Source organism: Parasteatoda tepidariorum, chromosome 6 (genome assembly GCF_982258835.1).
Source record: "Parasteatoda tepidariorum strain Cologne lab strain chromosome 6, Ptep-v5.0, whole genome shotgun sequence".
Lineage (NCBI taxonomy): Eukaryota > Metazoa > Arthropoda > Arachnida > Araneae > Theridiidae > Parasteatoda > Parasteatoda tepidariorum.
Genome location: NC_141760.1, coordinates 95,015,884 through 95,160,062, shown reverse-complemented (window position 1 = coordinate 95,160,062; position 144,179 = coordinate 95,015,884). Strand labels below are relative to the sequence as shown.

General features: G+C 30.2%; 1 protein-coding gene and 1 long non-coding RNA gene across 2 annotated transcripts in view; one reads left to right on the top strand and one right to left on the bottom strand.

Moving 5' to 3' along the window:
- The first annotated feature begins 26,552 nt into the window (after nucleotides 1–26,552).
- Nucleotides 26,553–107,271, top strand: LOC107457353 (uncharacterized). The gene is made up of 4 exons (XM_021148380.4): nucleotides 26,553–27,374; nucleotides 62,938–63,359; nucleotides 89,236–89,293; nucleotides 105,458–107,271. The coding sequence occupies exons 1-4, from the start codon at nucleotides 27,053–27,055 to the stop codon at nucleotides 105,877–105,879; spliced, it is 1,224 nt and encodes a 407-aa protein (XP_021004039.1). The 5' UTR covers nucleotides 26,553–27,052; the 3' UTR covers nucleotides 105,880–107,271.
- A 24,854-nt stretch (nucleotides 107,272–132,125) lies between these two features.
- LOC147808220 (uncharacterized) overlaps nucleotides 132,126–144,179 on the bottom strand; it is a 12,839-nt gene continuing 785 nt past the window's right edge. The window contains exon 2 of the long non-coding RNA XR_015434928.1: nucleotides 132,126–132,249. This is a non-coding gene — a long non-coding RNA (uncharacterized LOC147808220). The remainder of the gene's footprint in view (nucleotides 132,250–144,179) is intronic.

Below are 144,179 nucleotides of genomic sequence, written 5' to 3'. Positions count from 1 at the left end.
CAGTCCATTGGGAAACATACTTATCTAAATAATTTTTATAAGATCAAAATATTTTTTTCCCATCTTTTAATCTACAGATCTAACTTTTGACTTAACGAAGTCCAGAAAATCTTTCCATCTTCAACTCCAATTCACCAACCATACTTAACATGTTTGAAATCATATAATAATCATATTATATAGAATTAAAATATATGTATAATTGTGTTTAGACAGAAAAGCCAACATGCCATAAAAATAACAAGAGAGCAAAATTATATAATACAGCATTTAAAGCAAATTTAACAGTTTATGTTTTAATTAAATCTTTTAAATTTCAATATTTTTAAATTTTATAAATGTAATTCCAAATTTTTTTTTCTTCAAATAAAATATGTTTCTTAATTACTTTTTTTTCCATTTTCTATTTTCCAAGAATTGTAACAAAAATTTGAAATGGCTTTATTGATATCATATCATGGTGCCTCTGTTATCTTTCTCTCTATTTCTATAACGGTTTTTATTCAATTTCATTTTGAATAAAACAAGTGATTGCGGCTCAGTAATTAACGGAGGGTATACATCATTTAGTAGCTGTGTAAGTGGTCTCGTTTTGCATTACGTAAGCTATTTTACTCTACCTAGATACCACTTCATAGCTTTGACTGAAGTAGTTCGAAAGACTGCTGGGAGAATATGAATTATTTTATTATCGTCATTTTATCAATTTAATTATTTATAATGTAGAATGTTAGAATAGTGTCTTTTAAAAATATGTTCCCCATTTTACGTTTTTTTAAAAATCTTCGTAGAAATGTAATAAAGCAAAAGGATTTCGTAAAATTTCTATCAAAAATATCGATATCATTTGCCGTTGCCTTTTTTTTCTTCTTTTTTATTTCTACGCTGATTTTTATTCGATTTCCCTTCTCTGCAATTTCATTTTGAATAAAACAAGAGATAGCGTCTCAGCGATTCCCGGAGGTCATGCATCACTTAGGTCATCCCTCTAAAATTTCATTTTTCTGATAGATCGAGGGGTGAAGAATGAACGATATCAGGAGTGTGAATACCTCCCCCTCTTCGTACGTTTTATTCTATTCCCATTCTTTGGAGAAGTCGTTGACAAATGTTTTAGAATCTTTAGATTATCCTTGGAATAAACTGCAGTGTAATAATCTTTACGGAATGGAACAAGCCGTATAAAGATTTTATTATCGGGAGACGTACGATTTTTCATAAATAAAAGAGATCGACATATTTCAAGTATTTTCATTTCGACACTTGATGGAAATCGTTTTCATTCCTTGCTTATAGCTCTAATGTCTTCATGCATCGAAAGCAGACGATCAGTTGATTTAGGAAATTGAATGGATATTCACCGTTGGAAGTAGGGAATAAGTGAATTCAATATTGGTGATTGAATTGAAAAATGATTTATGAGTTACTCTAAGTAAAATTTTGGAATATTGAGGAATTTTTTTTAAATATTTAAATTTCGAAGCAACTTCAGAGCGCTAAAACTTAAAACACATTAATTTAAATTGTATTAATAAAAATGATTGAAAAATGTGTTATAGAACAAAATTTAGTCTTTACATACGAGTTGTAATTTGAGAAGAAATGACATTGAAGCTTTTAATAAGAACGAAATGCATTACTTTGTATTATAACCACAATTAATGTACCATGATTATATTATAACCATACTACTAAATTAATGCGGTTATTTAATCCTTGTTATTGCGATTATTTACTTCCCTGCTTATAGCTCTAATGTCTTCATGCATGGAAAGCAGACGATCAGTTGTTGTTGTTGTAGGCCATTAAGGCAAGGGGTGCTAGTTTCTTGTTTTCCAGTGGTGCCATCTATGGCCAAGAATTCGACTTCCGTCATATTCATACGACACACCCGTTTAAAAGGTGGACCCATTCATGCATCCATTTATTCATCCACAGATCGTAATTTTATCCTGAACCAGAGAATGACCAATCTTTAATTCAGTACCCCCAGAGGTATAGCTTGCTATGGGAACATGGAGGACTTTCTGACCCGACAGAGTTAACGTGCACCAGTCACCATATACTACACGAGATGTCTGCGGCCGGCTGGATTCGAATTGCTGTTTTCACGAACATGAGTCCAGCGCCCTGCCAATCAGGCTATTAAACTCCCAGACGATCATTAGATTTAGAAAATTGAAGGGATATACACGGTTGGACGTAGAGATTAAGTGAATCCAATATAGGTGATTAAGTTGAAAATTATTTATGAGTTACTGTAAGTAACATTTTTGAATATTGAAGAATTTTTTTAAATGTACAAATTTCGAATCAACTTTAGAGTGCCAGGAAACCAGGAAAACTTATTATTTTAAACTTTATTTATAAAAACGATTAAAAAATTTGTTGTACAATAAAATTTTGTCTTTGCATATAAGTTATTATTTGAGAATAATGATATCGGAACTTTTAATAAGAACAGGATGCAATGCAGTTGCTTAAGAGAGTGTGACAGATATAATTTACATTAAATAGTTTTTAAATTTTTTATAGAATTAAAAAAAATAGAAAAAATTAAACTACCTATTAAGATTATATGGGAGACATGAATTCTATAGTTTTTATTTGTAATATTATTTAATGAGTGTTATAATTTTTACTGGCTCGATATTGGAATGTTATAATTTAAAGGATGGCCGAAATTAAAAATAGTGAGCAATAACCCTTAAAAATAAAAAAACATAGAAGAAAACACACTAGAAATCAAGATGTCTTTGTAATGATTTTTCACATACCTGTTGCAGGTGGGAGACGACACACAATTTGGCTTAGCTGCAATAATTTAAAGAAAAACACAAGGAAAAGTCCAGAGTTCATTTTTTTTGTTGTAGTTTATTGCTGCAGATCACTTCATACCAATAAAATCGTTGGGGCATCAGAATCACAAGTATGTCCAGTTAGGGGTCATAAGGCATATATTTCAACATTGATCATCTTTTTATCTCCTAGTAGCATCAGTGGCGGCTGGCAGTTGTCTCAGTCGACACATAAACATTTCGCTTCTGGAAGGGCGATCCAAAAAAATTACTATGTCGATAGATTGATTTTCGTTCTTGTCGAAAAAAACCGCATCCTTGGGGAGTCGGCGGGCAGGTATTACGCCATTTAAAAGGGAGTGAAGTTCCTTCCCTCAACCAGAGAGAAAACCGAAGCAAAATAAACGCTCAGTACGCGAGCGAGGTGACTGAGAAAAATCAAAGTATCAAATAATCACTTAAATGTTCATGGCGAGGAAACAAAAAAACAAAACAATCACAGCCCGCAGAGGGGAACCACAGAGGGTCGGAGAAATATGACCGCCATATATTTAAAACAAAGATAAAACTCCGTCTCTCCAAAGAGAGGAGGGGGTGAAAATGAAAAACCCCTGTTAAGGGATCGTAAGATGGTGTTGACAACTAAATTTCGAATGTGTCCGCTCCCAGAAAATGGGCGGTATTTAAAGAAATAGCTAGAAGTGGAAGTTAAACTTCCTAAAAAGCCAAAAAATCGAGCTTAAGGAGCGAACTGAACTGAGTTAACTAACTCCTTAAATTTAAGCATAATTAAATACTAACGGCGACCGTACCGTAACCACAAACATGTGTTGACATCAAAGGTCGCCGACAGCCTTCTTTCCAAGAAAAAGGAGTGTCTGAAGAATGTGCAAGGAGCCTCCTGGGGAAAGTGTCCTCATTGCGCTAACGCGTTAAGGGGCGAGAAGAAAAAGATGAAGACAATAAAAACTGTATCTAAAAATATAAATTAAGCCGAAAAATTAGTATTTTGATTAATAAAACGGGATATTTAGAAATTAGGCTGTGACTTAATGTCACATTATACCCACAGCCGGTGAAAAAAATTTTGAAGAAATGAAATTTTTTTTTTTTTTTTTTTTTTTTAAAAATATAAAATTTAAAAATTAGCAGAAAGGCCTAAAGTATTCGTAACCGAAAAGCATTAAAATTAACAATTTAACAACCTGCCACTCCAGTCCACCACATCAGCCTTAACAGAACATTCAGATGTTACATAACATTCGATCTCAAAAATTTTGACAGTAAATTGGCCTCAAGTAGAAATGCTGTGCCCCAACATAGTTACAATAGCAATCAACAACACACAAACAGACAGTAACAGCTGTACATAGCTGATCTTGATTATAACAAAGTAAACAATCTTAATTGTTTGCTAAAAACTTTTGACCTACCCGATAGTCAAAATAAAGTTCACTTGACATTAAAAAATTATCTCCATAGACAATAAAATTACAGAGATAAAATGTGACTCAATGAGTATATAAATAACTTATGAGGTAATTCATTAACTCAAATGGTTCCTTATAAAAAGGAATGAAAAAAATTGATTTTGTTTGCTGAATTATGCTTATTAAAAAAATTGAGAATTGCAAACAAATGAAAACAAATCAGGCTAACATTGTAGACTGATGGTATTCCGAGTTTAAACGAATGAAGAAAAAAATTTGTACAACAAAGTTTTGTACAATTCAATTATTGAAAAAAATTTAAGACCAATCAAATACGACTGATAATTTAGTATTCCGAGTTAAAACGACAAAAATTAGTATACAACCTATGAATTATGCATGGGTTCAGAAATCAAAGTCATTAGTGAGATCAATTAAGTGCACAAAAAATTAACAAGTTAAAACTTAGAGAGATTAAAAATAAAAAAACTTAAATTAATAGAAACGCCTAGGCAAAAACATTGAACTTAACACCTGCAAAAACTAAGTTAGAAATTACACCTTAAAAAAAATCACAGACATTTTTCTCACTAAAAAATTGATCACATAAGTATGTTGAAACCATATGCATCATATTCTACACACAACTATGTATAACAAACACACACCAAAAACAAAATTTATCTATAGACAAAATTTATAAACAATGATCAAAAACGCTGCTTACCAATACTGGTAACTAATGATTACTTAAAATGTCCATAAACAATGCCTATAAAGTATGCTTAAAAATGAAAATTCATGAATTCACATATTATGAATAAATATAAAAATGCTTGATGAACATAAAAATAAAAAATTGATGAACATAAGAATAAAACCAGTTTGATGAACATAAAATAACAAAAAGTGCTTGCAAGCAGACATAAACAAAATTAAAATCATCAACACTACAGATACAAAAAAATTTTGTATCTAAAACACAGAGCTGTAGCCGTTTACTACATTCTGAGAATCCAAAAGTTATGTAATAAAACTTTATTCATTACATAAGAAAAGAAAAAAAATTCTGTACAGGAGCAAGGATCAAAAAAAAATTGGCATTCGAAATTTGTGTCATCCTCAAAGTTAAATTAAGTGTTTACTAATGTTAAAAATGTCTAAAACATGACCTAACAATCATTAGAAAAAATGTAAAAGCTAGACAAAAACAACTTTGTATCACTTGTTCGTTTATAAAATTAGTGATTACTTAATCAATGTATTATTGATAATGAAAGATTTGATGATTATTACATATTATATAATTACAACACAAATGAAAGAATGTTCTCAAACAAAGCAAAAATGTTTAACCTCAAAAGACACTTAATTATTAGTTTTACATTAACAATGAAGGTAACATTGTGAAAGTTATGTACTTTAGTAATTATTAACATATGGATATTCAAAGGTTACGCAAAAGATTTTTCTCAAAGAGCATCAAAACAATTCAATTATTTAATAATTGACTCGAATCATTTTTTTTTGTATTTATTTCAAATTATTATTATATATATATGTCATATATATCATCTGGTTCTTTGACCAGGGAATCATAATTGATCTTCTGGTTTCTTTGACCAGGAATACCTTCTGATCCATTTTTGATCAGGAAACTAAAATTAATAATTAACGTCTGGCTCTATTATGGCCAGGGAGAAGTAAAAGAAAAAAATTCTGGTTTAATTTACCAGCAAAAAAATTGTTGAGCTCAGGTATTACCCAGAGCAATCAGGACATATTTTATCCCAATTAGTTTAAAAAAAATTTATCCCAAAAATATTGATGCATCTGTATTACCAGACACGATTCAGGACAATAGATTTATCCCAAATATTCTTTTTTTTTGTAATAATTCAAGTAAATATTAAATTTTCAGATACTCCAGTAAGAAAATCGTAACGTATTCCAACATAGAAGCCTGGCAAATCTTATATCAAAACATTGATTCACTAAAATTGAGAACATGACATAATAAAAAAATTGGGAAAGAGCCAAATTTGAGAACATTAGATAATAAAAAAATTTGGAAAGATAATTTTTTTTTTTTTTTTTTTAAAAAAATGATAAAAATTGACCAAAAGAAAATCTAAAAGGAAACTGCTCATCCTCCATCATTAGAAAAACTCTTCATTTTTTGAATACATCATCCAATTAAAAGCAAATTAGTAAAAATTAGAAACATTAAAAGGTTACAAGAAATAAAATGTATAAAATGCAAAAGTCATTGATATTGTATAACATCTGCTACAAGACCCCGCTGTACCATGGATAAGTAATGACCAGCATCACACACAACGATGCCCAAATAACACTCGTCACACATATATCAATAAGTTAATTACAAAAATTATTATCAAAAAAATTATTTGTTAAACCATAAGGATAAACCTTAGGGATAGTGATATTGTTAAAATTATCAGGCATAATTGCCAAATTAAAATTAGTCCCGCGGGTTTGAATTGGGGGCATCTACCAAAAATATTTTATATTGATTAGCATCATTGAAAAAAACCCTTTACATAAAAATATAGTATAAAATTACCATTACTACAACAATACCATATATTTTAAAAATTAAATTTTAAGAAAAAATTGTATACAACAAACCACAATTAAAAATTGCCATAGTCAAAAGGAATTATGATATGACTCAAATGATTACATTGAATTATCTAACCATATGAAATATCTTGAAAAACAAGTACTAAATAATACTGACAATTAAATATTTAAAGAAGCATTAGAAATAAAACATTCATAAACCTGACTCATTTTAACCTGTGACCATGAATCTTATCATGAATTTTATGTGAACTAGTTAAATATTGAAAAAAATAACATTTTAAAGACTGATATAACTACAAATTACTTATTATTACTAATGATTAACGTCAACAAATGACAATGACCTCTAAAATTAATATACGCATTACTGCTATTCAAAATGAAATTATTCAATAAGTGAACCTTAAGTTTAAATCAACAAAATTAAAATTATAATTATTCAAATACATAAGAGCTGTGCGATTCTTACTCAACCAATATGGCATTTGTGTAAACATCAATAACATTGAACATCAATTTTAAATACTAAAATCAAATCCTATTTTAGATGATTTATGAAGAAATAGTTAACTGCATTTTCTCACTTAAAGTTATACTATTAATTAAAATAGTTAACCCTGATCAATATCACAAAACAATTGCATGAATCAATTTACAGCATATAGTAATTATTATTATTTTAAATCAACTCAAAAATTATACTTAACTTAATATATAAACACCAGCTTGAAGTCAAAATTAATCCTATATTTATTTATTATTTGCAGCAATTGAGCCCAACAATGTAGGTAATAAATGAAAACCTACTTTTTACATAAAGCATTACAGTACTGATTATTTTTTTTTTAGAAAAAAAACATGTAGGTAGCTAGAAATTTTGGTCAAAAATCAAAATCTTCAATCATTTAATGATTAAAACAACAAAATGCCAGGAATTAATTTCTTAAATCTTCAATTACTGTTAATCAAAAGAATTATTATATTAAACAAAATTAAAATTATATATATTAATTATAATTAAACCTTAAATCATTTTTAGAAAACAAAAAATTTGATAAACAAGTACCACAGCAATGTGGCTGGTCAACGGCGCCATATGTTATAAATTTTACTGGCTCGATATTGGAATGTTATAATTTAAAGGATGGCCGAAATTAAAAATAGTGAGCAATAACCCTTAAAAATAAAAAAACATAGAAGAAAACACACTAGAAATCAAGATGTCTTTGTAATGATTTTTCACATACCTGTTGCAGGTGGGAGACGACACACAATTTGGCTTAGCTGCAATAATTTAAAGAAAAACACAAGGAAAAGTCCAGAGTTCATTTTTTTTGTTGTAGTTTATTGCTGCAGATCACTTCATACCAATAAAATCGTTGGGGCATCAGAATCACAAGTATGTCCAGTTAGGGGTCATAAGGCATATATTTCAACATTGATCATCTTTTTATCTCCTAGTAGCATCAGTGGCGGCTGGCAGTTGTCTCAGTCGACACATAAACATTTCGCTTCTGGAAGGGCGATCCAAAAAAATTACTATGTCGATAGATTGATTTTCGTTCTTGTCGAAAAAAACCGCATCCTTGGGGAGTCGGCGGGCAGGTATTACGCCATTTAAAAGGGAGTGAAGTTCCTTCCCTCAACCAGAGAGAAAACCGAAGCAAAATAAACGCTCAGTACGCGAGCGAGGTGACTGAGAAAAATCAAAGTATCAAATAATCACTTAAATGTTCATGGCGAGGAAACAAAAAAACAAAACAATCACAGCCCGCAGAGGGGAACCACAGAGGGTCGGAGAAATATGACCGCCATATATTTAAAACAAAGATAAAACTCCGTCTCTCCAAAGAGAGGAGGGGGTGAAAATGAAAAACCCCTGTTAAGGGATCGTAAGATGGTGTTGACAACTAAATTTCGAATGTGTCCGCTCCCAGAAAATGGGCGGTATTTAAAGAAATAGCTAGAAGTGGAAGTTAAACTTCCTAAAAAGCCAAAAAATCGAGCTTAAGGAGCGAACTGAACTGAGTTAACTAACTCCTTAAATTTAAGCATAATTAAATACTAACGGCGACCGTACCGTAACCACAAACATGTGTTGACATCAAAGGTCGCCGACAGCCTTCTTTCCAAGAAAAAGGAGTGTCTGAAGAATGTGCAAGGAGCCTCCTGGGGAAAGTGTCCTCATTGCGCTAACGCGTTAAGGGGCGAGAAGAAAAAGATGAAGACAATAAAAACTGTATCTAAAAATATAAATTAAGCCGAAAAATTAGTATTTTGATTAATAAAACGGGATATTTAGAAATTAGGCTGTGACTTAATGTCACAATGAGTTTATCTAAATTTCAGATAAGCTAACCTTTGTATAAAAGACTTCCGATTTTTACTAGTTTCGTAAATTCTTAATGTTATCTTAACATTTTAGCATATTAAAAAATTTCAAATGTAAGACTTTATCACTATCTACATTTTAATAAACATTTAAAAGTATTTTCTGTACACTGCTTTTTATGTAAATAAAGGAATAATAATGAATTTTATGAATTATGATCTGCAATGTCGATTTTACTCGTCTTTTCACTCCCAAACGTTGCTGACCGATGACGTTGCATTGCTGAGTTTACTCGTCATTAGCCCTCAACGTGGCATGAAATCAATACTTAGAATGTTTTACTTTATTTTCATATTCAATTTCAAAATAATAGCCGATGGCATAATATATTGGTTTTGATGTAAAATTGCCAGTCGACAAAGCTTTAAGACGTTGAAGGCCACGCTACTTTTACATGGCTTGCCCGTCTGGCCAAAAGGATTTTCTCAGTATGTATTGGTTAGGTTAGGTTAGTTCATTTACGTCGCACTAGAGCTGCACAATGGGCTATTGGCGACGGTCTGGGAAACATCCCTGTGGATGATCCGAAGACATATCATCACAATTTTGATCCTCTACAGAGGGGATGGCACACCCGCTTCGGTAGCCCGACGACCTGCACGCGAAGTCGAGCACTTTACGGTAGAACAGTTTAACGAGGACCAATACTGCACACCCTCGGTCCCTACGCAGACTGATCCAAGTGGTCACCCACCCGCAGCCAGTGATGCTTGACTTCGGTGATCTGCTGGGAACCGTGTCTTAACGATCAGTCCACTGCGGGACCAGTATGTATTGCATTAATTTCTTCAAACCATTTTAGTAATAATAATAATATAAAAAAATTAAAAGCATTAAAAATTTACTCGAATTATGTGTTTCTAATAATCTTGGCTTCGTCGGTCACCGGTGACCCCCGTAGTGCTATGAACAAACTCAGTGCTGGTCACCAGTGACCCTCATGGCATTCAACGTGTTAAGGGGAGAATGGACGTTCAAAATGCGAAAAATCCCTAAAATTTTGGGTTTTTGTTTTTGTGATATTAAAAAAAATCATACTTTTCTGAATAATATACAGGAAACAGAATTCAAATTGGAGCTTTTGTTAACGAGTTATAAGAGTTTCAATTTGTATGTTGTAAGTCATTTGCATTGAAAAATATAGATTTTTCTCAGAATAAGATTTTTGGACAATTTTCTATCTTCGAAAAGTTCCTTGCGCATCAATTTTTGCTCTATTGCTCTGAAATTTTTTTCAGGGATTGTTTGATGTTTGTTCTAAAGATAGAACTACAATTAGTTAGCATTGCAGAAAAATTTGTGTTGCTAATATTTAAACGAAAGTTTATGAATAGTAATTATTTGATGAAAATTTAAGAGCGATGTGTAAAAAAGCTTTTGATACACATTATTGCTCTATATTGTACCTGAAACAAGTTAAATGCATTAAAGTACTTATAACCTCCTTTTTTGTACAAAAATAATTTTGAAAAAAGCAAAACTGATGCGCAATGGACATTTTATGTATTGCTAATTTATCGTTAATTAAAAATATACTTTTAGCTGAAACTTGAAAAATAATTAACGATTTCTTAAAAAAAATTATACACAGGCTTCTATTGAGCTTACCAACATTCAATAAAAATTTCATATGGCTAGGAGGAAAATTAAAGTTTTTGGTTTTGAACGTCCATTGTCCCAGATCTGTTTCGAAGTAACACTGATTTCAGTTTAGATCTATAACATTAATCAAATAAATATGTCAAGCTGTATTTTCTATAAAAAAAAACCTACATTTTAGGATTAAATAAAAAAAATTTGAATTAAAATTTGTTTCGAAATTAACTTGCAGTTAGGTGTCAACACTTAACAAACGCTTAAAACCTTCAAATCCAATTTTATAAGAAACTGCTTAAGGGTACACGAGAGCAATTTTTACATGCGAAAAAGAAATGCATAGAATATGCATGCATACATAGAATTAAAATGTATTCTATTTATGTATAGAAACTGTCACACTAAAGGACTGCTTTGATCCCAAACTGAGGTTATGCATATTTTAGGAACTCAACTCGTAACTTGTAAAATATATTCTAAATTTTTGTTTATTAGAATAAACTAAAACGGAATCATGCAACAGGTTCATACACATAAACAAATAAATAGTTTTTATTTTAAATTAAAATAAAAAAATAAAAATTTGCTTCTTTTGCATTCTAAATGATTTTTCTAAAAATTAAAAATAACTAAAGTATAACTGTTTGACATTAATATTGAGATCAATTTATTTTATATAATTCGTAGAGTTCTAACTTATATTTATTGCAAACAAGGTGATTAATTCTTAATCTAAGCTAATTTTTTCAACTATTCCTGATCTTTTTGTTAATCTAGTTTTTGTTTCAGATTTTAGTAGTTTTTAAAGTATAGTTCGTGCAGCTTTGTCTCTCAAATCACATTTTGTGCAATATATGGCTAAACATTAAATTTTAGTATTTACGAGAAAATATGTTTTTTATCTATGTTTTGTAAGGAGATATGTTTTTTTCTCCATAATTTATCATATTTAACATCGAGTTATTTCTGAAACGCGGGTACCTGTGAATGTGATTTAATTTTTTTCCACTTTCAAGCTTTTCAAACAATCTAGTTAATAGTTTCCACATGGCGTCATAATTCTTTATTTAGTAAAAATTTTCTTTTTCAATATTTAAAATATTTCTAAATTAAAATATTTATTTTTCAATTTTTCAATACTTAAAATATTGGATGAAATAGAGAAAGAAACTTCAACCGTATACATTAAAAATAACGATATTTGATTCGGAAGAAATGTAAAGACTATTCTCATTGTATCGGCCGAAGTAATTTACCTGAATTAAACCAAATTCTTAATTTTCCAGTACGTATTTTATTTAATTTTCACTTCAATAAAAAAGCAGCAGTAACTAAACATTGCTATATCATATTTTATATTACAAAAATATAATAAGCGTTGAATAAATGTTCCAAAAACATTATTTATCGTTTTTTTAAAAAGATTCTTATACTCTTACTTTTTTAAACTTTTTCCTTTGAAATTTTTCATTTATACTTTCTTATTTGAACTTTTTCAATTCTTTACGTACGTCAACGGTTTCAACAATTTAGAGCTCACTGTCGAAGTTGTGTCACAGAACTCACCCAATTACATATAAATAAGAGTAAGGTGTTTTTATGAACTGTAAGGCATATTATATTTTATTTACTTTCTATACTACTTTAAATAGTGTTATCGAACTATAATTAAGTTTAAAAATGCACAGTAAAATTTTCTTTATTTAATTTTATGAAAAATCAAATGAAAGCCAATTTTTTCAATTTAATCAATTCGTCAATCAAATCGTCGTAGAACATTATATATGTTCGTCAATTTTCAATTCAATTTAATCAATTCGTCAATCAAATCGTCGTAGAACATTATATATGTTCGTCAATTTCCAATTCAATTCAATCAATTCGTCAATTTTTTTTGGATCGATTCACAGCTTCCCATTGAAACAGGCTAAAAATCTTACACAAACAAATGAATATATATGATGCTTATTCTAAAATAAAAATGGCTCATCTGCCATATATAAAAAGAGTTATAACTATAATTCAGGACTAAAATGTTTATAGAAGAATAATTTCCCTTTACTCAGTTAGGCACGTGACCTCATCTAACGATGTTACGGCTTTACGTTGGAGCCTTTGAAGTAATCGAATTGGTATCCAAGCAAAGAACAGGTTAATAGAGAAATTTATTTCAGAAGAAAAGCGGTATGTAGCAACTTAAAATATGTTACTCAAAGTTCTTTTAAAACTTAAAGTGGTAATACAATGCGCATTTATAATCTATAATGTCCAACTTAATGGTAAAACAATGAAACATTCTAAAACAACATGCCAATAGTGTAATTGTGTGTTGAAAATGTTCGATTAGGTTATGCAAGATGGTTTTGTTTTCACTAGAGAAAGCTATTGAAATAATATAGCTCAAATAGTAGAGTATCTTGAACATTGTTTCAATCTCAGGTGGTAGAATTATATTAGATATCAAATTCTGCAATTTTAGTATCAGATCTACTCTCTGATTGCGATGATAGTTTTCAGTGATAAATCAGATCAATTGAACACGCATGAAGTTTAACATTTTAGCTGCGCGACGTCATTCTGTCGCAAACTATCACTGGAAGTTTCTACTGCTCGGTTAAAGAATTGTCCTATTAGACTCGTTCTAAATTCTTTTTCTGTACGAATCTTTCCTTCTTCAAATAGTTTTGGAAGTGATGGAGTCATAACTTTTTCATGAAATCTGCCACTTTAGCCCTCACAAAATTAGAAAATTCAAATTCTCTCCATTTCAATTCAAGCTTGAAACATTGCGTTTTAGCTCTAAAGACACTTGCGCCATCTGTTCATGAACTTCAGAAACAATAATGAAAATTGGTGATAAAAACACTTGCTCATAAAAGCAACATGCAACAAACCGTGAATTTTTTTTAAAAAAAATCTCATAATCTCGCAACTAACAACTACTTTAATTTCTCAGAAGAAAATATCTCTTGATTATGCAGAGTAAATATACTGTATTTAAATTAATACTACATAAAAATTTCCACAAAAAGAATTTGTCATCAATAAATATTTAGAGTGAAATAAAAATTTCTAAAACCTCCGTTTAATATTAACAGTTGCACCACTTTTGTTTTGAGCAAGGAACAAATCCTAAACTTAGAAATCGGATATATTGAAGCAGGTACATCCTTGTGTGGGTCTCTGCAAACGCTATTGGTTTGTGGAAAAATTTGCAAGCCCGTGCACAAAACTAATTTATTGGATTAAATTAAAGGGTAGGGAATTGGAAAACTACGTCTGGAGATTACTTGGTGAGGCAAATATAGGGGATTTTTAAGAACAAGCCTTGTGAAGTCAATACATTCTAAATAATCAAAAAATGGAGCCAGGTTTTTAATTTTATTAAAATATTCAAATAAATTGTATTCATATTTAAGACTTATAAGCAAACATTTTGTAAAAATGAATTATAAGGTAAAATGTGAACTCGAACGTTTCTTTAAAAAGGCAAATAATTTAAAATAAATTTCGAGTTAAAATATTTTTTTTAACAAAATTTTAACAACTGACTCTGATAACTCCTCAATATAAACTCCGATCGGACAATAACTAGTTTAATTAATAATTTGCGCTATAATGATAAGTTTTTTAACTAACAATTAAATTAATTATTAATTTATAATAATACAATTATTAATAATTTATGATAATACAATTATTGATAATTTATAATAATACAATTATTAGTAATTTATAATAATACAATTATTAATATTCTATAATTATTAATGTTTAATTAATAATTTTAAGCATATATATATTTTTTAACAACGATTTGGATAAAGAAATGAGTTAACGCTGTCATAAAAGGGCAATTTTTTAAGTTCCAGAATTCTCGAATTACATAGTTGATTTCGGCAAAATTAAAAGATAGTTTTGATAGAATACATCTTGTGTATGCAAAGATGATGTTTTAAATTTTAATTAAAAAAAATCTATTCCAGAAGTTGCTTGACATCTTTAATGTTGGTTCAAGGAAAATATTTTTGCCTACAAATAGGACTCTGTATTGTGTGTCACAGAAATAAAGAAACTTCTTTTGTTGAGACTGGCATCTGTTCATCTTAAACCGATTCGTCTCCATCCAAATAGTATTTTTGTATAAATTGCCTCTCATAGTCCGTCTATGTAAAGAACTACCCTAGACATTCGTCTGGAGTGGTGGTTGTTACTATGGTTACGAGTTTTAACTATTTCAAGTAGGGGTGTTGGGTCATTATTTAAAACAGGTTTTGACTCGGTTTGGCGGGAGAAGGGGGGGTCATGGGAGAAAGAAGCTCCCCTCTTTGAATTGCGCTATTTCTTGTTTTCATAGCAGCAGACGGCCTTAGACTTCACGGTGAGGGGAGTTTTTTCTATAGACAAACTATACATAGCAATCAACAAACACCTGATTGCTGACAAGCACGTAATCCCTTTGAATCCCGCCTGACTAAATTCTCATGGGCCACTTTATGCATCCAATTACACGGGTGTCTACACCCTATCTACTTTTATTAGAACTTTATAAAGTAAGTGAAGCTCACTTTTTTTTTAAATTTTCTATGGCCTGAAGCGATTTGTTGGTTTTTCTTACGGTTATCTTTTGTTAATATGCGTGTAACAAATGTGTGATTTATCTTCAATATTTGGACTACTTACGTATGAGCAAATGTGTAAAATAGGCGTGAAAAATAAACACAATCGTATTTGGACCATCTTACACAGTTATTTCCGCTTTGTGTTGTTTTTCGGGATGTAATGTATACAGATAACGAATTATTGCGAAAGAAATAAAAATATATTGTAACATACCATTTAATATCTATACACCAACCTAGTCAATTGAAAAAACTTCCCATCTACAGAAAAAGTACCTTATTTCATGCCTGAAGACGAGAGGTTCGTTCCTTCAAAAACACGTAGCTTTGATTTAGCTAGTTAACACATTTTAGAAATTATTTGTACATGAACCGTATACATTTTAAAATATATTGACCATTTATATGGATTTTTTTGCGATCGTTTTTGGTTTTAGAAAATTAAAAGCAGATTGAGCTAATTAAGCAAATATTAAAATAATGAAACTGAAATTCTTTACCTTTAAGATAAATACAGCTTCTGAACTATATTCAAATGCCGAAAGATTCAGTAATTTGAACTGATTTCATTAACATACTCATTATTATACCATTCAGCATTAACTTAGCAGATAATTTAATTTTTGTAAGCTGTTAACAAATTTATTTTTTAAAAAATTTGCATTATGGGTTCCAGATTAACCCAACTTAATGAGCAGTAAATGTTTATGTTTCTAAACTATTTTTCTGAACACAAAATAAGTGAAATGTTTTCCCCCGTGTTGATAATTTTTAATAAAACTAAACTTAAAGTAAAAAAGAGGAAAAAAATTAGTTACACGTTTGTTAAGAGGCAACTGAATGAATTTTAGATAAAATCAACTATTAACACGTGGAATGCCAAGTTAATTTTACATGGCTGACCCGTCTGGCCAAACGGTAAATAACTACAAACTAAATTTGAAAATGTTGGACAGATTTTGCTGGTTTTTTAAAAGTTTCAGCATGACATATCTGAAAAAAGTACTAAGCCTACAAATAGTTTAAAAATAGTGGTGGATAAAAATCCACTAAATTGAATTTATTAAACCAAGAATCACAATTAATGAACTGCCACTTGAAAATATTTATTCGGTGTCTGGAGCAAGTTGGCATCTCTGTGTATATAAATAAAACTATTTTGTGTGTTCTTTATTGTATCAATTTCTTCAAACTATTTTAGTAACGATAATAATATAAAAAAATTAAAAATATACTCGAATTAAGTGTTTCTAATAATCTTATGTTCACCGGTGACCACCGTGACGCTACGAACAAACTCAGTGCCGGTCACCGGTAACCCCCATGGCATTCAACGTGCTAAACAGCTCCAAACATTTATTCTTTTGAATTGTTTTTGGTCTATACATTAATTAACTATATATACAGAAATTATGCATTTACGGATTTGAATTATTTAGAGACTTATTTACGTGCTGACATAAATTATAGAACTTATTTTTACCGGTTCGATAATTTTTTTTAAAAAACGATTTTAGCAAATGTATTTGTGAAGAAGCAACTATGAATTTTAGATTAATTCAACTACTAAACAGCGCTAAACATTTATTCTCTTGAATTCTTCTTCGAAATCCAAAAAAAAAAGAGCTGAAAACGAAACTACTTCAGAACGAAAAACGAGAACAAACTGAAACGAAATTAATTCAGAAAGGCAGCTTAGAAAAGGGAGAAGAGAATCTCAAATTAATTTCAAAATGTTTGAATGAAAGCTATACATTTCAGACTTGTTGAAAAGTTTCAACAAATTTTTCTCTCTCTAAAAACAATCTTTCCACCCATTTCGATGAATAGATCACTTTACGAACCTTAAGACAAGGGAGGGGCGAAATTAGAAGAAGAAGACAAAATCATAAGTAAAAACTCTATTACGAGCACTTTAGTAATTCAAGCAGAAAACGAAGAACCGAGGGGGTCGGGGAGACGCTGGATTTTTTTTTTTAAAAAAAAATCCCGACCCACCGAACATCTTTTTTTTTTTTTTTTTAAACTTTGATTTTAAGTATCAATGCGTCGGGAGACATTAAGAACAAAAGATCTAAAGTGCAAACTTGCTTCTGGAAGAGAATAGCGAAAAAAAGAGAGCTTTTTTTATTTTTTAAAATTTCAGCTCATGGAGGGGATACAGCAAGTTAAAATGAAATCGTGGATGAAAAGTCGTTTTTTTTTTCTATCTCAACATTTTATTCGAAAATTCTTTTTTTTTTTTTTTATTTTAAGTGAAAAAAATGGAGACAGTACATTTATCATTGGGAAATGTGATTATGTTCTACATTGGATCTTAGAGTTATGAACACAACTGACTCGGATCGTCGACAGATTTCCCATTTGGAGATAAAAAAATAAAAATAAAAAATAAGTTAAATAAATTGAAGACGAAATGGACTCTCTGAAATTTTGCTTTTGTTTTTTAAACATTTTATTTCTTTTTGTTTCCATAATTTTCATTTTTTGAACTAGAAATTTATTTAGTACTGTCGTAAATCTTTCGATTTGAGTTTATTTTAAGAAGCAAATAATTTTATGTTTTCTTTCCAATTCGTAAGCTCAAAAACTCAAATTTTTAAGAGTAAAACTAGCATACGAGAGTTTTGCAAACTTAATGGTAATATAGAGAAAAGTATTTTCGTTGAGTTAGTATGCCATATTAAATAAGTTAGTATTTAATGTCCAAATCCCGTATTATCCAGTAAACTATAATTAATGTAAGTTATAATCCCGTAAACAATATTTTTTAGCTTATAAAATCTTGATGAAAGTTATAATGCTACTATTTAATTTTAACGTTTCAGATTTCATTTTATTTCATTTTATAACCGGCGCGCTAAGCAGCCAATCTAATTCTAAGTCAACTCTGTAGCCTTGTAATTTTAAACCCAACCCAAAAGACAATAAGACTTTTGGATCAAGTATTTGGACAAATTAGCCTTCCTTGAGGACTTTCTGATGAAACTAATCTGCATTTGCGTTACTTGCAGAGGAAAACTACGAAAGCTTTTCATGATTAGCCCGATGGCAAGGGGGCTCTAACCCATGATTCGTCTACAACTGAGGATATTTTATGTCAGCCCTATGCTCAGTGCAAGTTAGGTATGGAATTAGTATCAACCTGCTTCCCTCGGAATTAGAACCTGGGTCACCTCATTAACGATTTACATTTTTATTTTACTTCTTTGAACAGCCGATCTAACCTTGAGTTTACGGGTACCAATTTTCAACTCAGTAGACATGTAATTTTGAACCCAATCCAGAAGACAAGGTAACTCCTGAATCAAGTATTGGGAGAATTTTGCCTTCGTGGAGGACTAACTCGCACGTGGAGATGAAAACTTCCAAAAACTACCACTGTTGGCGTGAAGGCAAGGGAAATCCGACCCATGATCCGTCGACCACTGAGGATATTTTATGTCAGCACTGTGATCGGTCGAGCTAGGTATGAAATTGGTATCAAGCAGCTATTTGATTACCGATTTAATTATATTTCATTATCGATTTAGAGTATCGATTATTTTTATTTTTTAGCTTTATTTAAAAAAAGAAACGAAAGGACTTAGCTTTATGCTTGTTATCACGCTCTGACCACCGCATGTCAATTTCAAATATTGAAGCAATCCAATAGTTTCCTCGACTTTTATCTTGTTGAATCCCTTAGCTTGTATGCCTTAATATCTTCTATCTTATGTAAGAAGTGAAATTTCAAATCTCAATTTATCATAATATGGCAAGATTTAGATACTTTTGACGGAATGCATACAGTGCACAGTGGGCCAGAAGACCTTGAATTTTGGCCAAAAGTCAAAAATTAAATTTCAACTAAAACATGTTTAGTCAGCTTTAATATCGCCCAAATTAAGTATTCATAATCATTCCAAACATTTTAGTTTACTTTTTGAACCGACGAGAGTGCAATGTAGTGAAAAATATGTTTAAATTTTTTTTTTTTTTAATATAACTCTTAAATTTATATTTCAGAAATATATATATAAATTTCACCTTTCTGTTACATTTTTATAAAAGTAATAGATTTTTATAAGAGTAATAGTTTTATAAGAGTAAGAGTCTGAAAATATAGTACAATTTTTCAATTTGTTGAATTAGTTAATACTCTTGACAAACTTATAGTTTATATTTTATCATTTGACATTTTACAATGTTTGACTCACTTTCGAAACTTATCTCCAAAGAGTTCCACGAGGTAATTAGCTAGACTTTTTTTTGTTGTCTTTTTTGATGTTTCTTCTTTCGAAAAAACCTGCCCCATTTTGCCCATATTGCAAAGGTGGACTAAATATACCGAAAAACAAAAATTATGTTTTTTTTCTTCATGTTTTCGCTTTATTTTGTAATTAATTCGGGTTATTCTGCAATATTACTTCAGAAATATAATTTGCTTTTCATTTTTAATATAAAATTACGAAAATTATTCCATTTTCATTGCTATATTTAATTATTTAAACGCACTATATATTTTTTTTGCTCGCCTTATTTTAGCCGCCATCTTGCTTTTTTTTTGTTGGTATTTTTAGTGTATTTTAAAATTTTAACTATGAATTGAATTTACCTGCACATGAAAACCCTAAATAAAAAAACCCAAATTTTGAAACAAATTTTATCGAAATACTAATTTTGGCCACGAAACATTGGATGCTGGCCCACTGTGCAGTGGAACACCATTTTTACGTTGTCAATTTCGTTCGTTATCTCGCTTCTTATGCCATTTTCAGCTGGTCCGTGAAAAATGCCCATCCGATAATGTTAAATTATCCCGGATATTATTTTACGTCACCCTTCTTAAGAAATTCCCGCTTTATACGTTTTTCTAACAAATCAAAATCATTTTTTCTCTGCAAAGCTCGCACAAACCTTTTCTGAATTTTCCCTTTCTTCTTCGTTTCCTTATAACAAAAAAGAGATTTGTTTATTAGCCTTTTATAGCTTTTTCTCGTATTCTATTTATTCTATCTTATTATCGTTTTGTCTGCGAGAGGGAATACGAAGTATGGCAGCTTAAATTATAAAATTTGTGAGTGATTCCCCCCCCCCCCCGGCAAACTTCAACCTTTGAATCTTGTAATTATCCTATCACGTAAAGAAAGTTACACTAAACGATTGGTTGGGTAATCATTTCCTTTTCTTGATTTCGATGGTCGGCAAGATGTTTCGAAAGTAAAATTAATGCTCCGGAAGCTTTGGATTTGATTTCCACAGCATTGCATTGTGTCGACTCGAATGCATTACAAATGGGTTTAATAAAGCTTCTCGGTATCCGACATAGGCCTTTCGAAATAAAATCTCATGTCTGGAGTCATTTTCTGAAGAGTCAAGTCGATGACGTGTATATCAATTGCAGCGTACATCCTATTATTTTTCACTGCCTTCAGTACGTATATGATTTAATGCCTGGTCTCAATGACAGTGATGAAAACGATGAAGATGAGCAAAATATATTGGAGTATATACCCAGAACTGATCTAGAGTTTGAAAGCATAAGAACTCTGAAACATTTGCGAATGCAAACCATAAGGCAAACAATGCTAAGTATTGAGAACGATAAAAATTGTTGAAATTGTATCTAAAAAAAAAAACTAAAAAAAAAATCAAAACAGTTTATAATTACACATTTTTTCTCGTAGTTCATCTCGTAAGTGTCAATTTTTGAAAATATATTTAATTTTTTTTATCCGTAATTTACTTTAGCTCGCTTCGTGAGTTTTTCAACTTTTTGTATAAAGATAGAAAGAAAAGAGAGAAAAACGAAGAAAAGAGAGAAAGTCTTATTTACTGCGCATAAAATAAGTTAAAATTAAAGAGAAAACATGGAAAATAATTTTATAAAGATTAATTAAAAAAGATTAAGAAAAATTATTAAAATAAATAATCCCTTGTCTAAAAGTTTGCGCAAAACGTGCAAATCGTGTTTTCTTTTAAAATAAGTGCTAATAATTTTATAAAAACATTAAAATTGTGTAATTAAATATCAACCTATTAATTATAAACTTTAATTTATCCAGTATAATATTATTACCTTGCGCACATCCAATTTCGTGCCAATTCAAGGTAACTAACAAATTAAACGTGCTACAGTAAGAACGCGCCTTAAAAATATACCTCTATTTACGCTTCTATTTCATATCTTGTAATCTGGTAAACTTATAACGAAAATATCTTCATTACTTTTTATTTTCCCTTTTTTGCTTGATAAGTTTTTATTCGTGTATTTTTCACTTAATTCGTTCTATTTTCGTTCCAATTTTCTCGTTTCTCCTCACATTATTGTATTGATATATTTTGCTTTGGCTATATTAATACAATATTAGAATGCACTTCTTTTTGCGGATATAATCGTGTTAGCTGATGACGATATTATATCTTTTTATTATTTTGTTTTTGTTTTTAAGAATTTTTTGAAATAAAAAATAGTAAGCAAGTATATTTAAAAATATTTCATTTAATAACTTCTCTTTTTCACTTTTCATTAATCTATAATTTATTATTTTCCAGGTTTTCTTTATATTTTTAACTTAAGTACATATATATATCACTGGTTGAAAGTTAAAGCGACTCTTCTGCTTTCTCTTTTCATGTTATTTGAATGAGAAGTCAGTGCGGAAGTGTCGTCTTAACTTTGAACCAGCGAGATTATTTATATATATATATATATATATATATATATATATATATATATATATATATATATATATATATATATATATATATATATATATATATATATATATATATATATATATATATATATATATATATATATATATATATATATATATATATATATATATATATATATATATATAATATGTTAAATAAATTGAAGACAAAAGGGGTTCTGTTCACTTTTTCTTCTTTTTATAACCCTTATTAAACTTATTAACCATTGTCTATTTATGTCTAAACTTATTAACCATTTTACAACCGTTTATTTTTGGGTGAACATTTCATTGATATACAATTATAAATAACAGTTAAAAAGATTCGTTAAATTATAAAGAATTTAACGATCAGTTTCACGCAGAATATGATGCATGCATAAATTGTATAAAATCCATCAACTTGGTTGGAAAGCGAAAATATTTAATTAAGGTAGTGAACTCACCAAATTTTTAAGAACAATTTACCTTTAAATGTTTTTTTAAAAACTGATTATATGTTACATAATATATGTTCAGTAATGGATCTTAAAGGATCACGGTACTTTTGCAGCATTATTTTTAAAATAAGAGTACAATCATTCATTTTGTGGATGCTTTACATGTTCATTTAATTTATAATCAATAATTTAACTTCAAAAAACTGTTAAACTGTTTAATTTTTTTTAAATTTAAAAAAAAATTGAAAAAATGCAAAAGTTTTAAATTGTTAAGACTTTTTTATTTTAACATATTTTCAAAATTTTTTTTTCTCAGTGCTTACAATATTCATCTTAACAATTTAGTGCATTCATTTGTTGATATATCAATTAGAACACTTTTTATAGACTATTTTGTAAAAGAAGCAGAAAAAAAAGGTTAAAAACTTCTGTTAGATATATATAACATGCTGTAAAAATTGTAATACCTCATAAAATGCTTATTCCATGCACAATTATTTTAATTAATCCCTAAGGAAATAATTAATTTAATTATTAATTATTTCCTTAGGGATTTAATTAAGATTAAAACACAAAATTATCATCTGAGAGAAAAAGCACTTTAAAGTCAATCTGCTGATCAAGTTTCTGTTTTAGGGCAATATAAAATCATTCATAACTTTTTTAAAAATGTAGAGATTTTTTTTCAGTGCATTTGAACTAGTTTGAAGTTTTATTATAAGTAATAAAAAAATATCGATATTTTGGTCATTTTTTGGGTTCTGTGACCCCTTAATAGAATCACAATGGAAATTTTTGAGGAAGAAGGGGTACAGGTGTAAGCGAATAAACTTTTTAGTACATATATTTTAAGTAAATTATTTTTGCTTTCGTGGAAAAAACTGTTTTATGAAAATAAGCAATAAGTATTGCGAAGCATTTTTTGGCGTTGGTGAGCGGGGGCGACTAGAATCCTCTAGTTAAAATATTACCGTATTAGCTCTCCATAGTCAAAACATAACACTGTAAAAAATGGACACTCAAATTTCAAGAAATTTTCATAATTTTTGACGAACCCGTTTCCTGGCATATGACTAAGGACGAACATTTTGTCAAGGTGACCATTTTGAGCCAAAGTGACCATAGTGAAATAACTATCATCACTTCCTCCACAGGAAACGAATTTCGTCAAAATTAACGAAATATTTCGTCATTCTATTCCCCCCCCCCTCCAAAAAAAATAAACTTTTCTATTAATCACTTTCATAATTTAATACATAATATCAAAAGTTATAAATTAATGATATTAAGATTTATGATTTACTATAACTTTTACTATAACTAGCAAATGTATCGGAATTATTCAAAGATTTAAACTTTCTTTCCTTTTTTTAATTTTATAATTTTTAAGAAAATTAATTTATTTGTAAGTGAACAAATTTTATTAAATAACTAGTATTATTTTTTAAAAACTTTCTATTTTATCACTGTATTTCCTTTTCTCTTACATTTATCTTTAACTACGAATAATATTAATTTAAATTTTATTTTATTTTAGTTATTGTATTTTTTTTAATAAATTTCTTAATACATCTTGAAATTTAAATTACAGTATTTACTTCTAAACTAAACTCAGCGGCGCGACAGCCCTAGAGGGCCAAGGCCTACTGTGCCCATCTCAGTTTTCTTGACCTTGGGCTCTGGGGTGCTGAAGCAGATGTTCCGGTCAGGTGGTCAGCCGAACGCGGAACCCCCAGTGTTTAGTTCCCAAGCATGCTTGGTACTCATTTATCAACCCACTGAAGGGATGAAAGGCTGAGTCAACCTTGCCCGGCCCGAGGATCGAACCAGGGACCTGTGGCACGACAACGCGAAGCGCTACCGCGACCGGGCGTCAATTTACTTCTAAAAAGTTTTATTAAAAATATTCACATATGTCATTAAAATAATTATTAATTATTTAATTCATTTTTTGTATTTTTTCAACTATCGGACATGAGATATTTAAATTATGGTAATAATTAACTCTTTTAATGAAATGAAAGTGATTAAAATAATAATATCTAAAAGCATTTATTAAAATAATTAAAAAGATAGATTTTAAATCTAGTACAGTAATCTAGTACAACCTTGAAGCGTTTGTTTTCATAGACAAGCAAAAAATCTGAAAAAACTTCATAGAATTCGTCATACTTTTTCTTAGAAAATGTAGAAATAATTTCTTATGAATAGTAAAATACGAATTATTTTCGATTCAATTTTCATTTCCAATTTTTAATCAAATGATAAGCTTTTTCTGTTTGAAAAATTATCTTTTAGAGTTGGTTAGTACAGTAGGGAACCGATTATCCGGAACGATCGGGACCATCGCAATTCCGGATAAATGATTTTTCCGGTTTTCTGAATCGCTACAAAAAGCTGTTTTTTTATTGTTAAACTCAACTAAAAAAAAAAAAAAAATTGGAAATAATCTTAAAAAGAAGAAAAAACGATGACGTAATACACTATGATTATTTCCAAAATGATGGTAAGGTAAACATCTTTCAAAAAATAAAGAAAAATCCTAAAATCTTATGAGGAAAAAAAAATTATTTTTAAATAATGTCGAGAAATTTTATTGAATTTCGTTCCGGTTTTTTGGTTTTCCGGTTTTCTGATTTCCAGATAACGGGTTCTGTACTACTAATATAAAAATAAAATTGTTTATTGGTGAACTAATGAAAGGACAATATTGGAACAGACGTTTTAAGCATTAAACAAGCAAAAAAATATTTCCCCCCCCCCCCCACAAATAAAAAGACATTCTAGATCAAAAATAATTCAAGTATTGCACTATTAAATAATTATTTTAGCTGAAGGTTATTTTAAAAAGATTGAAAAATGTAATTGTTTATGTCAGGATTGAATTCAATCTAAAAAACATGTTTTTAGATTGAATAAACATAGAGCATGTAAAAAAGTTGGTATCTCCCCTTCACATTTTAAGAGAGAAATTATATTTATAGAGTGCTTTACACATTTTATTAAGTATACAGGGTGTTTCGTAATCACTACTCTTAATATATATTTTTTGAATCCTTATGAAAAAATAAGTCAAATTTCTGTTCACTTAATCTAATATTAAAGACTGGATAAAGAAAAGAGTTGCTGACAATTTTACTAAACACTATTGAAGAGGGCAGTGTTGAAATATTAAACCCTGTTTGATGGCCATATGGTACTCAAAAAAGGAAAAGGTGGTTATCAGAAATCCTTTTTCTCTGTCGTCAATCAAACTGGTTTTAATGTTTTTAGACTAACCTTTCTTAAATGCGATTCATCCGATTTTGATAAAGTTTTTCTGCTTTTTTAATTGATATCTTTAATGTGTAGATAAGTTTGGTTTCTTTTTAAAATGGTTTTCAAAAAATGGACATAAATGGCGGTTTGTGCGGAATACCTTGTATTTCTGATCGCTTATAAAACATGGAAAAACTGATTCACCAACATTATATTATGATTTTGGATTAAATAATAAAGCGAAAAATAAAACAAAAGTTTTTTTTAAACACGTAAAATAAACTGTAAGAATGAAATAATTCTGCATTGACTTATTAATTCCATCAAATAATGCTATTTAATTTCTTATACTCTATTACATTTAGCGTGTTTTAATTGAGAGCATTATTTATCTTCTTGACAAGATAAATCAAATTAAATCTATTACCATCTCTTCTTCAAAAACAATTGAAAAGAAAAGAAAATTATTCACACGCGCAATTTGTCTTCATAAAATTGAAAGCCTAATTATCGGATATGCGGACGCAATCACTTCATTTACGTCGCACAATGCGAGAGCGTTTATCGAATGAGTGAAACGACCCGTAAGAAAAATAGAAGACCAATTCTCAAGTGGGCTGGTTTAGCGATACGTTGCGTCATTAAACTCCGCCCCTTCAAACCCCACCCACTTCCGGTGATGTTGCAAAAGTCAAAACGCGATCAGAATGTTCGGACAGTAGTCGAAACGAGCTGTTGGTGTCAGCAATATATCAAACGAACATAAAAGTTGCCGAAAACCACGTGTGGATTTGTGTTGTTTGAAAAGATAATAAAAATAAACATCTTAATTTGGAAACTTTATTCTAATAACTTTAAGGGGCTTAGATTTTAATCTAAATTATTATCAAACTAAAGATTTTTCATAAAAAATGGCATCTATTATTAAATTTTCCATATTCTCGAATACATTTTTCTGCGACATGGATATTTAAATAGACTTTTGACGAACCGGTTGTTCTTGAATTTGCAAAAGTTTTCAATAAACAACTAATTCACAATATCAAAAATTTTTCTATATAGTTCACCACGCTTAAAAATCCTTCCCATACAAATCATTGTCTCACAGATTACTGTGAAATGCATCAATAAGGATTTCACTTACCGCTTGTAATCTCTAAAAATATCATAAAACAATATTCCGGTGTTATTCCCGCTTGTCCTTGATGGAGCAACTAACGGAATTTGTTTCTAAGTCTTTTAACCCAGACAGACCTTTATCAGCATCAGTGAGTAGTTTTCCCCACCTATTAGCCAGTCGACCAGGAGGTCCACGTTCTTTACATAGTGTAGTAGACAGACTTTCAGCCCCACATATGTTTCCAGGTCTAGCCCTTGCACATTCAGCAATGGGGCTAAGTTTGTCTCAGGGGCCGCCACTGCTTTTACCACCACCTCGGCCTGCAAGTGGGGGAACGTCCTCCCCATCCAGTGTGCTAACTGACAAAGAAGATCGTGCAAGAGAGGAAGACAGCAATGACAGGCACGGTAAGAGTATATTAAATATTGTTTTCATTTTCAATGTTTCACTGCTTGTTTTCAATTATTAATTAATATATTAGCCGTCAGCTTAATATCTTTCTTACATCACTCATTTATTGATATGTTTGTATGTACTTATTTTGTTTTTCGAAACGGAAATATAATATAATATTTTTCTTAGGATTACAGAGAAACTTAAGTAAGGAAAAAAAAAACTATTTTTAATGTGCAATGTAAATGCGAATTTATGACACCTATATATACGGATTTTCCTTGCGAAAAAAAAAAAACTATGAGCATTTTAGAATTAATAGTAATTTATCCCATCATAACATGCTTCTGAAAAATAATTTAATTTTAAGAAGTATAAATATGGTTTGAGAACCAATTTATATTTATTTTTCATCTAAAAAGCTTTATTGCTGTAATTCTTAAAAGTGAATTTTCAAAAACTTGAAAATTTAATTTTGTTAAAATTGAGTTGAATATATTAAAAATTATATTTTTTAATCTGGTTATTACTGGGTTTTTCTGAAAACTTTAACGCTTTATTTCGTATTATTTTATCATTAACTTCGTCAAAGCGCCATATTTTAGAAATATCGCAATTTTTTTTTCCTGTACCAACTTCTCGTACAATATAAAGAGGAGCTTTACAACTTTTGAATTTCTATTAAGTCATAAATTTACAAAAAAAAAAAAATAATAATAATAGTTCTATTGTGATTTTAATGACTATAATTTTTTATTGAATATAAAGGAAAAATAACGATGTGACTTTTTTTTTTTCAAAATGTAATTTTTTGACTGTAAATAAATTTCATGAAAAGATTTAAACAAAAAAATTACAACAGTAAAAAAAAATTATTGCATGATTTGTTTTTCAAATAAAATTGCTCTAACAAATAAGAAAATACGTTTCTTATTAAGAAATTAAAACTCAAAACTTAGTAGTGTTGAAAAAATGTCAGAAAACCATAATAACAGTAGCCTTGTTTAGTAAAACTAAATAATTTTGTATAATCCCTTACGATATATTGATTAGAATTTCGATGAAAATTAATTATTTTGTTTTAACCTAAAAATATTAACTAATAATGGAAACATTATTTTAAACTTAGTATCACATGCATATTTATTTTATCTTACATGTAAAATTTCTATATGTACATGTAAAATTTTTATAGTTAATATAATTTAACTTTTAGGATCAAATTACTTTTATACTATTACGTTCATACTATAAAAAATTTACTTAAAAAAATAATTAATAAAAATTCAATTTGAAGGACTTTAAAAAAATAACTAAAAAATATATAACTTTGTGAATATTAAATGTTTTGGAAATCCTCATCAAATAATTAATCAAGTATTTCAATTTAATCATAGTTTTTTTTTCAGTGCCGAAGTATAGAATAATAAAAATATTTCGCCTCCACAGGAACATATATTCTAAGCATATTATTCTAAGTGCTCTCGTTTCTTAGCGAGTTATTCTAAATTTTCAGGCTTTGAACTCAAAAAAGCAAACAGAAAAAACACTAATGATAATACATTCTGTTAATACTGTTATTGCGTTGTATTATAAACATGTACAATGATGAGAGTTAATAAATTACTTGAAATAAAGATTTTTTAAAAAATTTTACATCTTAACTCTGTAAATGTTGCTTTTCCTTGTACTAACTTACGTTGCAGAAAAACAAGTTTTACGTTGATATCATTTAAAGTTAGTTACAAGTTGGAAGTTTTCTTCTAACGCCCTTAACTTTCCTTTCTCGTTCTTATGAAAAAAATTTTTTTTTATATATTCTATTTCTTTTTCTTAAGTGTCATTTAAAGTTATTTTTTAACATTTTAAAGATTTTTCTTTTCTTTTTCTTTTTTCACAGATTTAAGGAGGTTATGCAAATATCTGGCACAATTATCTCAAAAAATTAACTTACAACTAAAAGAGTTCAAATTTAAAAAAAAAAGAAAAGAAAAAAAATGAATAAAATTTTATGCTTTGCTTAAAGCAAATTCAGATGCTCTTAATATTTAAACATATTGCAAATTATTCTTATGATTTCATTTAATTCATAACCACGATTCACACAGTTAAATTTTACTCTATACTTTGCTGTTTAGTTTTACATTTGGCTTACAATTTCTACTATCTTTACTTAAGCTATAGTGACAATTCCAAATCCGTATTCATAACAAAAAAATTCGAAATAGTTCGGAATATTTGTGAGTTTAGGTTGGCTTATATCGCATGAAACTGACGCAATATACTAATTTGCTTTCATCGGTTATTCTAAGTAGAAAAATCTCCATATTATGGTGTTTATTATTTTACAATAACTTTTGATGGGTTACTTCATACATTACACACAAGTTGAATATTCGCTCCTCGTCCGTGAAATAAAGTAAAATAAATGAATCACATCTGAGCAACATTGCAAAATCAAGCTCAAAACTTAAAAACAAACCGATACAAATAATAAAGCTAACATATTTTATTTATTTACTATTATTTGTTGCCCTTCTCGGTGGTTTTACATTATTAGATTAAGCAAAAAGTAGTTCATTCCCTAAAAATAAAAATTAACTGCATTCAGTATCATCTGGTAACACTCATGTTTAAAATTTATCAAAATCAAATAAGTTTCTTATATATTCATACCTTCGAGGGGCAGTAAAATACCTATTTCCGCAGTTTCTATTACAAAAAAGCACAGTATTTGCGCAGCTTTCATAGACAGTAAATTTTCTCGTGAAATACTTCATACCTATATATAAGTATATTTGGTATATATTAAAACTGTACCAAATACCATAATGCCAGGGCTTATTAGCAAAATTAAACGTCATTGATGTCAATAATACTATGACGAATTTTTACGAATAAGTACCGTAACGAACAAACACATTTCCTCCATCAATTTTGCTTTTAAGTATGCAGTTTATTTTTAAAAATTTTTTTAAATTTTAATTAGTACCTACTACCAAAATTAATTGAGGATCTTCGACTTTAATAATTAATTATGATTTTTAAATCTCTCTTAAGCGAATTAGTGCCATCTCTCCAACAAATTTTGTTTTTTTAGTAAATACATTACTTTTTTACTTCAATAAGTAAACTACCACCGAACTTAATCATTGGCGTCAATAATAGTTTTGGCGTTTTTTACGTTTCTCTACAACAATTAGTACCATTTCTCTATTTATTTTCCTTTATTTCAATTAACGTTTATTTTAAACTATTTAGTTTCAAAAGCATAACTTACGAATAAAATATGACACGTGGTTTCTGGTAGCTTTAAAAACAATAATTTAGTGAAGTAGCACCACCTGCACTACAACAATCACGTTGATCATTCAGATAGCTTGACATAACGAATAAAAATAAATAGGCATTACAGAACACACGAAAAACAACCTTTTTGATTAGAGCTATAAGCTGGCAAACATCACTGATGTCATTTTTAAAATATTTGACAAAACTGAGTAGTCTATTGTTAAATGTAAAACAATGGCTTCCACTGAATCAATCAGAAAATTTCATTTCATTTTCCCGCTCAATTTTTAATTATTAACTTTCAAAAGTTGCTCAAGGTGTTCCCTTTTTTGCACACCGCACACTAACACTATAACTTACTAAACGACAAATAATGTAAAGCTAAGCTAAATAGAATTTTAAAATGAATTTAACCCTAAATAAATCCTGTACTATGCTTCTAACTCGTACCAGGTGGTCAATCTCCAACAAGGGTCAATGCCAAGGGCGTTGCAGGGGCTAAATTTTAGAAGGGGATAAGATTAAATTACACATTCACAATAGTTCTCTAAATTTCGCAAATAAAAAAAAAACATCAAATGTGCTAAATAACTTTAAAAAAGATTAATTATTTTTATCTCTTTGTTTTTATTTTTAGGGAATTTAAATCAATAATAACTCTCGAAAATATTCTTCATTTGTCTAAAATATTGAGGGGCGCTTTTACAAATTTCTAATTATTGAGGAGGGCAAATATAACCCCGTCCACCCCTCCACTGACGGCCATGGTTGATTTGGACTACCTTCCACCAATCGCTATGATTACTGCAATATTTTGAACCAGTTTAAAATTTCTAATTTGAATTTATATTTTTTACATAGTTTAATAAAAATGCAAGAAGGTTTCACGTAAGTTATAGTTAAAATGTTTGAAAAAAATATAAAAGAAACAAAAATTCACCCGCTCTTAAATCATACTCTATGAATCAAATGATTAACTGCATCAGTAATTTAAATTTAGTTATCTAAATTAAAAGCATTTTTTAAGAAAATATTTCTTTTTATGACACCACAGTGTATTCCGTGATCACCGCCATTAATGTATGTGTTTATTATCCGTGATAAAAACTAAATAAAAAAAATGTATTCAATAAATTCTAAAAGTAGCATTTAAGTGTGAACTAAGGTAGACAACGTTAAAGAGCACAAAAATATTATTTTAGCATTTAAGTGTGTTAAAAAAATTTCATCAAAATTGATGAATCATTATCAAGGAAAGCCAGATTTTCAAAACCTGTTTGAATCCTGTATGAAACTGCGTCAAGCCACTTCAAGCTTCATCAGGTAATTAAGTCATCAAACTGGTTTGGATTTTTTAATACCATCTAACTTTCCCTTATTTATACATCAGATTCAGACAGGGATTTTTTTTTATCTTTCTAATTAAAATACTACTTTGACCCCATAATACAGGGTATTCCGTAAAGACTGCCCTTTATTTAGTTTTAGAATTTTTATCGAAAATGAAATCAAAGAAGCATGCACTTTGGGGATTGCAAGGCATTATTAAAGCGAAAGAAAAAATAATTTTACCGGAATCTGGCAAATCATAGTACAGAAAGGCTTATGTACTAAACAAACCAGATTTGATTACTGTAGGAAAAAAGAGTACAGTTGGTAGACGATGATTAGAAACATCATCATGTTTCAGTCTACAAGTTTTTGTATGCGCCTATGCTTTGTCAAATTTTGTTAGAGGTTTTGTTTTTTCCTTGTTTAAATATTGAATTCCTACCTCCCCCCTCTCAATGTGCATGCTTTTTTGTTTTCATTTTTGATAGGGAATCAAATATTCAAGGCGGTCCGTAAGGAACACCCTTTTTTTCAGCACCATGTTAAAATTCTACGTGTCTTTTTCTAATCAACTGTCACTAACGAAAGAGACGTAGACTACATCTGTATGATTATTTTTCAATGACGTAATTGAAACAAAAAAATGTCGAGCAATTTCATTTTGTTTCAGTACGTTGTACAGTCAAATTAAATTACCATTGCATATATTTTATACGAATACACACCTTAAATATTTTCCCCCCAGAGTCACCAACAGACAATATTAGACTTTTCTAACTCGATCAAAAAGGCAACAAAAAGTTAAAGGCGAAATCTCTTTTCTTGGCAGGATATAATTAAATTCCTGTTCATTTCGATGAAAATTATCAATTTCTAATTAGGTATGGCTAATCAGTTCCGGGCTAACCGCTCTCACCTGTCCGCCGCTGTGATTAGATTAAGTCGGAGAATTTAGAGTCGGTAATTGGGGAAACAAACTGAAAGCAGTAATTCGATTACAAAAAAGGTTCCTAGCTTTTTCCAAGCGGTGTTATTTTCTTGTCTCAAATACTTTTAACTTTCAACTCATTTCATTGGAAGAGAAATGAATGAAAATCGGAATTTATGCTCTTTAGTATTCTGTGTTTTCATCAAAAATATGGATAATGCCCAGTTACAATTTTTTATACAAGTAAAAATACTTGTACAAATTAAGTTAATGGCTTTCTGAATTTAGGTACAACTGTCAATGTAAGTTTTAAGTTAGAAAAAAAATTAAAATTTCTTATTCCAATTTTCTTTTTTTCTATTCGTTACTGAAATTTTTTTTTCTAGCTTCATATTAATATACCTTTTACTTTCAAGTAAAAAGTAGAATAATATTATTATAGGAAAATGAATGAAACTGGAATTCGATATTAATTTATATTCCTTATTAAAATTCATTGTAAGAGAAATAAATGAAAAACGGAATTTATTATGAACTCATACTCTTAATTATTCTGTGTTTTCATCCAAAAAATATTGATAATTCCTAGTTTCAATGTTTTATACAAGTAAAAGTGCTTGTTTAAATTAAGCTAATGGTTTTCAGAATTTTGGTACACTTGTCATTATTAGTTTTAAGCTAGAAAAAAAATTTAAATGTCTTATTCCAATGTTTTCTTACTTTCAATTCATTATTGAAACTTTTTTTTCTAGTTTCATATTAATATACCTTTTACTTTTATGTCTTTATTATGGAAAAATGAATGAAACTGAAATCCATTATTAATTCATATTCTTTATTAAAATTTATTGTAAGTAAAATAAATGAAAATCGGAATTCAGTATAAACTCATACTCTTTAGTATTCTGTGTTTTTGCCAAAAAAATATTGATAATTCCTAGTTTCAATTTTTAATACAAGAAAAAGTTCTTGAATAAATTTAGTTAATGGTTTTCAGAATTTTGGTACAACTGTCAATGTGAGTTTTAAGTTAGAAAAAAAAAACTAAACTCAGTGGCGCGACAGCCCACAGAGGGCCAAAGCCTACTGTGGCCATCTCAATTTTCTTGACCATGGGCTCTGGGGTGCAGGAGCAGATGTTCCGGTTAAGTGGTCAGTCTAACACAAAACCCCTAGTGTTTAGTTTCCAAGCATGCTTGGTACTAATTTATCGAACCACTGAAGGGATGAAAGGCTGAGCCAACCTTGCCCGGCCTGTGGATCGAATCCGTTTTAAGTTAGAAAAAGAAATTAAAATTTCTAATTCCAATTTTTTTTCCATCCGTTATTGAAATTTTTTTTAGTTTCGTATTAATATACCTCTTACTTTCAAGTCTCTATTATAGAAAAAAGAATGAAACTGGAATTCGGTTATTATTTCATGCTCTTTATTAAAAATTATTGTAAGAGAAATAAAGGAAACTCGTGATTTAGTATGAACTCACACTTTTCACAAAAAATATTAATATTTCTTGGTTCAGAATTCTTGGTAAAATTGTCTATGTACGTTCAGTTAATAATTGGAGAAAAAAGATTAAAATTAAAATTTCTTATTCCAATTTTTTTTCAATTCATTTTTGAAAGAAAAATCCAGCTTGATATTCTTATACCTGTGTTTTTATCTATGACAAAAAAGTGATAAATTCTAGTTTAAATTTCTTATACAGGCAAAATTGCCGAAATGCACAAATGTAAATGTAAAATTTTCTAGTTTCATGTTACCACACTTTTTATTTTCAAGTTTTTTTTAAACAAATGAGTTTTGGAGTTTAGTATTAATTGATTATCTTTCCCGAAAAATGCTGATAATTTCTAATTTCAATTTTTTCATACAAGTAAAATTGCTTTACCGCAAAAAAAATGATTGTATAAATTAAATTAATAATTGTTAGAATGTCTTTGGGACAAATATCAGCGTAACATTATTGATACTAAAGAAAAAATCAAACTGTATTCCAAATTTTTTTTCAATTGAAGAAAAAATTTAATTTTCCTATTTCTATACTTCTTACTTTCAGAATTTTTTGTAAAGAGAAATAAATGATCAGAATTAGCATTAATTTCTACTCATTATATGCATTCCGTCTTTCTAACTTTCGTAAAAAATGCCATGATTTCAAATTTTAATGATAGTAAAATCACTTAAATATAAAATATTTTTGTATAAAATTACTATTTTTGGAATCTTCTATTTTGGTGCAAATATCAATGTCAGTTAAATGTCTAAAAAGGACAAATAATAAAAATTTCTTGTATCAAATGTTTTTCCTTCCAATTCCTAATTGAAAAATATTTTCTTTCAAATTATTATAATTTTAAAATTTTCATGCTTTTTTTTTATTTTTTATAAGAAATATAGGAAAATCGAAGTGTAATATTTCTATTCGTCTTAACGTTTTTTTTTTCCTTATCTCGTACGAAAAATCACGTACGTCTGTTGATCATTATTATTGATGTAAAAATGTTTTTATGAACATAAATATGGCATTAATGATGTTCAGAATTACTCTTATTTTCATACAAATAAGTGTATCTCTAAAATTCAAAAACATTTATCGAAGGAAGTTCATTAGAGGTAAATAAATAAAACGAAGTTAGAATTAATCATGTTCTTTCTTAATGTTCCTTGTTTTTATTTTTGATGAAAAGTGTTAATTTGTAATTCAAATTTTTTGGATATAAAAAAGACTTGTAAGAAAAGCTTAGATTAGGTTATTGATTAGTTAATTACAATTATAATACTTGTTATTTCGATATAATTTTGAATTAATGTATAAAATTTTTTATTGTCAATATAAAAATATTTGTTTGTGTTTGTTTGTGTAGTGCTAAAATATTTGACTTGATGATTCTTGGATTTCTATAACTTAATATCTTTAAAACTAAAACTTATGCTATTTCAATTATTGTAAATTTTAAACAATTTTTCGAAGATAAATAGAATAATAGATATTTTTAGAATTACGTAATAGATTTTTTATAGTATATATTAGATAACAGATTTCTTTCGAATTGCATCGGATATTTGATAGCCATTTTAAATTTAATTTGTCATCAATGGGAAAATACTTGCATAAAACCTGAAAATTAAAACATTAAACATAGATCTTACTATTTTAGTTCTAATTGAGACCTCTTGTGACATATTTTCTTAACTGCATGATTAATTTTACCAGATCTTCAACTTTGAACATATTAGCAAAATATAGCGAACATCTGATACCGAATTAAGTTTCTTTTTATAAGCAATTATAAAATAAACAAATTGAAATAAAAAAAACTTACCGAGATGCTTGTGTGAAGATGCCTCATTCGCTGGAGGTTTTATGCACCATCTTTATTTGATCGCATTTCTAAAAGATAACTTCTCCTATTTCAAGTGAAGAGGCTAGGCACATCTAACACTAGGGCAGCATTCTGGAACTGAAAATAGTATTTGTAAAGTAATTTTTTATGATATGGCAGTAGTCGCTTACTGATGTGTAGAAATTTTAAAGAGAAAATAATAACGTATCTTTTTTTTTTACTACCATTAGAATGCCTCAAAATCAAACTAGCAATGTTCAATAAGCTTTGAAGAAATGCTAAGAATGTTTATCACTTGTGTGATATTTTGTATTTTCTGACAAAATAGCAAAATAATACACAAAATAATACACAAAATATAACAATATAATCAAGATAATAAAAACTTAAAAAGATACCAACACACAAAAAAAAAACTTAAATGAGAAATAAAACTTACAGTAAACAAAACAAAAAAAGTCTAATAACAAACATAACTAACTCGTAATTTGCTAATATTTTACTCGACCTGTAATGAACCTCTAGATTTTTTTTCTTCTTACAATGTTGAAACTTTGTTTTCTAAACTTTTATTTTTTAATAAATATTCAACACCTTAATCATCTGATTTTCAATTTAATTTACGGCTTGAATACCTTTTTAATAAAATCTAAAATTACATTTTTCTCAAAGCTTATTCGCATTTTCTTTTTTTGGCTGGAAGCATTATTGTGATAAGTAACACTTATTCCAAAATTGAAATTTTTTTCTACTTAAAACTGTTCCCTAATATTGCTTCTCGATATGCTTTGCAAACGTTTCCGAAATTTCCCCCTGATAACAGCACACTATACTAAAACATCTAATTACCCCCATTGTTAAATCACGGTATTTTTCTCCCAAGGCATCTTAAAAAAACGCTCTCTTGAACAATTTCGAAAATGTGGCTTATTATTAGATTTTTCTCAAACCTTTTAATTACATAGTCCATATATTTAACAGTCTTATTCCAGTAAAGACTGAAGAGAAATCATCACATCATTTAATACTTCCCAGAATTCCAGAAAAACTGATATTCAGCCAAAAGGGAAATGTCGCCAAAAACACACACAGAAGGAGAAGAAAAAAAAATCTGTCAGAATTGATCTCGATCATGTCAACATCAATAAACTCAATGCCTCTTTCAATAAAACTCCCACCCAAATCTTCGATGGAAATGAGTGAAAAAATCATACAAAATAAGTATGATGGGGGGTTTTGAGGGACCCACGGAGGGGTGGTGATAAAAAAAAATGTGTATTAATTCCGCACGTATGCAAAACGTGTCCATCAGTTTTGTGAAGAGGGGAGTCAAATTGGATTCGTCGTTTTGCGGGAAAGTCTCTTTCTTTTGCTCTTTATATTTGAGTGTGGAGGAAAGGTTGCTCTCAATATTGGGCCGGTGTTGTTACGATATTCGTAAAGTTTTGAGGTGAGATATTGGGTGTGAAGTGTAGTCTTTTAAAATTCATCTTATTTGAATTTTTTGTTTTCGTGAAGAATTGATTTGTACTGATGTTCGATGTGGTTTTTGGAGCTGATGGGAAATGGTTAAAATTAATTTGAAAAGGAAAGGAAAATGTTATTCTCTTTTTATGCTCAAATATACAAGTGTTTGAATATTCTTTTTCATATTTGTTAATTTTCAAAATTTAATTTTTAGGTATTTTTGAAGTTTTTTATTGAATATTTTAGTTTTTTTTTTTAATTCTAAAATTTTTAAACTATCTTTTGTAACGCATTATTTTGTAAACTTTTTAAATTTTTTTATATTTCAGTTTAAAAATTTGATCTAAAACAATAAGTAATGAAAAATAAAATATTCCATTTTATATTAACGGAAGTAATAAATTCTCAGTTTCTACTTAATTAAGTAATATGTTTAGCAAACTCCAAATGATTAGGTTGCAATAAATATTGGTATTAGGTATCGAAATTACAAAACAATTTTATTGAAACATTTTTCTTAAATCTTAAAATTTTTGAAAAAGTTTTTCACATACAATATTTTAAAACTTTTAAATTTATTTTTCATTTTTTTACTTCAGTTTAAAAATTTAATCTTGAATAAACGTATCAAGGAAAAATTAAATATTTATTTTCATTTTTATGGAGACGATGAATTATCAGGTTGGGTTATACTAAGTAATGTATTTAACAAAATCCAAATGATTAGGTAGCAATAAATAATAGCAATTTAAGCATTGAAATTCAAAAACATATTTAATGAAACAATTTATTTATTTTTGAAAGATATTTAATAATTCCACACGCATACATGATTAACTTATATATGAAGCACGTTAACTGGGTTTCGTTTTCTAGCAATATTGAACATATCAATCATGGCATGTAAAATTAGGATTAATAAGACATTAAAAAAAGCACAAATGAAAGTGCATAAATGGACATACTATAGTTTCAGTTCAATAAACAAGAACCTTCCTCAGTGTCTACACATTTGACGTTTAGAGGAAGGTTTGTATATTGAAAGAACTGAAATTATAGTAGGTCTGTTTATGTTCTTTCATTTGTGCTTTTTCACATTTTTTCCCCCTTTTGCTTTTGTCTACATAGCACAAAGTCACCCTATTTGCTTTTGGCTAATCGGACAGATTTTACCTGAAAAGAATGTTAACTATATTTATTATTTTTTTGTAGTTATATTATTATTTTGTAAATAAAATCCTTCATGGTGTCTTATAGATCTTTTTTTTTTTAATAATTCCTTATTTTAATAAATAAATCAAAATATTAATTTAAGAAAAAGGTTTCGAACGAAATTTACAAAAAAAAAAAAAAAAAAACACCGATGCTTCAAAGACAGAAAGTTTTACTTTCAATTAAAATAAAGCAGCAGCTGCCGAAACTTCTGGTTATTCTCTAATCACAATGTTTTTTTTATTTCCACTCAATAAACTTAATACTTTTCTTTCACAGCAAGTATTAAATATACGGCGTGGTGCATACCTAAATGTGTAAGTTGAAAAAGCTATGCATGGAAAACTACATGCGAACTTAAGGTCCTGGTATAGGCTATAAAATATATATCGATATAATAGGATTATTAAGTTACAAAAATAGACAATAATTGTGTGTTTTTTTTACCTCGCACTTATTACCTCATGTTTTTTTAACCTTCGTTGAACAGCCAACTGAATTTTGATTTTACAACTAGCAATCTTTGACTCCGTAGTCTGGTAACTTTGAACCCAATTCAGAAGACAAGGGATCATGGATCAAGCATTGAGACAAACTAGCCTTCGTGGAGGACATTTTGATGGAACTAAACCGCATTTGCGTTTTAAAGTGAGGAACTCCACGAAAATTCCCGTGTTGGCATGACGACAAGGGGATTCAACTTCATGATCCGTCTCCCACTGAGAATATTTGACGTCAACAGTGTGGTCGGTACGAGCAGGGTACAAATTTGTATCTATCAGCCATCGATGGCATTTAAACCTCACCTCATAGGAAGGACAGCGCTCCATCTCCTGAGCCACCACGGCTACAGTTAGAAAAATTTAGCGTATAATTGAAAATTGAATAAAGGAACGATTTGGCTTTCAAGGAAGTATAGGAAAAATTCTTATGATCGATCAACTACAGGACAACAAGAGACAGTTTTAAGTTTCAAAATAAATATTTTCATTCATCCTCAAAATTTTACAAATTTTATATCAAGTAATGATTCAAGTGCGTATTCATCATGAATATGAAAATTGGCCTTGTTATCCATTATGCTGTTCTGGCTCAAGGAATTGAAGACATATATTCCCCGAATATTTTTTGCATCGCAAGAATAGCCACCTTGTTCACCAGGCTTTAATCAAATAAAATTTAAGTTTAGCCCATCGTATAAAATAATTGTGCTAAATCTAGAGACTTTGGCATCCCTAAAATATTCGCTTACAAGCGATGGGACGAAACACTGGTAGGTAATGTTGTTGAAAAATTAAGAAATGTAGCTGAAAATTTAAGAAAGTGGGTGAGTGCCACACCCACCATACTTTCCCGATATTGCACCATCGGATTACCACTTATTCCAACAGCGACAATTTTTTTAAAATTGTAATGATGTCATAAAGGCCAAAGTGTTAGACAAAATGTCATTTTCAGATTTTTTTGCCCAAAAACTCAATAGATATCTATCCGGTATTGAAAATTTTAGCACTAAGCTGCAAAAAGTTGTTTATAAAGAGAGGGATTGCATTATTGATGATAAAAATTTTATAAAAATTTATGTATTTATGTAAAAAAAAACATTACCTTCCGGTCTTTCTAATATTTATTTCATTATTTTAACATATATATATATACAATTAACATCAATGACATATCGATTCATATGGATGTAATAAATAGATTCTTCATCTAGACACAGTTTACATCTCCAATCTAGTTATACAAACATAAGGGGAAAAACAAGAGAGCGTGTCAAATGTGATAACGTAAATTATATTTCAGCATATCGGAGATAGGGGAAAAAAAGGGAAGAAATCATCACAGTTTACTTCGGCGATTTCCTGTTCCACATTTTTTTTTTCCTTCCTTATTCCCAGTCATGTTCGAACACCCCACATCGACAACGTAATCCTGATTTGGTAAGGGTAATTCAATAAGGATTTTTTTTTTCCTCTTGCTGCCCCCTCCGAAATCGGAAGAGGATTCGGAGGTATGAATAGGGAGGAGTATTGTTTGGTAGTACATATAAAACATTGTTGGGTCTTTGGTCAGAATCATTCAAGCAAGTAAATGTTGTTGAAATGGTGCGTTTTTTAACAGCGATGGTTTCATGTCATTTCTCTTTAACCTGCCACAAAATTAACAACTGGATAGTCTTTATTACTCTTATGTTAGATTAAAATTTGCGATTATATTCATATCACTAGTTAAATCCGTTTAGGTTAGTTAATTAAGAGATACGAAAAAATTAACAACTAAATAATCTTCACTTTTATGGCGTCAAAACAATAATGGTATATAAACAGTAATTTTTACTGCGATGAGTACATGCTATTTCTATTCATTCTCTTCAACATGCCACAAAATCATCATTGAACTGGATAATCATCATTGCTCCTTTGATTGTTTAAAATTTATGATTATGATTATGATTCATATCATTATTTAGATTTGTTTAAGCTAGTTATTTTAGAGTTACGACAAAACTAACACCTAAATAATCTTCACTTTTATGGTATAAAAAGAATAATGATAAATAACATGTGCTATATAAACAGTAACTTTTACAGCGATGGGTACATGCTATTTCTTTTTAACACGCCACAAAATTAACAGCTGGATAATCTTTATTACTCTTATGTCAGATTAAAATTTACGATTATATCCGTAATACTATTTAAATTCCTTTAAGTTAGTTAATTAAGAATTACGACAAAATTAACACCTAAATAATCTGCACTTTTATGGTGTCAAAATAATAATGGTATATAAACAGTATTTTTTACAGCGATAAATATATGCTATTTCTCTTTATTCTCTTAAACACGCCACAAAATTAACAGCTGGATAATCTTTATTACTCTTATGTCAGATTAAAATTTACGATTATATCCGTAATACTATTTAAATTTCTTTAAGTTAGTTAATTAAGAATTACGACAAAATTAACACCTAAATAATCTGCACTTTTATGGTGTCAAAATAATAATGGTATATAAACAGCATTTTTTACAGCGATAAATATATGCTATTTCTCTTTATTCTCTTAAACACGCCACAAAATTAACAGCTGGATAATCTTTATTACTCTTATGTCAGATTAAAATTTACGATTATATCCGTAATACTATTTAAATTTCTTTAAGTTAGTTAATTAAGAATTACGACAAAATTAACACCTAAATAATCTGCACTTTTATGGTGTCAAAATAATAATGGTATATAAACAGTATTTTTTACAGCGATAAATATATGCTATTTCTCTTTATTCTCTTAAACACGCCACAAAATTAACAGCTGGATAATCTTTATTACTCTTATGTCAGATTAAAATTTACGATTATATCCGTAATACTATTTAAATTTCTTTAAGTTAGTTAATTAAGAATTACGACAAAATTAACACCTAAATAATCTGCACTTTTATGGTGTCAAAACAATAATGATATATAAACAGTATTTTTTACAGCGATAAATATATGCTATTTCTCTTTATTCTCTTAAACACGCCACAAAATTAACAGCTGGATAATCTTTATTACTCTTATGTCAGATTAAAATTTACGATTATATCCGTAATACTATTTAAATTTCTTTAAGTTAGTTAATTAAGAATTACGACAAAATTAACACCTAAATAATCTGCACTTTTATGGTGTCAAAATAATAATGGTATATAAACAGTACTTTTTACAGCGATAAATATATGCTATTTCTCTTTATTCTCTTAAACACGCCACAAAATTAACAGCTGGATAATCTTTATTACTCTTATGTCAGATTAAAATTTACGATTATATCCGTAATACTATTTAAATTTCTTTAAGTTAGTTAATTAAGAATTACGACAAAATTAACACCTAAATAATCTGCACTTTTATGGTGTCAAAATAATAATGGTATATAAACAGTACTTTTTACAGCGATAAATATATGCTATTTCTCTTTATTCTCTTAAACACGCCACAAAATTAACAGCTGGATAATCTTTATTACTCTTATGTCAGATTAAAATTTACGATTATATCCGTAATACTATTTAAATTTCTTTAAGTTAGTTAATTAAGAATTACGACAAAATTAACACCTAAATAATCTGCACTTTTATGGTGTCAAAATAATAATGGTATATAAACAGTACTTTTTACAGCGATAAATATATGCTATTTCTCTTTATTCTCTTAAACACGCCACAAAATTAACAGCTGGATAATCTTTATTACTCTTATGTCAGATTAAAATTTACGATTATATCCGTAATACTATTTAAATTTCTTTAAGTTAGTTAATTAAGAATTACGACAAAATTAACACCTAAATAATCTGCACTTTTATGGTGTCAAAACAATAATGATATATAAACAGTATTTTTTACAGCGATAAATATATGCTATTTCTCTTTATTCTCTTAAACACGCCACAAAATTAACAGCTGGATAATCTTTATTACTCTTATGTCAGATTAAAATTTACGATTATATCCGTAATACTATTTAAATTTCTTTAAGTTAGTTAATTAAGAATTACGACAAAATTAACACCTAAATAATCTGCACTTTTATGGTGTCAAAATAATAATGGCATATAAACAGTATTTTTTACAGCGATAAATATATGCTATTTCTCTTTATTCTCTTAAACACGCCTCAAAATTAACAGCTGGATAATCATCATTGCTCTCTTGATTGATAAAAATTTGTGATTTTATTCATATTTCGATTTAGATTTGTTTAAGTTAATTAATTAAAAGTTACGACAAAATTAATATCGAAATAATCTTCACTTTTATGGCATGAAAACAATAATGGTATACATCATATGGTATATAAACAGTCATATTTACAGCGATGGGTATATGCTATTTCTCTCTAACACGCCACCAAACTAACAACTGGATAATCATCCTTACTCTTATGATTGATTAAAATTTACGATTACGTTCATATTACTATTTAGATTTTTTAAGTTAGTTAAGTAAGAATTACGATAAAATTAGCATCTAAATAATATTCACTTTTATGGTATAAAAATAATAAGATTTTCTTTGGATTACTAATTCCGCTTGGTTGATATTTCACGCCACAAAATTTTCACCTGAATAATTTTTATTACTCTTATATTAATTTAAAATTTACAATTATACTTATATTACTATTTCCACTTGTTTAGCTAGCTAATTAAGAGTTATTGACGTGTGAATCATTTGTGTCTATATACATCAAAGTTAACATGCAGAGAATTAACACCTAAGTAAGATTCACTACTCTTATGGTAAATTAACAATGGGATTATTTTTGCATCAGTGTTTGCGTTTGTTTAATATTAGCATGTTATAAAACTGACTCCTTAATAATCTTTACTATAATGGTTTATTAACAGTAAGATTATCTTTGAATTACTAATTCCGTTTGTTTGAAGTCTCACGCCACAAATGAATATTTGAAGTTACAAATTTAAGACCTGAATGATCTTCAATATTCTTATGCTAGATTAAAATTTGCAATTATATTTATATTACTACATCCATTTGTTTACGTTAGTTAAAAGTTTATGGCGTGAGAGCATTTTATGACTACACAGAACAACACGAGTAAACATGCCAGAAAATTTACATCTGGTTAATCTTGACTACTTTTATATGGTAAATGATCAATATTATTACTTTTGCATTGCTGTTTTAGTTTGTACTTTCTCAAAAACTCTGAATTATGAGGGGTTTTCCACAAATGTCATTTAGTACTATTAAACTAGATTTATTAAAACTGACAATAACATAATGGGGGATCATGCCCCCTAAAAAATTTATTTTATTTTTTTCCTTACACCTTCAAATTTTGGATTTCTGGCGATTATTGTGATGTATTATCATTTGTTATGAAATTTTGTCTTACAAAATAAAATGTATGGGAACTTCTTATCATCTAGAGCTTTCTTTTAAAACTTGCAAAAACTACTTAGAAAATTTTTAAAAACCTTTTTTAAATTTTCAAGATATTAAAATCAGACTTTTTCATTAGCTAACAAATACGGTTCACTACAAAATTATGAAACATTTTTTTAAAAATGCTTTCGTGCATGTCTAATATAAAAGAACTACTTATACTCATATCTTGTGCAATTTTTAAGGATTTTTTTCTTTAAATTTTAAATTAATAATTTTGTTATAAAAATTCTTCCAAAACTGGAGTCCTTTTTATTTTATTGAATTTATTGAAACTTATAACAACAAACATAAGAAGAAGAAAAAGTTTTTTTTTCAAAAAAATATGTGCATCTCTATAAATATTTAAGCTATTTTTTTTAATCAATTTTTGTATAAAATGTTTGCATCTAATGGAATCGTTTCAAGTTTATTGCTATATTTTCTGACATAAGGTGTTTAAAAAACTTTTTTTTGCTCGTACTTTTTTGCAGTTCCTCAAACCTCTGAAAGCTTTAAATTTTATTGATAAGTATGAGAAATTACACTACCTAAACAACACTAAAGTTATCCTCTAAGTATTTCTAGAGAAATTTAAAGAAAAATTTGAAAAACAGGAAACGTCTTTTCAATTAGTGTAGGGCACAGATTGTGAGAACGAATTACACTCTTAAATTTTTAACATATTTATGATAAAAGATGTCAAAATTTGAAGATATCTTTGATAAATTAATTTTGAATTTGACACAATTTGTTGCTAAAAGAGCTTCTTTAAATTTTACTCAGATTAAATTGTGGTCTGATTTTCAATCCTTTTCCTGTCATGTAATGAATTAAAAGTGGTCTAACATCTTTCGTTTGACAATTTTAATAAATTGATCACCCTTAAAAAAAAACATAAAATCTTTCTTTAATTACGGGTAAACTTGAAATTTTATAACGCGAATGTAACAACAACGAGTACTTACTGTTAACACAGAAACTTACTCTTTAGCGAACTTACTGTTGCACACATAAAGAGAGCTTCAAAACAAAAATACGCTAAGCTTATCAGAGTTCGATGTTACACTCAAGTCAAAGATTAGAAATGTGTTTATTGTTTAGCAAAATATGACTGACCACTGTGGCCGAGAAACCAAGATTTCCGACTTTGTCAAAAAAGTTCACAGATTCGTGCCCAGAAGTTACTGAAAAACATCAGTGCTTGAAAGAGACATAAAAGCATAAATAAATAAAGTGAGCTTATTGAAATAAACCAATTTTATAATCGTTGGCTTCGTTATTAACGTCACACTAGTGCTAGACTAATGGGCTGCTAGTGACCATCGGTGAGTCATATATATTCATTTTCATAAAAGGGAATTAACTGAGTATTCGTGTCTGCTGGATATTGCTCTGAAGCGTCTATAGCTGGCTTAGTTATCATCTTTACTCGGAATGTATCAGGGTACAATCGAGTCGTATATTAGTAGTTGTTGTTGTTGTTAATTTACGTCGCACTGGAGCTGCACAATGGGCTATTGGCGACGGTCTGGGAAACATCCCGGAGGATGATCCGAAGACATGCCATCACAATTTTGATCCGCTGCGGAGGGGATGGCACCCCCGCTTCGGTAGCCCGACGACCTGCACGCGAAGTCGAGCACTTTACGGTAGCACAGTTTAACGAGGACCAATACCGCACACCCTTGGTCCCTACGCAGACTGATCCAAGTGGTCACCCACCCGCACACTGACCGTACAAGACAGACAGTGATGCTTGACTTCGGTGATCTGCTGGGAACCGTGTCTTAACGATCAGTCCACTGCGGGACATTATTAATTAATTGAAGTATAACCACTTTCACAATCACTTGTTTGGTTTGGTTATTATTGTTTATTGCTTTATTGGAATCGCATACATTTGCAGGCTTGTGTGCTCAATTTAGACTTATAAACCTTGTCAAGTAGAAGGACAGATAGAACATTTCAAAGAAGGACATCACGTAGAACACACGACGGGATTTGAACCCGCTACCTCCACACTTTGCACATCGTTTGTTGCGCGACACCACTAGAGACCCCTTTGGCTATTAATGTCACACTAGATCAACACCAATTAGCGAGCATCTGGAAATCATCTAATTTCATTGTTATAATAGAGAGCGAGATGAGCCTTTGTGCCTGTTGAATATCACTCTGAAGGATAAAAATACAAAAGTTAGAAGGTTTGGTTTTCAACGTGATTCTAATTGTACCTGGGGTATATGTATAAAATGAGTAATAAGTTATGTAAATAAGAAGATCTTCAGAGCTTACGAGATTTAGAATTAGGTGCGCCTTCGTGGCTGCTGAATATCACTCTATAGCTTAAAACTACAATAGATAGTGGGCTTGGTGTTTCAACGTGATTCTGCATATATTTAGGATGTATGTATGTAATCGGTAAAGAGTTAATAAGAAGATCTTTAGCATTTACCAGTGAATAGCATGTTAGAAATTAATTGTAGTAGAACCACGTTAATTATTATTTGGTTGGGCTGTTAGTTATAGTATTAACAACACACTAAAGATATATTGATAGGCTATTAGCAACCAGTTGTGATTATTTCACTTTGATTGCCATAGTTGATTACTAGATTATCATTCGTGACTACTGAATAAAGCCTGAAGAGTAAAATTACAACAGGTAGTGGGTTTGGTTTTCATCGTAACTCTAAATGCATCTAGGAAATAAGTATGAATAACGAGGACCTCAGAACTTACAAGTAGTAGCACATACGAAATTAATTGAAGTAGAACAAAAAAGAACATTCAATTCAGCCGTCATAAGCAAGAAACTAATCCTAAATATAAGAAAGAGATCTTACTCTCGTTTATAAGTACTTTTAAATACACATGTACTTTTAAATACTAATTTGATTCACACTTCTGTGCACCAATTTTGCAATCTTCTATCACAAGAGTCCTTTTCGCTCAATTTGCATTTCAACTATATCATAACTTCCTCTACAACGTTAAACATCCGAGATGAATGGGGGGATTGGGTGGCAGGCAGTCTCAGTAACCCAGTTGAAAAATCGTGATTAATAATAAGTCGCACTCAAATTACGTGCTTGAATATGAATACTTGAATAATATGAGCGACAAAGATGGTTTTGCTTTTAATTTTTAAAATTCTGCAATGACTACAGAGATTAAATTGAGACCTTCTCGATCATAGTTCAGGACCTTATTCACTCGGCTATTTCAGACATTGTCAATTACTCTGTTAAAAATCTGTATACCCTTCCTTTACAGCTGCAAAGACTCAATCGGAACTAGAACCTGCTCTAGAATCTTATATTTCTATCTCCAATCTATATTCATCCCCTCTGCAGAGGATCAAAATTGTGATGACATGTCTTCGGATCATCCTCAGGGATGTTTCCCGACCATCGCCAATAGCCCATTGTCCAGATCTAGTGGTCTCGCAGTGGACTGATCGTTAAGACACGGTTCCCAGCAGATCACCGAAGTCAAGCATCACTGGCTACGGTCAGTGTGCGGGTGGGTGACCACTTGGATCAGTCTGCGTAGGGACCGAGGGTGTGCGGTATTGGTCCTCGTTAAACTGTGCTACCGTGAAGTGCTCGACTTCGCGCGCAGGTCGTCGGGCTACCGAAGCGGGGGTGCCATCCCCTCCGCAGAGGATCAAAATTGTGATGGCATGTCTTCGGATCATCCTCCGGGATGTTTCCCAGACCGTCGCCAATAGCCCATTGTGCAGCTCTAGTGCGACGTAAATTAACAACAACAACAGCAACAGATCTAGTGTGACGTAAATGAGCAACAACAACAGCCAATCTATATTTAACAACCGAAGCAATAGAGTAAATGAGAAACTAACTGTGATAGGGAAGGTCACAGGTTTGGGCTGAACTGAAATCAAATTTATATATGCTTCAAATATTTAAGCAATCCAAGAACAAGTACTTAACTCAAGCAGGACCAACTTCTCAAGTAGAAATTAAAGCGACTATTAGGTATTTGGACGTAAATATAGCTTAGAAAATGTTTATGTATACTCAACATACAACAAGATTTTTGTTACTACAAAATCTGGAAATCAACTTCGTGAATAGAGAATGAGTAAAATATACTGCTCCATATTTAATCAAAATATCGCTTAAATTTGCTGCAAGTTTTTATAAAACATTAAATAACTTTTTTGTCATACAAGCAAAACTTGATTATCTGGTTACAAAATTTTATTTTTTTACGAAGTTTTCCAAAAAATTTGGAAAGTGTGTAGAAATATTTTCTACGCCGAGCATTTTGCGCACTTTTTTCATGCAAGAATTCTTGAACTCAGTTAGTAGGAATTCAAAATCTTACTCCCGAATATTCCAATCTCTTTTTAAAAATTAAATATGAAAAACATAATATGCATCATGCTCTCAGTTCACTTTTCTTTACATTATTTGTATCGATATATTAATTAAATAATATTATTAACGTTTCAAACGGTTATTTCAAAATGAATAATTAATTGCATGTAATTGGGTATAATATGAAAAAAGCACAACTACTTCCACTTACAAGGAATAACATTTACCTTTTAGTTTAATTAATAAACTGAGTTTTAAATATGCTTACTAAATTCATAAACTTCGGTAAAACAACAATATAAATTATTTCCAAAGGAACTAGACCAATACAATTCCAACCTGGCGTTCGTTTGATGCTTTTACTTGTTGCTAGAAATCAGGTTCGCAGAAAATGCTGTTTACTAGTTAAATTTAGTAGGAATAACACGATCTGTGACGTAGGCTATAGTATACCCAATTAGATAAGAGACCACTTAAATTAACTTTCAAATTTGAAATGATTAACAGCAACCGTTTTTTATTCCCTGCTAATTTTTTAATCATTGAAATTTAATGAGGTTACTTAATTTGGAAAAAAATCACAATAATCGATCTCAATTTACTCATAAGTACGTGATATTATTATTTTTAAACACGCGATTTAATATACGTGATAATTCAAGTAATTTTTTGTACAAAAAAGTTTTGTATAAAAACAAACTTAAAGAATTGAAAAATGATTTTATATGCTACGAACTGGACGGTTATTATTGCTTTAGCCATTGTTTTTCCCAAGTACATACCCAACCACATTATCCAGATTCATCCTTTGACCTAGAATTTTTATTAAATATATTTTTCATTCTTCTTTCATTATTTTGTTTTAATTAAGGACAAAATAAATGAAAAAGATTGTATTTAGAATTTTAATAATTGGTGGTTATGAAATGTAGAATGAAGCCCCCGTGTCTTTTTTTTTCGCATTAATGGTAAAATTTTCCAAAAAGGACTTCCCTTCAAAACAATAATTTTCCAAATTTGCACTTATTTGCAGCTGTTTAGATCAGAGAGAAAGAGTTGTTCATCATTGAAAATTTTCTAATTTACAAAATCAATTATTAATAGAGTTTTGAATAAAAATGGGGAAAAAAAACTTAAAATACTTTTTTGGATTTTATATTTTAGTACAATTATAATTCTAATATTCAAACAGATTCCTTAAAACAATTATTAAACTGTTTCGCATAATTAAAAATACCAAAATATATTTTTTGCTTGTAATTAGTGCGTCAGAAAAATCTACAAAAGAGACACCGGTGTCCCGTCTGCATTAAAGTATTAAGTAAACGAAATTTATTCTTATTTCTTAAAGTGTAGATCCTAATGACTTAATTTTAACAAACATTTTACCAGATATTTTTATCGTTAAATCTTTAAACAGATTTAATATTTAAAATCAGTTTAAAAATTTGTATTAAAAGAAACATTTTAACACGTTGAATGACATGTAGGTCACCGGTGACCGGCACTGAGTTTGTTTGCAGCGCCACGGGGGTCACCGGTGACCGGCGATGCCAAGATTATTAGAAATACATAGTTCGAGTAAATTTTTTAATTTTTTTAAATATTATTATCGTTACTAAAATGGTTTAAAGAAATTTATGCAACATAGAACACACAAAAATAGTCTTATTTATATACATAGAGATGCCAACTTGTTCCGAACAGCGAATAAATATTTTCAAGTGGTAGTTTACTAATTGTGATTCTTGGTTTAATAAATTCAATTTAGTGTATTTTTATCCACCATTATTTCTAAACAATTCGTAGGCTTATATAATTCACTACTTTTCTCAGATATGCCATGCTAAACCTTTTAAAAAACTATCAAAATCTGTCTAATGTTTGCAAATTTAGTTTGTAGTTATTTACCGTTGTGGGTAGACGGGCAAGTCATGTAAAATTAGCGTGGAATTCAACGTGTTTAGACATTTTTTTTAAAAAGAGAACAAATAAAATAAACTCGGAGAAAAGTAGGGAAGAACCCTGATCACAAATGAAAGTTCAAGATCAAGGTGAGATTGTTTAACATCGGACAGGACATCACACAAATAAATATAATTTAATTATCAAACTCCTTTTTCTCTCTTTGCCAAAAATAAACTTCTCTCTCTATAGTTTCTGTCAACACAATAATCAACACTCACTCCAGATTGTTCAAATATTCAAACCAAAAGGACAAAACAATATCTCGCCGCCTCAACCATTTTTTTTTCTTCTTCTTCATATTCCATCAATTGCAAATAAGCTTCAACTTGACTTTGCATTTAGACTCGAGACCGCCAGACATAGTAGTAAAATAGAACAGAACACTTGCATTGGCAAGATTTGCAGTTTTTTGACAATATACCACGATGTGACAATCGGATTTATTCTTCGTTCTTCGGGTTGTCTAGAGACTGTCGGAACTGCGACCTTAATGCCCGGGTTTTTTCGGGAAATTCGCATGTTGGGCTTTTGCATGCTTCAAAAAAGGGTGCAACTGCGTTATTACGACATTCGTCGTAAAGAAGTGGGGGGTTGCCGTGAAGTGAATTTGAATTCGATACGACAGTGCCACAGGAATTTTCTTGCTGCATGTCAAAAACGTGGCTTTTGGTGTTTAAAAATTGAAGGCACCTATCGGCTTTCTGTATAAAAGCTGCCATCGTTGAAATATTTGAATTGTCTTTTTTGGATAATTTCATATGAAAAGAAAAGATTGAGAAGGTCACGATGTGCTGTTGGTATGGAAATATATTAGTATTACACTGAAATGTTTTGTGTATGGATATATAGTTATACACAAAGTTTATTATTAAAGTATTTGTTTTAAAATATTAACAGTGTTTGTAAGAAGGAAATTTGTTACATGTTCTTAACATACTACTTTCAAAAGTCTTTACAGTCTTATAGACGAAACAATACTGTTTTTTTTTTTTTAATAATTTACAGGTGAATTCATTAACTACAAAAATATAAAAAATATTTATACTTATTAATATCACATTCTACTTGCGGTATTTTATATCGAATGAATGGCATTATTTATCTTTACCTGAATGCGACATTTTAAAACAATTTTTTGTGTAAGTTTTATTTGCTTGCAAATCTCTTTATAATAATTTTGGCGACTTTTTCTTTTACCAAGCTGTAAAATTTAAATAACCTAAAACTATAAATTCAAAATGTTGCACTTTTTAGTGAATAGGATAAATCCTTTAGATGTTGACCATGCTTAAATGAAGAAAAAAATTTAAATCATTTACAAATTATACAGGTCTATTTTATTTTATTTTTTAGACCTTGGTACTAAAATTTGTTGACTGGCAATTTTAAACAGAATGCTATGTCACCGGCTATTATTTGTGTTTGAATGTGGAGGAAAGGTAAAACATTCTGAATATTTATTCCATGTTTAAACGTTGCTGACGTCATCACTTAACAATATTTAGTCTCGAAAAGACGAGAACACTCGTAACCGGTCAGGAATCTCTTAAAAAGCTGTGTTCATATCATTCATGAAAGTTTTCAATTATTCATCAAAAGGTTATTAAATGTGCATACTGTTAGAAATGTATACTATTTTTTTTAAATTTTTTAATTTTCAATATTGATGTTCCCTTTTTTGGAAACTATTTATTTTTTTGGTAGAAAATGTATTTGATACCATAAAATGTGAGAAATAGGTTGCAAATTGTTAAGGATTGAGAATATAACACTTATTATCCGAAAAAAAAAATTCAAAATAGGGTTCAATATTTGATAAAATAATTCATTGATGTTAAATTAGAATTTTTTTTTAAATAGAGATAGAATGGGAGCAAATTTGAAACGAAGATTGGGTTCAAAAAATTAGGTCTCAAAATATCTCAAATTCTTACATGACCTGTTGTTTGAGTCAATCTATAAAATATATAGCCTAATAGATCAACATATACAAACAAATTTTTCAAATACTTACTAATAAAAAAATCATATGAATGTACCTATTATTCAAATGACAATAACAATAATCTGTCAATGTTTCTTAAATATATCAACTATTACGTCTTTATCAACAATTCTATTTATGTTTAACATAAGTGTTGTTTGCAACGAAGAATCGGGCACCATCAACAAAGTATTATCAAGCAAATATAAGCATTGGTGGAGATGTTTTGCATTGCTCATTTTTTGTTTTGCAGGAATGAGCATTGATACAATAAATGATTTCAAATAAACCTTGTTTATTGGCAAGATATTTCTGTATATAAGAAAGACATTGCTATATGTAGATGAGATGCCATTTTATCAACTTAGATATTCTTACCTGCACTATGACGCAAATTCGAAGCACATTACATAATAATTTAAGAGTATATATGTAATTTCCTTTAATGTATATGCGTTGATATAATCGTTACTACAAACAAATCCACTTCATTGAATGAAATTCCTCTGGCACTGTTGTTTTTATTTCGTGGAATTATTTTTATTTCAACATGAAAAAAAGAAACTCCATGTAGATTTTGTTTCTTCTTTGAGAAGCAAGTTTGTTTCCTTTAGTCAATTGTTCAATTTTGTTATTCCACATCAAGAACAAAAAAAAAATGCATGCAATCCGAACAGATGAAACGAATCTAAAAGCACGTGAATACCCAACGCGAAACAAAAGAGATAAAAAAATATTAAATAAAGCGCCGAGGATAGAAAAAAATCTCGACTATAAAATGCCACCCAACCCCAGTTTTACGTGTCAAATGCTAAGCCTAACGTGGCGGACGGTCGTTTTACGAATTTAAAAACACGGAGCGTGTGTGTGTGTGTGGCACCAGAAAAACTTGAAATCGCAATATAAAAACACTCGCTGGAAGAAATAACCCTCAAACCATCCGAAATAAAACGGAATGAGTGTATGAAAGGTGCGCTTACCTTCATCTATATTGCATGGTCAATAATTGCATTAGAGCTTTCTAACTTCGCACATGGAAGGATCCTAAGTGTTGGAATTTTTTTGCACTATGAGTTGCCATTTTTTTCCCTCTCCCTCTCAACCTGCACTGCTACTTTTCCACTACTTTCTTCTTCAACCTATCTTGTAATTTATGGGATGTAACACGTGCGAGGATATTTTTTTTTCTCTTTTTTTTTATATTTGTTATTTGGATTCTGCCTCGAGAGGAACGTGCCTCGGGCAGCACGTGATTCTGTGCATGGTGTGGGGAGGATTGTTTAGTTCATCCTGTCATATATTTATTTGATTTCGAGGCTTTTCCCGCGGTCATATTTTTCTTTATATAGATAGGCATCATAGAAGAAATATATAGAGCTATCGAGAATCATAACTCGAGGATATTATAATCGATATGTTTTTTCCCCATATTCACCTTTCCTTCCACATAGTATGGTTATTCTAGACAGTTTCAAGAATATTGCTATTAGTGGTGGCATTAGCGGGTACAAAAAGGGTTCATGTGCCCTTCCATCAAAGAATTTGACACCTCGTCTGCAAGATATAATTGATGTTTTAATATAATTAGTAAAACAGATTATTAAACGTCGGTTGTGCCCTCTGGTAAAAGGAACATATTAATAGATACTATTCCTAATAGCAATTGAGGATGCAAAAGATAATAAGTAGTATACTTTCTTCAATATCAACGATCAAACGTTTGCCTTCCAATGAGGTGACCTGGGTTCGAATACCAGCGATGACTGGTCGATACGAATTCTGCACCTAGCACAGTACTGACGTAAAATATCCACAGCAGTAGACGGATCATGGGATAAAGTTGTAGTCATGAGAGATTCACATGGTTTTCCTGTCCCTGTTACGCAAATGTGGATTAGTTCCATCAAAAAGTTTTTCGCGAAGCTAGTTTATCCCAATACTTGATTCAGAAGGTTCCATGCCTTCTGGATTAAATTCAAAATTACAAGGCTACGTTGAACATTGGTATTCGTAAACTCGAAATCGGGTCGGCTGTTCCGTGACGATTATAAAATAAAATTAAATAACAAAATTTAGTAAAGATGTCAAAAAGAAATTTAAATACCAAATAACCCCACCATTATGAAATGTTGTTAAAAGTCATTAAAATTGCCGCAACTCTTAAACATAATATCGGTACCTTAAACCGTGGTATTTTGCAAATGTGTAGCAAATTTAATAAGTTAAGTTAAACATTGTTTCCATTCAAGTTCAACCATAGTATCGTGTAATCGTTTGCACATTTATATAGTTTAACTTGGCATTATAATAAGATAGCAACAAATTTAAACTATATTAGTGTTCATCACGATTAAAAATGTTTATCAATGCACACGAAATCTAGTTTTTATGTCATCATCATCACCATCGGTTTCACAACAGCCCAGATTTGATCTTTGCCTTCTTTAGAATATTTTTCCAGTCTACTCTTTTTCAGGCAACTGTCCTCCAGTTCTTAACTTTAATTATAGAAAAGTCTTCTCTAAACATTCCGTTCATTGCTTTTTCTCTTTTTGGTCTGCCCCTTTGCATTTTGTTATAAAGAGTGACATTGATATTCCTTATGTTTTAATGAATATCACCTTTGTAAGTAACAATTGATTTGATAAGTTATTGCCGTTGATTCTATGCTTAGTAATATAGCTATTAAAGAAATATTTTAAAATATATTATTAAGATCGATTCTTTTTTAAAAAAATATTTCAATTAGTCATTAATTTAGATGTCAAACTATATGGTAATTATCATAATTACAGGATAGCAACAGAATTATAGGATATTTTTAGCGAAAGTGGAGTAATATGATTGTTTCAAAGAAGCATGTATTAAATGAAAGAGATTGTTTCTATCGATAATTTATATTAAAATTATGCTTTTAAAATTTCAAAATTCAGAAAAATTGTCAAACAGTTTTATATTATATTAATTAATGGGCCGTGGTACCCCAGTGGTTAGAGAATCGGACTTCAGTTCGGAGTGACCAGGATTTGATCCGCAACTCTACTAAGACGCGCAGAATACACGCGATATATGAGCTCGTAAAATTTGTGGAATTGAAAGTCCTGTGGTCGGTCGCAGAGCAGTACCATGGGTACAAGGATCAGAGCAAAGTTTCCTTCCTCTTCAAATCCATGTCTGAATTTAGAAAGTAGCCTCAAGACTGAGTAATGCTGCCATCTATCTATAGGATTCTGAACTAAGACGTCTTTTCACTCTTGCGGTGCTCTCTTGTGAAACGAGGGCACACCTTCCTGACTTAATTCGAAAATGGCCAATGACTGGAGAGCTTTGCGTCGTGATATGTAAAATAACTATCTCAAATCGGCCCTATTATGCAATAAGATGTTCATGTATTCAGCAACGGTGACAAAATAAAATCTCTTAATAAATGGATAAAAATGAATTTCCGCTTTATTAAAAAATAAAAAATGCACAATATATCAGAGATTGCTTGTGCTTCACCTCAATGATTTAAACTGGTAAATTTATGGAATTAAAGTATTTTTAGTTGGCAATTTAAAACTTCTGATATTGTTGCTATAAGATTTTTAAACAAACTAATTCCTGATATTAGAAATTTTTAACGTAACTTATAAAAAGTAAAACTATTCACGTCTAATTTATTTGCTTCGAAAATACCGTATAATAAATTAACATTTAACTAATTGTTTACGATGTGAAAATTAAACAAATAAAATATCTGTAGTTAATACCTGTTTATTATGGCTGGATTTCATCGTTAGTGTGAACCATAAGTTCTATAAGTACTATTCTAAATTAAACTGAATATTCAGGATATATTCTATTTACCGACTTGAACTCAATACTAATGCCTGTACAGTACTTTGCCTCTAATTCATGAGCTTTATTTTGGAATGTTAGTATCAAGTTAATACTGATACTAATAAAAGTTTATTATGCTACGAAAATCTTAAAAAAAAATACCTATTTTACATTCCTATCAAAATGCCAAAACTTAAATTTAAAAGTAGAAAATGTTTATAAAACTTTTAATCTTGTTCAACTTATGCATTTTTACTGTACTTTGGAAAATGAAAAGTAAATAAAAGATTTTAAAATTATCCTATAAGCTTTTTAAATATTTTTTTTCTTCAAATGTGCTATAACATTTTATTGCATATAGCATAAATGTTTTGAACTAAATATTTTGTTTGTTTTCTAGAATGTAAATAAATTTTGTACAAAAAAAATGAAGTCCAAATGCTATCTTCAATATGCGTCTGCTTTATAAATTGAAAGGAAAAGAGAATATAATATACAGCAAGAAAAAATAAACTTTCCCCAACTCCCGAAATAAACTTCCACTTTTCCTAATCCTCATTTCCTTTTTTTCCCGTTCCATTTTTTTAGACCAGTGCAAGTTTACTAATTCCTTTTATTAAAAGACAGCCAAGTAAAGATTTTTTTTCCTAAAAAAAACTAAAATAACGAAATAGTTTCTTCACATCTCAAAGGATTGATGCCTGAAACGCCTAATGGAACATTTTACTTTGAACCAAACCATTCCGTTGGCCTAGTTACAAGACGGCAAACGAATTATACAGAAGGTTCCAGCGACATTAACCTGCCCACTTTATCGCCAAGAACCGTGAAAGAAATGTGGAAAATAAAAGCAGAAAGAAACACCATTTCCACACGTGTAGTTCCGAATTCCATCACGATGGCTTCTAGTTGAGTCTATCCATTTGTTGATTTGTTCTTGGGTGATTCTAAGTTTCAGCGTTCAGCGTTGCTGCCTGGGCCATCAAAGCGCCATATAAGAAACCACAACCGCTTTTGTATCTATCCTCTTATAGTCTTTCTTTCTTTTCGCTGAAGTGGTAACCAGATTTAACTTTTTTTTTTGCTCGCTTGTATCTTTATTTCTTCCTTTTTTATTTTTGATGCCATATGGACAGTTGGCTTCGGGTTCTTGCTGCCAGAGATTTGTCTTCTGACTTAAATGGGTGATGCCATTTTTATTTCTCCTCACTGGCACTCTTGGTTTTTCGTCCTTTTTTCTTTATATTTCTGCTCTCCCTCCAACTATGAAAAAAATACCTTAAACGGAGAGTAAACTTTTCATTTTTTATTTTTCTTATATATTACAGTAGAATCTCGATTATCCGAAACTCTTTCATCCGAAAATTTCTATTAACCGAAATCGATTTATTTTCTACGATTTTTTTCATTAACAAAATGCTTTCATAATTCAACTCTACAAGAATCTTTATTTTTATATATTCAATATTTCATTCATATATCTTGTTCATTTTTTTCCCATTTTCGATATTTTATATTTTTTTCTATATTGTACACTTTTTGTGACATTCTTTAATTTTTTTTTATTTCCATATTCTTTATTTTTTTTATTCCTTACATTGTATAATTTTTTCAATTTTCCATTTTTTTTCCTATATTTTTTCTTTTTCCTACATTTGGTTTTTACATTCTATATTTTTTTTCTGTTTTATATTTTCTACATTCCATATTTCCCCCCATTTTATTCATTCATATATCTTGTTCATTTCTTTGTTCATCTACATTTTTTCTATATTCCATATTTTTTTAATTTCCTTTTTAGTTTCTATTTTCTTTACTTTCTATTTTTCTATTTTCAAAAGTCGATATTTTCTATTTCCTGCATTCTTTTATTTATTTCTCTATTCCAACTGAAAAAAAATTGATCTGTAACCACAACGTCATAAATCTTGCACGCAACACACTGATGTCTCAACAAGGTCATGATATTAAAATTAAAAAGTTGAACTAAATTTAAATACTAAATACAAAAAAAAAATTGATTTTAAGATTTCTATTTTAAACAAAATTTCTTCTTTCGTTCGCATCTCTTCGCGATCCGAAATAGCTCCCCAGTTTCTAAAACACTATTAGATAAATCTTATATTCTTATTTAACCTAGAAGCTCATATATGGACCAAAGTTATCAGGGATTTCTACAGCTCTCAAACATCAAACTTAATATGCATTATAGTTATTGAAAAAGGTAATACATTCATTTGTTAATATCTTTAAGCAAGAATTGATGTTTTTCTTTTACATTAAAATATGTTGCAATTATCAATTAAAATTAACGTAATTGGGGATCGCACCCCAGTCTTTCACTGTAACAACTCATTGGTTAAAAGGATGTATATATAGAGGGAGAAATTTCTCGCCCCAAATTCTGTGTCACCTCCATAAGTGACTTAAAATTAAAAGTTTTGAAAAAGCGAGTTCAAGCAATACAGATATGAAGATTTATCCTACTTAAAAAAAAATGTTCGAAATATCAAAATGAAAACAAATTATGAAAAGATAATTTACGATTACGCAATGAAGCTTCCTTCCAATAATTAGTTCGCATTTTGATAATTTGAAATTTTTTCAACACTTGAAACTTCATCGTTTTCCTGAACCCCTTTTTTCTATATTTTAAATTACTTATGTTGGTGAAACAGAATTTGCTATGAAAAGTTTCTCCCGCTGTATATACTGTACTCTTAATCAATGATTCATCACAAGAAAATTGTTTTCGTAATATTAATCCCTGAGATTGAGATTCAACGAAAAATCTATTCAATTTTTTTAAAAAATTAACAGAATAGCAAATTTGTTACAATTTTAATATCTTCAAGAAATCTAAAAAATTTTACAATGAAATTAATAGTATTGAGATTTGACAGTGTATTTAAAAAAAATAAAAAATAACCCTCTTATTACTGAAGAGCACAGAAAAGAACATGCTAAGCTATATTTTGAACAGCTCAAATTCCGAAGTTTATAAACATCTTATGAGCAGCTGTATAGTCATAGAATACTAATTTATTTTTTAATGTTCTAATGCGGCTTAATCTTTAAGGAAAACGATTTTACAATGTTTAAAGATAGATTGCAAGCACCCATCTAATTCTTTGTTTATTCTAAAACTGTTTTGCTTTTGTTATAAATTTATTAATATTTTATTTAATTTACTTTTTAACTGACTTTCATTTTACTTTAAATATTTACAATCACTTAATTAGGTTGTTTAATTGCCATTTAATTTATACGTTCAATTAATACAACTTGTTTAATTAATTTTTTTTAAATGGAGGGAATTTTTAAAAACCTTTTAGAATATTGAACTTGTTTATAAGACAGTAATAATTGAAGCTTCTTTTTCTTTAAAAAAAATAAATAATTAGAATATCTAATTAACTTATGTGAATCTTTCTAAAGTTAATTTTTGTTTATTTAGAAATAATAATTTTTTTGTGATACATTTAAAAAGCATAGACATTTTTTTAACTTAGTTAAAATTATTACATTGTAAAATAATACAATGAAACTCTTTAAAATAAGTTCTTATTATATATCTTTGGATAAAATAAAACTTAATAAAAATTAAAAATTTAAATAACGTAGTTTTAAGGTTGTATAATTAGTTTATTTTATAAAAATATTGCTGATATAAAATTAAATATATTTTTTATATGTTAAACAAAATTCTTAAAGTTTCATGTATTTTTAAATACAATAATTAAAATATATGTTTTTGTAATAAATGGATTTCTCTCAAATCAAATAATTTTTATATATTTTCCCCCTTTAGCGCGAAATCAGTTTAGTAAATTTTTCATACATTATTTTTTTTATGTGTAAGTTTGATGTGTAGAATCAAGCACTTCCTGAAAGGGGATCTAAATTTAAATGGCTGTTGTCAAAATATTGATGAATTCAAAAACCGGGAAGGATAAAAAATGACCCGTGCGTCCTTGAACAACCCTACCCCTCTCAAACTTCCCCCCATTTTATGAAGAACACTTGATGCTAATGCTGTTTCACTCCCTCAACTATACAGCGACAACATGTAATGGGTTTAAGTGATCTTTTTTCCAAATTAATGTCTTTAGATGAAGCTTTATTTATAAAATAAATATAGTGTTCCTTAAAAAAAAAGAAAAAAAGACTAGGAGAGGGAGAGGTAAATTTTTAATTTTTTAAAAAAATTTAATTTTTGCATATATGGCCATATTTTTAAATATAATTGCTGTGTCATTTATCAAATTCTTATATTATTCATAGAATGACCCCAGAAAACTGCATTTTATTACTCGAAATCATTTCGAATGTGCAAAATTAAGTACGAAAATGCTGATGACATTACCGATTATATTATTGAAACTTAATTCTCTCATAAATGGTTGATAGTCAGAGATTTTTATTTCTCTATCTCATCCTTTTTTATTGGGCTTATCTGTGTTATTCAACCAATTATTATAATTTTTTTTAACATAATTTAAAATGGGTTTCTTAATGGGCCTACTTAAACTGTTTGTTTCTTTTTCTTTTTAATGTTGAAATATTTGATCCACGGTCACTCAGGGAATTGAAGGTTCGCCTCCTACTGAGGTAACCCAGGTTTGATTCCAAGCTTTAGTTGGTCGATAAGAATTCTGCTCCCGGTTCGTACTCACCACGGTGTTGACGTAAAATATCCTCAGTGGTAGATGCATTATAGGTTAAATATCCTTGCCTCCAGTCTAACCGGGGGGAATTTTCGTGGTTTTTCCCCTCTATGTAACCCAAATGCGGATTAGTTCCATCAAAAAAGTCATCCACGAAGGCTAGTTTGTCCCAATACTTGATACTGGAATCCCCTTGTCTTCTAGGTTGGGCTCAAAATTACAAGGCTACGAAGTAGAACATTGTTAGTCGTAAACTCAGGAAAATTGAGTCAGCTGTTCAATGCCGGTTATATAAAATAAAATTTTATAATATCTAAATTTTTATATGTGTTTTTTATGTTAAAAAAAATTTGTCCATCGTTTTTAAGCAACTAATATTCTTTTTATAATTCAAAAAATTAATAAATAAAAACCTCCTCAACACTTTTAATCTGCTAAATAATCGTTTCTCATTACACACTTTCGTTGAGAATATATCTATATTATGTGGGGTTTTTTTTTCCTTGGTAAAAAAAAGCAAAATACTCTCAAAATATAGATTTAAAAAATATCTTAAGCATTAGTGATCAAATTTACATTTGATCATTTGAGCATTTGAATTGGAAATTTTAGTATTTTTAAATGGTTGCTTTTATGACTTACAAACCTGTATCCATGAGAACAAAAGTGCATTGAGGTGAAAGCTTCTGAATGCTGGGCGTTTCAAGATTAATATGTACAAAAATTAACACAAATAGCGAGTTTGTTTTAGATTTAAATTTAATCAGAAGTTTGACGTGCAGAGGATTCTAAGGAATATCCGATTAAAAAAATAATAATGCATACATACAATCCAAATAAAGATAGGATATATTTTGCTCAACTACGACAATGAACTCAGCTAAACAACGTTAATAAAATACAAATAACGGGATAAAAATGGAGATATTATAGTTTCAATTCTATAAACGAGAACCTTCCTCTGTGTCTAGTCACAAAATGACAGAAGAAAAAAACTAGACAACCTAGTTGCAATGAGAAAATTGTTTTTAACCAATAGGAAAGAGAGATAAGCAAGGAACTAGGTAAACGAATTACAATAGAGAAAGAGTGGTTTAATATGCTTGTTCTTCTACTTTTATTGGTTAAACTACTTACACATGCAATGTTTCGTTTGTCACAGGCTAGGTGTAAAACTTTTCTCTGAAATTCAACTGAATTTCTTAAATTTATTTCTAATTTACTACTTCTAATGTATCTCTTGTTAAATGTGAAAATCTTTTTTACAGTTGCTTCTTCACCCATTGCTTCAGTTTCCACTACAACAGAACCAGAATCTCCAGCAGAAGTAAAAGTCGAAAATCACCATAACCACCACCAGCCACATCATCACCACGACTCTGTACCCAACTTAGAACATGGAACAACGAATACCAATGGTTCTAGTAGCACCGAAAGACTAGACGATTCTTCTAGATTAGACGATGACGACACGAAGAAGAGAGACAGCAGTCCATCGTCTAACCCCGGAACTCAAACGTCTCTCGATCAACCGGGTGGGCATAAGGTGAAACAGCGTCGATCTAGGACAAACTTCACTTTAGAACAATTAAATGAACTGGAGAGACTGTTTGATGAGACTCATTATCCTGATGCTTTTATGAGGGAAGAACTTTCTCAAAGGTTGGGATTGTCTGAAGCTAGAGTACAGGTAAGCTTTAATGTATTTGGAATATTTTTTTCACCAAATTAAAAATTTAAGTGGAATTGGAAACTGAATTTTAGTAAATTTTTATTTATTACTTATTCATTAATAAAAACTTATAAATTTTATACATACAATTTTATACTTTAACCCTTTACAGCAGTGTTACCCAAACTTATGACTTCTGTGTACCCTTACGCTGTGTACCACTAATAAAAAAATGAATGTATTTTTTACTATAGAAAAATTGCAAAATCACAACTGGCTGTTGACATCACTCATTATTATCTGTTAACTCTGAAAAAAAATAGCCAATAGGAAAATACGTAATCGTAAATTTTCATGGCTAGCTTTGTTTTTAAATAAAATCTTTGGCAATTTTCGTTTGTTGCAAGATATTTCGCATAAGAAGACGTACCCCCGCTAAACTGTTCCCGTACCCCTGGGCGTACGCGTACCACACTTTGGGAAACACTGCTTTATAAGAGCGGTGGGAAGTATATTGCCCGTCAACTTCATTCAATTTTAAATGTTGATCGTAAGCTACTTTCCCACCTATGTGGCCATCTGTAAATAACTTCAAAAACTACGAAAAAAATCAATAAAGGATTTTATTTACATAATAGTGGGTAACAGTAGTTTAGCTTGGAGTACGAGATGAGAAACTGATTATGGGTCTGTTTATTTTATCATTTTTGTCGAGTTTATTTGTTGTTATAAACATAAAGTTAATAGATTCGGTTATTTATAAACACAGAAGTTCGAGTTTATGATAAATTATTTATAGTAAGTAAAATTTTGAAAGTCCATCCACCTAATATGCATTTTTTATGTGCCGTTTTGCACTGTTGCGAGTTTGCAAGAGCTATTCATGGCTGTTATGTCAGGTTAAGCCTATCTTAAAGCCAGCGTTCTATATCGCTGGTTCAAAACTAAAACGACACTTCTGCACTCATTTCTCATTCAAATAACATGAGAAGTGAGTTAAGAAGTGTCGTTTTAGATTTGAACCAGCGATAGGTTAACTCTGAAAGTGACGCAAAACGTTAATATGAAGTAAGACCACAGTTTTCTGAAAATCAAAGATGTTTGTGATGGAATTTTTTTAACAATTTAAGAGTTACGCCAACGCTGCATTAATTGGGGTCATAAAAATTTGCTAAATTTTGAGAATTATTCATTATTTTGATACATTACGTCTAATGGAAAAAATCTCGCCACATTGGTGGTTTATTAAAAAAAAAAAGTTTAATAATTTTAAAAATATTTAAGTGTTCTGTCAGATAGTTCTTAACGCAAAATGTTATATACCGTTTAAAATTATTAGCGTTGTATCAAGTATAAGGTACTTAAAATATGTTTTATTCTTTTTCATTAGCAAAAAAAAAAAAAAAAAAAAATTGCATCGAAAAACCTTAATAAAGCTTATGAAAGGAAATGATAGATGTTATCGGGAAAAGAGTTTCTCGTTTCTTGTTTTATTGAGTTTCATTAATTGAAAAAATCTGATTATTTTGATGCTTGAGAAGTAAAGAAGGTTAGTGCGCAATGTTTGTTATATTTGCTTCCATCGTAGCATCGGCTACGAAATTAAGGAGTCTTAAACTTTATGAGCCCCTCACCCAACAACTGGTTAAGCAACGAACATATTGACAAATATCAGGATCAGGCAGAAGGCAGATCTAGGATTTAAAATCCGTTATTTCGAGATTTTAAAATCCATAATTGTTAGATAAGATTGTTTTGTTGGGATTTATTATTTTCAAAATTTACTACATTTTTGGATAATATAAGGGTCAGATAGGAATTTTTTTAAAAAAAATTTTTTTAGGATTTATTATCCAAAAAATCCAAAGATTTAAAATCCAAAGATATGTGGATGGCATAAGGGTTAGATAAGATTGTTTTGTTAAAGGCAGAAAAATAATATTTTCTTTTGAATTTAATCTAAACCATTTTGTATTAAAAAGAAATAAAAATTTTTTTTTTAAAAAAATGGTCTCAGCAGAGAAAATTAAGCTTAAAAGTAAAGACCAAAAAAAAAATAATAATAATAAGATTTATATATTTCGAACAAATCCGCAAAGTGGTTTTATGACGGTCACGCGACCTCAAAGCAAGGAATCATCGTACACCACACATTCGAAACAGGCCATAAATCTCGGCAACAGATGATTCGCTAATATTTAATCATAGTTTTCCCTATAATATTTAGAAATATTACGAGGCAAAGGCAAATAATAGATTACTTAGGGGAGATCTTTATTCATGGGCCGAAAAAAAAAAGTCCCATCTGGAGTCCATGACGAGTCACGTGATCTTTCGGCGGGATTGTCCTTTCGTCTATTTAGCGGCTGCGGCCTGCTCTTAATCCGATTAGGAACCGATCACCCTCGCACCGACATTCCAAATTACGCATCACCAATTGCCGATGACAGAACTACAGTGCTATATCCCAACTAAATCCTCCATCCAGCAATTGCCCGTCTATCCCCGGGAGCATGATTTTGTCCCTCTTCCCCCTCCCTCACATTTATGGGATGTTTTTCATCATTTATTTTTGTACCCCTCCGCTTTATTAAAAAATAAATCGGTTTCATTTATTACAGTACATTTTTGTTTGGGTTGATGATAGTTTGTATGAGAAAGGGGGGAATGCTTATTCGTTAGTTATAAAATAATTCAATTTAACATATGTTGTTTAAAACAATCCAGATTAATATTTTCACCAATATTCCTTATGTTTCATTAAAAAGTACTATGGCGTAGCTTCTATGAGAGGAAAATTTAAATATTGGTTTTTTCGTAAATAGCAAGAAAATTTAAAGTAAAAATTCGTGATTTTATTAACTCTACTTATAACGTGGCATTCATGGTATTTGGAATTAAGTAATGTTTATTTTTTAAAAAAAACTATAAAAATTTTGTGCAATGAAGCTATTTAAAATTTAAACATAATATTTTGGACTAGGAAAGAATAAATAGAATAAAACTACTATTAAATATCAATAAATTTATCGTTACGGCATTTATAAATTAGAATAAGATAGTGAGATTTTAACCCACTTCTATCGCGATGCCTTGCTTAACACTTTAAAGGGCGATTTAATTACATTATATTTTTATTTTTAATAATAAAATATTTAAAAAATACATTAAATATTGTAAAATATTTTTTGAAATATTATACAATTATCTTTGTAAACATTTTTAAAATGTTAAGTATCTTTTAAATTGATAAATATTTTTAAAATAGTTTTGGGACTGCGATAAATTTCTTAAAAAAAAAAATTCTTTTTGTTTATTACCGAAAATATATTTGACTTTTAAAACCAATTTTGTTTCTTAGGGTGAAGTGCGGGTGGATTTTTGAAATTTTCCTACTTTAAATAACTGGCTATAAATAACTGCAAATAGCTGTGTTTTTAAATAACCAAATTTATAAATTTCATGTTTATAACTGAAAAATAAACAGCACGAAAAAAAAACTCGCTGAGAAATAATGAAATGAGCGAATGCCTAACTCACAAGAGAAAAGTTCGCCCAATTGTTCATCTCTTTTCTTGACTCCACGCTAACGTTTTCTATCTCCCATATTTATGTAAAGAAAATCCTTTATTGGTACTTATTTATTTTATTTTGTTTTGTTTTTTGAAGTTATCAGCAGATGCCACACCAATCGTAGGTAGGAAAATAGCTTTCCAGCCTCATTTAACAATGATGAAGTTCTGCAAATCTACATTCTGCAAGATGCAAATCTACATTCTACAGTGTAATGAATGCTCTAATTAGGTCATTTCTGATCAATCCTTTCCTAATACTTTTTTTTAAAAATAAATTTTTGACCTGATTAAAAAATGCATTTCTGAGGAAAGATCAATTCGCAGATAATGAGTCCTATAGTAACTATTGTTTTGAAATAGTTTCATGTTAAATGTGACTTTTCAAGAATTTACTCTCAATTGTTTATTCAATTTTTTTCCTTCCTTATAACAGTTATTATTTACTGATGGTGAATGGAGATATGCATTAATTAATTTTAGATTTTACCCGTTAGTCTAATTTTGAGTAATGATAAGCTTGCGGTCTATTGTATATTTTGGCAAGACTGCAAGTTTTAATTCTAAAGCAGATATTGTGTATAAGCAATTGTACTAAACTGCATAGACAAATTAGAAATTTCTCTCAATAAAATTAATAGCTTTTAGATTTTTTTTGCGTTTGCAATCCTCTAATAATATATGCTGTGTTTAATTTACTTACATTTACATTACATTTGCGTGCAAACATTTAATTTAACAGCTTCTAACAATCTTAAAAAGAAGTAGAAATTTCAGATTAACATAAATTTTTTTTAAGTCTTAACTTTTGTATTTAAATTCTCAAGGCTAGACAAATCACGGGTAGGTTTACCATTGCAGTTTGGCTAGCTGAAGGAATTTTGGTGGTTTTCCTTCTCGTGTAACTCAAAAATGGATTTGTCTCACTTAAAAAGTCCTTCACGAAGAAGATTTAAGTCACAAGTATTCTTCTTTCCTAGCCGAGTTATAAAAATAACAAGTTTACGGAGTTGGCTATTATAAAATCCACACAACAAACTTAAAGCTGAAAACCAAATACGAAAATACCAAATATTAAGATACAAAATTTATATTATAACGTTTTATTCTAAATTACTTAACAAAGAACGTTTATTTTGGTAATTAGATAAGAAGAAGATCTCCCACACCCACACATGTGATCAGCGCAAGCTAATCTTTATCAATAAAATGGGGTATTAAAGTTGAGCTGAATTTCTCTATATAAGTCAGAATGTTATTTAACAATAAGTTAGTTAAAATGCAGAGCAGTATAGCGCATCAAATTAGCTTATATGTAATTTTTTTCTCGTCTACTTCTTTTGCTTAACTTAAATTTATTATTTGTTTATGCATTTTATTGTGACCGCGTTAAATTTTTGTTTTTGTGTATCTGGTAATTTCGATGCATAATTAGTTCGCTTATGTTCCACATTTTTTCGCGTCTGTCTTTGTGATAAGTCTCTGTGTAAATATATAGTGAAAAAATTGAAATCTTTGAGAAAGAATCTTTGTGAAAGAATTTAAAATGTGTCACTAAAAAGAAATTGATACTTGACAGGCTTGGCTTACTCGAAATAGAATAGAAAGAACAGTTGCTATACTAAGCAAATGTCACGTTTCAACAACCAATCAGGATCAAGTTATCCACCCTACGTCACTAACAGGTATCCCATTCTTTTGCGAGAACAATTTTTTTAAGATATAGCAACACGCAATTAAGAGATTTCTACATGATATTATTAATTAATTCAAAGTACCAGGTTAAATTTAAGTACAGCATTGCATAACAACTTCGTCACGGAAATTTTAATGAAATAAAACCATGATATTTTAAATTTTGATAAGGAAAAACGACAACAAAAATTAAACTCCTATTTCATTGTTCGTGTTTAAAAGAAAAATATGCCAACTATGAGGTTAAAAGAAATTATCCGAAACCACGTCTAAATTAATTATACGATGATAAATTAACAAACAACATCAAGATCGCAACAATCCTTTATCTCTGTCCTCACAACCAAAGAATCCTCAGTCTTTTGAAAACACTGTTGTTGTTTTTTTTCAGTTCAAAACATCGGGCATCTTTATTTACCACTTTTTGTTCTTTCTTGGCGCGGTTCTCTTAATCGCCAAATTACGCAGCCCCATTTTCCGGGAGCGGGGTTCTCTTCTTTGTAATTTGTTATGAATAGAACATTAAATTAAAATATCTTAATTAGTGCACATCTCGCGTACAGCGAAGTATATATACCTCCTCTCATTATGAAGCTATTAGACTTATTAGAAGCAGAGCGTGTATAACTGGCTCACTTAGTGGCCCCATCCTAAGTGGAAATTAAGAAAAGGAGAAGAAAAAGAGCGGTGAAAAGAAAAGAAAGGAGAAAATAGAGAAGCTGCATTTAGCAAAAGTGCCTCTAATTGAATTGCTTCTAATGTTTAAGAAAGCGGTTTTAGCATTTTCGCGTTATTAATGACTGGATATGACGGGGAACGCAGTCTTCAGATTTCTGGGCAAATTGGAATTAATTGTTTGTATTAAACTTTTAAGCTTTTCGCTCGCTGCGAGGGCATAAATTAGTCAAAAAAGGAAGCATTTTCTTTGTAATTAGGAAGGCGTTAGTAAATACTGCCCTCGAAACATACCACCTGCTATTTACTTTTTAGTATTTGTCTTTAAAAGTATTACAATTTTTGATTGAAAAAAATTACTGTTTTCTGCTCACGTTAAGGAAAAAAAAGATATTTAAATTTCACGAAATTAACTAAATTTGACGAAACCATTTCATGACAAATGCTACAAGTGAACATTTTGTCCAATTGAATCGGGAAAACATAGTTTAAGATTAAAGCAATATTGCTTCAAATTTGATACTCAAATTCCATAAAATTTTCTTCATTTCGAAAATAAAATTCATCGAATTTCCATAAAATTCCAAAAATCCATAAAATTTTCTTCATATCGAAATTGCTTCCTGGAAAATGCTGCAAGCAAACATTTTGTCAAATTGAGTTAGATCCTTTCAGCTAGATATTAGAATTAAAGCAATATTGCTTCAAATTTTACAGCACTATAACTGTATATTTGAGATTAAATCTAGTAAATATTGTATTGTTTTAGTCTGCACATGAAAAAAACACGTTTTGCATGGGTTTCGAACCTTTTCCGTATTATCTCCACTTTTCAAATAAAAAAAATTTTCAACTCATCATTGCAAAATAAAAATAAAAAACAACTGTAAACAAATGATTATTAAAATTTTGCTTGATTTAAAGTCTTTTAATATATGATGTCATTTCTGAATGCAACCCGGTTGATCAATCATCAAATCCTTATAAAAAATAAGGGTTTATTAACATATAGCAAAGTTAGTACAGAATGAAACATAATTCTAAATTTTATCGCATAGTTATTTTGAAGTTAGCAACTAATCTGAAGTTAATTGTAATTTGATAATACCTTATAATTATATTAGGAAAAAAAGGGAAAAAACACATAAATTATGCAATGGTATACTCTCAACTCGAGGAGAAGAAAGTCATTGAGACACAACTAACAAACCTTAGCACCAGATGTTTTTTGTATATCTTTTGTCAGTTCTAAAACCCAGATAATTCTTCACGGCAAGATGGCATACATAGTTTAAAATTATAGCTTTGCTTCAAGTTTAAGGCACCTAAACTGGGATTTTTGTTTATATTTTCTTTGATCTCCGAAAAAACTTAACCACTTAAAATCAGCAACAATTGCTTGTTGGAATTATAATGTCAGTTAAAAGTGAAATTTTCTCAAACATAATCAAAAACTCGTATATTTTGATACTGTAAATGTTTGCTCTAGGTCACTTAAAGTTGAGTTCAGAGCGAGAATGCAGTTTCTGTGCCTCCTTTTTGCCCGAAAATGTATGCCCGAAATGTTCCTCAAAATCTTTCTTTTGTTTAAAATATTCGTGAACTATAATTTTTGTGTTCATAAAGTAGGTTGTATTTAGTAATGATTTTAGTACCATTTATCACTGAAATTCTAATACGTATTATCGGATCCTTTTGAAAACTGGGCCCAGGACCTTGGCCTTCTGCCCCAAGCGGTAGACAAGCTCTGTGTGATATAAAATTCAAACATTGTACGCTCTCGGAGAAATCAGTTCAACGTTGATCCAAAATATTTGAGCCTTAAACCATAATAGGAAGCAATTTTGCTAAAACAGTATCAAAAATGTTGGCGCCTTGAACCATAATAGGTAGTAAAACTTTGCTGCAACTTCACTCAAAATGTTGATATTTTGAACCATAATAGGTAGCAAATGTACTGCAACTTAATCCAAAATATTGACTATATAACTTATGTAACTTCGACCATAATAAGTAGCAAATTTACTGCAACTTTATTCAAAATATTGGTACTCACAACCATAATGGGTAGCAAATTTGCTGCAACTTCATTCAAAATGTTGGTACTTTGAATCATAATAGGTCGCAAATTTACTACAACTTTATCCAAAATGTTAGTACCTTGAACAATTAGGTGACAGATTTGTTGGTACTTAAGGCTACACAGTACCCTAAAATTCGCAAAAATATGCAAAAAAATATTTTTGCATTTTTGGGTGGCTAATGTGGTTGGGAAGCAAGTTGAAAAATTTTGCATCTGAGATCTAATTAGTTTTAGAGATATTAGGATTTTTCCGAGTTGTGTCAGACTCACAATTTGACAAGCGAGGGGGCGTGGTTAGTTTCGTTTTCTTTTAAATCTAATTTTAAAACTTTTTTTTTCAAAAAAAGACTTACTTTATTTCGATGATTATTAATTTTCACTTTCTCCAAAAGTTATCAAATTTCACTTTCACTTCTAGAAGCATTGTTGTTTATTTATGTTCGGTGTTTGATGGATGCGTTCTAAAGTTGTGTTTTTACTAAATTTTTATTTATAAAAAGTCTTTTTTAAGACTAATATTTTTTAATTTATAAATACATTCGTAACAGAATATTTGTTATACTTGATTGACTGAATATTTATATAATTATGAATATTTATATAATTATGAATATTTATATAATAATAAATATACTATTTCTTTAATCCTATTGCTTTGTTTGTCTAAACCAATGTTACGTGTATTTTAGCCGATACAGGTTACATATAAATTTTAAATGTGAAAAAATATAATACTATTAATATTCAAGTAAATTAGTGTTTTTGGACCAACAATAAGTTTGTTTATAATATATTAAGAAAGTAGGACTGTACAAGCATTTTTAGTTTTGGTTTTATGGTTCTCTTTACTTTAAATGTCATTTTCTCAGACTTTCTTTTTTGTTGATACCACTGTTTTCGATTCCCTAAGGCTTTTTTCCCTTTAAAGATAAAGCCTTGAAATTTTTTGTAGAAACTTTTATGTATATACAGACCAAAAGTTAGTATGGATTTTAGTGTGAGATGTATACATTTTTTTTAATAAAAATTTGAAGTTGGAGTTTTTAGAATTTTCGGGTTTTCCACGTGTTTAGTAACGATAAAAATAATTAAGATTCAACTAAGTATCAGAGCATCAAATCCATACTAACTTTTGTTCCTAATAATCTAAGATATTTATATTATTTAAAATAACTGAAAAATTTTGAAAATTAAAAAAGTTATAAAAATTTAAAAAAATCTTGAATTTTTTAAAAAATTTTAAATTTTTTAAATTGTGGTTTGTCGATTTCCCTTTTCTTTTTGAAAATCAGTTTAATAATATAATACAAATGAAAATCTATTATTACTTTTAATATTACTGGCCTTAAAAAATTTTTTTTAAAAAGGGTACCGTGTAGCCTTAATTAAAAATAATAATACTTTCCACCATAATAGGTAAGTAAATTTACTGAAACATTATCCAAAATATTGGTACCTTAAAACCATTATAGGTAGCAAATATTTAGCAACTTTAATAAGGCATTAAATAGAATTTTTTTGTTCTAATAAAACCATACAATCTTGTAATTAAGTTTAAGAAGTACAATAATATTAAATAATTTCAGCTGTAAATTTGAACGATATTGCGGTTCAACCCGCATTAAAATTTCTAGCATTATTATAATATACGTAATAAAACTTGCTTTATATTTTGGGATCATTCAAATATAATTTTAATTGGATGAAAGAAAATGTAAAAAGTTTAGTAAACCTCATTTATGATTACCATCAAAGTTTTCTGCAATTAATGTAAGGTGAAATGCTTTTAATTTTCTACCGCGCATCCTAATATCATACCAGAGCCCCTAAACCACACTAAGAATGGGAATTCGACCAATAGGGACAGCAACCTACACCTCAACTCCACTCCTAACTCGCCGTGGCAGTAGCGATTAAGGGAAGACCTTTTACGCTGATTAGAGACTTGTTTTCGCTTAATTCCGCCTTTATAGTTCGCCCTAACCTTTTAATTTAGTCGCCTTAATTGGGCTAGCTTTAGCGCCTTGCATTGGGGGGAGGGTAGAAGAGGTGGTAGAGTCAATCTCCTCTTTTTTTATTACCAGATAATGCAGAGGAAGGAATGCTGGGAAGTAGCAGGAGTATAATTTAGGCTTAAAGGGCTCGTTTCAGATATACGAGGCAAAAGAGGATATAAATTTACGTCCAGCCCTTTGTGTGGTTTTATATATATGCGGCATTGCGGATTTAGGGGCTATTATAGTTATTGGCGTGCATGAAATTCGAAACATTCGTTTATTTGTCGTTTGGCGGATTAGATTCTTCGAACAGTAGCAAACGATATTTAAAAAAAAGTCTTTATTTTGATTTCATTTGTGCGATGGGTCTATTTTATGTTGTTTTTATTACTCATGATGTTGGGCGGTAACTAATTTAGCTTTTAGCTTCCTTTGTTGATTTTAATTTCATTAGTGGTGAGTGGTTCATATGAGATTAAAGCAGCAGTGTGAACCATGGAAATGTTTTTGGAATCGTAACATAAATTTGTCGTTAAAGTATTTCTTCTCATTAAGATAATTACGTTTTAAAGTAAAGTGTTTCGTTATGTATTTTAAGTATGTGGTGTTTTGCTAAATTATTCATTAACGTTTATGTTTTAATTTGACTCGGTTGCTTTCTTATTTCGCGTCTAAATAAGTGTTAATTACTTCAATTTAATTATCTTAATGAGAAATTACTTGCTGTTTTGAAAAATTATGCTGCAGTTTTTAAGAGCATAATCACAGGTGAAACGGATAATTTTAAACAGAAGTCAATTAAATAGTTATCATTAGGCAGAAATTGCATTTAGTTTTAATAATTTTGAAAGCCAATTTTGTTCTAATGGTATTTCCATTTTTGTTGCAGATTATTTTATTTTATGTCCAGCATTGAACAGACATATCTAATTTGTGGATTTTCAATGCCTTGCCATTTTGAACACAATCGAGAAAACAAAGGAACTGTAGGATAAACTACTTAGGCTAATTTCAATAGGAAATAGTTTGCGGCATTTGAGGATATATGTTTATATCTAGTTCTTTATATGGTTTTATATACACGCGGCTGGACCTCCGTATTATTTTTCTACGATCACACTGGCCCTTCTTCGTATTATTCTCTTGTTCGAACAATTATTGTAATCTTGCATTTAAAGTTAAAACTCAGAGACATAAATTATTATATCTTCAATTTGCTAAAGTTATTAATTAAGCATAACCGTAACAAACGTTTTGCAATGTATTCCATGTAGAACTTTAAAACAGAAAAAATCATTAAAAAAATTAAAATTTCGATATCTATTATAGCAATGTCTTTCCAAAATACTTGATTTGACAACTTTTTAATTAAAATGCCGAAAGAAGACTGTTTTTTGTGACAGTAATTGTGTAATGATAGTTTAAAAAAAAATAATTTAATAGCTCATTGTGGGCCTTGGAAGTTAAATCTCCATGATTTCGTAACTAACGGCAATATAAACAGCAAGAAGCACAAACCGTCTTGACTTCCTTGCCGAATTGGGAAGCACCGATCTGTAGTTGATTGGGTTTCAAGCCGTTGCTAAGGTGTGAACCCCATTCCTTCGCAATGATTTGTCCATACAGAAATAAATATTTTATTCTGACTAGTAGTTCAGGATACTATCGTCTTCTGTCATGAGGTGCAGATGAGTACTCCAGCCAGGGCGACATTTTGGAACGATGTTTTTACAAATCATTTAAGGAAAAAAAAATAGTATCAAGAAATATCTTGGTTTGAAGAAGTTGATTGTATTAACCATAAGTTGAAGAAGAATTTGTTTGAGGCATTCCCAACTGTCCATATCTTATTCCGGATTGATGCGGGCGAGTAATTATATAATAAATACCACAAACTGCTCAAATGAAGAATCGAATAATAATAAATAAAATAGCTTTATTAGAAATTATGTGGAGCTCTGAAGTAAAGATTGATCTCAATTTTTAATATAAATATACATTATCAAATAAAAATTTTTTAAAATGGCTCGGAGGATGCGGTTGCAGAGCTGAGCCACATAGGATACCTCCATCCACACCAAGAAACCAAAACTGCGAGTCCCTTGTGTACGTTAGCATAGTTTTCGCCAAGGAACTTTAAGGAATCCATGTATTGGCTATTAATTGATTAAATATAATGCCAAGGCTCTTTTTCTTAGCCTCACGCATTCAAATGTGTTGGCGGAAAAGAAAGCGTGGTAAATAATATAGAATTTTAATGAATCCAAAGCATTAGCAACCGTATTACGGTTTTCGAATTCTATATGCTAATGTGTTAGACAGATGTATAGGGAATCTCTAAAAATAGATCTTATTCTGAACTCAATTCAAGGTATAAGAAGATTACGGTTTATATTAATGATTTTTATACATTGAAAAAGTATTAAATAAGATAGTAATTTGGTTTGTTAGGAAATATGTTATGCATATTTCGGCATGACAGATAGAAAGAAAGAATTTTGTTGAGGAGGCAAGGAGAATAAATTCGGAATACAAAAACAGGTGATGATATTTGCTTATGCAACACTTGATGCGAATTGCCTTAGTTGAGTTATTAAATAATACAATATTAAATGGAATAGTTTGTATCTATTTTTAATTATTCAAAATTTTAATTTAAGTATTCTATTTTTAATTCGACAAATTTAATTAGTCAAACTAATTAAAATGCCTATTCGAATAACACATACTTATAAATACTATACTAATAATATTAAATAGTACCTTTCATAATTTGAGCCGACTTCAGTATTCAGTGAAAATGCTAGTTTTCCATTAAATCTTTTCCTTCACTTTTTATATCTTTTAACTGCTTAGAAAGGCATCGTGGACAGCTATCATGATGATGATTAATTTCTGAAAATAAGGAGATTATTAATTTCTGAAAACATTTATGGTGATTATTAATGTTCTTGTTATATTTGTACAGCTTAAGTATTGCTCAATATTAGATAGTTTACAATATTTTATAATTTTTACTGAAATAAATTACATTTCTTGCGCAGCTCAAAACAGTACAAATTATAACTTGAGTAATTTTTTTGAGAACTTCAGTTGTTCAAAATACCATTTCTGTCACAGAAATTTTATATTTTATGAATAAATATGCATTATCTATAAATATAATTCTCTTATGCGACCTAATAAACTCAGGTATTTCTCTATCAATTGGTAACACTATAGTTATTGTTAAGTTATATTAAGTAATAATTTAAGTAGTCTTAAAAAATTAGTTATACCTTAAGTATTTATTTAGAATAATTTTAGATCTCTACAGAAATAAAAACTTAGTTACGAAGTGATTATTTGGATTTTTTTTTTTTATCCTTTCTAAAATAGCTTTGGAACTTTTAAACATGTCGTGTCACGTACTGTCATACCAACTATTGGTGACGGAGCTTAACTTTTACGAGCAGTAGCACATATGTTATACGGTACTCAAGTTATGGCTCGAGAGGTGCGCTAGGAAGCAGTACAGCACGTAATAAAACATTGGAATGAGTTTGTTTATTATTATTATTATTATTTTTATCTTATACCACGACAGAGATGGAAGTAATTTTAATACTTAATTTTAATAATTAATGTTGCCTGCTATGCTGAAATGAAAGCATACTTATAGTGGTTTGAGTGATTGAATGGCTGCCTGAGATATTTTAAATTATTACTAAAATTCAAGACACGGAAAACTGATTATACCACGGACTTCTTTGAAAAATAGTGAAAATTAAAATTGAATTAAAATCGAATTTCACGCTGGCATTAGTTAAATTGTGGAAAAATTTGGTTAATATATTGTTTAAAACTACTTAAAGTTAGGATTGGATTAAGTTTGTTAGGATAGGAGGAGGGGTTGAAGAATTAGAATATTTAAGTACCTACAGTTTAATTGTCTTTCCAGTTTATATGCTGTATAAGATAATTCTGTAAAGTAACCAAGCTGGTCACCGAAGGCGACTAGTTATTTAATAATTATTCCATTAATTCAAATAATTTTTATCATTTTTGTACTATTTGATGTTTTGTAGGGAAAAAAAGTCAGTTTTTTTTTCCATGTTAAATGGTTTTTATTTATAATATTGCAAAAATAAATCGCCTCAGGAAATGTAGTATGCCGTGTCAAAAATTAACAATTTTGAAATAATTATTTATGAAAAATCAAAAACGTGCTTATTTTTTAATTATCTATAAATTTTTAACTTGCATGGATAATCAAAAAATCTTTAATCTAATCGATAGACTATATAAGTAATTTTGCAAATAATATATACAAATAATTTTATCATTTTTGTACTATCTGATGTTTTGTGGGGAAAAAAGCCAGTTTTTTTTTCTTCATGTAAAATGATTTCTATTTATAATATTGCAAAAATAAATCGCCTCGGGAAATGTAGTATGCCGTGTCAAAAATTAACAATTTTCAAATAATCATTTATGAAAAATCAAAAACGAGCTTATTTTTAAATTATCTATAAATTTCTAACTTGCATGGATAATCAAAAAAATCTTTAATCTAATCGATAGACTATATCGGTAATTTTACAAATAATATATACAAATAATTTTTTGATTTTTGTACAATCTGATGTTTTGTGTGGAAATTTTTTTTTATTTCAAAGTATGCCGTGTCAAAAATTAACAATTTTAAAATAATTATTTATGAAAAATCAAAAACGTGATTATTTTTTATTATCTATAAATTTCTAACTTGCATGGATAATCAAAAAAAAACTTCAATCTAATCGATAGACTATATAAATTATTTATATCCATCCTTCAATAAACCAGCATGGTTTTCCTTTAATTCCGTTACCTCTAGTGACAAAAGTACTTCCGCTGTCTCATATCCATTCATAATAATAAGTCCTAACATGACCTAAGGCCGGAAAAATAAGCCACAAAATAGCTTTTGGTATAGAAAGGTATTTTGCAGTGATGTCTATCAATTTCAGGAAAGTCGAGGTTTTTCCAGTCTTTATTGGCTCTCATTCGAACCAATAGAAGGTGAGTGGGGCGGAGAAATACGTAACTCCTCCTTTATAGAAAGTTCCCTTTCTTTTCTCCCTTTTCTTCTTGAGAGAAATGAAATCTCATCTTGTGAGATAAATCGAGAAGAAAATCGAAAATTTTCAATTTTAATTTTGTAAGTTGGGTTTTAATATGAGGAACATCAGTGGCATTTTCCGAACAATACAGTTTTTTTTATTTTGTTTTTTGTCATCACTAATAGTGTTTAGTGGGAGCTATATTCTTGATTGATTGGGATTGATTATTGTTATCATACTTTTTCTTTTTGATATTTTTTACTGTCTTTGTGTCAAAGTGTTGCCCATGACCGCACATAATACTTAAGCATTTCATCACATTTAGTGCCTCATATGCTACTGCGTAAATTAAACAAGCGCGTGTTGGCAATAAAGGATATTACCTAAAAAAACTGACAATTTTTTTATTTTTTAAGTTTTTTCTTTTTGGAATTTTTTAACACAGAACCACCATTTCCGACCCAAATTTTTCGGGAAACTATTTTTTTATTCTGCAGAAAAAAATCTATAAAAATTAAGATTTTTTTTTATAACTTTTTAGGGTTTAAGGAAAGAAAAATTCTGAAAGCTTATTGGGAAACTGAAGAGAATTTTTTTACTAATTTATAATTTACTAGGGTAATAAGTAAACGAGTGATTATGAAAATATGATAACTAAAGCATTAGAATGATGTCTCTCTTACTATTTCAACAGTGAAAACTAGGAGAAAAATTTATAGAGGCTTGAAACTTATAAAAAAAATTCTCTTGTGGAATCTAGTAATACATACAGAAAAAAGTTTCTACTACTTTAGTGGGGGGAACTCAACCACCACTAATAATCATACTCATTACTAAATCCTCCCTAAAACCATAATTAATTTTTTAAGAGTCTTTTCATTTTTTTTATTTAGTCATTTTTTTGCCTATCTTTCTATGTAATTTTACTTAAGTTCGAGTCTAAAAACACGCATATGAATTTTCCCACCCTGATAAATTTATTTTTAGCTCCTGGGAATTGAGGAAGAGTAGGGGGTTTTCCCTTTAACCCCCTACTTTTCAAATAACCCCATTTTTTTTACTAAAATCCCGATTTTTGGTCTCTCTTTTTTAATTTGCATGAAAATCAAGCTTGGATTTTTCCCCACAATTTATATTTGTTATTATTTATATTTGTTACAATTTATATTTACATTTGTCCCCACAATTTAATATTTGTTCTAAGCATCAAAAATAATCCCCCCCCCCCCAATGTCTCATCACAAATTTTAAAGACATTTCTAGCTTAATATCTAATGATCTCTTTTTTTTAATTCTTACGAAGTCAAAATTTAGATTATATATCTTAAAGTTTTGATGCGAATGGAAAGTTTATGTGAAGCGAAAATAGTAATAAAACAAAGTAAAAACAATTTTAAAAATACTAAGCGTATTAAATATTTTTTTCGTCTTTCCTTTTAAAATAATCATATCAGAAAACACCTTTAAGGTGACGACATATTCAGATTTATTTTCATCATGTGCGTTATTTTTTAGCTCAATAAGAATGATGATATTCAAAAGTTTTATTTATAAAAAAAAATATCCGTAATTCAAAATTTCGAACGAAAAAATAAAACTATACTACCTGAGTCACTATGTCAAAATTTGAAAACCTATTCTTTGATAAGCAATGGAACTATAAATCAGTTAAATTCTGAATATTGTAGGACAAGTTTATTTAGAATATAATCTTATATTTTTTTACGATTTGCCTTTCTTTTCTCTTTCCCATATTTTCTTGATTTTCAATTAAAAAAAAGTGAGAGAAAGACAGGAAGAGATATACACTCAGTTCATTTGACCATTTCTTTCACATACAATGAATGTTAGAGAAACAATGATAGTTTCCTTACAGAATGCTGATCCTATGTATTATTAATTTCATATTCAAGGAACATGTGAAAATGAAAGGATAATTTCAGGCATGTTTATTTTATCCGTGAAATGATTACAACTTAAATATTCTTGAATACTAAACAGATAATGGCAATGTATCGATAATCACTGCAACCAACCTAAGATGCTGTGGACATTATTATTATTATTTTATCATCAGCATTGGCACGACAGCCCTTTGTGAGCATGGGCCTTCCTCAGAAGCTTTTCCCATTCTGCCCTTCTCCCAGCAATTGTTTTCCAGTTCTTTACTTTTAGGATGGCAAAATCCTCATCCACACAGTCCTTCCATCTCTTTTTGGGCCTTCCTCTTGGCCTTTTATTGGAGGGGGTTGCGTTAGAGACTCTCAATGCTGTTCGTTTTGGGCTCATTCTCACTACATGCCCGGCCCATCTCATTCTACTTAATTTAATAGATTTAATGATATCATCGCTATCAAAGATCCTATATATTTCAAAATTATATCTTTTCCTCCAGTTGTCTTTATCGAGTATAGGGCCAAAGATGGTTCGTAGGACCTTCCTTTCGAAGGTTGCTAATAACTTCTCTTCCCTTTTTGTTAAAGTCCATGTCTCTGAAGCATAAGTCAAAACTGACTTGATTAATACCTTATAAAGTAAGATCTTAGTCTTTCTTTTTACTATTATTTAATAAGGATAATTTTTATACTAAACTTGATAAATAAAATTTCTTTTGTTTCCTCTTTTTGATTTATTAGATTGTTATTTTATTTATTTATTTTACTTCTTTTCTTCAATGGCGCGTCAGCCCAGGGTGGGCCATTGCCTTCCTCAGAATCATGTTCCAAGTCACTCTCTTCTTTGACAAATTTTTCCAGTTCATAACTTTGAGAACTATTTGTTTATTTTATGTAAACTTTAATTTTGATAGCCTAAAAATTATTAAAAAAAGAGCATTAATTATTAAACGAAAAATGACCTTAGGAATTTTGATTTTATAGGAAGAGGGGGTGCTATTTTAGTTACTTTGAACAAATATAAAATTGAGGAAAAAACTCACATTTCAAACCTGATTTACATGCAAATTAAAAAAGCGAAACCAAGAATCTTGATTCTAAGAAAGTTTTTAAGAAAATTATCTTTATTCGGAATGCGCTTCTGAAAAGGGGTTATCTCTCTTCACAGGAACTGGGAATAACCCAAATTGATGTGGCAGGTATAAAAACTCTCATGAGTCTAAAACGAGTAAAAATTTAGGAAGATAAAGCAAAAAAAATTAAAATGAGAAAGACCTTCTGAAAATTATGATTTTGGGAGTTTTTATTTTTATTTACTATTATTTTTTTTAACATAGCTATTGGAGGGGTTCTTCCCTCAGAGAGTAGAAATATTATGTACTATTAGATCTCACAAGAGAATTTCTTATGTATTTTAAATCTCTATATATTATTTTCCTTTAGTTTTCTCTGCTGTAAAAATAAGACACTCGATTCTAATGCTATAGTCATTATTCCCATACTCATAATTATTTGATTAACTAATCGATGAAGGTATAGAATTAGTAGGAAATTTTCTCTAGTTTTCAGTTCTTTTTTTAATTTTTTTTTCAACCATTTTTTTTTTTTATCTAAAGCCATTAAAAATTGCATGCAAAAAAAAAAAAAAAAAAAAAAAAAAAAAAAAAAAAAAAAAAGCAGGATTTTTCCTGGTTTTTCTCGAAAATTTTTTTTCTGAAAAATGCTGGTCGAAAAATGCGGATTCATGTTCAACACCCTAAAAAACATAAGTATGCAAATCACAAAAACTCCGGCCAAATTTCCCTGGTAACGTCTATTTTTGAGCTCTTTTGTCTGGACTACAGTTGTAAAACAGACCTCCAATTTTACCCCGGGAAATCTAACGTTGCTACGATTTTTTTCCTTCCATTTTCTTAAACAGTCAGAAATTTATAGTTTCATAATATTGTCACGTTAAAGTGGTTGAATACAGATGACAAGATGAGGTTTAAATAACGAATTTATTAAAGTGAGGAAAGTATAAATGACGAAAGCCAGTCTGCACTAAGAACTGCCTGTTTACAATGAAGGGATCGCCTGTTTACAATGAAGGGACTTCCTAGGAATAACTAAAGAGGAAATGATGTAAATTGAATGTACCAGAAGCTTCTGGAATGTTCATAGAATTTAGGCAATATTAATTTGAGAATCCTAAAGTGTGTATTTTTTTACTTCAATTAAAAAAGAAAGAATTTGTAAAAAACGTAATAAAAAGCAAACATTCGGAACACTCTGTACAGATTAGCAACATTCAGACACTAACATTTCATGTAACAGTGGTTTTCCTTTAATTCTATTGTTTGCAGGAGGTTTGCATTTTGAAATATGTCTATAGGAAAATGCTGCAGTCACAGATCAGTGGCGTGCAAAGAGCGAAGGTGAAAAGGGAAATTGCCCTTGTAATCTAGCAAAGGGAACACCTAATAGAAGACCAAAGACCCCTTGCCGCCAGCATAATCATGCGAATTTTTTCAGATTTTCCTCTCCATGTAACGCAAATGCAGGTTGATTTCATCAAAAAGTCCTCCGCGAAGGCTATTTTGTCCAAATGGAGTCCAGGAGTACCCTTGTCCTCCAGGTTGGGTTTGAAATTACAAGGCTACGGAGTTGTATATTGAGGGTCATAAGCCCAAAAAGTAGTAGGCTGTTCAACGCCGGTCATGAAAGGAAATAAAAAAGAAAAGTATTATGAAATTAAATTTTTTAGAAGATAATATTTCACACAAGAAAAATCACTTTATGAAGAATAAAAATATGATTTTTAAGTAAATTTAATAAAGAAGGTCATTAAAATTAAATTCTTTTAAAGTTAAATATTCTTTTATATTAGGAAAAAAAAAGAATATTCTGTTAGAAATAATACATATTTTAACAAAGAAAATTTCTGTTTTCATTCACATTAAAATTGGATTTGAAATGTATATTTTTATAACTATATCGCTCATGGGCTGCAATAGTGGCACAACTAAAAAAACACTCGTTTTGGACAAGGAACAGGTGTAAATATTAAAATACACATTCTTTTCAGCAGCAATACTAGCACAACTCATAATTCAACTTGAAGGTAATCTTTGTTTAAGCAAACTAAAGCATTTCTTATGCATTTTGCTTAGCAATGAAAACTTTAAACCTATTTATCTCAAAACTTGATTTTTTGAGTTGTGTCGCTATTGCAGCTCATGAGCGATATATATCAACATTTTTTAAAATTTGTTTTGCTCTCTCAAGTTTGTAAGACTCTTTCGATTCGAAGAACCTAATCAATAAGCTTGCACCGGGCATCCTTACATCTCTGCACGCCACTGACTTTGAGAGATAATTCAAGATCTTCTGAGATTAAAAAAAAATATTCCGTTCAATCTATTATGAAGTTATCTCTGTATAAGAATTACCAAAAATTATATTAAAGATTAACCATATTTACTACATGAAATTTGATGGATTTTTTGATTGATATTTAGATATTTTTCTAACGATAATTTCGTAATTAAACTTTACTAACATGAATTTGTTCAGTGTACTTAATGGGATTTCTTTAGCGAAGAAAAGTTAAACATAATAAGTATTTTTAATCATTTATCATGTATATTTATTTACTTAGTGTCTTTTTTTCACAACAATTTATTAGTTTATCTCTTTTGATTTATCAATTATCTGTTTACTTGTTCCTTCAATGCCCCTTTTTTCTTTTTCTTAAATGTTTTATTTATTTGCTTTATTTATTTAATTATTTATTTATTCTCTTTACTTTCAATGTTCTAAACGTAGTTTGCTTACATTGAATCGCGTTTTCTTAATTTCCCTTTATTTTACTTTATATTTGTCAGTGCATTTCGTTATGAGTGTTGCCTCATATATTTCTAATATTTCTTACCTTTGGTGCATATCGATATAATGTTTTGATTCTTCGTATTCCATTTTCGATATTAAAAGGATGAATATTCGAAACATATCGTTGATTTCATATGGATATACGATTAAAGTATCCTTGGATTGAGGGAGATAGATTGACTTGATTTTGATTCCAATCTTCGCACTCTGTCATTTAAAGATGGCAAATAAAGCTCACCTTAGTGGAGAGCGAAACAATTGAAAAACCTACATTAAACTTGAACTAAAACAGAAAAAGAAAAAAAAATTCTGAGTCAAAACTTTACCAGGAGCAATATGCTATTTATGAGAGATAATCTTTAACAGATGTCAGTTTTTAGTACATTTATAAAATTACATTTTATTTCAAGTGTTTCAATGGTACCAAATTTTAAATTTAACTTCTGACTACTACAAAACTATTTTAATTTATTTATTTTAAAACAGGCGTTGAACAGCCGACTCAATTCTTACGACAATAGCTGTTCAATTCCATAGCCCTGCAATTTTGAAATTAACCTAGAAGACAAGTTAACTCCTGGATCAAGTATTAAGACAAACCAGACTTAGTGGGGGACTTTCTTTACAGGAACTAACTCACATTTGCGTTTCATGGAGAGTAAAACCACGACAAATTCCCACGCTCAGTCGGATTGCAAAGGGATTCTAACCTAAGATCCGTCAACCACTATATTTTTCGCCGGTACTGTAGTCGAGTAGGTAGCAGAATACGTACCTATCTGTCATCACTGGGATTCGAATCTGGGTCACCTCATAGGGAGGCGAACGCTCTATCCTCTAATCCACCACAGCTTGCTTCAAACTATTATTTTTAATGAAAAAAAATTAACAAAATAATATTTTATTTTATAACCGTCGTTGAACAGCCGATCAAATTTTGGGTTTACAAATACTAATGTTTAACTCCGTAGCCTTGTAATTTTGAACCCAATCCAGAAGATAAGGAAACTCCTGGATCAAGAAGTGGTGGATATTTGCTAACGTGGAGGACTTTTTGAAGGAACTAAACTGCATTTGCGTTACACGGAGTGGAAAACCAAAAAAAATCTCCCTCGGGTAGTTTGACGGCAAAGGGATTCTAACCCATGATCCGTCAACCACTGAGGATATTTTACGTCAGCACTGTGGCCGATGTCAGCCGGGTGCGAAATCTGTATCTCCCAGTCATCACTGAGATTAGAACCCGGTTCACGTATTTCATTTAATTTCGTATCATTAAATGCAAAATCAACCACTCTCCTACTTAATCAACTAAAACGACACACGAAAAGGTAATTGATTATCGCATCATTTGCAAAAATCAATATAAACTTCCACAGACGACGATAATGATCTATAACTTCTATAATATAAATATTTAAATCTATCACTCCAATATAAATAGTTTAACTATATAAGTAGACTAGACTTATAAGCCCTAAACAAAATTTTACTGTAGGGTAATTACTATAAGTTGCAGCAGTTAGAAAGGTAGAAAAATTAAAAATCTTTTTTATCACGGTGACCGCAATCACCAACTAATCCAACTCTAACTTTTATCATGATATGATAAAAAACCTCAATCATAAAATCGTATGATTAAAGCCTCCATCATCTTCCCGATCTAATTCATTTAATTTAGCATCATTAAATACAAAATTAATCACTCTCCAGTTTAACCCCAACTAAAAAGACAAAAAAAAAAAGTCATTGATTATCGCATCATTTGCAAAAATCGGTAAGACCCTCCATAGACGAGGATAATGAAACCCAAGGCGGGGGTGGACAAGAAAAGGGGAGCGGCGGCGGTCACATAAGGGTAGAGAGGCTATTCAATTAGACCCCTCTGCCGGACTACCGAGGGATTTACATAATTCGAGTCACTCGACTCGGTCCATCCATTCATTACTAAATTGCCGTTTAACAAGATTGAATTTATCAGCTATAAGTGGCTGGCCTTAATGCAATCACGTTGATGAAAGAACACTAGCATCCTTTCTCCGACTTCATTGGATGGATCCTCTTTTTCCTCTTCCGCATCCTCCACCTACACTTTCTACATCAAAGCGGTCCCTGGAGTCTTTTTCGTGTCATTAAGAACCTCTGTCCAGATAAAGGGATGATTAATCGTCGGACTAAGATTCATTAATAAAGTAGGTTCCCTTTGAGTATCTTTTAGAGGATGCTGCCTCCTCTTCCCGCATCCCTTTCACCCTCTTAGGATCACTTCAGCTCCGTCGTGGCGCCGTGAAATGCGCTTCTCATTGTCACGTGGTGATGATTTAGCATTTCTCGTCCAATAACAACACGGCATTTAGTAATTCATTGGGGGATAATGGCATCAAATCCCTTTCTTCCGCGTTCGCGTGAAAAGGAGAAGGGGGTTAAAAAGAGTGTCTGGATGCGGTCGCAGTTTCGCAACGGAACTTTAAATCAAAATTTTTGGAGGAGGGGTTGTTTGGACGTGGCAGGAAAGCGAAATAGATATAGTGGAATAATTAAGGATAATTCGAAAAATAACAACTTGTAGAAAAATAGATTTAAATACAAATTACTAATTTCAAAACTGCTTATGGATATTTTCATGCTTTTTATTTTTACAGAGATATTTTTTTTTTCTTTTAGTATTTCTAGAGTGTATTACATGTTATGACGGGGAAGGCTTGATTATGAGAGCTTGAAACATGTCAACTGTTATTTCCGATTTGTGTATGTTTTTGAAGCGAAAGAAATTATTAATCAAGTAGTTTTACATGCTATCGCTATAGCTCGAAAAAACCTTACCTAACAAATTTTGCAGATTAACTAGAGTAATCCGTGTTAAAGTGTAAAATAGAGAGTTTTTCCTAATAATTTACCTTGGTAATATGCGCATTAAAGTTTTTCTCATTGATAAGGTTCGAGGTTTTGTTTCTCTTACTCTATCAACTAGTTTGTAGATTATTTTATTGTATTGATCTACCAAATTTTTTAGGTATTAAAAAAATCATTGACATATTAAAAAATTTTTTTCATTGTAATAATATTTTAAATTGTTTTGACTGCAATTATTTGATTTTTAGAGAGCGAAAAATAAATAAATAACATTATGTTGATTTGAAGGTGCAGAAACATTTCTATTGTTCTAGCAAAGTTCTTAATTTCACTTTGATGAGCTCCTACAAGGGACATTCAAATTTGTTTCCTGGTCCGCTCCGAGCGAACATTTCTTCTAAGTGAAGGAAATAACTATCGTCACTTATTCGAGGAAACGAACTTCATCAATAGTAAAAAAATATTTCGTCATTATATTTTCTCTAAAAAAATAAATGAAATAAAAAAAAATAATTAAAAAAAAAAAACTCGTAGTGACAAATGTATCTAACTTTCTCTTACAATCATCTCTTTATAGAGGGCACCATGTAGCGCAATAAGACAAATAAAACAACAGATGGACAAATTACACCCACACCCGAAGCGGGATTCAAGCGCGCTATTTCAATGGTACGAGGCCGATCTTTGACCACCATAGAAAACGGATAGCTAATTTGGTCACTTTATTTTGAACAGTCTAGTCCTCATGCTAGTTCCGTCATTCTATTTAACCATCCTCCACAACGCACTACGATGAGGTTCCGAGTTCAGGAAACATTTGAGAGAACATAATTGGGAGCACATGTTTTGTCACAAATCATGTGATTTCGAGACGAAATGATTTTTGAGATTAACAAAATGTAGTTCAAGGATTGTTTGAATCTTCAACAAAGAGAGTTTTATTTCGGAGAGTGTTGCAGGTAAAGTGCAGACTGTTTTGGCAGTTTGAAGATTTTCTCAATCTGAGAAATGAAACAATTATTTTGGTACTTCAACCTATCACTTTAGTTAATCTGCACATGAACTAGATAATCTTTAGAGTGAATGATTTATACACTTTAACTGTAACATACTCATTAAGTGCTGTTTCGTAATGACCACCCTTAGTATACAGTTTTAGAACCCTTACCAAAAGAGAAATAAAAAAAATATCAAAATAAAAATGAATCACAACAGAGGAAACACAGAAAAACATCAAAATCATAACTTTCAAGTTAATTTTTAATTTCTGAAACATATTGAAAACAAATTACTTTATTTAAAGCCTTGGATACGTAGTACTAAGTAATCTAGAGGTTTAGTTTTATTTACTCATTTAAAAAACAAACAAACTAGTTACGATTTTTTCCCTGCTTTTCTGTTCTGGGAGTATAAAAATTTTCAATTGAAAAGATTACTAATTTACACTTCATATTTAATTTATTCGAGTTGTAAATTCTAGATATCTCTTTTAGATATTTAGAGTCTCGAAAAAATTTCAATCAGCTGTATTTTCCTTCTTTTTTTTCGTTCAAAAAATTGATTTTCTTAAATAAACTAAGAAATACAAAATCATTATTACATTTCTTATAGCTCCTTTTGCCTCATGAACTAAAAATTACTTTTGTATTAATTCCTCAAATATTTGGATGTCTAGAGGTTTTCTAAAATATTTAGTAATGACAGATATTCCTTTCTGACGCCTGAAATATTTTTATATTCAGAATATAGTCTTTATATAGTCTAATATACATATATAGTCTTATAGAATACAGTCTCTTATACATATTTTTATAAATCAGAATGAACTTAAATTAGTTATTTGAATTTATCTCAAATTATTTTAACAAAAAATAGGTAAAGAGTCTCTAGCTGCCTATTAGGGATCAAGGTGTAATGTAAGTTAATACTGCACAGTTTCGTGATCAACCTTATGGTCAACTCAGCGCACTAGCCATCTTTAATTCCCAGAGAGATTGATACCTATGAAGTTCGGTGGACCGAGTTCCAAAACTCAGTTCTTCACATGTGATAGCTGGACCAATGAGCCACTGTACCACTTAGTTCAAACTAAAGAATTTATATCTAAGATAATTAATTTAATAATTGCATCATAATTCTTTCATTCATTAATTTTTTTATTCTTTAATAGGTTTGGTTCCAGAACAGAAGAGCGAAGTGTCGGAAGCATGAAAGTCAAATGCAAAAGAGTAAGTTAGAATGTTTTATAATTATGGAATGTACTATTTTTGTTTTAAAACTTCTAGAGGACAAGCAATAAAACGAGATATCGCGCGCACTGATTTTAAACAGAACATGTGGAAAATCACCCCTAATTAATAGAAAAGTAAGACATTCAGATAAATGATTAAATATGAAAGGAAAAGCATTTGGATATTCAACAGCATATTTAATAAGAGGATATATAATAAATAACAATTATAATGGTAACCTGAGAAGCATATTTTTAAAGAAAACGGTACGAAGTTTTCTATAAGGAAGTTTCTTTTAATTTATTATAAGTTATGCCCTTAAGAAGAGTTAAGAACGATTATATCTCACGGCTACTGTAACGGCGACAGGACACCGAAAGTTTCAAACAGCATCTTGTACTTTTTTTTATTTATAAATACCTTACAGTAAAATAACTTGAAATGGAGCTAGTACGATGTTAGAGATTTAATAATATGCCTTCATGTATAATAATATGCACATTAAATATGCCTTCATCTATCTTCCCGCTACGGTTACATCGCGTTCTACAGAGCTGGAATCAAATCTAAATAAGAATCCAATTAAGTACTAACGAAGTCTAACTAAGGAACTTTCCTCACTAACTATCTGGAGCATTGTTAGTGACTATGGTTACGGAATTAAACTATTTCAAGTAAAGACGTGAATAAACATTGTGGGACAAGTTTTGATTCGCCTGGACGTGAGATGTGTCAGAATCTTCCCCTCTTAAAACATGTTTTTTCTTGTTTCCATAGCAGTAGACATCATCAGACTTTGTAGTAAGGCAAGATCTTTGGTTAGACAGACAATACATTATTCTGCTTAGCGTGGCTACTACTCGTTTAAAAATATAATTCCAAATCCATTTTAAGGTTTTTTTCTTATTATGATGATTATGATTTTAAAAAAATAGTCCTCGCCTTTTGACCGTTTAAGATTTTGTCACTGAAACCTCAAACGTAAAGCAAGGCAACTACTTTATAGCCCCATTATAAAGCTCATGTTTTATAATGCATTTATACAAAATTTCATTTCATTCTCTTAAACGCCTGCTTGCCAGCAGGACATAATTCATTTTCTTTAATAATTTTTTTTTTAGTAACTATAATTTTTTATTGTACGCTATTGAAATGATGTGCCTTGAAATTTGAGATAGGTAAAGTTATTTAAGAGTTTTAAAAATTACCCCCAAATATTTTCCTTATTTTCTTTAGTTACTATTTAATAATATTTTCAATTCTTACTTTATCTAAAGATGAAACATATTCCTAAGTAAATTAAATTTTCTGAAAATATTTTTATTGAATTTTATGTATAAATTCAGGGTATAGCTCAAACTCTACACGATAATTACGTAACGCGAATATTACATAAAAATATTTCGATAAAACAAATGAATGAAAAAGAAAAGATTTCAGTTCACCTTTTAAAAAACGTAATCGAACCAAACTGCAACGGCAAAGGTACTCGAATGCTTTTCTTATACCCATGGAATTATGGGCAGCTTTTATTCGTTGATGGATAAGAGAATTTATTTCTTTTTCATATGGCTCAAAGTCAAACAGCAACGATTTCAATAGCATCTCTCTATTGGGCAAACAGCCATTTCATGAAAAATTCAATGGCTGTTCGTAAATTGAAGTTCGATGAGATAGTGGACAAAACTGAAAAGAATTTACGAACGTCGTGATGAATGAAGCAAACAAGAATTGTACTTCAACGGTAGATTTACGTTAAACTAAAACGGTAAAAAAAAAGCATGATGTATTTGTGTGCTTAAAAATTGCGCTACTTTCACACGTAGATGCGCAAATAAATAAGTAAATAGGCACAAAATAAACAAAAATAAAACGTATAAAGCTTTTTAGGATTTGTGGAATCAGTATAAGTATTCCTTTTCCATACGTTTTAAAAGCAATTTCTAGGAGCGTTTTGTGCCTCCTTTATGTGTTTTTTACCAGTTTTCTCCCCTTTCGGAAAAAAAATCGTATTCCTATTTCACCAAGAATTGCTTTTTATTGAAATCCAAAGTGTTTATTGGGCAACCAGCCATCTTTCTTTTTCTGTTTTGAGGCAAGCGCGAAAGAAAAATGAATTTTTTTTTACTCCTGGCCCCTTTCGTTCCTCCAAGGGACATGCAAATAGGGTGCACGAATTTTTTGTCATTGTTTTATTCATTCGAAAAGAGCTTTCAAGCATTCGTATTGCATTTCTTTTGTTGATGCAAACGACATTTCTGACGCCTGGAATAGACCATTCAGAACGAAGAATATATCTTTAAGGACTACAGTGGTTTAAGTCACGTTGAAAATCGTTCTTGGTAGAACAAAGGGTTACAGCGAGACTAGTAACAATCGCAATCGTGGTTTTTAATAAAAATGATATAGAAAGGTTAAAACTCTTAAAATGACAGATTTTACAGTTATTAAACATGAAGATTTCATGAACTAAGTAATTGCTTTCTTAGTTTGTTCTTGTATTAACTTGTTCTTAGATGAGTCTGTTCTTAGATCAAGCCTTAATTATTTGTTGTTAAATCTGAAAAATAGAGTGTTTTGAAAAATTGACTTAACATGCTCTGCCTCTTAACTCTTTGTTCGACAATGAGAGACAATCAACGATTGTATGAAATAGCATGCTATGAATTGAAAACTTATTGAGTTTGTAAGTACTTCAACTTGTTCTTAGATGACTGTGATCAGGCTACAATTATTTATTGTTAAACCTGAAAAGTTAAGTGTTTTCAAAAGTTGGCTTAACATATTTGTCGACTAAACATTTTATTTGACAGTAAAATTCAATCAACGCTAGTGTTAAATTACATGCAGTAAATTAAAAAACGAGAGACTTTGTTCTTACATTAACTTGTTTATGGGTGGCTTTATTCTCGTAGGTGTCTTACGTCAAAGCGGTGACTCTTTGTCTTATATCAGACAATATATGTTTCGTCAAACTGTAAAATTAAATTCACTGAACATGATCTCCTACGAATTGTTCCACTTGTGCATTATTTAAGGACAATAAAGGATACAGTGCTATGAATTTCTAACCATTAAATAAAAATTTTAATGAATAATTACGAGGTTATATATTATGTGAATAATATATCAATGTGATATAATTTCATATTGATATAATTTCCAGGAATTTTCGATTTTTTTTAAATATCTAGAAGTGAAGCAATAAAACAAGCAATCTGATTTAGACAAAAAATTTGGTAAACTATCCATTATTACTACATATAAAGAAATATTGAAGTATTTTTTGCGAAAAAAAATGTTTTGTAAGCAACTTTCTAATGTTTCTTTACAATTTACCATTGTTTTTCTGAATTCGCAAACATGTTCATTTTTCCTTTTAGCCTTACAAATACATTCGAAATCGTTATTGATTTCAGTTTTGTGACTGGCTAGTTTCGACTTTTAACCAATCTATTAAATTAAAGTATACATACAATCAAATTTCTCATTAACATATCAAGTCAAAAAAAATTTCCATTATGAAAATGGATTTTTCGGGAATATCGAATAAAATAAGTACAACTCTTTCAGCAGATATTTATTTTAAGAAAAGAGAAAGAAAAGAAAATATTAATTTAAGAAAATATTAATTTCAAGCTATTTACTCTAACTTTCTAGGAAAATTCAAACTATTTAATATCAATATATAATTACTGATTAAAGGTATTTATACTAAGCTAATGAAATAAAAACATAAAAAATAATAAAATTCTACCAATATTCACTTAAAAAAACGACACACATGCTTTCAAACTCTCTTGTTTTACTTAGAGTCTCAAAAAAGTAAGAAATTTAAAACATATAAATTTATTTATGATGTATATTTATTCAACACAGTTTTATTGAAATATTTTTTAAATATTTAAACCTTGTTAAGTCTTAAATGAATGCAAGAATTAAATAACTTGAACAAACTACATAAAATAATGCTATTTAATTTGTAATTTTATTTTGAGGAAAAAGATATGTAAATACGTGTAGATGTTTCATTACGAATTATAAATTAAAGAGAATTAAAACAGTTAAAGAAAATTAAGAAAGCATTTTAATTAAAAAAAACTAAAAAAAGAAGCTGAAGTTTTCCAAATTTTCAAAATTCAAATTAAAATATTATTTGCAAAAGAAAATAGAATACAGAAACTTATTTTTTTGAAGAACATATAGAAATGTAGTATTATATATAAAATTCTTAAATTGGTTTAAAAATTTAGCATCTACTTTATTATTTTAATACAAATTAGCATTTTTTTCTAAACTCAAAAACTTATGTATTTAAAATTTAAAATTTTTCTCTTATACTTAAAAGTATACTTATTTATTAATAAATTAAGTTCCCAGTTGAATAGTAGTCAGATTCAATCTTTGTTCTTGCTGCAATACGGAGCCTTAAAGTTTTATGAATGTTCGGTTTTTCTCATTTTGTTTTATTTGTGGCGTCCTGTGTTTGACAGCATAAATAAACTAGAGTTGTTCTAGTTTTGAAATAAAATCGAAATGACTAGTGTAAGTATGAAAGTAAATCCATTATTTGAATAAATGGAGTCAGTCCACAATTCAAACTAGGCTTTCACGTCATAATTATAATAATATACATAGATATTTTTCGAATTTATTATTTTTTTACCTAAAATACTTATAAATATAGATATAATTACTTTTTGAGTACATGCAAGTATGCTTTTAGTTTTTTGAATCTGGAAATAACAATAAATGTTTCCATAGATTCTTAGTTTTAAAAATTATGGTTTCATTTTTCACACGCTGTTTGATCATTTACAAAATGATATGAAAAATATACATTTATATACAATTGTACGGGCATTTATAGAAAAAATATTCTTACCATGGTTTTTCGAAGCTCTGAAGCCGAGAAAAATAAAAAAAAATCCACAGTTTAAATGCCCTACACTTGAAGCAAAGCTATGATTTTAAACTATATATTTCAACGCGCTGTGAAGAATTATCTGGGCTTTAAAACGGCCAAATAACTTAAATATTTTAAAATTTATTAATTTTTTTTAAAGAATTGCCAATTCGACGACATTTTTCCACCTAGAAGTAAATCATAAAAGTTTCTGCCTTTTACTCAGTTTTAGAAAATTTTTATTTTTCGAATAATTTCCGAAATAATCATAGTTAGGGCCAGCTTTAAACTTATTCTAGCATTTGCAAACTCGCAGTAGTTATGAAAATGGCATATTATTTTCAAAAAAGCATAATTTCATATGATGATAAAGCCTTCGAAAAATAACCTTAACTTATCTCACTTTAGCTAAAAATATAAGCCTATACACTGTAAAGAGGTTGCATTAGTTCTATTCTTTTTCTCTAGAAGAAAAGCATTTAATGTAAAATATTCTCGGCAGTTACATATATGGAAGAATGAATCATAGGGCAAAGAAGTGACAGAAAGCGAAGATGGTGGAAAAATATAAAGAACCATCCATAAGCACTCAACATAGCGTGTGCTTTAAAAGGTATTAGAGAAAGCATACGTTATTTTCATGTTCCATTTTGCTTCCTCGTTTGGATTTGCAAAATGGCGTCTGTTCTATTTTTTGCTTTGGTTGTCTAGAAGAATTTTTGAAATCGTCTGCATTGCTTTGCAGACATGGATGCCAAAATTACCTTTTTCAGATAAGTCAATAAATATTTCAAAATACATTTATTCTGTAATCATTGTGAAATATTCAAATAATTTCAAATTTGAATTGTGAATACTCAGCAGTACAAATATACGAATCTATTAAAAGTTTGGATAAGGAAGAAGATAAATGTTGTAAGAATTTCTCACTTTATAATAGTTAATTTTAGGAATAAAAACATACATTAAATCTATATTATATTTTATTTTGTTCTCAAATAAACGAGACAATCATACATGGGTTTGTGTAGAAGCAGTGGAAAAGGTTTTAAATTACTTATGTAGTAAAAAATTGCCGTGTATCTTAATACTAAAAATAGTGGCTGCTATTTTACACATAAGTGGGGCTCCATTAAGTGTTCCACTATACAAAGAATGTTCTTTTACACAATTTTGCATAAAGTATCCGCCATTATTTTTTTTCTACTCAGTGCTAAAATTTGTAATGATAAGAAGAAGATAATTGTTACAAGATAAGAAACTCATTAGAGTCAGTAAGGTTATTTTTACGATACAATAAAAAATATTAATCATTAATTTAGAATGTATATGTGCACAAATTCTAAAAAAATTATTAGTCTGGAAATCAAACATATGCGTAGCGTTGAGAAAATATAAAGACGAATATGAAAATTGGCTTAACAGAGAGGAAGTGATTAAATATTATACATGTTAAAAACACTCAGTACGTTTCAAAGATTTAATTAAAATATAATTATCTTTATTAAGCAACTAAAAATAAACATGGGTACTTTTACGTTAGCCATTTGTTTTGGTTGATGCGTAGCAGCGTATTATGCGTCTTCTAACTCGTGCCAACTTGTATTTAAATGTAGACAATTTAAGGACGATATTCAAAGCTCGCCAACATCGATGTTTTTAGAAGTGAAAATAATTCTCATTTGGTGTGAATGAGTAAGCATAGGGTGTAAGCATATTCCATTATAAGTGTTTAGATTTAAAATTCATCTTTTAAACTGTATATGAAAACTCGATTTGTTGTTAACATGAAATAAAGGGTTTCTTTCACACAATTATTTCGATTGCTCAACATGATACTCGGAGAGATTTACAACAAGGTTTTCAGTGAGGGGAGTGTTTAAATCTAGGGATGTACTAAATACCCGACCAGATTGACATTACCCGGCTATTACTTGGATCCGGTAAAAGAATTTTAGGTACCGGATACTATGATGTGGTTGTTTCGTTTCAAAAACTCGCTACTGAGTTCCAAGATCAGGCCATTTTTACTGGGTATCCAGTGCCTGGTAACACCCATTTATGCTCGACGCTGTCATACTCAGATTTACAGTTGTTTTAAAACTATTTATAAATACTAGTTGCAGTTTCGGAAATCCATTAGTTTCGCACTTTTACGTTAGGTGTCGTATGTTCCCGTACATAAGATTGAAGTAACTGCGCATGCTATCGTTTATTTTAGATGCTACGTATATTTACGTTATATTGGCATGATTTACACTACAAAGACAAAACTACATGTTTTAAAACACGAACTAGAACGTAATTAAAACACAACTCTGCTTTGAAAAACTGCGTTAACTACTACGTTATCTACGTTCCACTAACGTTAAAAACTTAACAACTTTTTAATAATCTTAAACATACTACCAAATAAACAGTTCTACCAAATAATAAACATCATACTCAAGAACAAATCAAAACTGAAAAAACATCGGTGGCGTAACTAGATCACTTAAAAAATACAACAATAACGAAGGCGCAACTAGATCACGCATCGTTTTATGATTTATTATCGTTGTCAAATTCCGGAAAAACAAATGATCTAGTTCATCGCTTTCAACAACTAGCACACTGTTTATAGCCGTTAAATGTTGTTTTCTGTTTAAGACCACCTTTGAACTAAAAACATGGACATGCGATGCGAATTTGAAGAAATGTGTTGATTAAATTTAAAAACGAATCATGTGATCTTACAACCATTGGTTCATTCAATTAAAAAATTATTTTATTGGTTTTTGTTTAACATTATGGTTGTCTAAGTACACTAGTTTCATAAGAAACTAGATAAATTTTTACTATTTCAAAATTATAAATTATATTTATTTTAACTATAAAATTTGGTTAAAAAAGTTAAATAATCAATAGAAGTTCAGAAATATTTTTTTAGATATTAATAATAATAATAGCATGCATTGTTTATCGCTGAATTTATCCAATTCTATAATCTACCAAACTTTTCTGCTCACAGATCCGCAGTTTTACGTAGAACAAAGCATCTTGAATCGCTTGCCACTTCTTTATTCAAATAGTCTACATCCATTGTAAATGTTTGTTTTGATTTTGTGGTCAAAGTTAAAATGATATTCCACTACGTTAACGTTTTTAACTCAGCGAAAAAAATGACGAAGACTAAAAATATTAAATAATTACTACTACTTTGACATTTATTTAAAATTTATACATGTGTGGCGTAACTACCACTATAAATAATAAGTATCAATTCACCAGTATATAAGACATGTTAACTTGATTGTATCATGAAATACGTTTTGATAGATGAAGGTTGACATAGTCAAATAATTAACTCCCCTCATTGGTGACCTGTGGAGGTGACATGAGCTTGCCAACAAAAATGGATGGTTCACATTAAACAGCTGATTTGCTTGAAAAAAATGTACTGCTCAAAGGGAAAAAAAATCCTGTGAAGTAAAATAAAGTCTCTCAGTTAATAAACAATATTGAGAAGAAAGGAAGAAAAAAACGAAATCCTATTTAAAAAAAATGGGAGAAAAAAAATTATGAGCGAAATACTATACCCAAAAAAATGAAGAAAATATAATGAGCAAAAAATTAATATAAATAAATAAACAGCATGAATTAACTAGTGGTATCTGTTCATCGAATCCTACCTCAGATAAAATTCTGGAAGGGGAGTAATTTGGCGCAACTACCACTACAAATATTAAACACCAATTCACTAGTATATAGGACGTGTTAACTTGATTCAATCATGAGGTACATTTTGATAAATGAAGGTTGACATAGCCGATAAATGAATCCCCTCACATGATTCGTTTAGGTCGCGAATGATTCATGCAAAAATAAAATAGAAGAACAATAAGAAAGGCAATTCAAAAATTTAAGAATTAAAGTTGAAGTAGAAACAAACTTAGAGTTCATAAATGATAATAATCAAAAGAATTTAAAAATGCAGAATATGCGTTTGACTTCACGTCACTTCAAACTTTCGGATATTTGAAAAATCTCTTATTTTCCCTTAAAGATATTTTTTCATGCGCGCAAGCGCATTTCCCAGAACTGATGCATGCACACCAAACGTGAGCATGCACAATTACTTGAAATCTTACGTAGGGGAGCGTTCGGAAACTAATATAAATTTGTGAAATCTCCCTATTATAAATAAATTGAAATAACTGGTTGAGGTACGACTTATTTTGCTGAAGTGTGGATTTCTGTTTGGGGAAACCTTGGTAAAAGTGAAATATATTCGCCAAAGAGAGGTATCCGCTTTAATGCAAATTCAAAAAACTAATTCTGATAAATCTTTTAACTAAATTAATATGATAATTAAATAAATAACAAAATTAGAAATAATAAATTGCGTTGACATTCATTTTAAGTTGATAAAATCATAATAATTAAGTTGATAAATTCAAAGATAATTAAGAAATGCTATATATGTGCGATTACTCTCATAATAAATTTGTTTTCAGCAAAAGAGTAAATGCAATATATGTTTTTATTATTCGTGTTTATAGATTTAGTATTTTGTTTGTTTTGTTTGAAAAATTTTCTTGAGAGTGCAGCCTGTATATTTTTTTCATGATCTTCAAACACAATTTCACAACTTTTTCCTGAAACTTTTCATTACTTCTCAATCAGTTAATTTTAAGTTTAACTTGGTGTTTGCGAGGTTTTATAATTGCAAAACCCTTCAAATACCGAAATAATGTTTGGAAAAGTACAAACAATAAATCTTTTTAATTCCGTAATATTTTTTTTCCAGTGAGAAATTTGCTTTTTAGGACAAGCTACAGATTTCAGAGCAACTTAGGGTCAAGCATCTAGTATCGATATTAAATAGTTATACCTTCCAAATTTACAATTGTTAAGCACTGCAAATACCGAAATAATGTTTGGAAAAAAGTAAAGTAATACAACAAGACATCTTTCTAATTCGAAAATTTTTTTTCAATAAGAAATTTGGTTTTTTTTTTTTTTTTTTTTTTTTTAAAGCAAACTACAAATTTTATAGCATCAAGATAATTTAAAAACAAACATCTTGTATCGATATGGAAAAGATGCATCTCCAAAATGTTGCCACATTTTCTTCCGAAAAAAAAAGCAGTTTGATATGTTAAGAAAACAAAATCTAAAAATAAGAATTTAGTGTATGCACCGCTGCAATAGATACATCTTCCGAACTTTGTCAGACAACGTTTATTTCCAAAAAAGCGCTCTTCCCTAAAAGTTACATTTTCCTAAAACAACCGAGACCTTTGCTCTAAAATATCCTTTCAAAAATTTAGTTGATAACTTCAAAGTTTCAAAAAGAGGTAAAACCTTTCAATTCTTATTTTCGTTACTCCTTAAAACTTAACACATTCCAAAAAAAGAATAAGAAAAAATGAATGAAAAATTCTCAGCAGTAGGTCATGAAATCTCCGCTTTAGCCTTACCATCCTTCAACTGCTTGCGACAATATCAAATTGAAAAAGCCGAATGACTCTGCTTTTGTCGTCAGAATTTCCCCAAGAAAAAAGAAGCTGTATTTCATTCCAGTTCTTACATGTCATCTCATATTCTGATTTAGGCCTATTTTTTATTCTTCGTTTTTATTCTGTGTTATGTCTTTTTTTTTTCCTTCTTCCAAAGACCACCCCTCAGTCGAAACAAATCGGAACTGTAATGAAATAAAGATTCTAGCGTCTATACCCATCTTCTTATTGGTCCTGCCTCTGAATTTCGTAGACTTAGATGGATTTATTTGAGAATCAAATTTCTAGGAAATCGTCTATCCTTTGTCGCTGTAGTGAGAATGAGATATTTTATAAATTTTTCTTCCCCAATGAGATTTATATTTGAGTAAAAGCACAAAAATAAATAAAATACTTGACATGCTTAAGAGTATTTTATGCTTTTGTTTTCAACTAAGTTATAATACTTTAAACGACAGTATGATTATCCGTGAAATATAATCTCGCTTGCTTAGTTTAAATCGCCATTTAAATCAAAACCCAGTTAAGCAGATGCTTCTGGTATTTCCTCTTTGGAATGGGTACTATCTATATATGGAATCCATAAATGGGTACCGATCTAGTTATATTATTTGTTTAATGATAGGAAATGTATAGGGAGTCCACATTTAACCCTATAAGATTATCTAAATCTAAAGAATTCATAGGGACTATTTATAATAAACTAGATGTAATAGAAATCAAGATATCACATTGGATTTTCGATGTTTATCTAATTGTATCGGAAATCATTGGAACTGTTTTTATCTAACAATATCTATAAAAAATAGCTAGATATAACATTTATAAAATTGTCGGAAGGTATGGGAAATGATTGAGATAATTTGTGTGAAACAAAAAATAAAGAGAATCTAGGTGGAATTAGATTCTCCATTTAAATTAATACGGAATCATGGGAGCATTTTATATTAAATCAAATCTAAGGAAAATCTAGATTTCACGTTGGATTATCCATGATATTATCTAATTATATGGTAAATCAGTGAGATTGTTTTATTTAACTATATCAAGAAAAAAATCTAGATATAACGTTATATCCCTTTTACACTTATCGAAACTTATAGGACATCAAACTATTTAAAACAAAACCTAAAGTAAATCTACGTGCCAATAGATTCCCTATAGGATTATCTAAATCTTTAAGGTAACTTGGAGATTATTTGTATTAACAAAATTTATGATGAATCAAGATTTCACAATCGATTTCTTATAAGATTATCTAAATCTGCTGGAAGTCTGGGGGGGGGGTATTTATATTAAATCGAATCTACTAAAAATTACGTACGAATCAGTGAAGCTATATAAAATATTGAAACATGTGCAACATAACGATTAAGTATGCAAATTTGGAACATAATATTACCAGTATCATTTAATGTGCTTTTAAATTAAAGCATTTAAATGTGTTGGCATGAAAAAATTCGATTTATTGAGTTTCAAATTTGATGAGTCGTATAAGCTTTTTAAAATATTCTTTGTTTTAAGCGTTTATGAATTATATACAGGCATTAATTAGCAGCAAATGTAAAAATTATTATAGAAATACAAGACAAAGAAATCTCATCTTTTAAATTGAAACAAATTTTAATAAAATTTTAGAATTAAAATATATGTCAAATTTTCAGATTTGGGATTTAATTCGTACTAAAATAGAGTAATTATAATAAGTCTCTGAGTATTCAAATTCATTCAAATAAAGAAATCTTATTCTTTAATCTAGACAATCCTTGATTTCAAAAATGAACTCAGGCGTCGAAACATGATTCTTTAAAAAAGGAAACACTTTTCTTTTCAATTACATGCAAAAGTACTAGATTGAATGTAAGGTTAAATGGTGCAAGAGTCGAAATAGGCTATTTACAGCGGCAAACTTAACTGATATTATGCACTCAAGTTAACGAAAGCAAATGCCGTAGTCAGCTATAACTGTTTAAAGAAATGTTATGCACTTTCTGTTCGTTGGGCCAGTGTTTATCCAAAAATGATACATTCAATGAAGAACTAAAATAAGAGTTAGGCTGTAAATGATCTCAGTAGTAAAATTAAATGATAATAAAGATAATTAAATTATAAGAATAGCAAAGAAATCTCAGTGATGAATTGTAAATTAACTGATTAAATTTTTCTGATTGGATATGAGTTATTTGAATCTGAGTATAATTGGTTGATTTTTTTTAATTACTTCATTTGATGGTGAAAGTTTGCTCAGTTTTGAACATAAATATTTGAGTGACATCAGTTAAACTTCTAAAAATTCCGGTTGGGTTTAAGTCTGTATTTGAAAACAAATATTCAAGATAAAAAATGAATTCCTTTACTATAAATACTTATGTACTTATATAAGGCTGTATTATAACCTCTCTATCCCCCCTTACAGCCCCCAGAGACCGGAGTTTTTGCTCCCCCTGACGTACTACATTTTATACATATTTATATCGATGATATAATATCATTCTTGGAGGGACTTTTCGAGATGATTTTAAGCTTTAGATTCTGTAAAACTAAGTTCATACATTAAATTTTACTTTGAATAAGGTTTTACAACTTTAAATGAAGTTTTTTATATCATTGTAACTAGAGAACATTAAAACGTTCATATGATTCGGTTTAAAATTGCTACTAATGTAGTTTCCATTACACTTAGATGTTTTATTATTTTTGATTGAATGATAAACTTTTATTTTAAAGATATTTTTTCATACAATGTGTCACCAATTTATCAAATTAATTTAAAACAAATTTAACTTTATGTGCAATTCAAATTACAGCAATAATAGTCATCCTATTCAGTTTTTATGTTAATTGGAAAGATATATGAATAAATTGAATCCGTAATAAGAAAATGAGACAGGAGCGGGGTATTTAAAAGAGACACATTTTACTTTGAAATTCCTTTTTAGTTATTTTTTATGAATTTGGCGCCCCTCTAAGGCTGCGTTCGGGTACCTATACCCCCTTTTGCTCCCCGCTGTCTACACCACGATCAAACAGATCATCAAAATACGTCCACTAAATTTGTGAATAACCCCTTTCAGCACCCGGAAAAAGATTGAAAGCTCTCGTATACTATTCCAACAATTACATACATAGGAAAGTCTAGCACATCGACACTTGGCACTATTAGAATGTAAACGACAGAGCCAAGCAAAAAGGAGGAAGATAAAAACGAATTTCGACTGTCTCCAATCAGAGCTGCGTCCAAAAAGGGACTGCAAAAAAGAGGGAGGGAAGGGCTTCACCAATTTATCTTAACTTGCAGAAGGACCAAGGGATACTGCTGCCAATGCTAGTTACATAGGCATTTCTGTCAGTGTCCCATTTAACTAAGGAATTTTGCAGAGTAGTGTCCCAATCCTGGATGGCTAAATTAGATTGTCCAAGGGAGAGAAGATTCTGTTCCTTTAGCCAGCTTCGATTTGTGAACTGGACAGACGGACAGGCCATCAAGGATAAAGGGAGCTGCTGGATTCTTTTGCTCGTTCCCATGATTCACTTGCCATCCATCAAGATTAGCGTCATTCTAAATGTTCTGAATGTGCATGGTCAAGAGACAGAAGATATTTTTCTACTCTTCCCTTTAAAGAGAAAACGTTTCTGGCTTTTCTGTGGCTTATTTAACGAGTACGGGTCCGGCAGATGAACCAATTTTTTTAAGGATAAAATAGGCAATATAAACTGTTTTAAGAATCATATAAGTTAAAACAAATATACGAATAATACGAGAAGCAGCGTCATGCTAAAATCAGTCACTTTAACATTTTTCATATTTTGTAAACTCACGTTACCATTTTTTAACAGATGTTGCCCACGAAGGTCTGAAATCTGGTGAAAGCCTAAATTCACATAGTTGCTTCGGTGAAAGTCCTAAGTATCTGTAACATTTGTAAAATATTGATTTGCACTTGTAATGAAAAATGTTGACATTCAGCATGTTGTCATGTTGTAAATAAGATATAATGATAAATATTTTACAATGTTCATCATTTTGCTTACTGGCATTTTTGCAGATATGTATGCGAAGCTATCATATTTAATAAATATTTTGAATCTGCAACAAAATAATTACATTAATTTTGCATTCACCAGGTTTTGAATTTTTAAGGTATCATAAATCTCAAACTTTTCTCTCTGTTGATGTCAAATATACAACAAGGTCATAGCAATTCTATCAATTTACTCAGAAATAAACAAGATCATATAAGCTTGTTGATAAGGTAAAAATCAGGTATCAACGGGAAAAAAATCAAAGAATTTTATCAAACTCTGCTTCTGCTTAGCAACAGAGAGGAATTATAATGAAAATCTTTCTGAACAGATGAATAACCAATTAAAATTACCCTTTAACTCCCCGGTATGCCTTGAAAGTTGACTTTATAAATTACCTTTTTCTAATACTATAACTTAATTATACTACTATTAATACTATAATATACTAATAATTTAATAAATAAAATACTTGCTACCCTTATATTTATAATATGCTATTTTAAAATCTATAAAAATTAATTAATTATTAAATGTGTACAGAGAGTTATTCTGCGCAATATTTATACAAACTATTTTATTTGGAAGATGCGCAAATCACATAATTATTTTTAGTGCATCCACTGTAGTTAAGAGATTTCATTTCTTATTGGACATTTTTATCAAATGCAAAATAAAGCTTTTTATTCGTAACGTTTTTTTTAATTACGCAACATTTCACGACTTGAGTTTCTAAAAAAAGGCGAAATATTCGTAGTCAAAACTTCTCACAGGTTAATTTTTTTAGAAATTTATTTATATATCTCTGTACTTATGGCATAAAACATATTAGTCTAAGTCTTAATTAAGGGTTATTGAATAATTGTGATTCGTGCTAAAATTGTAGGTTACCACTGAATTGTGACTTCTATCGAATTCTGGAGTGTGATATGAAATTTTATACGGAAGATGGCATGACAGTTTGCGAAAATCACATAATTAATTTTAGCGCATCCACTGTAGTTAAAAGATTTCATTTTTACCATAATTTTTTATCTTAGTCTTTATTAAGTCTTAATTAAGGGCTATTGAATAATTGTGAATCGTGCCAAACTGTAAGTTATTACTGAATTGTGACCTAGGGGAAGCCCGGGAAACTCTCCAGATTTGGCAAAAAACATAAAAAATAAGGTAACATTAACAAAAAATATATATAAACTAGCAAATATAACTTACTGTTACTGAAGACTGGATACAATGTTCAGATTTGCTTAGAATGGGATTATGAAGCGTGCAGTGCTTATTCCGGTTTTGGCCGCTTCTTATGCAGTAATTGTGATGTTTAGGAACGTTTTTTTGTCGATTATTCTTTTATTCTGACATTAATTTCTGTGATTTTTGAAATATAATTATGTGTCCCATCTTGCCCGGGAGAGATGGGACAATGTTCTATTTTTGTTTATGTTAAGTTATTATTATTGAACTTTATTATTTATTTATTTTCTGTATGAGATATGTAAGAGCAATGTTCCCACTATATGTTTACAATGTAAAAGATATAAAATTGCTCTAGTTTACTATTTTTTAAACCAAGTTTTCTTAAGCAGTCCATCTTGCCCAGGCTTCCCCTATATCGAATTCTGGAATGTGGTATGATATTTTATTTGGAAGATGGCATGATAGTTTGTGAAATTTCATTTTTTTTATTCATTTGAAAGACGAGAATGCTAATTATTTTCTTGTTCTTTACAGTTGGACCAAATTCTCTATCCTCTGACTTGATGATGGCAACGAGTACTCCTATAGAGTCTTCTAGAATAGCCCCCTACATAAACGTCTCCAGTGCGATGGCACGATTGCCGCAAGAACGTTATTTGGTGCCAGGTGCCCACTATCTACCCTACGCAGACCCTGCTTTCATTGCAGCAGCCCAGCATTACGCAGCAGCAGCGGCAGCCGCTGCAGTTGCAAACACTACCACGAGTGGGGCTACCACGGGTGGAGCTGCACCAACTGCACCACCGCCTCACCATAGTTTCTTATTCTACCCAACCCCTACTCATCCGTTCAGTTTATCTGCATTGATGGCCGCTGAAAGACTTAATAATAAAAATTCAAGCATTGCTGATTTGAGACTGAAAGCACAAAAGCATGCAGCAGCACTGGGACTTTAATGCTACCTGGAATTTTTAATGGGGCGAAAAATCAAACAATTTCGTTAAAAGGGATGTTGGAGATATCAATGATGTAGTTCAATGATGAACACATGAACTTAATCAAAATGCACAAACGGGATGTTTCGAACAAAAGTGCTGAAACGATGTTCTGAAAGACTTGTGTGTTTGTGACAAAGCAATATGTGACTGATAGCAAGGCTAACAGGAAAATTGCTGTTCTTAGATTTGATGAAAATACTTGCTCTTATGCTTATTTGGTTCCTGGACAGATAAATGAAAATATTTTCTCAGTGATTCTGGATTTAAAGTATAGTTGTCGATAATTTAAAAAATGTAAATGTTTTAGTACGACTTGGCACAGATTATGAAGAGTTCAGCATGATTATGTTAGCAGATTATAATTATGTTACTTTTAAGAAAATGCTTTATATGTTAGAGTAGAAATTTAGATATTTTATGAATTTAAATTTTATGTTACTTCTCTTAATATTTCTTATTTTATATTGAATTTTTTTTTCTTTTGCAAAAATAAAATGTTAAACTTCAGTCAAACAGGGAAAGAGGTTTGCTGCTTTATCTCATGTAATTCACTTACTTAAGGCCTATTATTCAGTAGTTTGTATTTAATTTTTCAAAATTTTCCTTAAAAACAGATATTTTAAATTAAATAATTAAAAGACAAAAATCAACTAAATCTAAACGACAAAGACTTTGGGATTTTTTGACTTATTAGAACAAAATCAAATGATAAATATGTTACATGAAAATAATTACAAAATAAGACAAAATTAAACAAATAAATAATTATGACACAAAATCAAAAGTTGCGACTATACACATTGCTCAGTATAGTTTATAGTTTAAATGAATAATAAATAAAAAAGAAATCATTTACACAACATCCCCGTTGTAGGCCAAGGGTCATGGAGGTTAAGTCTCCGTTAATTTTGAGGCTAACTACATGAGGGTGGTAATGTGGTTTAATTGCGCATTATCCACTTTTACTTTCCAGACTGAAGTTGCAATCTGAAGTTGGGTGAGCTTGAAGCCTACACCTAGGATTAAGTTTTCTTCTTTCTTCAGTTTAAATGAATAATTCTGATCAGCATCTAGTTTACGGTAAGAAACTATTACAAGTTTGAAATATAGTTTTATCAAAACAGTGCTTTTTTCCAACAATATAACTCAAAATTTGAAAACAAGTTTATATTATTTATAATTTATATTATTTAGATAATTAACTTTATTTATAATTTATATTATTTACAATTTTTTATTATTTACAATTTTTTATTATTTATAATTTTTTATATTATTTATAATTTATATTATTTACGTTATGAACCACAATTGATTTATGTTATAACATAATAAAATAGGGAATTGCACTGATTAAAATATTTTTTAACAATTTGTAAATAAAGTAAATAGTTATTCATTATTTTTTCTTAATTATGTTTAGAAAGAATTTGTTTATTTGTTAGATCTTTTATGTTTATAAATTTTATGAATATATTTATTTCGAAAAATTATTTGAATGTATTACGTAAAAATTCTAATACATCATACTATTTTATTCTAGATGCAATAAATATGTAAAATAAAGGTGTTGTTATTATAATCTGAATTGTCCATTTTATTTCAGAAACTTCTCATCATCACAAAAACGCAAACTTCATTTAAAGATTTTAACTAAATATCATAACATCTTTATATGCAAAAGCGAAAATCTGTCTGTAGTAACTCAACAACGGGAGAACCGATTTGGATCGCGCTTTTTTCCTGAAATTTGCGATTTTTCAAGGTCGGTTTGCACCGCTTTCGGTGTCATGTAGTTCGGGCGCAATAACGAAAACGTGAAATTGGACTGATTGGCAAGGTGCTTTTTTGTTTGTTTCATATTGTGATATTTTTCAGCCGATGAGTTGTTTGCATATTATATTGGGAAAAAAACTTGTTTTTTCATTGTTCTAATGTTGCACTGTCACGGAAACTGCATTGTTACAAAATGTTTCAAAAGAAAAAAAAGTGGACGAAATTTTGTGAACCTTTAAGAAAAGATTAAATCGTGAGTTTTTCCGGGAATGCGTTCGGGCCCAATATCTAAATATGAAATTCAATCGTTAAAACCCATTTTTTTTCCTTCCTATTTCTTTAGAATGGCCTCCCCGATAAGCATGGCGATTTTTGTTACAGATGCTAATATCTTTTTAAAATCGCTTTGTGATATTTTTTAGCTCTCTACGATGAGACAAACAATAACAAAAAAACGTGTTTTTTCATTGTTTTATTGTTGCGCTGTCATGGAAACAGCGCTGTTACTGAACGTTAAAAAAAAAGTAGACGAAATTCTGTGAACCTAATTAAAATGCTAGAGATTTATACGTAAGTTAACATAAATTAAAAAACAAAGAAATGCTGTGTTTAACCGTGACAAGCAATATTAAACATAAATATACTTATTCTTTTTCGTCCAAACAGCATTTCAGTAAAGATGCTTTGCCAAATATTAATAAAATAATGTTTTAAACACACATTTTTAATTCTCTAATTATATATTATTATGCTTTAAATAGAAATATCATACAATTTATAAAATAATCCAGATTTTTAATGTCAAGAGTAGTCAGATGCATTAAACGTAGAATTACATGTTTGTGTACTTACATAAGGCCTAGATTTCTTTAGTCTTAAATCCTGGATTTAAATATTTAGAAAAAGAAATTTTTAACAGAAAAAAAAACTCATTTAGGCTTACTAATTAAGCGTGTCATAAGAATGTAAAGACTGATTTTAATTTTTTTTAAACGCATTTACTTGGTTATGCTGTGTCTTAACTCCATCATTAAGCTAAATTGTTTTAAAGTTTGTTTTTTGCCTTTAAATATATTATTTACTGCTTTAGATCTGTGTATTTTTTTTAACTTAATGAAAATTATGGAAAAGTTTATTTAATTCGGACGAAAACAATTCCTTACAAATAAAATTCATTGGTTTTCAATAGATTGTTTTATTTGCGAGCACAGCGATAATAAAGCTAGTAATTTGTTTTATTAACCATTAAAAGCGCCTGTTAGCTAATTAGCATATTTGCTTTAAAATGTTAGCACATTTTGTACTGAAACAAATAACAAATTCACCACAACACCCATTTTCGCCAAAGCTCAAAATTTGAGTAGCAAAGGCTCAGAGGATAGAGCGTTCGCCTTCCAATGAGACGAACCGAGTTCGAATCCCAGTCGATACGAATTCAGCATACGGCTTGCACCGGCTACAGTGCTGAAGTGAAATATCCTCAACGGTAGACGGATAATAGGTTAGAGTCAAGATTGCCGTCAGGCTAAACGTGGGGGTTTCTCGTGGTCTTCCTGTCCATATGTAATGCAAATGCGGGTTAGCTCCATCAGTCCTCCACGAAAGCAAATTTCTCCCAATGCTTGATCCAGGAGTTGTCTGAATTGGGTTCAAAATTACAAGGCTACGGAGTTGAACATTAGTAGTCTTAAGTCCAAAAATTGGGTCGGCTGTTCAATGACGGTTATAAAATAAAATATCTTTATTAGCTGTAATATTATTTAAGTAGTGGATTACATAAGAAATAACAAATAAGGTATAATAACGGCGATCAGTACAATACGTAAAAATGGGCGTAGTTTAATCATACTATAAAAACTATGAGGCTCCGCCCCCTGTTCGCTAACGCTCGCCAACCCCCGAGAATTGCTACGCAATCCTATGTGGTTCACGCCGTGAACCATAGCTCGCTGCGCTCACTCGCCAATGAACACAATGTTCTAGCACAAAGACATAATATATTATCATCAAAGACATAGTATTGTACTTATGTAGTAGAATTCTACCAATGTTCTTATTGGCTTTTAAAAAAGTATATTAGCTATTTAGATTGTACATGGTGAAAAAATCAAAACATTAGCTAAATAAGAAACATATTAGCAAAATAAATTATCAAATATTGCTTCACTAATATTCTTCATTTTAAAGCGTGAAAATTCAATGCATAAATAAACGCGAAATATAAAAAATTCAATGCATTCAATACAAACACTTAAACGTTTTTTAGACGTTTAGGTAGCTCCCAGTAGAAAAATATCAATTCAACAGCGGCCTTTTAAAGCATTCTCACTTCAATTAATTAATTAATTCCTAACTGAGTTTAAATTAAATATTGTCATGTTTTTAGTGCATGAATCTGAATTGAACAACCTGATAATGCTCACTCTGGTTATTGTTATCTGGTTGCTCACTACGTGCTCTTGCGCGCCGAATCCAATCAATTAAAAATGAAAACTGTTGCCAGCGCGAGAAAAGAAATATCATCGGTTTTATTGATACATACATACATACGTACGTATTAGCGTTTTATATAATAAGATAGATTTAATGCGACATTATTAAGTAATGCTCTAGTGCAGATGTTCCCAAAAGGTATTTTGCGGAACTTTCGGGTTCCCTGGGGGTTCAGAGAATCAAGACTTTTTTTACTAGTTATGATTTTCGAAACTTGTAATTAAATTTTTATCGAATAATTATCCATTATTTGTTTATTATTTCCATTATTTGTATAAAATTACTTTATTAAAGTGCACGTGAAGAAAAAATAACAAACCCTCATTACAAATTATTTACTGAATGATGAAAAGGGTATCACATCATTAATCCTGGCACTGCAACCCAAAGGGTAGACAGAGGCCTTTCGAACTAGGCTCCAAGTCACTCCAGCTGGCAGCCAAAAAATTTCATTGATATTTTGCTTTTATTAAAAACTAGCTGTACCCTGCGTGCGTTGCAACGCTTTCAATTTGAATTTGAATTTTGTATTTAAGTGTGTAAATGACATTTGCGATTATGATTTGAAATGCAAATTTTATTTAATGGTGAAAAAAACCAGTGATAGTCTCAGCAGTTAATTCTCTAGGATATCATTAGTGCATTTTCAAACAGACATGTATGGTGATGCACACGGAGCATGAAACATATTTTGGACAATGATCTGAAATAAGACTGGATCTATGGTGACATCAAGAATTTCTGCTGATATCTGATCAGTTTGGCAAGGTGTTTTTTTTTCAATAAGCCAAATTAGAATGTGTGCCTGAGGCAATCCTCGTTTTTGCCATTCAATAGAGTACACCCAACACCGTGTCTCTCTAAAAACATGACGCTTCACAATGAAATCAAGTAAAGATTATCATTTTTGTTTGAACACACGTGCTGTAATATCATGACGATCCGATGATGATTGTCCTGATAACAAAATATCTCTAATTTCAACCCAAGCAGAATTGCACGTAAATGTAATAAATAAATCTAGGAGCCCATATGCGAGAACATATGTCATTGCATACTGTGAGTATTCATACATGTGCCTTGGAGTCCAAGGCACATGTATGAATACTCAGACATATATGAATACTACATTTGCAGGGAGTCCAAGTTTTTCTCCCTGCAAATGTAGTCGGCAATATAATCATTTTCCCCACATCATTAGGATTAACGTTACCATCCTTAATTATTGCATCCCGTAAATGAATGCATTCTTCTGAACGTAATTTGGTTTGATTTAATTTAATATACAGTAGGCGTTCAGTTTCAATTTTCGCATACATATCGATAATGTATTAATGAACTAATTGTCGACATTTTAAAGTATGATTATCAGCGTTTTGGCAATCATTAATCTATATGCATAAAAACTTATTGCACTTGCTTTCTTATTGGTTTTCTCGCCTGTTTGCGGACTTCTTAATTTTATGTTAAAATAATATCCCTCCTCTCCTCACCAAAATAAAATAGTATATTGCAATACATCATATGATCGATACGTTTCTGAGAAGTCTTTGAACGTCACGATTTCTGCGATGAAGAACTGTATCGCGGGAGGTAAATTCTTCGCCAACTATAACAATAGCCACTTCATCCAATGTTGGCGCATTGTATTTTTCTTTGTGGTGGCCTACAGGTGTTTTTTCAGCTCTAATAACAACTTTGTAAATATCGGATGACATTTAGTCAAGGGCAATTGTGAACAGCCTAATTAACTGATTATGTTGATCGAAAAATTTTTGTAATACGGTAACAATTTTTCGTTTAATGCCATTGTTTACCTGACAACGTTGATTGACTTGATCATTTGTGTTATCCATGAAATAAATTTGTAGAAATTTATGATCTGCGTTAGGCATTGAAAGAAGTGATCCTGCACGATGATAAATTTGGCCTTGCACTTTGAATGTTGGGATGTAATTCTCGTTCACGATACGTGTAGCACCGAATAAAGTAATTTAGAAACACGAATTGTACCGGCGTATATGCGCCAAAAAATGTTTCGATTGGTTTGTTTGACCTGATACGAAGGTTGATAATGTCTCGGCAGGCGACGTAAAATCTTGTAGTTTCAGTATGCCTCTAGAGCAGCAAATTTCAGCTGTTTCATTTTTAAATTTGAGAGCATTACAAAACATACATAATTGATCTATTTCTCCGATGATGACACTTGGGGGAAGACTATAGTTTGTTGTCGGATCATAGTGAAATGCACTGAAATTCAAATCAGAGTATTGGCAGCGTCTGAATAGCGAAATGCGTTCTCGGTCGGTTTTCATTCTTGCTTCCCGTTGCTCTGATGTTTCCGACGAACGGGCTTGTGTAGTTCGTAGTTGATTTGTTGACAGTCTTCTTTCCTGTTGCTCAGACGTTTCTAAGGAACGGGCAAAAGCATTCTGTTCTCGATTAGTTTCAAGTCTTTTTCCCGTTGCTCCGATGTTTCTGAAACACGGGTAGTTCTCTTTTTGCGCGCTTGAGATGTCGACCGACTAAGAGCGATTTGCTTAGGCGGCATATTTTTGCAAATATTCTTTCTGACAAAGAAAAAGAAATGTAAAAGTTGACAGTGGTCGCAAATTTGCTAAATCGAAATATCACATACATATTTTAAATAATAAAAAGAGCAATAAAAATGAGATGAATAAGAAATATGAAAATTATAAGATTTAAAACAAAAATCAATTTTATAAATGAAAGAAATAAAATGGATGAATTCGAAAACTTTGCATAAATAAACAAACAAACTAATAGTTTTCAAATGACAACTGTCACAGCACTGAAATCTTCGAAAACTATATTTAATTGTGCTAACCTAAAATTACGTACTAAATATAAATATTTCTGAAAACGTGCAATTTGAATGACATTTGCTTTTGTCTTTATATTTATTAAACAGTTTTCACAGTACTGAATCCGTGATACGACCAACAATTAAGAAATCTATTCTCGTTGATTTTACTTGCTTGTGCTCACCTGACATAAAGAAACGCGCGAATTAAAAATTAAAGTATATGCAATTTACTTTTCTAAATGAATAGAGTTATAAGATAGAAAATATCACTGTTGTTATCTTCAAGATATTTGAAAATTGAATCGTTTATAGCAAAATTTAAAACAATGGCTAGCTTTTAACCAATCAGAAAATTCCATTTCGACTTTCGCTGATATCGCTGGAACGGTTTGTCGCAGAATGTTCTAATGTCGACAGAAACCTTCCTCGTGCTTTGAACTATCTGTATGCCAAGTTTCATAGCTTTCTGTCGGATGGTTTAGGAGTCTATAGAGGACAGACAGACACACATTCACTTTTATATATATAGATTACTGAATTCAACAATGAAGAACCGTGTTTCTCTGATAAACAATTTTAACTTATTTTTTTCTCCTTTTTACTTCAACGAAAGCCACAATTCGTCCTTCATATTCAATTTATGTTTCAGAAACTAAATATTTTTAGAATAATTAATAATCCTTCATTGATTAATATGTTTACATTAGCTGATAAAATTTATTCATCAAGTCTCAAGGGCTCCACGGACATCAAGTAGATCATTAAGAGTTCCATAACAGAATAAAATTGGGAACCACCGCGCTTCTTTGACGTTACAAAAACAGATTTTTCACAGAAATTTTTTTTTTACCCAAAGTTCGGCAGAAATTAATTGTAAAAAGTAATTTTTAATTGGAGATTGGGGGGTATGAAATGTAATCAATTTAGTGTTTTCTGTCATAATTTAATTCTGTTACATGACATGAAAATAAAAATCGTGACTGTTGATCCTTTGACGCAGATGAGACACCGGTGTCAATTTTTATATGTATATATATATTTTCTGACGTTCTAATTAGAAGTAAAAATATATATGGGAATCTTAGCTATTTTTTTTTTCTGGTTGGTATACACTAAAAATACTTTATAACCATGCTGATTTTGTTCCGTTTGTACAAGCAAAATAAAAATCCATCAAATCCAATATTACACTGTTAAAAATCCCGAGCCACGTTGCACCAAAAAATTGGCACTGGCATTAAATGGAGCAAAATTTTACTATATTTTAGGTATTTTCACTAGCTCCAAATATCAGTAGTAGGTTGCACCAAAAGTAGGTGGTTTGTAGACATAAAACACCTATTTTCATTCTTTTTTTTTTCTTCTTTTCTTTTATAAAAGCAGAGGAGGTTGCAGAGGTTAGGCAATTTTAAAGCGTTCAAAAGCTGGCCAAGGTTGCTATTTATCGAAACAAAACTATTTACCGTAAGTAGGTTTATTTTATGACTCAAACCATTTTATACTGCCAACCAAATTTATAAAGTCAACATAAAAGAAATGAACCTTATTTAATGCAAATAACCCATTTACATACCTAAATAAGTTGATATTTGAAACAACATGCACCGAGACTAAGTTGTAAAGAAAACATGGCGTCGTAAACAAGTATAGTTCCGTTTACAGTCACCATCAAAGTTTTGTGCATTTTACCAAATTTTGGTGCAGTCAGTTGCTCCATGGAAGTATTTCTCGATCATACTTCACAATTTATGGTGTAGCTAAAATAAATTATCTTTCATTTAACTGAACTTTGGGATAATGATAAACTCTGCACTAAATACTGGTTAAAGATTTACCGAATTTTTTTACAGTGCAGGGTAGGGGAGGGTGGGGTGAATTGTAACAGGGTACGATTGTAACAGAGCAAAAATGTCGAGTGTCGGGTTCTAGATTTGATTCCTAGGTGGCGCACAAGGTGTATTTAATAAATCTACATGTACACCACTTCTGGCAACCATTTTTATGTACTTTTGAAAGAGTTAAATCAAAAAAGATATTTTCACGCTACGTAAGTACTTTTTTTGGTATTAGAATATTATATGGTAACAAAGTAATTTTGTTTAAACAAATAAAAATTATTAACCGAATATGTATGTGGACACCTTAATTAAAATTTCAATAAAAAAAGATTAGTTTTGTTAATTGACTATTATTGTTTTTAACAAATGAAGCTGAAATGGCGACTTGGGGACGATTGTAACAATGAGTAAAGGGACGATTGTAGCAGCTGAAAAGAAATAATCTTATATTTGCAAACCATTACTTAACTCTTTAAGAACCACCAATAGTTTCCTATATCATTTATACTATGTTGCATGTGCATTATTTTATTTATCACCTTTCGCAGCATAAATTAAAGTTTTTAACCCCTTAAAGTTAAAAGTTTAACCCTTTAGGTCTCTGCTCATTATTATTTTTACTCCTAAAATATCACTTCTATTTTGATCAATAAAAAAATATATCACAACTATGATAATATGCATAATTAACTATGTTTTAGTTCAATTTATGAACTGTTACAATTGACCCCGTAAGTGGGGACAATTGTAACAAGTGCACACCTGTAAAAAATTGTTAATAACTAATATAATAACATTTAAAATAAGGTTTTTTTTCCAGTAGAGGATAGTCTACTTTACTCGTCTGTCAATTAATATTAATAATATATTGGATTTTTTGTTAGTTGAAAATAGTTAAGTAAAGAATGTTACAATTGACCCCACTCTCCCCTACTGACATGAAAATTAGCGGTTTCTAATTGAAGCTCATGAAGCCAACCATCTTATTTCATATATGTTGATCCAAGAAGAGAGAGCCATCGAAACTTTCTGTCTTGGGGATACCAATCTTTAGGGCATTCTTTTTCATCATTATTCAAAGTCGTCATTAAATGAAAAATATTACTGAGCAAATAGAAGGAAAAGATAATTTAGAAAAGTGAGAAGCTCGCTTTTCATCGAATTATGACAGGAAAATGATGAAGAAACAAAATCAATACATCCCCAGAAAGCCAAGCGATCTGAGAGACCACAGGGGAGGTATTATTATAGTGAGTCCTGTCGATTATTTAAGTGGCACGTCCTGGAAAATGGAATTTTATAACTGCTCGGTCTATCAGTAATGCATAATATATTCTACAAAAGGGAAATGTAAATGGGATTAAGTTTATGTTTAAATAAATAGAATTAAGAACTGCAAAACAGACAAGAGAGAAAAGGGGGCTGTTTAAAGTTTTCCATTTTTTATTTAGAGATTCATTTTAAAAGTGCTTTTCTTTTTACTGTTTTATTTTTTTATTTTCTTAAAGACAACTTGATATTAAGAAAGTTCTTATACTATACACTTATACATACTTATATATATGTCCCGCAGTAAGACACGGTTCTCAGCAGATCACCGAAGTCAGCAGATCACCGGCTGCGGTCAGTGTGCGGGTAGGTGACCACTTGGATTAGTCTGCGTAGGGACCGAGGGTGTGCGGTATTGGTCCTCGTTAAACTGTTCTACCGTAAAGTGCTCGACTTCGCGTGCAGGTCGTCGGGCTACCGAAGCAGGGGTGCCATCCCCTCTGCAGAGGATCATAATTGTGATGGTATGTCTTCGGATCATCCTCAGGGATGATTCCCAGACCGTCGCCAATAGCCCATTGTGCAGCTCTAGTGTGACATAAATAAAATACCTACCTACTTATATATATGCTTATATATTTACTTATATTAACACCATAAAGATTTTTTTAAAAATTAAGTAGGATATTTAATAAGCCTCGTTTGAAAATATATACTTTCTATATATTTTCAAACTATGTATTGCATAATATATACGAAAATATACAAATAATTAATCACGCTATTTAACCACATTGAGAATAATCACCAGTTTTATTTTATTTTATTTTATAACCGGCGTAGAGCAGCAGACCCAAAATCTGAGTTTACGACTATTAATGTTCTATGCCGTAGCCTTCTAATTTTGAACAAAATCCAGAAGCCGTGGAGAACATTTTTGATGGAACTAACCTGCATTTGCGTTGCACTGAGAGGAAAACCACGAAAATCTCCCACGGTTAGCCGGATGGCAAGAGGACTCTAACCCATGATCCGTCTACCACCGAGGATATTTTACCGGGTGTGGAATGGACAATTACAGTCAATTTTTTTAAAAAAAACCTTAATGCATTCAGAATCCCTCAAAACCACCAGTAAACATTACATAACTTTTCTAAAAGTGTTAATTATTAAGTTATTTCGTAAGCAAAAAACGCTTACTTTCGTTTTCATCTGAAATGGGGAGTCACGTGATTATTCATGAACTGACGTCACTCGTGTCCATCTGCCGTTCCTTTACAATTACTGTGCTGTGAAAGCCATAACATTTTCGCTTTCGTTTGAATTTTCGTAATTAAATTCAAAATTTTCAGATGGTAAATAACTATGGCAGAACAAAGATAAGTATAATAAATTGTGCCCTAATATAGCTTAGTAAAAAGGTGCTTAAAATATTTTTTTTTAAATAATATTTTCTAAATAATAATAACACATAATAATTTATATTATGAATTATATTTATACTCATTCAATTATTTTTCAATCATATTCCATTTATATTTATCTTCATTGAAACATTGTTAATAGTTGATGGTTCTGAATATTAAAGATTTTTTAGTTCAGTAAAAAAGGGGTTAGAAGGAGTTATGGATGCCTGATATTACTTAGTAAAATGATGCTTTATAAATACAAAATAATTGTGCTCATTTATTTGTTTAGCCATGTTAATCTTAGTTTAAAGGTATAATTCTAATTATTTCTATGTTAAGTGAAAAAAATGTTGAATAAATTTTTTATATTGAATAGTTGTAGATTTTAAATATGTAGAAAAGCTCAAGTTACTTATTTTTTTATTTGTTTATTCTAGCTTGAATTTAATGCAGGAAATTATTTTCATAGCGGTAGCCTTTTTAAAAAAATTTGATCCCGGCAAAACTTTTAATTCATTCTCTTAAAAAAAGAATGATAAGTTAAACGAAAAAGAAAGAAAATAATATATTCTAGTAGATTTTATAAAATTTATTTTAATTTCGTTAATATACATATGTTGTGAGAGTAATGAAATCAAGGATATATGCATTTATTTAGTTTTACGTTAGAGAAACAGGAATTTACGCGTTGAATACGACGCTAATTTTACATGACTTGTCCGTCTGGCCAAACGGTAAATAACTACTAACTAAATTTGCAAATATTAGACAGATTTTGTTAGTTTTTTAAAAAGTTTAGCATGACGTATCGGAAAAAAGTGGTGATTATGTAAGCCTACGATTTGTTTAGAAATAGTGGTGGATAAAAATCTAATAAATTGAATTTATTAAACCAAGAATCACAATTAACTACCACTTGAAAATATTTATTCGCTGTCTGGAACATGTTTGCATCTCTGTGTACATAAATAAAATCATTTTTGTGTGTTCTTTATTGCATTGATTTCTTCAAACCATTTTAGTAACGATAATAATATTTAAAAAAAATTAAAAATTTACTCGAATTATGTGTTTCTAATAATCTTGGCTTCGCTGGTCACCGGTGACTCCCGTGAAGCTACTAACAAGCTCAGTGCCGGTCACCGGTGGCCCCCATGGCATTCAACGTGTTAAATTTGATAAATACACATAAAAAAAAAATTTCACCATAGCAAAATTCCTATTTATTTAAAGAATAAAAATGGTAAGAAATGATAATAACATTATTGTATACTTAATTATTTAATAAATAATAAAAAATGTGGATTAGAATTTCTTTTCATTTAGCGTAAGTTATTTTTAGCTTTAGTGAAACAAAAACGTCTAGCTTAATGATATTCTCTGAAATTATGGAACGAAATTAACTTAAGTTAATTGAAATTTTGAGTATAAGCACATATGGATTGTGGCATAATGATGGACAGATATATTTCAATGAACTAGATTCTTTGAAGTATTAATTCGTTTTCTGCGATACCAAAATCTTAGCTTGAGATTTTTTTCACCTATTTTAATTATTTTTCATTCAAAATGCATAAGTCATTAATTCTACTATTTCAGAATTCTTCTTTGCAAGCACTAGCAAATAGTTTGTAGAAATAATGAGAAAAATTAACAATAACCGTACATGGTAAATACTATATTGCTGAAAAACGAATTAAAATTTAAAAGGTAAAAATTTTCTAACTAAAGCAAAATTCCTATTTACACAGAATATAATATTGAGAATACATATGAGCATTAATGTATATTTTAATATTTAACACTTTGTAGAAAAAAGAAGAAATAAACTGTATTAGTAAATATTTACTTAAAAAGAAAATCCCTCAATTATAGTAAAAAAAAGGCGAAATTAAATTATATTACCTTAATACTTAGCACATAGATAATGGATAGATATTTCTCAAAGAACTTGATTTATGAAAACACTGAATTTTTTAATGCAATACCGAATATTAAAATCATTTATCCTACATCGAAATGCATACTATTTCTTTCCAATCTGAGATCGATTTTGATTCAGTTATTAGAATATAAGTGAGCATATTGCTCTAACTTAAAAACAAGTGTAATAAAATAATATTATCTACGTACTTGAACACCACTGATTTTAGCCCAAACGAAGTGTTTATTCGCTGTGAAGAGCTCTTCAGCTATTTCAGTTATAAATAAACAGTTTGAAATTTTAAAAATCATTCTTTCATTTTGCACGCACTCTCAAAGCCGTAAATTTAATTAACAAAAATTTTAATAATAATATATAAAGGATATTCATACGATAAAAGTGATATCAAAATTAAAAGAGCACTAAAATAGCCTTAGCGGATGGAGGCGGCATGTCTCCATTCAGCACATGCGACGTCACAACCAATCAGGTATCGTTTTTGATTGCATCACATACGGAGGCTTTTTTGGGCAATTTAAATGTTTTATAATTAAATAAATACACATTTGGGGAAAAACAATCAGATTTTCGGATTCAGGAGAAAATTTCCAATAAGTTAAGATTGAAATTTAAAAAGATGAAGAGATGCTGTAATTTTCCATTCGTATCGACCAGCCATCGCTGGGATTCGAACCCGGTTCACCTCATTAGAAGGCGAACGCTCTAACTTCTGAGCCACCGTGGCTCGAACCAGTGTATTGATGGATTAATAAATGGTCGAATCACTTACTGTAAAAGTAAAATAAAGTATTTCTCAACACATTGCTCGTGGCACGGTAGTTATTGCCCGTTTTCTTTAATTTTTATTTTTTAATTCTTATTTAGGTATAAACAGAACTTCCATAAAATTAAATAATTTATTCAGATTTTTATTACGGGTTTTGCAAATGTTTTCATTAATGATAAAATTCTTAAGAGAGAACCAGAAAATAAAAAGTGCAGCTCTTTTCCTTTTCCCATGTAATCGCGACACCTGACTTGTTATGGACCATTTACCGTCTTCCTCACACCACTTTACCCCGCATCTTTCTCTGTTAACACCCCCTTCCTCCCACTCACCGCCAGCGTAATATCTGTAATGCGATCTTCGCAGCCAACCAACCTTTAAGTGAGGATAGAAACGCCCAGGATCGGCCGAGGATGATCTTTTCTACAGGTGAGAAAGTATTCCTGTTTCCCGGAATTCCGCCTGGGGATCCTAAAAAGAATCGAATGTTGCTGTTCCCGAAAGGTCGGGTGTATATAGCGCCTGTCACCGATTTTGTAGTTTTGTTCGGGCTGTAAGTTGAGAGGTGGAAAGCCACTCCTCCTTAATGAGAGCCCTTGTAGAGGGAGATAGATCGGGTGTGTAGAGGGGGATGCAAATTCATCCCAGCGGAATTTGTCTGAGTGCTGACGTACGGTCTGAGAAAAGGGATCTCGTTTCTCCACACTTGGAAACCCCTCTTTAAACAGTTTTGTGGGTTGCGTGCCCACTTTAAATCGATTGGTGGGGTTTCAGGGGTAGGGGTGATAAAAGCTTGGCAGCATTACACACATAAAGAAGTGGTTTTTTAAATTTTCAATCACAAAAGCGATTTTGTCAAATGATTTCCTGACGTGGTAAGAAAAGGGTAAATATGCGAGCGTTATTTTCTCTCTCAACTCGAAGGTATTTGGATAATAAGAATTTATAAGCTTTCATATTTTCTCCTCGCACTGTTGGGTATGTCAAAATATTCGCTTCTAATGTTTTGTTTAGAAATAAAAGGAAATATGGGATGGATCTATTTTATTCTCTCCCCCCTCCCTCTTTTTTTGAAATAAAGAAGCTTTTTTGAAATAAAAAAGTAGGAAAAACAAAGATGACTTTTTTCGTTGTATTTTCATAAACTTTGTTTACTTATATTCAGTTTGGAAGGAAGAAGAAAAAACTAAAAAAAAAAAAAGTTGAAATATGAAATAAATAACATTTTCTAATATAATCATTTCTTTTCATTTCCCTTTTTGAAGTGACTTTTCAACGGAATTTACTGAATTGCAGTCTGAGAATTGCAAATGATATAAATTGAACTAATAACTTGTACAAGTATTGATATGACCTACGATTGAATTATAGTCAAGACATCGTGTAATCTTAACCATGGGCCCTGATTGCAACTACATTAGACACTTGATATTTCGATGTGTGTTTGTTGTGTTGTGTGTGTGTGTGTATTGTTACTTTTTATGAAATTTGATTTGTATTTCTTTCCATCGAACAAAATCATAGTTTTTTTTAATGAAATCTATATTCTTGATGAAGATTTTATCAGTTTTAACTAGAATCGTAAGTAATCAATGTATTTGGAAATTAGGTTTATGACTTATAACTTTTGGTTGTGACTTCTAATCAGATATTTAGGATCAGTATGGCTAATTGTAACCATAGGTGATGACAAATTACTCCCCAAAGGCTAGAGGAAAATAATATCTAACATACAGCTTAAAACAAGTAGAATTTCATTAATCTAATTTTAGTAGTTCTTTCCATTTATTAGAAATTAGAATTTTCCTCAAATGCATTTACAATTACTCACATTGACCTTACTTATAATTCTTGATTTCTTGTAATTGTTGGTTTCGAATAATTGTACACTCAACTATAACAGCAATCTTAAATTATGGTAACTAGTAATCACGGTTACAAATAATTGATTACGATGTAATTATTATCGTAACCAATTAAAAGTGTATTCGATTTCTTATAATCAATCATAAACGCCCATCTCTGATATAAAGCACTAAAAAAGAAATGGTTCGTTCATAGTTGAACCATACTGTGTGCGCTTTGAACTATAATATGGAGCGTTTTAAAAAATTCTTAAATTTGTTTATGTTTTACTTTAAGTTGAATCCTAGTATAGAGTATTCAAGATTAATAAGTACCATAATATCGTTCAACTTAGCACTATTGCAAAAAATTTGAACGAATGGTTCAACACGCTCAGAAATTTCTGGTAGTGGGTGAGAAGTTATTTTTCATAGAAAAAATGAATGCATGAATATTATAAAAGGAAATATTCAAAGGTAGAATTTTGCAAACTAGTCTTTGTTTTAAAAAAAAGTCACAGTTTTAGACCTTAATAAACAACTTTTATAAAACTCGAAATAAAGTTATTATTGAACTAAGATCAGTTTCAGTTAAAATTAGATTTTTCTCTGAATTCATTCTTTAGCTTTAGATTAATGATTTGCACTACAAATCGATCCATTGGACTATTTTTCAATGCTTTTCTCAATACAGAATAGGACAACTCCTAGTTGTTATCCATAGCTCAAGTTGATTTGTCTGCAGTTAAATAAGCTGCCTAGATACTGATTGTATTCCACGCTTTGGTGGTTCGAAAGAGTATCTAAGTGACAAAATTGTCTTCAATTATCCTTCCTAAATATTGCAGTCCTTACCACAGCCTTACTTACTATTATTTTTTCCCCTTCAGCCTTTCCTTGTAATCTTAACAACAAGAAACAGCCTTCACACTAGCTTCCGCCTCCTTCAGTATAGTTGAAACTTGGAATCTGTCAATCAAGAAACAGCTGCAGCCGTGTACAAGAGATAACCTTCCTTGCACTCTAAATTCTTCAAATAAGTCTTTATTTAAAAATTCTTAGCTATAGATCTCAATTTTACACTACTACTATTAAACTTATAGCATGCAGTTTCAGCTAAAACATATGCCAATTTCTGTCTCAAAGCTATCCTTAAATGGCTCCGCATTAATGACCAGCGCTGTGAATCTGCTGGGTCGATTTTTAACTGCCTCTCTCAATGCAGTTTAAGACTCTGCTTAATTGTTATCCATAGCCCCCAAGTGATTCGCCTACAATTAAATAAGCTGTCTAGATGCTGATTGGACTCCAAGCCTTGGCAGTTCAAAAGAGAACCTCAGCGACAAAATTGTCCTCAATTATCCTTCCCAAATATCGTCATCTTCTCCAAGAGCCTCGTTCCATTACCTCGGAAGCCGAAATCTCAGCGAAACTCTTTTCCATAATTCAAGCGATACTTAATACTCAACCCACCCCCCAAACTCCAGTTTCCTCTTTAAAATATTCATCAACCTCCGGGAATTGGGATACACGAAGGACTCCCTTAATTGAAACGAAATGCGAATTTACGATCAGGTCTTTTCCCTTTCGCGCCGCGCGCCGTAATTTGACGTCCAGGACGTGCGTTTATGACGGGCAACTTTGAAGAGATCACGTAGAGTTCAATGTAAGACGTGGAGTCTTCGTGCGACGTAGAGCCGCCTTTGGGATCCTTGCCAAAGAGCTAATTTCAATGACGAGGCAAAATTTCTTACCCCTTTGCCCTCTTTATGAAGCGTTACTACAGCCTCTAGTAGGAAAAAAAATTCACAGTAATTACGATTTTAGGGTATACCCTAACGAAGTTTGCCCGTTTTGTGGGGTAATTTCAATTACGGAGGCTTTGGAGAGTTTAGAACTACTTTTGTAAAGTAGATAATTTATTGGAATTCTTTTGAAAGTGACTTTTTACTTAAGAAAAAAGGTTAATGGTGATTTTTATTGAATTCTGCCGTTTTTTTTTTCACTCACTTTTTTTGGGGGGTGTGTGTCACGTAAATTATTATAACTCTAAGCACATTAACGCTAAAATTTGGATAATTTCATTTCTGTTTGCACAACAGGAAGCGTATTTGTTCGTAGGGAAAAAAAAGGTCGTAAGCCAAGTTATTGCAAAGTATGATAATTGAGATAATGCTTTTAAGACAAAAAACCCATCTTTATTTGTATTCTAAAGTAAAAATCTAAGTTACGATTATGTAAAAGTTTCAAAGACAACATTTTAATCTTCCCTAATTTATGGAGCAAACTATTTTTTTACATTTTGGAGGTTGCATAATTGATAGTTGGTATTAACAGATTAATTATGAATTTTATACACGTCACGTAATATATTTTCTCACGTGTATAAATTTAAATAATTAAACTTTAATCAATAATTAAATAATCAAGTTAAGTAAGTTATCAAGCAGTTTAAAATTTATTGTTGCATATGTATCTAATAAAAATAATGACAGCATATTTCCGTATGAAAGTCACCCAATTAGAAAAAAATTTTTGTTTCGATGACAAAAAAGAACATTACATTGTTTTCAAAAATGTACTTAAAATTTAAAACTCTTGTGCAAGATGGGGAAAAAAATCCTACAACGCTGAGCGTACAATAAATTCACGAGAAATTCAGTTCTAAACTCTTTTACAAGATGGAAAAAAAATGTAGCTTTGAGTTGACAATAATTTACCCAAAATTCAAAATTCGCTTGCAAAAAAAGAAAAAACAAATTGCAACGTTGAGTTTAAAATAATTAACACAAAATTCAAAACTCATCTGCAGGAAGGAAAACTGGTTTTCAACTACTTTTAGGTTTGCGGCTACTAATGCTCAACACCGTAACAAATCAATGAGAACTCCCACGATTAGCCTGACGGCAAGGTGACTCTAACCGATTTCCATCTACCACTGAGGATAGTTTACGTCAGCACTGTAGTTGGTGCGAGCCGGGTTCGGAATTTGTATAGACCAGCCACCACTGGGATTTGAACCAGGTTCATCTCATTAGAAGGCGAACTATCCATCCCCTGAACAACCACAGCTTCCTCCCATAAATATTGGTACAAAATTAAGGAAGAGGTAGGAAACATCAAAAGGATGGAGAATTACATAACCATGACCGGAAGTTTCATGACACGCCACCCCCCTAGGGTGCTTCCGTATTTTAAACTATTCCTTTGTATGCTATTGAACAAATATTTTTATTCACCTAATTTGTTTTAATTTTATATTTTCTAACAATTATTGTTGAAACTGCATTCCAATAGGTGCAGTATTCGATGCTTTATCCTAATTTATCGATTTTGCAACTAACTTAACAAGTTCGTCAAATCATTATATTACGATAATGTAGCTATTTTTGAGCCTATTTGAAAGCAATTTTTGACAATAATAACTAAAAAAACTTAAAATTAGTATGGGATTAAAATATTTTAGATAATAGCACTAGTTCAAAAGCACACGAACAATTTGTCCATAGTAGTAAAGCGGACGATGATATTTACGTTCATGGGTTGATATGCAATTCTCGATGCTTTTAATACTGCCTACGTCCCCTTAAGGTTTATGTCAATCTTTCTGTGACACCTTGTACAGTATAATAAACATATAATAGTAGTTATATACAGTAATAAAATATGTATAATAATAATTACATTAAAATAGTGCATAGTGTTATTTGTGTTTTTCAGATTCATCAACAACCTGAAATGAAGGTTGGATCTTAGATCAAGAAGAGAAATACCAAAAGTGAATTGTTCGTAATTAAAGAAATTCAAATAAAAGAATTTCTAGAGGAAATAAGGTATTCAAGTGGCGAAAAAAACGTTCCTGACAAATGTAAGATAAAATGTTCAAATCCTTTTTTAGATGAGGGCGGAGTACTAAGAGTAAACGGCAGAATAAGCCATACTAATTAAATAAGCCATGCTAATTAGAGTTTTGATAGTAAATTCTCAATTATTTTTAAAAACCACTATAAACTAAACTAATTTTAGAGTCTTATCATAGACGATATTTCCTTTAAGGTCTTACTAAAACTAAACTCAGTGGAGCGACAGCCCATAGAGGGCCAAGGCCTACTGTACCCATCTCAGTTTTCTGGACCTTTGACTTTGAGATGCAGAGCCAGATGTTAGGTGGTCAGCCGAACGCGAAACCCCCCAGTGTTTAGTTCCCAAGCATGTTTGGTACTCATTTATCGATCCACTGAAGGGATGAAAGGTTGAATCAACCTTGTCCGGCCCGAGGATCGAACACAAGACCTGTGGCACGGGAGCTTGAAGCGCTACCATTAAGGTCTTACTGCTTTGCTATATTATGTCAGACAAAAGTTGTGGGTAATTCAGGGTAAAGTAATGTGTAGGAAAGCCGCGCATGATTGCATTAAATGTTTTACAGTTAAACCCATATTATTAGAATTCTTTACCCGGTGTTGAACAGCCGACCCAACTCTGAATTTACGACTATCAATATCCAACTTCTTATCCTTGTAATTTTGAACCCAATCTGGAAGACAAGTGAACTCCTGTATCAATGGACAAACTAGACTTCATGGAAGATTTTTTTGATGGAACTAACCTGCATTTTAATTACTTGTAGAGAAAAAACTCGAAAAACTCGCCTATCACCAACGTTATTTTATATCAGCACTGTGGTCGCTGCGAGTTGGGAGCAGAATTCGTATCGACCAATCAACGATGGGTTTTAAAACTGGGTCACGTCATTGCGAGGCGAGTGGTCTATATCCTGATTCACCAGGGCTCAAGTTAAACACTTAGGAGTTGAGCAATTAATGGGTATTATACTAAAAGGGAGGCTGACTATTTACTTTCCATTTAATTGCTCAGGAGTAGGTTTTTAGGGCTCATCCTTTGTAAAATATAAACATCAAGGAATCTTAAAATACTAGTGGGCTGCGCCCCTTTCTCGCTAACGCTGGCCAACCCCCGAAAATTGCTACGCAATCTTACATGGTTTGCTTCGCAAACCAAGCTCGCTTCGTTCGCTACTAACTTAGGTACATTGCAAATGCCCAAAATTCTAAGAATTCAAAACAATCATTCAAATCCATATAAAAGCTTTTTTTTTAAAAAAAAATTACATCTTTTTAGTAAATACTAAGTCATTAAAATAAATTTGAATTCAAATAAATGACATGTAATTCATTATACCTATTAGAAATGTGCTATAGTATAATTCGTGACATAAATCAAAAATCGTGAAATAAATTCGTGAAAAAAAGCGCTTTTAACAAAATACTAAAATAGAGATCTATCGACAAAGACTACTCACTTCCGCCTAGCTTAATAGTATGAGATTGCCGCAGCTGATGCTCTCTGGTTATTTCAGTTTCCGTTTTTAAAAGCACTATATGTTGAGCCACCTCAGCTAGATTTGTCTTGTGACATTTTTAGCGGCAATCATTGGCCGATTTTCTAGCGTTGCCATTCGGGGAGTTGTAATGAGGCTTTTTTTTTGTCGCCGTATAAGAGAAATAGTAACGTAAACAAAACAAAGCAAACGTTGCCACCGGGGGAAAAGAAATACAGCCAAAATTTGGGAGCTACGTAAGAGAATTATATATATTAGATATGTGTATATTTTTGTAAACCACAAAAGCTGCTCATCTTGAAATTGTCCCTCATTTAACATCCGAGGTCCTTGTGATATGTTTTATAAGATTTTTAGCTCGATGACATATATGCTCAAAATTATTTTCAGACAACGTTACAAATTTCAAAGGATCTAATAGTGAACTTTCTAAGTTACAAAATTTAATTGTAAAACCAGACGATGGCAGTTCCAAATGCAAGCTAGCCGAAGGAATTGATTGGAAATTCCTTCCTCCGAAATCTTCCAATTTTTTGGGCCATCGGAAACGAAAGTGTTGTTAAGTCCTTTAAGGTCGTTTTAAAGAGGGTCTTATGAAATTCCCGATTCAGCTATGAAGAATTCCTAACAGTCATTACCCAAATAAAAAGAATTCTTGGTTCCAGACAGCTTTTACTTCTATCTTCCGATACTGAGGTGTATAATGTGTTAACTCCGGCCCATTTCTTAATTTGTAGCACCCTTAAATACTTTTGTTGAGCTAAGTTTAGTTGAGTTGGAAGGTGGTTGATTTTCTAACTGGAAAAGATTAACAAAAAGTAAGTTTTTTTTGTTGGAATAAATGGACAGTATATTAATAATTCATAACAAAAGTCCAAGTGGATGGTAGAAAATGGTAATGTGAAATTTAATGAACTAGTACTTAATTCTCAAAGATGAAACCAAGGATTTATTTTGGTAAAGACGAATGGGTTAGAGTAGTTAAAGTAAATACCCCATCTGAAATTTACAAACGCCCTATATTTAAAATTTGTTCTTTGTCTACTTATAAGTAATTTAATATAAGTGTTTTTTTTAAGTGGTTTAATATTACTTTTATACTGTGGTTCATTATTTTTTTTTATTTACATTTATAACTATTGTTGAACAGCCGACCCACTCTTTGGATTTACTAATTCCAATGTTCAACTCCGTAGCCTTGTAATTTTGTACCCAATCCAGAAGACAAGGGAACTCCTGGATCAAGTATTGGGAGAAATTTTGCCTTCGTGGAGAACTTTCTGATGGAACTAACCCGCATTTGCATTATGTGGTGAGCAAGACCACGAGAACCTCCCAAGGTTAGCCTAATGGCAAAGGGACTCTAATCCGTGATCCGTCTACCACTGAGGATATTTCACGTCAGCACTGTGATTGGTGCAAACTGTATACGGATTCGAATCGACCTTTATTTACATTTGAAATAATTGTATGTTTTAATGATTGAATGTTACCATTGCTATATAGGGCGGAATGTTATGTACGTATAACAGAAAGAGCTGTTGTAGCAGCGCCACCTGACGGGTAAACTTATGAGTTTTATCAGTGTGTGACAATTAAGTCAGAGCTGAGAAAGTGAATGCATATTGAGAAGCAGTTAAATAGAATTAGCAACAATCTGCTGTTGGAAATTTGCGTGAGCGCTCATTTTGAAACCATATGCACGTTTTCAACGATTTATACTTTAACCAAACTGGTGCGCAACCCCATATATGCTGAAACTCTGTATTCCTTTTCAAGTATGTATACAGAAAAGGCAGTGCGCCAATTTGCTCCATTTTATCAGTCATTTCAGGCTGTTTGCAATTCGTGTCGGGGTTGAAGAAACATGAACGCAAATCAGCTTCCACGCAAAACCTAAATTTTCGATTCCATTTCTAGTTTAAAGTATCAATATTTCAGAGTAGAAAGCACATTCGAAACTCAGGGTGGCTCCGTTTCGGGGCCAAAGGTTTCTTGTGTATGGGGGTGGGTGGAGGATTTGAGGAATATACAGTAGAAATACAAAGCAGAAATAAAATGGTCATGACAAGATCAAAACAAACTGCCAATTCCGTCGAATCCGTAGACATCCGGATTCTCCCAGCCAAAGCTGTACACACCGGGCCCGACGTGTCCGGATCCGTAATCCGTTTTGGGTATTCGGACCGATGGAGATGTACTACTGACTAAGGCCCCGTGATTTGATTATGGATAAGGAGAGACGACACTGCAGACCCCCCTTCCTGTTCTTTCCCTTCTCTGCATAAAAAAATAGGGGTGTTCAAATAGTGGATAAAATTGAGTCTGGGCGCAGATTGTTTCGCATATCAAAAGGATATATGTTATTGGAAAGAAGAGCTTGTCGCTTCTTGTTTCACAGACATTTTCATTTTTAGATTTTTAAAGTTGGCATGGGGAAATAAAGATTATACCTTAATTGTCCTATAAGCAAAATCTATAAATACCTAACCAGAACTGTGGAGTCTGTAATTGAAACGTTCAATCATGACTCAAGACTTTTCTAATAGTTTGACTCCTATTAAAATAGTATTAATATTACTAGCCACCTTTGGTGACCAGCTTGGTCACCTTTTAAAAATTTCTCGTTCAATATTCAAACTTGAATGCTAACCAAGCCGAAGACACTGCGCAAATGTATTTTAATAATTTGATTCTTCAACCCTTCCTCCAAACCTAACACCTTAAATGGTTTCAAATAAGTTTTTTACCACTTAGCAATTACGAATTCTAGTACTTTGATTTCAATTTTGTAGTTAGTCTTAGTACTTCGATTTCAATTTTTATTTTCAAAACATGTCTAAGATAATGTCAAATTTCTTTATGTATTGAATTTTAGTAATAATGTAATGTCTGTCCGGCAGTAATCAAATTACACAAACCATGAGTTCTAAACAGCTCAGCATCTGGGTCAGAGCTTTAATTCATTTTTCCTCTTAATACGCGAAATAAAGTGTTACTTTCCTCCGATAATTCGTTTTTATATTTTGAAATTGTTTTTTATCGTCATCTGCTAATTCGCTGGAATACTAATCTTTACTGGTTCATTTTACTCTCACTTTGCACGCGTGAACTCATGATGGGAGACCTATACCACGGCAATCGGTTGTGAAGCACATTGGAAAGGTTTTAAACTTACAAGATTTCGTAAAAGTGTATTCAACATCAAGATCAGCAAACATAAACATTAAAGAAATTATCGATGCGACCTTTCAGCATGTAAAGACTTCACTAAAAGACAATAATTTACTACATATCTTTTCTTACAGAAGTAGTTGAAGTAACTTCTAAACATGAAAACAGAAATATTTTTGCATTCAAACTACGTAAGAAGAATCGTGTTCAAAAGTGTTTAACTTCTTGCAAGCTAAATGCATCACGAACTTTTCCACGCCTAAGTCTAAATTAATTGGCAATGTTTGACTAATCAAGGAAGAGTGAGAGAGGTAAATTTTTGGCTCAAAAGCAGTGTCTTGACCTTGCTTAAAACTAGATTCAAGTTAAAATAACTAAACTCAGATAAATACAACTCGGTTAAAATTAAAACTAAATTGAATTTTGTGTCTTTTAATTTGGTAAAAAGTAAAATGCTTTGCATTTAAAAGTAGGTTTAAATCCTAGAATAAAATATAATGTTCTAAAGATAAGAGAAGATGTTTTTATGTGCAAATATCTGGTAAAACTAGATATTCACAGCCAAAATGGCGTCGTCTTTGAAATATGTATTTCTCGCGTTGTGTGAGATAATGCATAACTGCTAAGGACAAGTCGCGAATTGAGCATGTTGGAACAGGACAGGTTCATTTAATGGAAGATATCTGTGCGTTAAACCAATGCGTGACCAATGAGCATTCTGTTTAGGATTGCTTCATATTTATGCGATTAAAATTAAAGAAGAAACAAATGAAAAAATTATAACCTCTTATTCCATCTTTTTGTTAAGCATCCATGAGTCAGAAAAGTCAGATTTACCTAACGCTAACTAATGAGAAGCTTATACAATCTAAAGCATATAACTAAATAACCCTTCCAACTAAACTAGTTTTCTGTTAATAAAAAAAAATCCGCATGTTATTAAACAACGATCCATTATGGTAAATTTCATTTTCTAAGTTAGTATAAAATGTTTTCTCAAAGAACACCCATTGTATTGTTCTTTATTCAATTTTCCTCTTATTTAATCTGATTTTATTCATTATTTATCAACAATTTATTTCGAAACTAAAATTAAAATTTTTTGTGATTTTTCACGTACCGGAATGATATTGCCATTCTCTCTTTTAAAGAACGATCCAATCTTGCGAAATTCATTTTCTAAGTGGGTGTAAAATGTCCTCTCAGACGAAAAAGTCATTGCACTGTTATTTTTTTTTATTTTTAAAAAAAAGAATGTTACACAAAAAAAATAAACACTTAGAAAAACAAATTACGGATAGAAATAACAGTAAATCGAGTCAAAGTTCAGTTACTAAAAAACTCGTTAGACCTTGAAATCCCTTAACGGAATTGAATTCCATCCTTAGCACAACTATCATCATCTTCTTCAAGAGACTTTACGAACCGATTTTTGTTTTTGATTGCATCAAGGAAAAACTAAACATCTCCTGTTACCGGTGGGCACTTTTTCGAAACGGGAGAGGGTGAAGTCCGGAGAACATCTAATCGGGAAAACATCACTCTTTTCTCCAGGAATAGGAACTGGTGAAAAATGAGCATGATCAGCGATCCGATGATTTCATTGAGCAAATTTTGTGTATAGGCTGGAAGGAACAGAGAGAGTTAGGGAAGCGTTAAGGAAATATAAATAAGTGTATTATCTTGTTTGTATCTTGGTTCTGTGTTCGAAGATTAATCAATGCAAGGCTTCGAGAGATGGGAATGCTCGTAATTTTGAGAATGTATAACTGTCAACCGTTACGACCCTTGTTTAATGGTAATCTCTTTAAAAGTGCAAATGGTGTTGCTGAAATAAGATAACAAGAAGCGGGATGCAGTTTGGTTATTTATGTTGCACTTTAAAGAATTCCGTAAAACAGGTTTTGTCTTTTAAATTAGGGAACTTAAATAAACGAAAATATTTTTTTTCTAAAATTACCAAAGATTTCCAATAATCTAGAATTTATTGGATCTGTTAAAGCAACTGTTCCCATTTTTACTTTTGGCTATTTAGCCCTAAATAATCAGCCTTCTTTTGGCGGACTGTATAAATAAAGCTTATTAAGGTAATTGTGTACGTCTTAACCTATGAAAGACTATTTTTACATATTTAATTACAGGAATGAAGATTTTACATCGTTCTATCGTTAATAATTTTAAATTTGATATTAAGTTAATTTTAAATTAGATATTAAGTAAGATTAAGGGCTTACATTTTAAATGGAAGTCTGTTCTGGATGGCATTGTAAGTTTTCAAAATTTCCTGATCACTATATGCAGATTTTAGAATCATATCAACAAAAGAAGTTTGTCTTCAATCTAAATTTTGACTACTAGGCAAAATGTTTTTATGAACAAAGCATTATTAGATGGAAAGGGTTGTTTCAATAGCACAATTTAGATCGTCGAGTGAAATTTATCAGCTATCTCAATTTCGACCTCATTCCGACTCGATAGAGTGCTTAAATTTCTGCAGGAGCTCTGTATCTGAGGACAATAAACAATCATTTTTTAATAGTTCTAGCTAAATTTATTAACAAACGAAATTTTTTTTAAAACTTTCCGACTTAATCTAAAAGGGCGCGAAAGTAAAAAGTGGAAAATAATAAAATAAAGTAAAAGATTTGAAAACTGCGTTTTTCTAGTGGATGAAAAAATAATTACATTTTTGTTGGACAAAAAAAATCAAAAAGCATAGTTTTCGTAATAAACTTCTATCACCACCAAAAATTTTCCTCTTCCCCTTTTGAAAGCGATGTGCCTTACTTTTTTCTTTTCTGGTTTGTTAAAAATCAAATTACTTTCGCGTTTTTTCATTAACTATAAGCATTTTTTTCTTATAACTAATCATTATATCACATTTTTAAATTTTGACCAACTTTTAGAAAAATTAAAAAAAAAAATTATGCTTATTGAATATTTTAATTAAATAACGTGTCATTAAATAAGGAAAATAAAATTTAGTTAAAGAGACTAGTAACAAAATTTTATTTTTTGCATAGCAATAATGAAAAATAAAAATATATGTTTTGGAAGAAAATCTAAAAACAGCACTCAATAAAATTTAGATCCATATGATTTTTCACTATATAATATCGTAACAAAATTTATTTTTTGAATAATAATAATGAAAAAAAAAGTAATACACTATGCAACAAATTCTAAAAACAACTCTCAATAAAATGCAAAGTTATTTAAGAGATCTCTACCTTTACTTTAAGGAATATAACTTACTAAATCTAGATATTTATTTTCAATACAAACTCAAAGTAACGTATAACGCTCATTTTTAATAAATAATGCATGAGTAACTTAAAAAAAGACTCATTTGTTTTCGAATATAAAAATAAATAGGTATTAAAATAAGGTATTGCATATATAATCATTTAAAAAAACCGACTTACGTTTCTTTAAAAACATGTAATAACCAGTAAAAGTTAATATTTCAACAATAAAAACATCTAAACTTAAAGAACATAATAAGACATTGATAAATGAAAACCATAAACAAAAAAATTATGACAAATAGCCATAATTAGTTATAAATGGAAAATGAATAAACAGTAGCCATTTCAGAATTGTTGATATGATATCAATATCTAGTTACGTTACGATTCATCTTTTTTTTTTTTCAGCCAAGAGTCTAGAAACTACGTCTAAGTGCAGCAAATTGTTGCTATACAAATTAAGCTCTTTAAATATCAAAATATATTTTTAGCTTGAATGTAAAACTTTCTCCTAGAAACTACTTTTTAAGGAGAAAACTAACATTTTCTCAAAAAAATAGCGATTTATTAGGCACGTAATAACATAATTAACTTGATAAAAGGGACAAGTAGAGCTATCTTAATTTTTAAAATTTAGTTATTTCACAAAATAAATGATTTTTTAAGAATTGTATTTATGTATAGAACATTCTTCGAACAGTGTAGAATAATTTTAAAAGCAAAGGTACCCGAAATTATGAGATTCTGCTAGATAAAAAATAACTTGTCGAACACTCCATGTTAAGTCTTCGAGAAAAAGACCAATCAGAGAAGGTTACACATGTGTCGTAACTCTGACGAAGTTAGATGGAAGTAACTCTAGTCTTATATAAGTGTTTGCCGATCTTTAAATTATTTTTCGAATTTATGACCGATTTACAAATAAAAATAAATTAAACAATGGAAATTTTTTTTAAATAAATGTATGAAAAAGATAAATATGTAAAATTATCAACCGATATTTATAATCATCATATTATCATTATTGTTGAGAATTATCGTCTGCTTAATTTTGAACTTTGATCTACTTCATAGAATTAAGTTGCTATAGTAAAGGTTTGTTTTGCTTTTTTGAGCTTGTTCGTTCTTTTTTGTGGAGAAGGAACAAAATATCTTTGAGTTTATATGTATTTTTTAGCATTAATATATTTATATTTAAGCCATTTTATATCTCACAGTGTTTCAAGTTTTATTGACGAAGCTTAGTCTGTGGCGTAACTACCACTACAATTATTTAACATTAATTCACTAGTATATAAGGCATGCTAACTTGATTCAATCTTGAGGTATCTATTGATAGATGAAGGTTGGCATAGTCGAAAGATTCTATCCCCACATTGGTGACCCGGACGAGATATGATCACTCCTATTTCGATTGATTGTCCACATTGAACAGTTGACTTTCTGTTTGTGACTGCGCCATTATCCTCCTAGTGCCGTTGCATCTCAGTCTCAAATATACACAACGGGGATCCCGCACTCTCGATTACTAATAGCAACACAGGGGTGACCACACACACAACCATGAACTTTATACAGATCTCATGGCTAAATCTCAAAACCCGGTGACCTTAATCCAGCTCTCCCGGTCTTTCACAAATACATCAACCAATGGTATCCGAATAATCAAGAACACTGACATTATTAACTAATTCTAATTTGAGGTGCAAAACGGAATAATTATCATTAATCAAATTCATTTAAAAATATCTATATAAATATTGCCTATCTTTGAACTTTTGCATAAATTATAGCTGATGTACAAATAAAAGTATATTACACTAGGAAAAAATTAGAAAATGAATGCATGAGAAGAGAAATATTTAAAGTTATCAACCCATATGTATCACAATTTTTATATCAAAAAATAAATTGCTTGGACAAAAATAACAGTTATGGGATGCGTTGCATTAAATGCTCATAAAAATAAACATATTAACAAAAAGAAGAAGAAAAAAAAAACTCATCCATGAAAAAACAATTTGCCGATCTTTAAATATTTTCATAATTTATAGATGACATACAAATAAAAATAAATTACACTAGGGAAAAATTACGAAACGAGTGCATGAAAAAGACATTACAGAAATATTTAAAATCATTAACCAATATGTGTCACAGTATGCTAGGAAGTAAATCATTGAAGCAAAATGAAGAAGAAAGAAAAAATGGTGCTGGAATCGATTTCTGCTCCATAATTAAACAAATTATTCTTACGCCTGATGCAGTTAACGTTTATTACCGTAAAACTTCTACGGGAATTATCTAATAGCTCTAAAATGGGAGCAAGTTGTTTTAATCCAATAAAAAACTGCTCAAAAATGAGTAGAAAAGAAAAATAATTCGAGTTGGGACACCTTAAAAATCATTGTGAGTAATGAATTTTATTGAACTATTAAGGCATTAAAGGTCACGTGGGCGAGAAGACATTCTCGAGAAAAAGAAAGCGTATTAGAAAAGGGGAGTAGGGGTGAGGGGGCAGGGGGAGAAGTGAAAATTTAATTGGATACAATTTGGTAAAAGTTAGGAAAAATAAAAAAGCTGAAAAAAAATGGAGAGGGCAGAGCGAAAATTACCCGAAAGGTTGGATCATTGCCACCGAGGGATCTGGCAACTTCCGCGGATCGTTGTCAAGGTAACGCTTTCTAGAGCTAGTTCATGAGACGAAATTTAGAGAAATTACGAGGGACTGGTTAAAAATTAAAAATTATTTATAATTCAATTTTTTTTTTCTCTTTTATTTATTTATTTTTTTAAATTTGGTACGAGTTGGGTTAATGCCAAAACTCAAAGGAAAAAAAAAATAGTTTCCTTGCAAAACTGTTTCATGTGATTCGATTTAAGTTGGAACTTAAGTTGTACTAATAAGACAATTTATTTTAAAAAATAAGAATTTTTGACTTTTTCTTCTTCTTTCTAACAGTTAAAAACTAACTAAAATCAATGACTCGCAAACAGATTTGTAATTGTTTTAAAAAAATTATGACTTTTATTGATAAGAACAGTCATTTCTGAACTTAGAAATAGACAAATATCATTTTATTCGAATCAATATGAAAGTTTAAAAATATAAGCTAATTTAGATATTTTTTGAAAGAAATTAAAACTTTAAGTTTCCAGCATTTTTCAATTTTGTTATTGATTGTTCTTGCATCAAGCTCGGAAATATAATATAGAATTTTTGGAATACAGAATTGAATGCGAAATTTATTGAATATAGAATTGCTGAGACGCTATTAAAAATGAGATTAGTAAAGCTTTTTTAAAACCCTTGTGCACACTTACGACTCAACATTGTTTTTCACTTTGCATTTTTGTTTTACACAAAATGGGATTGAGAAAAAAATCTTAAAAATTTGTAAATTAACTGTGAGGAGAAATTTCGTACTAGCAGCCTTGAACTTCATTATAAAAATATTCTTCCTTAATAATTAATAGTATCTGCAAAGTATTAACTGAACATTGTCGTAAGTAAATTTTATATTATAATCCTCGTAAAACAGCCAAATAAATTTTGTGTTTACGACTACCAATGATCAACTCCGTAGCATTATAATTTTTAATCCGATCCAGAAGACTAGAGAACTCCTGGATCAAGTATTGAGAGAAATTTGCTGAAACTAACCAGCATTTGCTTTACATGGAGAGGGAATCTGCGAAAACATCCCACGGTTAGCCTGCATCAATGGGACTCTAATCCGTGATTGATCTACCACTAAGGATATTTTACAACAGCACTGTGGTCAGTACGAGTCGGGTGCAGAATTATAATCGACCAGCCATCGCTGGGATTCGAACCCGGCTCACCTCATTGGAAGGCGAGCGCTTTATCCCCTGAGCTACCACAGCTCTGTTATAATTGAATCGTAAAATATTTTTTGCAAAGCGCAATAATTATTTTGCAATGAGTCAAGCTAATTAAAAAAAATCTCAATCATTTTTCCTTCAGCCTAACAAATTTTAGACTTATTTCAATGATCTTAGAAACCATTAAATTAATAAGAAGGCCTATCTTCCAAGGCAAAGTTTACCGAATTTATTTCGGGCTGTTTGCAATAAGTCTAGACTATTGCGGACAGACTCACTAAAACAAGCCTAGAGTAAATTCAGACAGAGTAATTATTCGTGTTATTTTCTAATTAGCCTAAAAGCACATGGGTAGATGGCAATAATATATATCAGATCATATTAACTAGAAAATGTCAAGATACTTCCAATTAGCCAAATGCAAATTAGGCCGTTTTGATCCCGTTAATGTACATTTAAATGACCTTTTTGTTTTTTTTCCTTTATCTATTGAAATTTAAAATTTTTTACAAACATGCAAAACATTCTAATGTAATTGTAATGATCCTTATTACTATTTTATTAATTTTTAGCTGCAATCATTTAGTATCCTTCCTAGCATTCACTTTTTTACAAAAGTAGGGATTATATGACATCAGTTTCCAGATCGCACCACGTGGAGGTAGTTAGCATAACAAACCTTATTTATTTAACTAACTTTACAATTATATTACAGTAGTAAGATAATTCTATAAATACATTTCTGGACTGCATAGGAAGAGGGTGTACCCAATCCCCCTCGACATTTGAAATTCCTGATTTTCTATCACTGGAAACATTAAATAAATAACTTAACTGGAAATAATATAAATATAATTATCACTGGAAATAATATGAATAATTAACTAGAAAAAATTATATTTAGGGCCATTGAAACAAAAATACTAGAATAAAAACTAGTAAGAAATGGAATGGAATGTCTGTATCAAAATAGATAAATCGAATTAGTAACGAGGAATGGACCGAAATGTCATGGACCATTGCAAAGAGCACGACTGTCCAATTCACCTATGACGTATACACATCATGCAATCCTACCATAGATAAACAAAAAAGAATAATTGGTATTCTATTGAGATTTTGAAGTCTTTAATGGAAGAGTGTACTGAAAGTAACGTTCTTTAAAAGCCCAAAATTTCGGATTTAAAAACATGTTTTTTTCAAGCATGAAAACTTAAATTATATAAAATTTAAGTATATAAAATTCAATGTATGAAACTTTGTTCTTTTGTTTCTGTCAGTTCATTAAATAAGACGAGTTAAAACAGGCAGCTTTTAATTAGAAAATATGTTTCGTAAACAGCTTCCTGTCGCTACTATATTTTCTAAAGTTCAGGTTTTGAAAATTCCCTGAAATATGACTTAAAACCTTTAATATGTTCTTGTTGATTTACATATTTATAATTTAGTCTATTTTTTTTCTACACTGCAAAAAATTTTAGGTTGACTTAACACTAAAAACGGTGGAAATTACTTTACACCAAAAATGGTTTAATCTAACACCAAGAATGTTCCATCAAAATTTTGGTGTAAAGCAGTTGTCACTATTTTTTTATTCTTAGTGAAACTAAAATTTGTAATGTCAGTAAAATATAATTAACAGTAAAGTATTTTTGCGACTGACAGTAAAGTATTTTTGCGAACGTGTATAGTAATAGAACGTGTATAACGTGTAAAACAAGTTCGAATATAAAGTTTAACTAATTTGGAGCAGATAGGACTTAAATATTATTAAAGTTTTTAATGTAATTGATAGGTATATCTAAATTATCTTAACTCCTTATCTTGTTATAGAACAATTTAAATAACTTAGACATCCGATTTGTTTCAGAATTTGTTGTGTGCTAAAAGTTGTAAAGATAATTAAAAAGTTTAGAGGTCGAACATTCAAATTCCTGGTTTAAATAGGTTATGATCGGCTTTCAGTAAACCAGTCTTTTAGTAAGGCAAATTTTAATATGGAAAATAACTGAGAAGTCTGAGGTTTAATACATTCTAAGTAATATCAAATTGCATCTGATCCTTTTCTTAAATTCAGAACGCGTTCTTCCACTAAGTTTCTCTAAGTGAAAGAACGTGCTAATTCACAATTACTTGTTCTTCCGCATTTGTTCATACTTCTTATTAAACAATACATGCTTCAACATTAAGCGAGAACTCTTATTTTCTGAAAATCGTTTGTAACTTATCTGTATTTACAAATTTAGTTTGGTTATCTATACTTTAGAACAATTTAAAAGGAAATTGGTGTTTAGATGTTCTTCCAAGTCGTCCATATAGCATCTAAACTCCAGTTGTCACTCATTCTGTGCTAAGAATAAAATTCGTATATTACCGATTTAGATCTACACGTTTATTTAGGTTATCTTAAAGATAATTTAGAAGAACATGATTAACGTTTACGTGTTCTTCCACACTGATTTTCATTCATTACCCAGATGAAAACCCCAGCTCTTATTCGTTTTGTATAGTTAATGAAAACCGTACATTAATGATCTAGGTTTAGAAGTGTAGTTAGGTTACCTTTCTTTCAAGACCGTTACAGAATGTTGTCTGAAAAAAGTGTCTGTCAAATTATTTAATTTGCTTTTTCACTATAATTAAATTGGTAGTAGAACCTGATCATTGACATTTATATGTTCTTCTACAAGAACGTGTAAACCTTACCTATTTTATATAATAATGATTAACTCGTATATTGTTAAAAGCGATTAACTAGATCCTTTATTTGAAAACGACAATAAATTAAAAGCTATGAACTAGATCATTTATTTGAAAACGGCATTGAATTAAAAAAGCGATGGGTGATCTAGTTCCACCACTGATGTTTTTTCTGTTTTGTTCTTTGATATGACGTTCTTTTTTGTTAGCACTGTTAAGTTTGAAATAATTAAAAGTTGTTAAGTTTTTTAACGTTGGTACTGGTAGCTTTTGCTTAAAAATAGAGTTATGTTTTAATCAGTTCGTGTTTTAATATTTTTTACTGATCTTAATCTATACATTTAATCTGCCTAATCTTAAAGGCATTTTTAGATTGACGTCAGAGAACAGCATTTTCTGGCGTCGTAATAGATTTTGCTATGTTGAAGTACAAAAGAAACTGAAAAATCTCGTTTAATTTGTCGAACACCCATCGAAACAAAAAGATCACGCCTCTGCCGACCCCCAACAAAATCATCCAATCTGTGATCAATTCCATTTGCGGGTAAACTCGTTAAGAGTTACACCTGAACAGCTTCAGAGTTCAGAAAATTATTTATTATTCTGCAATATAGTCGGAAAGCCACGTTTTTACCCGCCGAGCAAAATTGGCGCCGAATCGTGACCTTATTAAACTTTCAAAGCGGTTTTTGGCGAGGAGTGGCGGGTGTTGTGAAGTGTGGGGAGGCATATAAAAAAAAAAGCTGGAAAAATAAAAGCGCAGGAAAACTTCTCTGCCAAATGAGACGTGAGTTCACGGGGAAATATCAACAGTGGCGAAAGAAAAGGTAAAAGATGGAATTAAGGAATGATTTCTAGTACATTTTCTCTTCGAGTAAAAGGTAATAAACTGCGATGGGTTCGCTCGAGCACGCAGCGTCGAAAAGTGGACCATTATTTTAAAGTTTTATTGACTCATTGGCTTGTAATATTATATCTATCTTCATTACTAAACGAAAGGGAGGCATAATTTTGATGACAACCACAAATGGAAAACATACATTTGTTGATGGAAGCAAATGAAAAATGGGATTTTTAAAGATTAATCTTACATTTGAAGAGATCAGAAGCAGAAATCTGGATATTGGAAAGGATGTTATTGAAGAAAAAAATACGTTCCTTAAGGTCCATGTTTCCATGAACTTGTTTTTGAATTACTGCTTAAAATGAATTTAAATTACGTCATTTATTTTTATTTGCAAGCTGTTACGAAAACTTTAGATAAATGTAGTTGAAAGTTGTTTGAATGAAAATTTATTACGCGTCGTTTGAAATGTTTGGATACGCCGAATAAGAAATTTGCGTGGGTAGGTTTTCAGAAAATTCGGTTCGTCTTTGAAAATACTATAGATAATTTAAACCACCGTCAACTTGACTTAATCATAATATACGAGCATACGTTACACATTTGTGGATTTGGCAACATTGACGATGTTTAGGATTATGACAAAGTGTGCAAACTGTAGTCATAGATTCGGCGATTCATTCCAGAGTTGAAAGTACCCAATTAAACTAAATATATTCTATAATTTTAAATAACGAAAACATATTTAGTTTCTTCGCACCTAGAGCAATTAGACAACAAAACTTTTAAACTAAAACCAATATTTTTTTTTAATTATGAAATCAACCAATTGTTGTAAAATATCACGATTCATTTTAAAATTTTCTAATAACGAATCCTCCATCTTCATTTTAAATTGGCGTTCTCATTGATCTATTTGCAACATATCGCTGGTACAAAACTAAAACGACACATCTGCAAACGTGTAATGCCTGCAGATGTGTCGTTTTAGTTTTGAAGCAGCGATATGCTCACATTGTTAATTCACATGTAGGCTATGGACAACGCACTTGTAGCTTTGCAAAACCACGACAACAAAACGTAAAGATACGTAAGATCTAAAAACGCGAGCCTTTGCAGTTGCTTTAAACTTTACGTGTGAGGTAGATAATACGGAATATAATGTAAATTTGAGAAATCTGCCTATTATTATAGTACATAAGTTATGACAGGATTTTCCTGGTAGAAAAAGGGGGGGATCAACACATAAAAGTAACATAATAATAAATCTTATTATTAATGAAACTGATTGTATGTAAAAAAAATTATGAAACAAATCTGCACACTTTCTCAAATGGTTAGGCAAGTTCGGGGAATGTGAGTAATTATAAGTAACTCTTATCTTTTTTTTACCTTTCATTCATCTGAGTAAAAATCAATGTCGACAGCAAACTTTATTTCTTTTTTTAATTTATACGAAAATTTGAGCAGTTTAGTTTCCTATTTTAAAATATGACTGAAAAAATACCCTTGCCTATTTTTCTTACAAATTGTGCAATTGTTTGCAAAAGGAATACAGATAAAGAAAGGAAAATGTCTTCAACATAAATTTCAAATATTATTAAAAGTTTTTCTTTCAATATCTAACAAAATTACCACCGATCTAGAAATCATAATCAACAATTCACTTTTAATTTCACAATTACTTAAATGTCCCTCCAAAACTCTAATTACAGGATTCAGAATTCTCTGTTGATGAGTTCCAGTTAAATCATTTTAAAGTCATGTCCAGCCATAAACTCGGAGACAAATTCTTCATAATTCATCAGCTGAGGTCAAGATATTGGTGATAACATGATCACATTTCCTCTCAACGTCCAAATATTCGTGTCCCTCCTTTTCTTAACAAGTGGCCACGTGGACGAAGGACGACAGGTGGGCGTGAACCCTATGACAGATGACGTCAGAATGACGTGTGATTATGATCTCTTGGCCACCGTTTCGTAGTGTTAAGCAACTTCATGGCTGTTTTCCACTTAGCTGATTTCATCGCCACAGCTCTCAGCTCATATATCTTCATTTGGGCACGCTAGGATTGACCAACAAAGGACATGTATTTCTCCATTCGAAATAGAATCTTACGACTGGGTGTAGCTTTAACTGTTTCCAATAGGGAGTTTAAACTTGAATTGAGAAGGAAATTCCTTGGATACATTGTTAGAAATTTAAACACAACAGAAACTATTATGGATTATGTTTCTTTTTATTTATATTTTACTCCGGTAATTTCTCTTAATAGTAGAATTATCAAACAGTTTGTTTTGATATTGTACAATTAAGATTAAGCTATTAATGCTCAATTTTTTTTAATACAATATTGTATACTATTTGCGAGGTCAGTGAGAAATATTTTCTCAATGAATAGTGAACTAAAGAAAAACTCTAAAAAACAAATCACATTTATTTAAAAGTTTTAAACTGGACCATGAGGTTACGTAACATTTTAAAATTTGTTTAAATAAATAATATTTACTGGTAAACTAAATTCTTTAAATTCTAATTTATTAAAATATTAACATATTACCCTTGCCACCACCAAGAAAATTTTTTTGATTGTTGCTACAGAAATTTTGTTTTGGTGTTGAGAAGTACGCTAATGTAAAATGTGGAATAAATCGGAAACTTACTTCAAAAAACATCCGTCTAGTAAGTTTCAAATTCCGAGTTAAGAATGAAAAGAGAAAAAAAGTTTATATATATATTGATTATAAAACTCTTAGAAACATATATCTATATACATATATTACTTTGGTTTTCCTATCCACAATTTAATTGACTTTCAATCTGTGAAAATAATAATTGTCAGATTTTAATAAAACAATTCGATTCCTTTATTCAATAAAACCTTTATCTCTGATGACAAATGCTTACATTATTT

Coding starts and splice junctions, on each gene's coding strand:
- LOC107457353 (XM_021148380.4), top strand. CDS start 27,053: ATGGAGCAACTAACGGAATTTGTTTCTAAGTCTTTTAACCCAGACAGA. Junction 63,360..89,235: donor TGTCTGAAGCTAGAGTACAG/GTAAGCTTTAAT, acceptor ATTCTTTAATAG/GTTTGGTTCCAGAACAGAAG. Junction 89,294..105,457: donor TGAAAGTCAAATGCAAAAGA/GTAAGTTAGAAT, acceptor TGTTCTTTACAG/TTGGACCAAATTCTCTATCC.